This window comes from Carcharodon carcharias, chromosome 1 (genome assembly GCF_017639515.1).
Source record: "Carcharodon carcharias isolate sCarCar2 chromosome 1, sCarCar2.pri, whole genome shotgun sequence".
NCBI lineage: Eukaryota > Metazoa > Chordata > Chondrichthyes > Lamniformes > Lamnidae > Carcharodon > Carcharodon carcharias.
The window spans coordinates 46,826,247-46,935,645 of record NC_054467.1 but is presented as its reverse complement, the minus strand read 5'-3'; the positions used below and the strand labels follow the sequence as shown (position 1 = coordinate 46,935,645).

At 42.5% G+C, this 109,399-nt stretch overlaps 1 protein-coding gene and 1 long non-coding RNA gene across 5 annotated transcripts; one reads left to right on the top strand and one right to left on the bottom strand.

Moving 5' to 3' along the window:
- Positions 1-2,713: 2,713 nt before the first annotated feature.
- LOC121290214 lies at positions 2,714-8,236 on the bottom strand. The gene is made up of 3 exons (XR_005945808.1): positions 8,019-8,236; positions 7,766-7,902; positions 2,714-3,140 (listed from the first exon to the last, which is right to left on the bottom strand). It is a non-coding gene; the product is annotated as an uncharacterized LOC121290214 (long non-coding RNA).
- A 573-nt stretch (positions 8,237-8,809) lies between these two features.
- etfdh (electron transfer flavoprotein dehydrogenase) lies at positions 8,810-71,765 on the top strand. Of its 4 annotated transcripts, XM_041191538.1 has the most exons (15): positions 8,812-9,032; positions 21,487-21,636; positions 24,514-24,616; positions 24,743-24,981; positions 38,489-38,718; positions 40,121-40,202; positions 40,463-40,581; positions 43,379-43,456; positions 45,878-46,024; positions 52,896-53,036; positions 54,578-54,721; positions 55,227-55,395; positions 55,643-55,825; positions 58,983-59,204; positions 70,604-71,765. In XM_041191538.1, the coding sequence occupies exons 5-15, from the start codon at positions 38,497-38,499 to the stop codon at positions 70,765-70,767; spliced, it is 1,671 nt and encodes a 556-aa protein (XP_041047472.1). In that variant the 5' UTR covers positions 8,812-9,032; positions 21,487-21,636; positions 24,514-24,616; positions 24,743-24,981; positions 38,489-38,496; the 3' UTR covers positions 70,768-71,765. The 4 variants fall into 4 exon arrangements, with proteins under 4 accessions (XP_041047452.1, XP_041047472.1, XP_041047462.1 ...); XM_041191528.1 differs by having other exon boundaries at positions 24,514-24,981; XM_041191518.1 differs by lacking the exons at positions 24,514-24,616; positions 24,743-24,981 and having other exon boundaries at positions 8,810-9,032.
- The last annotated feature ends 37,634 nt before the right edge of the window (positions 71,766-109,399 follow it).

The window sequence follows — 109,399 nt, the reverse complement described above, 5'->3', positions numbered from 1 at the left end:
GCAAGCGGGTCCTGCCCCCCGCTAGGAAAATACTGCATAAAAATCCTAAGACATTAAAAGGACCAAAGTAAAAGTTAGTCCTTGTTTATAGCTTAAAGTATTGCACAACAGATTAATTTAAATTTTAAAATGTTTAAAGTATATATCAAAATATTTGAATCCTTAGAAATGTCTTCCCAAAAAATCTAAAAGGGTCAAAACAACAATTTTTTACATCTCATACTGAAAGCCACGGGTTGAAAAGTTATATTTTATTAATTTACTACATGGTAATGCTGACAGAATATAAATACTTCAAATATTTTTCAAAACGTTGAACAGACATGTAGATCAAAAGATACAAGACAGCCACTAAATATGAACACTGAATACATCATTGTTGACTAAGAATAAAATTAGATAAGCAGAATTAAGCAGCACATAGATGGAATTTGTGATCTACATCCTTAGTAGAACAAAATTTACAAAAACCTTCTTGCACAAGATGCAGTATCAATGAAATCTAGTCCAAATCACAATCACTATACACGAAGGAAATGAAAAGCTACAGAGATAACATCCACAATTACACAAAAACAATTTAATGGTATAAATGTAACAATATTCTGTACCAATTTTACTTTGAATAATGTGAAATAAAAATCTTATTTTTATGCATACTAGTAAACTGCTCAGTATGCTTGAAATATTTCATTTTAAGAGGCAATTAAAAAAAACACAATTTTGGGGTATTTAGTCTATCAAAATAACTTATGGTTTTTTTTTTACTAGAAAGCCCCGAGTATAACTGTAGTAAGAACTATCTTTTAGCAATCACTTACGTCTTAACATATACACAAATGATGGCCACTTTATTTAAAAAGTGATGAAAATTCTTCGAAGACAACGACAATCATTGTATATGAATACTTTAGTGTACTGTAAAACATATGGTTTAGGTCCCACAAGGAGAGTCTGACTCACACAATTTAAAGTGATAACATGTCATCCTTGGTCTGCTGAAAATTAGATGGCCATCATAAATCAGAAATGGTAATGAAACTGAAGTGGCATATCAGGATACATAATGGGATCACCCAGGCTTGGCCAAGTTGCAGATATAAGTTTTAAAGTGTCTGCAGTACCAATAAAAAAAAACTAGAATGGATATAGTTGGGAATATGAATTGGCCAGGAAACTGATGACTAGCCTATGGTCCATCCATGATAAGCTAAAGGAATGTGACCTTTGGGTTGGGATAAAATAAGTTGATGAATGATCTATGAATTATACCATAATAAATTGATGAGTTGATCTCAGGGTCAAGTTAAGATATGCAGATGACTTGGCACTGCAGTAAAACGTGAGGATAGATAAGCAAATTTCATGTTTTGGAATATACTGCGAGCATCGTTCATGCTAACAGTCAGGTCCTTCCGTGATTGTTTTACAAATTCTTATGGAATTACGGATGTACCGAATATGTCATTTTGTGTTTGTGTTGTAAACTAATTTGTAAAACTGGATGTAACGAACTAGACGTACAAGAACATTATGAGTTAATGATGAGGTATCTGAAAGACAGTATAAAGAATCAACAGAAGCTGCATAACTTTGAATCCCGTGTGCACGCTTGTATTGAATAAAACTGCTGCTTGTCTTTACCTACAGCTGACCCGATGTTGAGTGTCTTTTTGATACTCCACAACAAAACAAAATACATCAACTGATGTCTATGATCATCATTTAGCAACACCCTCCAGAGGTGTGCAGATGGATGTACATCTATCTAAGCAAGTACAAGATTGGGCTTAGCCAATGGTTAAGTTTCCATGGCCCACTGGAATTCACCAACCAGATTTTCACATCAAGAATGGTCACTTTGGTAGGGATGAACTTCCACTTTCAAAAGGTTATATATAAGCAAGATTCAAGTTTTTATCTAGGAAACTTGAAATCTTTGAGCAAGGCTAGTACAAATGTACAAGTCTTTAGCTTGTGAAAAATCATAGTATTATTAATTTTGGTGAGATCAAGTTTTCCACTTAAGTGGCTGTTATCATTAATGCAGCTCTCATTATCTGCTTACTTCCCAAAATTATGCACATATACCCACAGCTTTTCCTTTGGATAGCCAAAAGCTCACTCACAATGCTGTACAACACAGTCCAAGTTCACACCTTTCAAATTACTGTTTTAAATCAGCATATGTTAACTTTATAAATGCAAAATACTGCGGATGCTGGAAATCTGAAACAAAAACAAAAATAGCTGGAAAAATTCAGCAGGTCTGACAGCATCTGCGGAGAGGAATAGTTAACGTTTCGAGTCCGTATGACGCTTCATCAGAAGATTTTTTAATATTAAACAGCTTCTGCAGTATAAATCACTTCAAGCCAGTAGCCAATTTTCCAGTTCCACAGAAAACTGCCTTTTTGTCTGAAGCAGAATTTCAGCACATTGCAGGTGAACAGTGAATCAGATTTACCATCATAAAAAAGGAAAGGTATACTGCCAAATTCATGAAAATTAGCATTCCTCCTTTCGAACTACACAACTATCAATGTTTATACCAGTATGTTGTTCTAATACTTCAGAAGTTGAACTCAATGATTAAGTTAAGTCTGAAGAGTTATTCCGTTTTCAAACGTCATTTTTTGATCTGCTTATGTTTCCTCTATATTTTTAATTCTAAATGCAAAGGAACTTTGGGATGGGATTTAGCTAAATCCTTGAAGCCCCCTCTATTCATTGGCAGGACATATACTAGTTTCAGAAATATAAAAAAGTTTTTTTTGTGCCATTGCTCAAGATAACACCATCAACAGTCTCTACTTAACACATATGACTGTAGATGGATATATATGCATCTCCTCTTTGGCTTTCTATTCTTGTCATTATTTCCTTGACCTTAAAAGCAGATTCTTTATGCTTCCCATATTAAACATTATGTCTTTAAGTTCTTCCTCCATAAGACATGGAATAACTTCTCTTCTGCCTTGCAGTTAGTTGTTTGGTTTCAGGGATTCATACCCCTCTTGTAGTAGATCCCTCCATGCTTTCAAGAACTGAGCATTTTCTGAGCATTTTGCAGTTAGATCTTCCACTTGAGCTGAAAGAGCTGATGTGACTTCCCATACTTTTGTTAAATATATGGCAGTCTGAAATGAAAACAAAGCAGCAAATTTAAAAGGCAGGACTCACCCCACAGCACCATGTCAAGTTTCAACTTTACCATTTTATTAATTTTGCAAAAGGAATTTATAATAGTAATACTAGGAAGCCATATTATCACATTTGCAAACAATTTGTAAAATTTCATTGGTCTATAGTGTAGGATCTCTTGAAGACAGTAAAGTCTGATGGACCAATATGAAATAAAAATGCTGCACACCACTGGTACATATGCATTACTTTTTCTTTAACTCTTTCATGAAATGTGGGTATCACTGGCAACCCAACATTTGTTGCCCATCCCTAATTGTCCTTGAGATGGTGGTGGTGAGCTGCCTTCTTGAAACACTGCAGTCCATGTGGTGTTGGTACACTCACAGTGCTGTTAGTAAGGGAGTTCCAGGATCTTGACCTGCCAGTGGTCGAGGGAGTGAATGTTTAGGGTGGTGAATGTGGTGCTGATGGAACAGCCTGCTTTGCCCTAGATGGTATCAAGCTTCTTGAGTATTGTTGGTACTACGTTCATCCAGGCAAGTAGACAGTATTCCATCAAACTCTTGACTTGTGCCTTGTAGATGGTGGACAGACTTTGGGGAGTAAGGTGATGAATTACTCGAAACAGAATTCCCAGCTTCTGACTTGCTGTTGCAGCACGGCATTTATATAACTGGTGCTGTTCAATTTTTGTTCAATGTTGATAGTGGGGATTTCAGCAATGGTAATGCCACTGAATGTCAAGGGGAGAGGGTTAGATTCTCTCTTGTTGGAGATGGTAATTGACTGGCACTAGTGTGGCATGTCACTTGCCACTTATCAACTCAAGCCTGAATTTAACCAGGTCTTGCTGAATATGGACATGGACTGCTTCAGTATCTGAGTAGTTGTAAATGGTACCGAACATCGTGCAATCATCAACGAATATCCCCACTTCTGACCTTATGATGGAGGGGAGGTCATTGATGAAGCAGCTGAAGATGTTTGAGCCTAGGACACTACCCTGAGGAACTCCTGCATCAATGATCTGGGACTGAGATGATTGGCCTCCAACACCCACAGCTATCTTTCTTTGTGCTAAGTATAACTCCAACTGATGCAGAGGCTGATTCTCATTGACTTCAATTTTGTCAGGGCTCCTTGATGCCACACTTGGTCAAGTGCCGCCTTGATATCAAGGGCAGTCACTCTCACCTCCACCTCGAGTTCAGCTCTTTAGTGCATGTGTGGCCCAAGGCTGTAATGAAGTCTGATTGTAATGAAGTCTGAAGTGGCCTGGCGAAACACAGACTGAACATCAGTAAGCAGGTTATTGGTGCCCAGGTGCTGTTTGATAGCATTCTGGAAGACACCTTCCATCACATTGCTGACAATGAGGCGGTAACTGGCAGGATTGGATTTATCCTGCTTTCTGTGGACAAGCAATCTTCCACATTGTTGGGTAGTTGCCAGTGTTGTACCTGTACTGCAACAGCTTGGCTAGGGGTACAACTAATTCTGGAGCAAAAGTATGCAGTACTATTGCCGGAATGCTGTCAAGGTCCATAGCCTTTACAGCATCCAGTGCCTTCAGCTGCTTCTTGATATCACATGGAGTGAATCGAACTAGCTGAAGATTGGCATCTGTGTTACTGTGGACCTCAGGAAGAGACCAAACCTACAATGACAACCAGCTGTATTACTACAGCACAAAGTCATTAACTTCCACATGAATCCCACAGTAAACCCTGTTGCAAATCCAATGGCAACTGGAAATGCTATCCCAGTCTTTGTTATATTTCAATCTGAACAGCACAACACAAACATTCTGAAAACTACTGTCAACATCTTGGACAATGAAAACCAGCGAGCAACCAAGAAAAACAATGTTCCACATTTTCAATTGTACCTTGTAAATCAACATCATCAAAATGTGCTTTACTGCTCTCAGCTGCCTTTGACTTAAAATTTAGAAATGATGTCAATTTTTCTTCCAATCTGCTTCATAAACACCTTGCTTCCACCATTCATGCCATTTCCTGGGCACTGGGAGCCCCCATTCCCATTCATAGGACACAATCCCATAGATTTGGAGGAAAATGTAACTGGCTAAAGTAGCCTCTGGGGAGGTATTAAATTCCACCCTTCCACAACAGCTGTAGTAAAACTTCGTTATTTTTATACTCCAACTCCTTGCAATAAATGCCAAACTACAGCTGTACCAGGTGAGACCACATCTGGAGTACTATGTACATTTTTGGTTTCCAAATTTGAAAAAGATATAATTGCGTTTGCAGTTCAGCAAAGATTCACTTGACTCATTCCTAGGATTAGGGGCTTATTTTATGAAAAAGGTTGAATGAGGTGGACCTATATGGAAGCAAATGGGCGTGTTAGCGAGAGGCAGCTTGGTTTTGTAAAGGGGTGGTCGTGCCTCACTAACTTGATCGAGTTTTTCAAGGAAGTGACAAAGATGATCGACGATGGAAGGGCGGCGGATGTTATCTACATGGATTTCAGTAAAGGCTTTGACAAGGTCCCTCATGGCAGACTGGTACAGAAGGTAAAGTCGCATGGGATCAGAGGTGAGCTGGCAAGATGGTTACAGAATTGGCTTGGTCATAGAAGACAGAGGGTAGCAGTGGAAGGGTGCTTTTCTGAATGGAGAGTTGTGACTAGTGGTGTTCTGCAGGGATCAATGCTGGGACCTTTGCTGTTTGTAGAATACGTAAATGATTTGGAGGAAAATGTAACTGGGCTAATTAGTAAGTTTGCAGACGACACTAAAATTGGAGGAGTTGCAGATAGTGAAGAGGATTGTCAAAGGATACAACGGGATATGGATCGGTTGGAGACTTGGGCGGAGAAATGGCAGATGGAGTTTAATCCGGACAAATGCAAGGTAATGCATTTTGGAAGGTCTAATACAGGCAGGAATTATACAGTAAATGGCAGAACCCTTAAGAGCATCGATGGGCAGAGGGATCTGGATGTACAGGTCCACAGGTCACTGAAAGTGGCAATGCAGGTGGATAAGGTAGACAGGAAGGCATATGGCATGCTTGCTTTCATCGACAGGGGTATTGAGTATAAAAACTGGGAAGTCATGCTGCAGCTGTATAGAACCTTGGTTAGGCCACACTTGGAATATTTCGTGCAATTCTGGTCACCACATTACCAGAAGGATATGGAGGCATTGGAGAGGGTGCAGAGGTGGATTCTCTCTTGTTGGAGATGATCATTGCCTGACACTTATGTGGCGCAAATGTTACTTGCCACTTGTTAGCCTAAGCCTGGATATGTCCAGGTCATGTTGCATTTCGACACAGAATGCTTCACTATCTGAGGAGTTGCGAACGGTACTGAACATTGTGCAAACATCAGCGAACATCCCCACTTCTGGCCTTATGATGGAAAGATGGTCATTGATGAAGCAGCTGAAGATGGTTGGGCTGAGGACATTACCCTGAGGAATTCCTGCTTTGATGTCCTAGAGCTGAGATGACTGACCTCCAACAACCACAATCATCTTCCTTTGTGCTAGGTATGACACCAACCAGCGGAGAGTTTTCCCCCGATTCCCATTGACTCCAGTTTTGCTAGGGTTCCTTGATGCCACATTCGGTCAAATGCAGCCTTGGTGACAAAGGGCAGTCACTCTCATCACACCTCGGGAGTTCAGCTCTTTTGTCTATGTTTGAACCAAGGCTGTAATGAGGTCAGGAGTTGAGTGACCCTGGCGGAACCCAAACTGGGCATCAGTGAGCAGGTTATTGCTAAGCAATAGCTTGATAGCACTGTTGATGACCACTTCCATCACTTTACTGATGATCGAGAGTAGACCGATGGGGCGGTAATTGGCCAGGTTGGGTTTGTCCTGCTTTTTGTATACAGGACGTACCAGGGCAATTTTCAACATTGCCAGGTAGATGCGAGTGTTGTAGCTGCACTGGAGGAATTTGGCTAGGGGCGCAGCAAGTTCTGGAGCACAAGTCTTCAGTACTATTGCCAGAATATTGTCAGGCCCCATAGCCTTTGCAGTATACTCTGCCTTCAGTCATTTCTTGATATCACATGGAATGAATCGAATTGGCTGAATACAGGCATCTGTGATGGTGAGGACCTCTGGAGGAAGCTGAGATGGATCATCCACTTCTGGCTGAAGATTGTAGCAGATGATTCAGCCTTATCTTTTGCACTGATGTGCTGGGCTGCTCCATCATTGAGGATGGGGATATTTGTGGAGCCTTCTCCTCCACTGAGTTTTTAATTGTCCACCACCAATCACGGCTAAATGTGGCAGGACTGCAGGGCTTAGATTTGATCCGTTGGTTGTGGAATCGCTTGGCTCTGTCTATCAGTTGCTGCTTATGCTGTTTGGCATGCAAGTAGTCATGTGTTGTAGGGTTCAGCAGGTTGACACCGGGCTGGGGTTAAGAGTCTCACGCTGAGCCCGATGGGGGCAGGAGTCCCACGAAAGACACGGATGGGGACGGGGGGGGGGATTCCAAGGGACCCGGGCACGGCTGGAAGCCAGAGGTCCCCCGCCGGACACGGCCGGGGGCAAAAGAGTCCCGCGCCAGGTGGGTTGACGGTCATGGGTCCCGCAGCGATGGTCTGCTACCCCTCACTCACTGACCTGGTCGATCTGCAGCTCGAGTTCCTGCAGCTGCCGTTCGCTCGCGCTCCGCTCCATCTTCACTGTGAGCTCAACCGTCAAACCCCGCGCCGAAACCAACGGTCAAAACCGCGTACTCTGTCTGTCCAAACCTGTGCCTGTAAAAAGTACATCAATTCATTTATTAATTTACACCCTGTCGAATCACAATTGTCTAATTTTTCATGTTCGTTAAAAATGTGCAATTCAGATCAGATTAATCACTAGCACCCACTCAATAATTCTCGTAATTCCTGGCGCTTGGTTCAAGTGCTGTCGCTTACGAACAGGATCTAATATTTTCAGAAAATTGATCCCATGCGGCATTTGCAAACTATTTGTTTTAACACGGTGAAGGTGAACAAAGAATAATTCATAGCGATGGGTTAGGACTGGCCGTAAAAGGCACCGTTCCGTATACTGCATTCTGGGATGTGTAGTTTACACCCACAGCTTCCTCATAACATCCACCCCTCAATGCAACCTCCTTCCTTCCCCCTATTCCCTGAGGAGTGAACAGGACTTGGTATATTAGGGACAAAAACAAAAATACCTGGAAAAACTCAGCAGGTCTGACAGCACCCGCAGGTTTTTGCTTTTATCTTGGTGTATTAGGGTATGGCTAGCGGACTTCAGGATGAGTTCAGGAGAGCATTGGAAAAATCACGATGTACAGGTAGCCAAGGTAACATGGATAAGGCTTTCAGCAGCAGATTATCTGAGGTAGTGATGAAGGTGCCCAATGTATGGGGTAGAATGAGGTAGAAATAGGTGGGAAACTCAAATATTGGTCAGAATAATAGTGAAAACCAAATGTTAATATAAATTCGTACTCTCTAAGAGATTCTGCATTAATTTGAAGGATTGGGGAGACTTTATACAAGAAACTGCAGGTTCTCTCCCTCCACTCCTCTTTGCTGAGCTGTAGCCATAGGGATGCTGAGTTCACGACAAGGCGGATTGTCACCTGTGACAGCGCTAAATACGTCTGAGCATGCGTAGTGCTGCCAGCGCCCAACTGAACTACATTTTGCAGAGGGTTTTGGGCCTTACGGCGCAAGCGCAAGAAGTGGGTATTGTGACTTCACTGAGCAGGGACGAAGGCGGAGATTGAGCACGAGTTGTAGGCCGGATTGACAGTCGTGACCAAGGTTTAAGAGGTTATTTACAGCGGCCAGAGAGAGGGGGAGCGGAGTGTCATATTGTTTTCAGTGGGTAACAGGCGGATCCGGGATGTGGTCGACACAAGGTAAGAGGCCCCTCCCTCGGCAAAATGAAGACCGACCTCTAACCTCCAAAAGTGGCTAACATTGACGGACATTTAAATCGTAGCCTGCCGCACACTTAAGAGTCATGACCCTGCCGAAGGAGGCCATGTGATTAATCCAGTTCCATGCCGGCTCTCTGTTGAACAATCCAGTCAGTCCCGTAATCCAGCTACATTTCTGTAGCCCTCCAAGTTTATTTCCCTCAAGTGTCCACGCAATTCCCTTTTGAAATCATGATCCTCTCTGGTTCCACACCCTCCTAGCAATCAAGTCATATGTCATTACCACTCACTGTCAAAAAAGTTGTTCTTTGCATCTCTTGCCTAAAACTTTAGATCTGTGCCCCACTAATCCTTGTACTACCAAATAATGGGCAGAGCTTTTTCTACTTTGTCTAAATCTGTCATAATCCTGTGCACCTCTACCAGATCTCCCCTCAATGTCTTATGCTCTCAGGGGAAAAGCCCCAGCTTCTCCAACCTAACCTTGTATCCCTCATCCTTAGAACTATTCTGGTAAATCTCCTCTGCATCCTTTCAAAGACCTTCATGCCCCTCCTAAATTGTGGTGACCAGAACTGGATGCAGTACAATAGTTGTGATTTAACCAAAGCTTTACACAGATTCAGCATAACTTTAATAAAAACAAAAAAACTGCAGATGCTGGAAATCCAAAACAAAAAATTCAGAGATTCAGCATAACTTTGCTGCTTTTGTTCTCAATACCTCTGTTTACGAAACACAAGATCCCATAAGCTTTACTAAATACTCTCTCATGTCCAGCCACCTTCAAAGATCTATGCACATGAAACCTCAGGTCCCTCTGCCTCTATGCACTGTTTAGAACTATACCGTTGAGTCTGTATTGCCTGCCCCTACCCCTTCTACCAAAAAGCATTACCTCACTTCTGTGTTAAATTTCATCAGCCACTTATCTGCCTATTCTGCTAGCATATTTTTTGTCTTGTTACATTCGATTCATATCATCCTCACTGTTTGCCATTGTTTTGCAAGTTTGTTTACATTGACAAATTTTGAAATTATACTCTATTCCAATGTCTGAGTCATTAGTATATGCCAAAAAAGCAGTGGTTCTAGCACTGACCTGTGGGACCACCAATGTCCACCCTCCCCAGTCTGAAAAAGAATCATTTATCAGGACGTTTAAGGCAATTTTTTTATCCAAGCTGACAATGGCCCACACTCCATGAGCTTCAATTGTGTTAACCAGCCTTTTATGTGTTACAGTACTTTGTCAAGCACTTTCTTAAAATTCAAGTAGACAATATCCATTGAATTCCCTTAATCAACTTTCTTTGCTGCTTCATAAAATACAATTAGATTGATCAAGCATGATCTGCCTTTTACAAATCAACACTGGCTCTTTTTAAATTATTCAGACCACTTTAATTGCCTGTTGATTTCTTTTTCCCTGATTATTTCTAAAGTCTTACCCACCATTGATGTTAAATTAACCAGCCTGCCGTTACTGGGAATTCTTTATATCTTTCCTTGAATAAGGGTGTCACATATGCCACTCTCCCAAGTTCTGGCATCTCAGCCCCTGTGTGTAGGGAAGATTGGAAGATCATGGCAATCCCTTTCACTATCTCCACCCCAGCTTCCTGCAGGAACCTGGGATGCAAGCCATTCGGGGCAGGTGACTTATCCACTCTTAAGTATATCCACCCTTTCCAGTGCATTCTACCTAGCCATTACCTCTGACATCTCGACTTCTACCAATATTTTGTCAGCATTCTCTTCCTTAATAAACATAGATCCTAAGTATATATTAAGTTTTCTAGCCTTGCCCTGTGCCTCTAAATGTATATCACCTTTTTGTCCCGAATAGGTCCCACCCCACCTCTTACTACCCACTTACAATTTATATGCTGGTGAAAGTTTTTTGGGTTCCCTTTTTTTTAACTGCCTTTCAATTCTCATAAGAACTAGGAGCAGGAGTAGGCAATTCAGCCCCTCGAGCCTGCCCTGTCATTCAACACGATCATGGTTGATCTCATTTCGGCCTCAACTCCAATTTCCCGCCCTCTCCCCATAACCTTTCAACCCATTGCTAATTAAAAATCTGTTTATCTCCTCCTTAAATTTATTCTGCGGCCCGGCATCCACTGCACTCTTGAGGTAGTGAATTCCACAGATTCACCACCCTTTGAGAAAAGTAATTCCTCCTCATCTCTGATTTAAATCTGCCACCCCTTAGCCTAAAACTACGGCTTCTCTTTCTAGAATGCCCCACAAGGGGTAACATCTGCTCCAAGTCTACTTTGTCTATCCACTTTAGCATCTTATATACCTCAATTAGATCTCCCCTCATCCTTCTAAATTCCAGCAAGTATAGGCCTAAACTGCACATATTCTCTCTGGAGTCTTATATTCACCAGTTCCCTTAACCTATTATATTTAGCCTCATTCTTGTTTGACAAATTCACCTGACATGCATTTTGTTTTGTCATATTCTGCCTTCATCGTCATCCAAGAAGCCCTGGCTTTGGTTCTCCTACCTTTTTCCCATTTGTTGGAATGTAGCTAGCCTGTACCTGAAATATGTCCTTAAAGATCATCCATTGCTCCATTACAATTTTTCCTGTCAGTCTTTAGTTCTATTTTACCCTGTCTAGATCCTCTCACATCCCATTGAAGTTGGCCCTCTTCCAATCTAAACATTCCACTTTCGATTGTTCCATGTCCTTCTCCATCACTTAATATAAACCTTATGATACAATGATCACTCTTATCCAAGTGTTCTCCACAAACAATTGCTCCGCTTGGCCCAGCTCATTCCCCAGCACCAGATCCGGCAATGTCTCCTTCCTCGTTAGACTGAGAACATACTGGTCAAGGAAGTACTCCAAACTACATTTCAGAAATTCCTCCCCCTCCTTACCCTTTACTCTGGCATTAATTACCCAAATATTGATTGGGATAAAGTCCCCCAATATCACCACTTTACAGTTCTGAGCTATAATCTCTAACGTTTTCCCACAGATTTGCTCCTTTCTCTCTCTCACTGTCTCTCACTATTTGGAAGCCTATAGAATACCCCCAGTAACATGACCATATCTTACTTCTCAACTCTAACCAAGTGGATTCTGTCCTTGATCCCTCAAGGCTATTCTCACTTTCTAATGCATTGCCTCCCTGATCAGTACAGCCTTCCACCTCCCTTTTTTTCCTTTATCTTTTCTGATCACTTTGTATCCCTAAGTATTAAATGCCCAGCCCTCACCACTTTTTAAGCTGCATTTCTGTTATTGCTACTACATCAAATTCCCACACAGCTATTTGTGCTTGTAGCTCACCAACCTTATTCACCACACTTTGTGTTTACACACATGCATTCTAAACCTGTCCTTGTATTCCTAATAGTCCTTCTTAGTCTGCTCCTTTCTAATATGGTACTCTTCCTTCTCTAGTACTATTCAACGCTCTTACTTTGTGTACCTTTATTCCTCTTTTCTACTTCTATATGATGGTGCCCATCCTTCTGCCAATTTAGTTTAAACCCTCTCCAACTTCAGTAATGAACCTCCCAATGAGGACATTGCTTCCAGGCCTGTTCTCAACATTGCGCTAAATTTTGCCCATACATCTCAAGTGTGGGAATCAAAATGATGCAAAATAGGAAAAGGGCATTTGGCTCATCACATCTGTGCCTGCTTTTTGTCAGAGCTATGCCACTCATAGGCATAGGCTATTTATCCTCACAAGCCTATTCTGCCATTCAGTGAGATCCTAGCTGACTTGTGACCTAACTCCGTATCTTGCTTTTAGGTCCAAATCCCTTAATACCTTTTATTTAATGAAAACCTATCAATCCGAGTTATAAATTTATGAATCGATACACCATCAATTGTTGTTTGCAGAAGAGCGTTCCAAACCTCTACCACCCTTTGCATGAAGAAATGTTTCTAAATTTTATTCCTGAAATGTCAGCCCCTAGTCCTAGATTTCCCAGATGTCTCTCCATCCATTACCTTATATCTTGAAAATTTTCATCAAATCAACCCTGAATCTTCTAAATTCCCAGAATACAAATTTAGTTTATTTAATTCCCCCATAGCTTAACCTTTGGAGTCCTGGTATCATTCTAATAAATCTACACTGCATTCTGTCCAAGGCCAATATATCCTTCCTAAAATTTGGTGCATAGAACTGCTCACAGTGCTCAAGTTGTAGTCTAATCAGGGATTTCTTACATCTGCAGCATGGCTTCTATCTCTTTGTATTCTAGGCTTATAGATATGAAGAACAGTGTTCTGTTGCGATTTGATTATTTTCTGTGCCTGTTTGTGATATTTTAATGATCTAGCTACATAGTCCCTCAGTCTCTTTGGACCTTCATTTTTCTAGCCATTTAGAAAGTACAATGTTCCACACTTTTTAGGTCCAAAGTGGATGACCTCATGTTTGCCTACATTGAAATTAATTTGTCACAGTTTTACCCATTCACCTTAATCTATCAATGTCTCTTTGTAATTTAGTGTTTCCATTTGCTGACACTGCTTACAATGCCACCTATCTTTGTGTCATCACCAAGTTTGGATAGGGTACTTTCTATCTAACCATCTAAATCATTAATGAATACAGTGGAGGCACAACACTGATCCTTGCAGGACACTGCTAGTCACACCCTGCCAACTGGAGTACCTGCCTATTATCGTACTTTGTGTCCTGCCACTTCAATTTCCTCACCAGGTCAATAATTTGCTTTCAGTTCCATGAGCTTCAACTTTAGCTAACAGTCTCTTATTAGGGATTTTATCAGGTTCCTCTAGAAGTCCATATATATATCATCCAGATATTCCTCTATTTACTACTACAATCAAGATCGTCAAAAAAATGTAACAGTTTTGTTGCGCATGACTTACCCTTTAGAAATCAATGCTGATTCTCTAATCAGCTAAAGGCTTTCAAGGTGTTCAGTCCCCTATCCTTACTTATATACTCTAGCAATTTCCTGCCCACAGATATTAAGCTAACTTATCTATAATTCCCTAGTGTCCCTCCATCACCTTTCTTAAACAGTGAACTGACATGCACAATTTTCTAACCTAAAGAAAAGGTTCTCAAGTTGAGAAAACTTTGGAAGATTGTAGTTGGAGACTTCCTTTAAAACACCAAGATGGAAACCACCTGGTCCTGGTTTGTCACTCTTTAGTGCCATTATTTTTGCCATTACTGTTATCTTTCTTATGTTAATTTTAAGTCTCTGCTCCAATACAGATATACTTTCCTTTGGATATCTAGAACTCTACTGTAAATACTGTTGCAAAGTAATTATTCAGCATGTCTGCCATCACCTTATATTCATTGACAACATCACCATTATCAGTTTTCAAGAGGCAACATGGCTCCTGTCCACCCTCTTCCTAATGTAATTATAAAGGATTTGTGTTGATTTTGATATCCCTTGCAGATTTAATTTCATACTTCCTTTTTGTAGCCCCAAAGGATGTTTTTGTCACCCTTTGCTGCTCTTAGTATCTTCCCAATTTGCCAGGATTTATGCTTTTGTTTGCAATTTTGAATGCTTTTTCTTCTAGTTTTGTGTTGTCTCTTACTGCTATAGCTGTCCATGACTTTCTATACTTTGGCAATAGTACTGAAGACTGGTGCTGCAGAACTAACCACTTTGCTAACCAAGCTATTCCACTATAGCTGCAACACTGGGTGCCTACCCGAAATATGGAAAATTCCCCAGGTATGTCCTGCCACAGAAAAGCAGGACAAAGCCAATTATTGCACAATTAATCTACTCTCTATACTCACAAAGTGATAACATGGTCAACAATTCCTTCCATCAAGCAGCACTTAGTAATAGCCTGCTCACTGATGCTCGGTTCGGGTTCCGTCAGGGCACTCAGCTCCTGACTTTATTATAGCCAGGGCCCAAAAGAGCAGTGAGGGAAGAGTGACTGCCTTTGACATAAAGGACTCCTAGAAAAATTGAAGTCAGCAGGAATCGGGGAAACCCTACGTTGATTGGAATCATAGCTCGCACGCAGGGAAATGGTTGTGGTTGTTGGAGGCCAATCATCTCAGCTCCAGAATATCACTGCAGGAGTTCCTCCAGGCAGTGTCCTAGGCCCAAACATCTTCAGCTGCTTCATCAATGGCCTGCCCTCCATCATAAGATCAGAAGCAGGATGTTCGCTGATGATTACAGTCCAGTACCATTAGCAAGTCCTCAGACACTGAAGCAGTTTGAGTCCATATGCAGCAAGACTTGGACCTAGCTTGGGCTGATAAGAGACAAGTAACATTCATGACACAAGTGCCATGACACAAGTACCACCTCCAACAAGAGAGAATCTAGCCATCTCCCTTGACATTCGGTGGCATTATCATCATTGAATTCCCCCACCAACACCCACACCACTCCTTCAGCCTGATCTGGTGATCCCTGTGCCAATTTGCATATTGCTTGGGTGTTCGGCGATTATAACCTTTGAGGTCCTGTCTTTTAATTTAGCTCATAGTTCCTAGTACTGTCCAAACATAACCTCTTACCTACTCATTCCTATGTTGTTGGTCCCAACCTGGACCACAACAACTGGATCCTCCTCCTCCTCTCTGTCCAATATCCTTTCAAGCTGATTCAAAATGTCTCTCACTCTGGCATCATGCAGGCAACAAACCATCTGGGATTCTCAATACTGCTTACCAAGGATGCTGTCTGTCCCCTAATTATTGAATCTTCTGCAATTACCACACTAGGCTTCCCCTTCTCCCCTCTTTGGTCAAGGTCTGCATTTTGGCTGTCATTTTTAAGTCTCTATGCTTATCCTCACAGGTAGCAAGTACAATTGTACCTGTTGGACAGGATCAGTTTCTGTGATTCTCAATCACTCTCTTATTTGAGTTCTCCTTTCTCTACACATTAATGGTTACACCAACCCCATTCTGTACCTCTCTGTGAGGTGTGACCGAAGCCTGGAGCAAGCTTTCCAGATACTGCCCCCCTCCTTTGTGTTGGAGTGTCACCAACTCGCACACCAGTTCAATGACTCAGCTGGAGAGATTTGAGGCAAAATACTTACTGCAGATGTGTTCACTTAAAACAATCCCATTGTCCACAAACTCCTACATCCAGCAGTCCAGACATACAACCTGCTTTGCCATATCTTAGTCTAAGCTGCTTGTTATTTATATCTAGTTTTTAGTTTGCAAGATTTTTTTTCTTTTTCTACACACTAACTTACACTAAGCAATGGCAAAAATGTTAAATACTTAACTGCATCGAGCTTCCACTACAAGTATTGAAGTTTTTAAAAAATCTGGCTCCTCCTTTCTCCCCTGCACGAAATTCCTAACTTAGCACTTTATTAACACCGTTTTCACAACAACTCACCAGCTCCTTCTCCACAACTCTGTATTTACCCAATTTTCCTTTGAATCTGCTTCCACCATCTTTCAGGCAGTGCATTCCAGATTGCAAAAATTGACTGCGCAAAAATAAATCTCCTCATGTTGCCTTTCATTCAATTGCCAATCACCTTAAATCTGTGTTCTCTAGTTACTGACCGTTCTGCCGCTGAAAACAGTTTGACCATATTTACTATAGCGATACTATTCATGTTTTGAATATCTCCACCAAATCGCCAAAGGAAAAAGTGCCAGCTTCTCCAGTCTCTTCACATAACAGAAGTCCCTCAACCCAGTACTAGTCTAATAAATCCCTTCTGCAAGTTCTCCGAGGCCTTGACATCTTTCCTAAAGTGTGGTGCCCCAATTTAACACCATACTCCAATTGCAGCCTAAGCATTGTTTTACAAATGTTTAAAATTGCCATTTTGTTTTTGTACTCTACGCCTCAAGTAATTAAGGCAAAGATCCTATATTCTTTTTCAACAACCTTCTCAAGTCGTTCTGCCACCCTCAAATATACACCCCATCTCTCTTTCATTTATTTTATATTGCCTCACCTCATCATTACTAATAAAATGTGTCACTTCACAATTCTCTGCACTAAAATTTCATTTGCTATAAGTCTGCCTATTTTACTAGTCTGTCTTTATCCCCCTGAAGTCTGTTATTTTCCTCCTCATTCACTGTTTGCTACATTTCAGTTTCATGCCATCTAATATCTTTGAAATTATGCCCCACAAAAATCCACATCGTTAACATATCAAAAAGAGCAGAAGTCCTAAGATCCCTGGGGAACACTATTGCATACTTCCCTCCAATCCGAAAAACAACCATGCTTCCTGCTTTCTGTCCCTTAGCCTGTTTTGTAACTTTGCTACCCCTTTCATTTTAATTCATGGGCTTTAATTTTGCTTGCTAATCTGCTTTACATCCTTTATCAAACATATGCATATGCAGAATGTCCACTACACTGTCCTCATTCACTCTGTTACTTCATCAAAGGAACTCAACTGAATGAGCCAAACAGGATTTGCCTTTTAACATATCCATGCTGACTTTCATTAATTAGCCCACACTTTTCCAAGTGACAGTTTCATACCAGATTATTGCCTCTAAAGGTTTCTCCAAGGGTTGATTGGCCTCTCCTTTTTTGCATAGGAGTGCAACATTTGCAATCCACTAGTTCTCTGGCAAAACTCCCATATCTAAGGAGGATTGGAAGATTGTGATCAGAGTCTCCATAACTTCCTCCCTTACTTCCCTCAGTAATCTAGGATGCTTCTGAACTGCACTGGCTTACATTTCTACTTTGAGGGCTGCCACTATTTAAGTAATTCCACTTTATCAATTTTTATCCTACCCAATATTGTTGCTACCTCCTTTACTGCTATCTTGGCAACATCCTCTTTAGTAAAGACAGATGCTAAATAATCATTCACTATCTCAGTCACAGCCTCTGCCTCCATAAGAGGAGCTGCTTTCTCGTCCCTAATCACCTCACCATTCCTTTGACTACCCTTATACTATTTATAAAATGGGTTTTAGGTCCCTTTTTATGTACGTTGCTAATCGATTCTCATACTGTCTATTTGTCCCTCATATTTTCAGAACTCCTCTGTACTTTTTCTTCATTTTAGTTCCCTACTGTATTATCCATCTTACATTTGTCATAAGCCTCCCTTTTTTCTGTTCACTTTAATCTCTACAATTTTAGTAATCCAAAGAGCTCAAGCTTTGGATGTCCTTTTTTACCTTCTGGGAACATGAACGCTTTGTACGCATGTTATCTTGTCTTTGAAGGCCCCCCCCGCCATTATTCAGTTAATGTTTTGCATACCAATCTTTCGTTCAGTTCACCTGGACTAGATCTATATATTTAATTCAGTGAAATTAGCCATCCTCCAGTTAAGTATTTTTATGCCTTATTGTTCCTTGGCCTTTTCCATAACTGTTCAAAATCTAATGATATTATGATCACTGTTCCCCAAAAGTTCCCCCACTGAAAAATGCACCATTTGCCACACTTCGTTCCCCAGAATGAGACCCAGCACTGCTTCCTTTTTTGGGCTGAAAACATACTGATCACAAAAATTCTCTTGTACACATTTCAGGAATTTCTCTCTTTTTCTCTCTCTCTCTCTGTTCCTTTGCCGTGTTGTTATCCTGGTCTCTGTTAGGATAATTCAGATCCCCATTATCAGTACTGTGAATTTATTGTATTTTCCTGTAATTTGCTTATAAATTTGTTCCTCTATATTGCATCTTTCTACAATTTGCCTGTATATTTGTTACACTATCCTCTTTCCACTTTGGCTTATCAGGTATGCACAGTAATGTAAAACTTCTCTGTTGTCCCTTAATTCCAGTCAAATAGATTATCTTTGACCCCTCAACTACATTATCCCTTTCCAGTAATGTGATTGAAAGTGGGAAGTTTTCAGAAGTTGTTTTCAATGTCTCTCTTCCTAAGGTCTGAACAAATGTAGGGTAAAGGTTGAGGACATCAGATATAGAGCCAGTATAAAAAATCTGCTTACCACAAAATTATCAAAAACCGTATTGGGCAATGTTCACCACTCTCACATACTGCAGTGTAAAAATTTCGTCTTGTGGTTTGAAAGTTACAATTAAATAAAGTGTTATTTGAATCACCACTAAGGTAGTCTTTTATAATGTACATATCATAACATCTGCACATTTGAACTTTGGAGTCCAAAGAGACTGTTTGTTGTCATGCTACTCTGATTGAAAATGTGTCAAAGGTTAGTGCTGCTGTCTGACTTTAAGTTGGCAGCGTTGCAGTTCAGATTGAATAATAGGTGGTATCCATTTCAACTCGACAGTAGGTTTAAGAACAATTAAATGTTTTTATTTTCTCCATATAGATTTTAAACAAGTCAAAAACTTTTTTGTACTTCAGTGAAATGATTCCATGATTGAACAGGCTACCCTACATTTTATTTCTTGGAAGGAGAATTGCTGAATTATCCAGAATATTGATATTTTACTTGAAATGTGCCTTGATTTTATAAGGGCTGCCAACATATTTGAGGTTCAAGTGGAAAAAAAAACAAACTGATGTGATGTTTTGTCATGTAAGTGTAGTGCCACTGAATGGTTGGGTGGTATGGGGAGGGAGAGGAGAAAAGATAAAGTGCATCTGACATAAAGACACAGATTTTTGCTCCTGAGGCAGACAGCACAAATCAGGAAATTTCCCTATTCGCTACGCCCACCTTGGGGAGAAACTCACCCAAAATTGTGGGATCTTCCCTTTGGAGAGGCGAGTACTGGATCGAGTTGGGCTCACTGTTCCTGAATGCAAGTCAAGGCAGCCACAGGGGCTCTCCAATGCTGAGCTGGGCTGTTTTAAAAGACCATTTTTGGTTTTCTGGACTTCGTCCCAGTTGTTTTGCTAAATATTCAGCCCTCTAACCTTTACACCCCCACCTATTCCCCAAGCCCCATCCATGTCAACCCATGCCCCTACACACCCCCAATGGCCCCTCATACTCTCTATGCCAACCACCCACCACCTCTTGCCTTTTTATCCTCCATGCCAACTCATCCAGAATCTAGCATGGGCTGACCTCAGGAGCTGAGTTGAGATGAAATAAAAATAATGTTCTAATTTTCTATTACTGCCTTTATTGTAGTTTTAAAAAAGCTCCCATTCATGAAAGCCCAATCAAAACATTTAAATCCCCTCAAGCGCTTAGTCCTTTATTAAAAACAAATAGTTGTATTCATACCCCCACATCAAAGACAACTATTCCTTTAATAACTCCTTTTGAGCTGTCAGTAAAATTGAACTTATAACCCCAGTTGGGATAATTGTAGGTTATGGAAAGCAGCCAAACATTGGTAATGATATAATGATAGCCCTTGGGGTAATGTCAACAAATAGCTATTATGACTGCTAGGGCAGATTTTTTTCAATTCTCACTGACACAGGCAGCTTATTTTTTTTTTAAATTAAAGGGCTGAGGATTTAAATAACTTGACAGCATGAGTTTTGATTACCTCTCACTGACACAGGCAGAGTTTTTTTTTAACTTGTAACAGACTGGGAATTTCAATAACTTGACAGCTTAATAGTTCTACATGTTTAATAGGTGGATACCACTTATTGAATCAGGCAGCAGAAGACATTCTGTGAATCACAACTATTTTATGATTAAACTATTGTTCTATATAAGTAACAGTTTACACTCTTGCCTTCTGGATCCTCTCCCTGTCCAGAAGCAAAATCTCCAAGTTGGGGAAAATCCCAGCTCCTAAGTACAGACTTCAATGAGCAACACATGCCTCTCAAATCACTCTGAAACTTGTCCTGGTTTACTCTTAAAGGGACTTGCATTTCTAACATTGTCATTACAGACCTTATCTGCCCTTTAGGAGCTTTCATAACTACTCTAAAAGTTTGTAACTCCCACACTGTGGGCTAAAATTCATGGTGCAATGAAAATGGAGTCTGTTTGAACTCAGCGCTTTGTTCAATGGCCCTGCAGAGTTAGAGTTTCCACCTGTGAGAGTTGCACCCCATCTGCTTCCTTTCCCCTCCCAGCAAAATTTGGATCTGTCAGAAATGGGGGTGGGACTTTGGATCCAGGTTCTGCCTGCAACTGCGAAAATCCAGGCCAAAGCTGGGTTTTCGCACTCATGTACAGGACCTGGATCCAAAAGTCCCATCCCCATCCAGGACCTGGATTCTTTTAAATGAAAAATGACTGCAGTTAATCCACTGTTATAGATGTTTAAGCCTGTGCTTAAATTAAATTAATTTTTAAAAATTTTAGTATTTGAATACTTTTCTCGACTCTTGGGTTTTCTCCAACCTAGTGAGAATTGCAGATGGACTCAGAGACAGGATAGGTTATTGCAGAGCCTTGTTAGATCAGTACAGTGACTTCTGGTGTGCAACTTTATTTGATGTGTACCATAATTCTTATGTCAGCAGATAGTTGTGTTCAGGAGTGCAATGTTTTAAGACAGTTGCGTGGAATGTATTTAAAGATTTGTATCTTAACATGCTTTTCCTTTACAGTGCACAGGTGTCTACATTTTTTGAAAACGATACAGAAAGAATCTCTTCCATCCTTGGTGTGTACAAAAAGATGTGTTTCCTCCTCTTCAATTTCCCGTATCACTACACACTACACAGTCCATCCTCGGGATAAAGATTCACGATGGGAAGGTAACTGTCAAGGATTTTGGATTTTTACACTGGAAATTTTCTTGGTTCAGTGTCAACAATAACATCCAAATGTGGATCTTGTGTTCCTATAATCTGAAGTGCATCCTTCATTGCCCAGTATGTGAACAAATGATAGCATGACAGAGATGGTAATAGCAAACTCTTAATCTATACATTAGCTACAGAAATATATCAGTTGCCACCATATAATTTATCTTCTTAAGAACAGATTAAATAAGCATTCCACTAAAATACAATATTTAATACAAAGTTAATACGATGAGAATGTATATTTTTCTGCATTTCTCAATTAATAAAAACAATAAGGACTCAATAGGGGAGGTGGTGACATAGTGGCATTGTCACTGGATTGGTAATCCAGAGACCCACGGTAATGCTCTGAGGACCCGGGTTCGAATCCCACCACAGCAGATGGTGGAATTTGAATGCAGTAAAAATTTTGAATGCAATAAAAGTCTGATGATGACCATGTGCCTCAGAGAAGGAAATCTGCCATCCTTACCTGGTCTGGCCTACATGTGACTTCAGACCAACAGCAATATGGTTGACTCTTAAATGCCCTCAAATGGCCTAGCTATGAAGTCTATAAGGAATGAAACTAGATGGACCACTCGGCATCGACTTAGGCAGCGGAAACAACAACAGCAAATTCAACCCTGTAAACTCATCCCCTGGGGGCTAGTGCCAAAATTGTAAAAGCTGTGTCACAGATTAGTCAAACAACAGACTGACATAGTCACACTTATGGAGTCATACCTTACAGATAATGTTCCAGACACCTAAATATGGGCTGTCAACCTGGTGAAGCTGCAACTCAGGATGACTTGCATGCCATACAGCATAAGCAGCATGCAATAGACAAGCTTCGTGATCCCACAACCAATGGATTGGACCTAAGCTCTGCAGTCCTGCTACATCCAGTTGTGAATCATGGTGGACAGTTAAACAACTCACTGGAGGAGGAGGCTCCACAAATACCCCCATCCTCAAGATGGGTCAGCCCAGCACACCAGTGCAAAAGATAGGGCCGAAGAATCTTCAGCCAGCAGTGGATGTTCCATTTTGGCATCCTCCAGAGGTCCCCAGCATCACAAATGCCAGTCTTCATCCAGTTCGATTCACTGCATGTTATGTCAAGAAATGGCACTGGATACTGCCAAGGCTATGGGCCATGACAATATTCCGGCAGTAGTACTGAAGACTTGTGCTCCAGAACTGGCCGCATCCCCAGCCGACCTGTTTCAGTACAGCTACATATACTGGCATTTGCCCGGCAATGTGGAAAATTGGCCAGGTGTGCCCTGTCCACGAAATGCAGGACAATTCCAACCCAGGCAATTAGCGCCCCATCAGTCTACTCTCGGTGATGGAAGGGGTCATCAACAGTGCTGTCAAGCAGCACTTGATTAGAAATAACCTGCCCCCTAACACTCAGGTTGGGTTCTGCCAGGATCACTCAACTCCTGGCCTCATTACAGCCTTGGATCAAACATGGACAAATGAGCTGAACTCCAGAGGTGAGGCGAGAGTGACTGCCCTTGATTACAAAGCAGCATTTGACCGAGTGTGGCATCAAGGAGCCCTAGGAAAACTGGAGTCAGTGGCATCGGGGGAAAATTCTCTGCTGGTTGGAGTCATACCTAGCACAAAGGAAGATGTTTGTGGTTGCTGGAGGTCAATCATTTCAGTTCCATGACATCACTGCAGGAGTTCCGCAGGGGAATGTCCTCGGCCCAACCATCTTCAGCTGTTTCATCAGTGACCTTCCTTCCATCATAAGTCAGAAATGGGGATGTTCACTGGTGAATGCACAATGTTCAGCACCATTCCTGCCTCCTCAGATACTGAAGCAGTCCATGTCCAAATGCAGCAAGATCTGGATAATATCCAGGCTTGGACTGACAAGTGGCAAGTAACATCCATGCCACACAAGTGTCATGCAATCTCTAATCTCTAATAAGAGAGAATCTAACCATTGCCCCATGACATTCAATGGCATTACCATTGTTGAAACCCCACTGTCAACATCCTGGGTGTTACCATTGACTAAGAACTGAACTGGACTAGCCATGTAAATACTGTGGCTACAAGAACATGTCAGAGGCTAGGAATCCTGTGACGAATAACTTGCCTCCTGACTCCCAAAGCCTGTCCACCACCTACAAGGCAGAAGTCAGGTGTGTGATAGAATACTCTCCACTTGCCTGAATAAGGAGCTCCAACAACACTGAAAAAGATCAGCACCATCCAGAACAAAGCAGCCAGCTTAATTGGCAGCCTGTACACAAACATTCACTCCCTCCACCACTGACGCACAGTGGCAGCTGGCAGCATGGGTACCATCTACAGGTTGCACTGCAGGAACTCACCAAGGCTCCTTAGACAGCACCTTCCAAACCCATGACCATTACTGGGACAAGGGCAGTAGATTCATGGGAACGCCACCACCAAGCCACACACCATTCTGACTTGGAAATATATTGGGGTGTTTCTTCACTGTTGCTGGGTTAAAATCATGGAACTCCCTCCTTAACAGTACTGTGGGTGTACCTATACCACATCGACTGCAGCAGTTCAAGAAGGCAGCTCATCACCACCTTCTCAAAGGCAATTAGGGATGGGCAATAAACGCTGGCCTAGCCAGTGATGCCCATATCGCGTGAATGAATTTTTTAAAAGTTGCTGTTTTGTCTAAACAGTGTCTAACCACAAATTTGTTTAATTTGGGCAAGCCTGCTATAATCCAGAATAGCCTATTGTGACTGAAACTATAAAACTACACTACTCGGTATTGTAGGTGGTATATTACAGATATGCTGTCTGCTTTTTTGTATGTTATAACTCTCTCTCTCTTAGAGAACTTCCATTTAATTCTGTGAAATGGAGTCTGACCATCAAGCTGGCAATTAAAAGATTTCATCTGATAAGGACCTTTCGCTTTCATCAGTGAGCTGCAAAGGTTAAAGCTGAAGGCAATGCATTCATCTCTTAACATTTTCACAAGATGTTTGAAGATCCATATGTTGGTACTTTATCAAGATGATTAACTGATACCTCAAATATTTTTCCCTGCCTCAATTTCTAGTGTATGAACCGAAACTTGCATCTGGAGAAAAACCTGAAAGACGCAGTCTACTTCAGGCTGATGATTTTCTTTTGAAAAGGACTTCTCTGTACAGCTTTGGATGTTAATCTATTATACAGTGAATCTAGCATTACAAGAATACAAGTTTTATTTAAATCCATTTTCCCACACTAACGAAGATTTGTGTTGAGGAGCAATAACTTCTTTCTATGCCATCTGATCTCCCATTGTGCTTCTCAGTGAGTTGCTGTTTTATAACAGTTGTTTTTATTTCTCCCATGCATAAGAACTATTGATTTAATGATGACTGAATAAGTTGAACCTGTATTTATTACTTGGATTGTCGAATCTGTATTTATTATTTGGATTGTCAAACCACTGTCAGAAATTGAATTCCACAATTCTCAAAACAACAGCAACAATTAGCATTCATATAGCACCTTTATAAGTTTGGCCAAAGAAGTAGATTTTGAGGAGTGTCTTAAAGGAAGGAGAGGAAGAGAAGTGGAGAGAGTTAGGGAGGGAATTGCAGAGCTTGGTGTTACAAACGTTGGACTTTACAAGGTGGTTATGTTTAAAATGCCTCCCTTAACTTAAGGTAAATTGGAATTTCAGGAAGCATCCCAGCTCAGAGACATGCCTCTGGGGTCTGGTAGCCCTAGGGATGAAACTCTTAAACAGAAGCCAATTGAAATCAAGTGACAGTTTAAACACCTGTACACATTAACACAGAAAAGAGACATCTGCTTTGTGAGACACAGCGAGAGAGATAAATCAGATACTGTTGTGAAGAGCGGAGAAGGACTAGTTTGTGTGAACAGCAAGCAGGATGCTTGAAGGAGTTACTTTTCTATTCGAAAAGAAGGCGACAGAACCAAGTTTTGGAGATTTAAGGAACAAAGAGTCACCGAGATGAGCTTTGCTTGTGAAAGTCCAATCTGGAAGACTAAAACTGAATGAAGTGACTTTTGAAGAACACTCGAAGTTTTGACACAGCACAGCAAGGATAAGTAAGTCCGCTGGAGAACCAGGTGATATATTGGGCTGTTCCTGTAATGCTGCCAGTAATGCAGTGGACAGCAAAAGGGGACTGTAAGATATATCTCAATTATGTTAGTCAGTTAATGCGGAAGTACCTTTTCTTTAGTCTGGTATGTTGGCTGCCTATTAATTAATGTTTGATCTGTGTTAATTTTGGTTTTTTTCTACAGTAAAAGCTTTAAAGCATGAAATCTTGTCCTTCAGTTGGTCATTTGAAAAATTCACCTCATTTTAAAAGCTATCAGTCTCTACAGGGATCATAACTTTAGGGCCTAGGCAGCTGAAGTCACCTCTGCCAATGGAGGGTGATTAAAATCAGGAATGTTGAAGATGCCAAAATTGTCAAGAGTGCAGAGATCTGGAGGGGTTGTAGGGCTGACTAAGATTACAGAGATAGGGGAGACAAGGCTGTGGAGGGATTTGACAACAAGGATGAGAATTTTAATATTGAGATATTGCTTGACAAGGAGCTAATGCAAATAAGCTTGTACAGATCAGATAGGTGAGCGGTACTTGATGCATGTTAGGGCATGGGAGCAGGGCTTTAAATTATCTCAAGTTTGCAGAAGCAGAATGTGCGATACTGGCTGGGAGTGTATGGAAACGGTCAAGCCTAGAAATACAAAGGCATAGATGAGGGCTTGAGTAGTAGATAAGCTAAGGCAAGGTCAAAGTTGGGTGATGCCATGAAGGTGAAAAATAGGTGATTTTAATGAAGGTGTGGGTGTATGATAGAAACCTCACCTTTGGATCAAATATAACACCAAGACTGTGAACAGTATGGTTCCTCCTAAGATATTTGCCAGGGAAAGCAATGGAATTGGTGGTGAGGGAACAGAGTTTGTGGCCAAACAATGGCTTCTGTGTCCTCAGTATTTAATTGAAAGGCATTTCTGCTCACCCAACGCTGGATGGCAGACAAGTATTTTGACCATTTAAGGACAAGAAGGTTAAAAGAGGTGGAGGTATATATTGTTGGCATACGTACGAAAACTGACACCATGATCTCAAATGATGTTGCTGAGGGGCAGTATTTAGATGGGGAGAAAGGAGATGAGCACAGATAGAACCTTGGATATACCCGAGGTGACAATGCGGGTGCAAGAAGAGAAGCAAGTGGTTCTGCAGCTGAGACAGGATAGATACAAATTAATCCGGGAAAGTACAATCCCACCCAGCCAGATGACTGTAGAGAGATGCTGGAGCAACATTTTGTTGTCAGTCATTTCAAATGCTACACAAAGGACGAGGAGGTATAGTTTACCTTTGTCACAGTTGACTGGGATGTCATTTGTGACCTTGATACCAGTTGGAGATGGGTATCTGCTATGTAGCCATATTGAAGTGGGAGATAGTTTCGGTCGGTGGTAGTTTTGGGACTTGGCATCACTGGAAGGGGAACCTGAATGTTGACAGAACTTGGGAAATTTATGATTTGACAAAACTTGGGCCGGGATTTAGGGTTTGGTTCATTGGATTATGTGTGTGCTACCAATGAGATGAGGGGAGTTCAAGGACCTGATGTGACTTGGGAAGGGGGTAGTTTCTAACTTTTGTAATTGGTTCCAAACACATGTATCTGTCTGCCATTCCCTCAGCTGCCACACATTAGAATGCTTATGCTTTCTAACTGTAATCAAGTGTGGTTAATGATCAGAGTCTTTGTTGAAAAGCTTTCAAAATTCAACTTTGATTAATTAGGGGGAGGGCTGGTGACACCATATCAAATTAGAAGATGCTCTCAGTCAGTGCTGCTTTCTCTCACCTCGCAACTTGAATAAGTTTAAAGAAAAGAAACACATTTTTAATTATATATTCAGTTTAACCATCCAATTTGTAACACTCCAACTAAAATACTAATAATCGCAGTTTCACCTTTCAAATGAGAAAGGTACCATTTATTATTTGAACATAAAAATTACAGCAAATTTAAAAAATACTCTTTCATGTTTGAAATGAGCCCCTTGTCTTTATTTCTCTCTCTCTTCTCCATTACCTCTGAAAAATTGTAAATAAAAATAGTTTGAAAAAATCATGTTGAAAAGTTGATTGGTTCATCCTGTTTTATTACACTGTATCACCTGACGCTGATCAGTCAGATTTCTGTGCATATGCGCAGTTTCTCTCACTGCTAACATCATTGGTGTGCACTTGCCAGTTAGGCAGTTTTGGTTTGGGCCAGCAAGTGGTTATGTCATGACACACCGGCCGTTGCTGGCCGTTCATTCAGTTGTTCTCTCTAGCTCAGGGTAACAGCATGACAATCATTTTGCTTCCACCCCTCACTTGCACACACCCCTCCCTTGAGTCCTTGCCACCTCTCTATTGCACTTTGTGCCTCGGGGTTTCAGCCAGAAACAATCGGGCTCCATCTGGTTCCCCCATGGACTCGGTACCTTGCTCTAACCTGGCAGATCATCTCCTTCTCTCTTTCTTTATCCTGGATCTGCATCATGTTTGATGTAAACAGCAGCCTAGAACGTAGTTGGCTTTGATATCACAGGCATTTCAACCACGCGATAAAAGTGCGCCCTCTGCAGCCATAGCGTAACCACGTTCAGCTATTTTTATTCATGGATGCTCCTGATCTACCATTCAAGGAAGTTGTTTTCATTAGCCCTTAGAAATTTTCCAGCCTCGATCGTCACATTTTGAATGTGCATTCCCAACTTGCAGTTTTATCTTGCGTTGAGCCAGGCAGCAAGATGGGAGGATTAAAATATGTGCTAGACCGAAAGTCTTTTTATTAATGGCTATTTAAAGAAGAAACTGTCATTGATGCCTCATTAGATTTAGTGATATGTCAAATCACGATGCTGTGCCCAGAGGTAGGTCTTTGGTTCATTGGCTATTGATGCTTAATCCTGAGCCATTTTTCCTGACCGTTTTTGTCAGTGGTGGTTTGCCATTGCCTTCCACTCTTGGGCAGGGTGACGAGGCAGGTCCCAATTCTACCTCAGTCAGACTGGGAGTTGAACCCATGCTGTTGGTTTAATTCTGAACCATATGCTAGCCATCCAGCCATCTGAGTTAATCAGCTCTCGGATTTAGGAACATACACCTGAACTTCAATCTTAACTTGTATTCAAACTATATTGTCCCCCAATGAACATGTTCAATACTCTGTTAAATATGTTCTCAAGTATCTCCAAGTTTAGGTGTCTGAAATAAGAAAAAGATAATTTCCTGAAAGTTTGTCAACATCTATAAACAGAAAAGATTGATTAACATGTCATAACTAGAATTCAGAAAATTAGTGAGCCCTTTAATTGCACAAAAAATACAGAAGAGATGATGAGAAATAATGGATTGAACAACTTTGTCTGAAAATTTAGAATGTGGTAAAAGTGGAAACTGGATTATTTGGCTTCCTGTAAGAAGACAAAAGTGGTTAACAGTTGTTAAAGACAGAGTTATATGAAAATGTGAAGAGATAAATACAGGGAACCTAAGAGAAGAATAAAAATGCTGGAGACTTAGCTGATTGCATGCCCAGATGGTGGGCCCTGTGCCAGTGGCTCCCTCAGTTCAAGTATGCCTTTCCAACACTGGATCAATGAGAGGCAGGAAAATTATCTCCAACATGTACATGTTATCCTTCATATCACTAAATTTTTCATTATTGTTTGAGGAAAGAAAAGGTTGAGTAGCATTGAAATCTATTTTGTTTATCAAAGCAAGTTTCTTTTATTCTAATGAGGTGCAAAACAAATGACCGTAAGGGCATCTTGTCCATGCACTGCTGATAGAGAATACAATACAACTATACTGTTCTAAGTAGTTCCTTGATTCGTTATTTATTAGTTAAAAAAAATTTCTACCCACTTAATTGTTTTAAGTGCTACCTATCGATCATGAAGTAGTTAGGAACCGGGTATAAAAGTTTTAATAACCGTCTGCTTAGTTATTGGCAAGGTGTATCAATGAAAGGGCTGCTTCCCATTCTCTAGAATTTTCAGCTTGGGTTTTGGCCTCTGTCGCACCCCCACTTTGGAGCGCAGCTTGGTGGAAGGGTACATGTGGAGGGACCTTTAGAAAACCAAAGGTTGAGGTATCAGAACTGTATAGGGATGTGGGTAAAGTCAAGCAGAGTGGGACCGGAAGGGACTTAAAGTTTAACTCAAAATGTATATCAATGGATAAGGTCAATGCAGGGAATAGAAGTAAAATAAAAATGAAATTCAAGTTTCTTTATCTCAATGCACAAAGCTTCTGCAATTAGATAGATGAATTAGTGGCACAAATAAAGGTTAATGATTTGGATCTTATCGCATTACAGAAACATGGGGTGTGGAATTTTAAGACCCGGTCGCAGAAGGAGTGGGACCGAAAAATACAGCAAGCAGTTCAAAAGCCCTTTGACTTTGGCAGGACTGTAAAATCCCGCCAGCAGGAAGGGCCATAAAATTTGCCTAAAAGGCCACCCATGGTGATCAGCGTTGGGCAATACATATTCCAGGGTACGTGATATTTTGGAAAGACAAAATAGCAAAGCAGGTAGGGTAGCCCTGATGGTAAAGGATAACATGAGGACTTTGGTGAGAAAGGATCTGACCTCTGAAGGTCATGAAGTAGAATCAGCATGGGTAGAAATTATGAATAACAAATGTCAGAAAATACTGGTGATAGTAGTTTATATGCCCCCTAACAGTTGGGTAGAGCAGTAACCAGAAAATTATTGGAGACTGTAACAAAGGAAATGTAATAATTGTGAGGAACATTTAACCTTCATATAGAGTGAGACAGTCAAATTGGCAAGAATGGTCTAGAAGATAACTTTGCAGAATATTATTGTGATTGTTTCTTGGAACAGTTTATAGTGGAACCAACTAGGAACAAAGGTATCTTGGACCTAGTATTGTGTAATGAAGCAGGGTAAATTAGTAATGTCATAGTAAAAGATCCACTGGGAAATAGTGACTATAATACCATTCAATTCCATGCAAGTGGCATATTCTAATTGCGAACAAAAATCTTAAACTTATACTTGTGTAATTGTCTTTGTTTGAGGAGATAACTGGCTAAGGTTAATTGGGTAAATAAAGTGTATGGAGGTAAATGACCAGTGGGAAACATATAAAGAAACAATTCAAAATGTTCAGCAAAAATATATTACATTGAAGAACAAAAACTCAACAAGGAGGACCCATCCATGACTCACTCAGGAAGTTAAGGATAGTGTTAGATTAAAAGAAGAGGCCTACAATGTTGCAAAAAGCAGTAGCAAGTCTGAGGATTGGGAGTGTTTCGCGAACCAGCCAGAGGCCACCAAAAATTGATAAAAAAGGGAAAAAAATAGAATATGAGAGTAAACTAGCCAGAAATATAAAAACAGATTGTAAGAGCTTTTATAAGCATATGAAAAGAAAGAGTAGCTAAAGTAAACATTGGTTCCTTAGAAGCAGAAACAGGAGAAATTATGGGGAAGAGGAAATGGCAGAGGCATTAAATAAATATTTTGTGCCTGTCTTCACTGTAGAAGACACTAGTTCCACACTAGAAATAAACGATTACCTAGGGGCTAAAAAGAGTGAGAAAATTAGGGAAATTAATATCAGCAGAGATAAAGTACTGGAGAAACTTAGACTGAAATCCGACAAATCACCAGGACCTGATAGCCTACACTCTAGGGTTCTAGAAGAGATAGCTACAGAGATGGTGAACGTGCAAGCTATGATTTTCCAAAATTCCTTAGCTTCAGGAACAGTCCCACTAGATTGGCAAATGTTACATTGCTTTTTGAGAAAGGAGGGAAAGAGAAAACAATGAACTGCAGGCCAGTTAGCCTAACATCAGTTGTTGGGAAAATTCTGGAATCTCTTATTAAGAAGGTAGTCATTTGGTAGTACAGAACTTGAGCCTTTCTGAAAAAAGAGACATGTCTCAGCTTTTCATCTAGCACTCATCAAGACACTCACAAGAATATCAATATAAGGGAGAAAACAATTTATATTGTATGTGAAGAGAGTGCTGATTGGTTGGTAAGTGGCGTTGCCATGGAGGATGTGCCACTGATGGTGACTAACAGTTACGGCCGAGCATTGTTCAAAATTTAAACCGGGCAGCTTAGCCCTGATTGGTTAAGGCATTGCCCTGAGAAATGAGTCAGCAAACGGCTCCCACTTATTTTGTTTAGCTGAAACAGGCACAATGTGTGTACATGTTCTTTCTGTCTGCAAAGTACACAGGGCCCTGTGTATTAATATATGCAACATCCAGTACACGCAATTGTGCCACATTGCAAGCCCAACTGATGATCTTAAATTGATTGTCAGCGTAATTCTCAGCATATTGAGGATTATTCAGCAAATGTTGTCCAATTACGGAATCACATCTAATCTTGGACACTATTTTGAGTTTTGCAAGCATGGACTGATCGGGTACAGCCTATACCCTGCCCATTACGATCGATGGCTGGGACATGCTGTTCGATATGGTCCATCAGTCTTTGAGACATACAGCCTACATAACTAGCATCATGCTGGCACTGAAATTCATGTACCACATTACTCATTTGTATGTGATAGGTAGAATGTGTTTTTAGCTTGACAATAGCATCCTGTTAGTGTATATAACACTCATGTTGCTACTGCATAGTAGCAGTATGAAGCAGCTAGCTTCATCTGTTGCTCAAATTTTTGAGATACCTTGCCCTTGCAGGATAATCTGAAGTAGACTGGGCACTTTTCAGGTCCGAAAGTGACGCCCTTAGGCCCGTTTGTGAGTTTGCGTGATATACAGTGCAAAATTATCTGATCGGGGTAGCCATTATCCTGCAGGCTGCCTTTGCACCCAAACATATTGATAATGCTAAATGTATCGATAATGTTAAAGTGAGACAGTCCCACGATCGAGTGAGCATTTACGCAAGATGAGATTGAACTGGTTGGTGACAAGGTTACAAATTTACACCATGCCCTACACTGCGCTTGGCCCGACGTACGCAAATTTCTTTCATTTTTCAATTTGATCCGTTTATGCCACTATATTGCTTCAATAGATGATCGCACCATAAACAGTACCCAATTGAAACCTGTCCACACCATAAACTCACTTAAGTTGAAGTGGTTTTGCAAAGCAATTAGTGACGCCACTAAACACATAACAAATTTCTCTGAATCTCAGGAAGTGAGGAGTTTGTTCTGGTGCATGGTTTCAATTTTAGTGTTCCTTCATTCCAAATCAGATGGAAAGAGGTATTTGAACTCTTCGACTCCCAACTATCTGCCACAAACAAGTGTCCATTGAAGACGCTGCATCCTTGAAAGCGTGTCTAGCTGATCTAGCGCACGCACATTGTGGGATTCCGAACAACCTGCCCGACTTTCACATGCAATGCAAATGTCTCATAGTGCTGCAAGGCCTTAAGATCAATCTGGACATACACATCAGTAAACCTTAAAAAGGGACGGGAATGGTCATCCTTAATAAGCATGACTATATCAACAAAATGTATGCCATTCTTGATGACAGGTCCAAAGTCGTATTCATTGGACCTGCTGCTCAATATGACCGGACATCCTTGCTTGAAAGTAAGCTAAAAGAATGCTTGCTAGACTTGTGTAAGAGCAATGAGCTACCATGTGATATGTATGACAGGGTTTGTCCCCACGGTTCGCTACATTCACACATGTATGAGCTGCCCAAGACACACAAAAGTGATGTCCCTCTTATCTATGACCACTTCTGCACAACATGAATTTGTCAAATGGTTGGATGAATTGTTACAAGTTTTCCACATACACGTTGAAGGACTCCTTCACATTTACAAAAGCCATAAAGGACTTGCGTATCAATAGAAATGCTGTGTTCATGTGCTCACTTAACAATGCTAGCCAGGTCACCAATGTTCCACTTAAGAAAGCCATAGATATTTGCGCTGTAACGCTATATCGTGGCATTCTAGACTCTCCTCCGTTGCAGGAATCAGTATTCAATGAACTTATGAACTCGGCAACTTGCGCAGTTGAGTTCAGTTTTAATGACACAATGTATGCCCAAATAGATGTTTTGCCATGGGATCCCCTCTAGGCCCAGCTCTCACAAATTTCTTTGTTGGGTTTCATGAGAAACTTGTCTTCGATGGAATGACACCTAACCTCCTACCCCTCGCATATTTCTAATATGTGGGTGATACGTTTGCTATGTTTAAATCCGCAGCTGCATGCAGCAATTTCCTTCCATGTCTTAAAGGCCTCCATCCTGTGTTCAAATTCACCTTTGAAATGGAGCAGTCAGGTTAACTCCCCTTCCTTGATGCGCTAGTTGAGAAATCTGTCAGAGGATTCTCTACCATGGTCTACTGCAAGCTTACCTTTACTGGTCAATATACACGTTGGGATTCTTACAGTTCCATATGCTATAAGATTGGCCTTATCGGCAACCTTGTAACCAGGGCCCACGTAAACTTGATGCTGAAATAGGGTGCATCAAAGGCATCCTGTAGGATAATGGCTATCCTGACCAGATCATTTCGCGCTGTATATCACACAAACTCATGAACGGGCCTGAGGCCGTCACTTTCCCACCCTGAAAAGTGCACAGCCTACTTCAGATTACCCTGAAAAATTTGAGCAACAGGTGAAGCTAGCTGTTTCACTTTGCTACTATGCAGTAGCAACACGAGTGGTATTTGCCACTAACAGGAGGCTGCCATCAAGCCAAAAAATGTTCTGCCTTTCACATAATTGAATAATGTGTGCCAGTGTGATGCTAGGTATGTAGGCCGTACATCCCAAAGACTGGCAGATCATATCAAACAGCATGTTCCAGCTGTTGTTCACAACAGGCAGAGTACAGACCGTACCCAACCATCCCATGCTTGCAAAACTCAAAACACAGTGTCCGACATTAGATGCAATTCTACGATTGGACAACATTTGCTAAATAATCCTCAATGTGTTAAGAATTATGCTGACAACTAAATTAAGATTGTCAGTCGGGCTCGCAATATGGTGCATCTGTATGTACTGGAAGCTACATATATTAATACACAGGCCCCTGTACTTTGCAAACAGAATATGTATACACGCTGCGCCTGTTTCAGCTAAATAAAATAACTGACAGCCATTTGCTGAGTCATTCCTCAGAACAATGACTTGACCAGTCAGGGTCAAACTGCCTGGTTTAAATTTCGAACAATGCTTGGCTGTTAACTGAAACAAAAACAGAAAATGCTGGAAAAGCTCAGCAGGTCTAGCAGTATCTTTGGAGAGAGAAACAGTTAATGTTTGAGTCCGTATGACCCCCTCTACAGTCTTGCAACATTAACTCTGTTTCTCTCTCCACAGATGCTGCTAGATCTGAGTTTTTCCAGCATTTTCTGTTTTTGTCTCAGATTTCCAGCATCCGCAATATTTTGCTTTCATCTTGGCAGTTAACTGTCAGTCACCATGAGCAGTGCATTCCCCATGGCAATGCCAACCAATCAGCAGTCTCTTCACGTACAGTGTAAATTGTTGTTTCCCCCTTATATTGGTATTCTTGCGAATGCCCTGAAGAGTGCAAGATGAAAAGCTTTGACATGTCTCTTTTTTTCAGCAATATTCAGAAGGTCTTCACAATGCATTGAGAAAAACGTAACATGATTAGAGCAAGTCAACATGCTTTACTAAAAGAAAACCCTGTTTGCCAAATCCATTAGAGTTTTTTGAGGATGTAATTAGTGGGATAGATAAAGAGGAACCTGCAGCTGTAATATACCTGTATTTTCAAAAGGTTTTCATAAGGTGCCGCACAAAAGCTTAATAGGCAAAATAAGGACTTGTGGAAATGGGAAAATATTAGCATGGAGAGAGGATTGGTTAACAGATAAAAAACTGTGGGAATAAACGGGGCTTTTTTCAAGCTGGCAGGCAGTGAATAATGGAGTGCTACAGGGATTAATGCTGGGGCCTCCGCTATTTACAATCTATATTTGACGAAGAGACGAGATATATCTAACTTTGCTGATGATATCAAGCTAGGTGGAAAAGTAAGCTCTGGGGAGGACACAGGCTGCAAAGAGATATGAACAAGTTAGGTAAGTGGGCAACAAGATGGCAGATGGAGTATAATATAGGGAAGTGTGAAGTTGTTCATTTTGGTTATAAGAATTAAAAAAGCAGATTTTAAAGGTGACAAACTTGTAAGTGTTAATGTTCAGAGAGAATTGCACATCCTTATACAAGAAATGCAAAAGGTTAGCACATAGGTGCAGCAAGCAATTAGGCAAATGGCGTGCTGGCCTTTATTGCAAGAGGACTGAAGTACAAGTATAAAAAAACTCTTGCTACAGTTGTACTGGGATTTAGTGAGACTCTATCTGGAGTACTGTGTGCAATTTTGGTCTCCACATTTAAGAAATGATATACTTGCATTGGAGGCGGTACAACAAATGTTCACTAAATTGGTCCCTGGGATGAGGAGGTTGTCGTATGATGAGAGGCTGAGTAAATTGGGCTTATATTCTGAGGGGTTTAGAAGAATGAGAGGTGATCTCATTGCAACCTACAAAATTCTGAAGGGGCTTGATAGGGTGGACGCTGAGAGACTGTTTCCGTTGGTGGGGGAATCTAAAACGCGGGGGCACATTCTCAGGATAAGGGGCTGATCATTTAGGACTGAGATGAAGAGAAATTTGTTCACTCAAAGGGTTGCAAATCTTTGGAATTCTCTACCCCAAAGGCTTGTGGATGCTCCATCGTTGAATACATATAAGGCTGGGATAGAAAGATTTTTGGTCTCTCGGAATTAAGGGATACGGGGAGAGGGAAAGAAAATGGAGTGGAAACCCAAGATCAGCCATGATCATGTTGAATGGCGGAGCAGGCTCAATGGGCCATGTGGTCTACTCTTGCTCCTATTTCCTATGTTCTTAAGTTCATGCTCCTATCAATGGCCAAGAACACCATCTGGATCCTTGCCACATGTTCCATGGCAGCAGGTGAGGAGCAGCCCACAGCCAGCTTCATTCTCCCTTGCCCCAGGATGTTGACCAGGAACCCAGTGGCTCCGACCTTGATCACCACCACAGCGACCAGGATCTCCTGGGGCCCTCTAGTGCCCGACAGCATGACCACGAAGCAGAGCTTCCTGAGGAAGACAGCGCCGACCAGTGCCCCCACCATCTGGAGAGCAATCACTGATTCCGCAGAGAGAAGGGGGCCGAGGCCAAGAAGCTCCAGTAATAGAAGGAAAATTAGCACAGGCCACCTGAGCATTTTAAGGGATGAAAAAATTATCATGAGTGATTATGGGGAAATCGTTCTTGCAAAAATATTCTAACTGTATTTTGGGGATTTGTTATAGCTTTATCTTGGAGTAGTGAGGAAAACAAAATCCTGTTCCCTTTGGTTCTTTACCACATCACTGGGAATGTAGAAGATTTATTTATATTGAGCTGAATTTCACATGCCCCTGTTGGGCATGTTTCCCATGGGTAGGGGCACATAATATTCAGGTGGGGGGATGCACATAAAATGGGGCGACTGCCCATCCCATCACCTTCCCACCCACTCCTGAGTTAACCTCATAATGCTGAAATCAGCAGCCTGCCCACCATATTTAAATGAACAATTAAGGGTCAATTAGGCTTGTTATCGAGCCATTTGACCGTGATAATATGCTGCCCTCACCATAACTCTTTTGGCATGAGCAGCAGGGCAGGAGTGAGAAGTCCCAATGGGCCCTCATTCATCCAACTCACAGTACTTTATGGCTGCAGGGTGGGTCGGCATGACGCATGGTTTCCAGGGGGAGGGTATGCCATCTGCACCCCCCCCCCCCCCCACCCCCCCCCACACACACACACACACCACCCACCCACCGCACCCCCGCCCCACCAACCCACCACACCCAATATTATTCAGCACATTGTATTTTGTTTATTTCATGTTTGTCTTACAAACTGGAGCTAATAATCTTGAGTTGGGAATGCACCTCCTGATATCACATACATTTAAATGAGAAAATTTGCTTCAATATAAGAAGTTAAGATTTAAGTAATGGTTTTCAGGAACATGCTTGCTTCTGTAGGGCTTCAGCAGTTTAATTGGTACAAAATCATTACATGAGACTTGGCCCTAGCAATGTGGAAGTGTTTTTTATTAAATTTAAGATGTAGATGGTTCACACCCGTAATAAAGATAGTGAAAGAAAGTTGAAAAATTCTGCACAGAGTCTGATATTGAATGAGGGGGCCTGTACAAAATTCTCAGCTCATCACCTTGGACACAATTTATTCTTTAGAATTAGCTAAACAAAATGTGTGTATCTGAGACCCCGCCCCGCCACCCCAACTCCCACACCCCGAATTCATTGGCTAATAAGTTGTAAGTTGCTGAACTTTGAGTTTAAATGTGCATTACAGTGGATTCAGATGAATTGTATTCTCCAAATAATGCATCACATATAATTGTCTGATTTCTTGCAATTTGTAGTATTTATTTAATGATTCATATTGCTCTAACTACTGGAAAAATTAATGCATTTAGATATTTTGATAATTATTCTTTCTTATATAAAAAATAAACTTGCATTTTTATCTTGTTTTTCATTTGGAAGCATTCCAAAGTGACTATTGTTTTGTATCTGATAGTTGTATGTTTTTGGAAAATCCTTTAAGTTGAATGTTTCCTCAAGTTTAATATATCAAATCTGCCTGAACCTTTAAAATTCATATGATAGATTCACATTTCTTATTCTGGCATTCCATCCTATTTCAAGGGGTCAACATGGAGCGGTTTACAGACGAAGCTGATGTGGTGATAGTGGGTGGAGGACCTGCTGGTCTATCTGCAGCAATCCACCTTAAACATCTGGCTGATAGACATGATAAGGAACTACGAATATGTTTGGTGGAGAAAGCTGCACAGATTGGTGGCCATATACTTTCGGGGGCCTGTCTAGATCCAAAAGCCTTGATGGAGTTGTTCCCAGATTGGAAGGACAGAGGGGTGAGGAAATAATTTTATGTTAAATATGAACTATTTTCCTCCATAACAGCTTGCTGGTAAAAAGTACTATTTGGAGTTTATGTAGCAACACAAAACCCATGTAAACGATCAATGGTATCCTGTAACATGGTGAGGGGGTTGAACAATTCCTCTTTGGCAGTAGTAGCCATATTTTTGGTCATTGGTAAAATATGACTGTCCTAAAGGATAACGTAACAGATTTCTGAATGTGACGTTCCAATCTTAAAATTTAGGATGACTACTCACTCTTACATCTTTATTAACAATCCTGCTCCAGAAACTTGACAAAATCCTGGCTGAACACTCCATTGTAGTACTAGATCCGCCCTCTCAGATAGGTATACAAAAATCCCATGCACTATTTTGAAGAGCAAAAGAGTTGTCCTCATTGTCCTAGCCTATATTTATCTCTCAACCACTGCCACTAAAACAGATTAAATGGTCATCATTTTATTGCTATTTGTGGGACTTTGGTGTGTGAAAATTGACTGGCATATTTCCCAACATGAAAATGGTGACCTCACTCTCACTTTAAAAAAACATAATTGGTTGTAAAATACTTTGGGATGGCCTGAGATTGTGAAATGCATTATATAAATGCAAGTTTTTATTTTTGCTTTAATAGTATTCCTTGCCTACTCTTGGTGGAACAGACTGGAGCTATCTCATTTTTAATAGACGATTTCTGATTTGCTGAAGTGAACATTTTAGGAGGGGTTGGACAAAGTGTCCCTATAACCAATTGATTAGCATCAATTTCCATTTAATCTTCTTACTACACAAATGTTATAAATATAAAAAGTCAATTAATGTTTTTTTGTTGACAGTTTAGCAGCATAAGGAAATGTTACAGTAAGCGATATATATTTTTTATACTATGAATGTAGCGTAGCTAATGCCTTTGTAACTGAAGAAATTGCTGGAATGCTTACCTCAAACAATTTGCAATTTTGGAATCTGATAGCAGAACCCATAAGTGCATAGAGCCCAGATAACAAATAGTAGCTTGTCAATGTTGAGAGATTATAAAATAAAATCAACCTTCTGTAGCAAGCTGAATTTTTTAAAACAATTCGTCGGGCAGATCTAGAAACTAAATTCATTTAGAAACAAATATGAATTTTCTACAGTTTTTTCCCCCCTTGGAGTTCAGTTAGGCAGCTGACTTTTCGTTACTGGACAACAGTCCCCCTTAAATTCAATCAAGGGCAATGTGTTATTAAATGAATCTGAACCTATTTTGACATTGGAGTCCACAACATTGCAAAATGTAAGCTGATTCAGAGATTGTAATCAAGTTATTTATTGATTCTATTTTTAGAATTGAATCAAAACTTGTATATATGTGGTACGTAATAACATGTGTGTATGTACATAACAGGCTCCACTACACACTCCAGTAAAGGAAGATGTATTTGGTATTCTAACAGAGAAGAGCAGAATTCCAGTTCCATTGTTACCTGGTATAGTGAATATATTTTATTTGTAACTATTTTGTTTTCAATTTGCAAAGCTGTAGTAGGGATTTTTTATTTCTTGTTGCTTGTACTGTGAATCGCAGGAATGATTATTCTCAGTCAGATCTCCTGTGACTTCCTTGATTCTGCAGACAGGGCCATGACAGATAAAATACTGCTTAGTTCACTACCTTTAATGCATGCATTTAAAACTAACTTTCTCGTATAAAATTCTGCATTGTCTCCCACTTCTGTTTTCTGTGCAGGTCTTCCCATGAAGAATCATGGAAATTATATTGTTCGTTTGGGTCACTTGGTTAGATGGTTAGGTGAACAGGCAGAAGAACTTGGTGTGGAATTGTACCCAGGGTACGCAGCTTCTGAGGTGAATAATGATTTAGATCTAAAACCCTGTACATTTAGCTGCCTTTTCAAAATTGTATTTTAAAGCATCCACATATGATTTTACAGGTCTGAATAGTTTAGTATCATACCATATGTGTGTACATCCAGAGAGGCACCTAGGATGCTCTGTCATAAGAATTTTTTCATGAGGATTGGTTTGATGGCAAGTTTTCCTAATTGATCATTCAAACTGTCCAAAAGTCTTGTAAAAGTGAACAATATCTATTTCTCTGATTTTTAAGTTCTTGTTTGTCAAGTCCCACCATAATATATTAAGAAAAATATTTTGTTGGAATGTTTTAACAGAATTTTATAGTGGTATTGATCTAGATTTTATGTATCAGTACTGATTTTGGTCAGCCTTGCTTTTGATGTTCAGCAGCCTAGATTATTCAATCTGTATATGGATATGCATAGAACATCTTTAATGATGCATTGTGTTACGACCGGTCCCCAGATGAGGTCCCCCAACTTTTTATGATGCCAGATGAGATACCCCAAATTGTTATGCTCCCAGGTGAGGAGCGATGAACTGGCTCCCTTTCTTTATTCAGCCCCCTCGGTTTATTGCAATAAGGCTAATTTAAAAAGGATCCTTTCCCTCATGGATACCTTTTCCAATCCAAATGTATTTATGTTTTAGAAAGAGACAATTTAACCAAGCTTTCTTGAGTCAAAGAAAGAGTAAGTTTAATAGTTACTAAAAAAAACCCAAGAAAAATAATAAAAATGCAACACATAATGCAGATTAGAAATGAGAAATTGAGTCCAAAAGATAAAAGTTAAAAAGATATACAAATCAGTCTTTGGCTTAACCATGAGGAGTAGATGATGAAAAGTTGCAGCCGTGAAGTTCAGTGATTCCGGAAGCTGACTTGGCAGTTGAGTAGTTGGTTTGGAGCCACTTGGTTCTGCAGGTTAGCTGAAAGAGTTGTCCTGTTTCCTTTTTGACTGTGGCTTTGCTGACTTGTGACTTGTCTCCAGCAACAGAGGCAGACAGCTTTTTTTACCTGAAAGCTACAGGGATGCCTAGTTGATGTTCTTTAGCTGTGACCTTCACAGCACATACTGTAGCACACTGGGCTTAGAACACCAAAACTAGCACACATTCCACGGTTGCAATTGGCTTTTAACCCCTTTTCATGTGTATTCCTGGAAGGGAAAATAAGCATGTCATTCGCCCAGAATCTTTCTTCCAACTCAGATCCACATTCTGGGATATAACGCAACAGGAAGTGATTTCTGTTGAGATGATAATCAGACTCCATTATCTTTGCAACCACAGGAAATTACAGCTCAGTTGTTGATTGCATCTCTTCCTTTGAAGTGCTTCTGTCTGAAGTAGGTCTTGACACATTTTAGGTGCGACATTCTGTCCTCTGGACTAGTTGGTCAAGTGTTGTCCACTGTTATGGCTGATGCAGTTGGTAAAGCGGAGTTATTTAAAAACCCCAGAGGGAAACTTTAAACAGCTGTCGTAATCAATAATTTTAAGTGTTATGTTTGAGATGCGACTCTAAACTCAAGAATCAGACCACTAGTTCTCGAGGTTTTACACTAAATTAAATGAAACATTTTATTAATTACACAGGTTAAAATATATACACATGGCTACAAATTACTACTATCATAACTTAACAAATTCCCAAACTAATCTCCATTAAGGCAACAATGACCCATAGACTAAACCAAAACACCAATCGAAGCATTTTCACCTTCCGAGTTCAAAATGAGGTTCTTTCCACTGTGGAGCCAGTTGGAGGCTTGCAGCAGCCTTTTGCTCCTACATTGCCTCTACCTGCACACCCAAAAACTAAAAAAGTTATACCTACCAGCCCCATTGAATGTTAATTCTCATTGTATCAACAGCCTCTTTGAACTTTACCTTTTAACAATGAAACCCCATTCATTGTACCAATTTTTATTAGTAATATAAATATATTGCCTAGAAGCTGTTAGAAAGGTGTCAATTTTCACCCCACTTCCTGAATGCTCTATTCAAAAAAATGCAAATGCACACTATCTCTCTGTTTACACCTCAAACTAGTGCATCAAAGCACCCAGATTAGCTCTCTTTACTCTAAGTAAGACATACCCATAGACTAACCTCTATATTAAAGAAAAATATTTTCCAAAATATATACATTAATAGCTTCATGACATCCACATAAGAATTTTCCAGCAAGTGGTTTCTTTACAGTCTCAGCCAGCTTTTGCTTTTATATCCTTTTTAAAAAAACAAGCCTTCCTCAACAAATTCCAATATGCCTGTAAGTAATTCGGGCTGTGATCTGCTGATAAATGTGATTAAAACAAAGCATATAATTTATTCACGAATAACGTTTTCCTACTGCTGCAGGATATCCTTATAACAAATTCTTTACCCTGTACAAGTCATTTCCTGATCCATGAAGAGTCTGCATTCTGCTTGCCAAAAAAATTCAAATGCTGATCAGATTAAACAAAAACAAAAATAGCTGGAAAAACTCAGCAAGTCTAACAGCATCTGCGGAGAGGAATACAGTTAACATTTTGAGTCCGTATGACTATCAGAACTAAGGAAATATAGAAATCAGGTGAAATATAAGCTGGTTGAGGGGGTGGGACAGGTAGAGCTGGATAGGGGGCCAGTGATAGGTGGAGGCAAAGAAGATTGATCAGATTAATACCTGTTAAGAAATACTCACACGCTTGTATCATTTTCAACCGTTTTATGTTCTGCTGATTTAAAATCATTGTGCTGCTAAAGAGTTCCATTCTTTTTAAAAACAATCCAGATTCTGTTTCATGAAGATGGGAGTGTTAAAGGGATTTCTACCAATGATGTTGGTATTCATAAAGATGGATCACCAAAGGTAGGTTTCAAATTGTATACCTATTAATGCTACTGATCAAAGGATGAATATGTTTTATTTTATAGATTTTTGTGAATATAAACGTTGTTTCTTTTCAAAAGTTTTATTTAATCGCATGCAACTAATTTTTTTAAAACATTGTTCTTAGAATAAGGTGGGTGCAGTCAAAGCACTATTTTCCTTATTGCCTGTCATTAGTTGCCCTAAGAAGGTAGTGATGGTGATCTATTTGAACCCACTGCAGTCCTTGTGCTGGTGGTGTTGGTTAGACAATTCCAACATTTTTGACCCAAGTCACTATTATTTGTAACTTGATGGTGATAACTAATTATGAATGATATCTAACTTGGAGGTGATGCTATTCACATGATCTTATTGCTCTTGTTCATCTTGGAGGTAGACGTGTGTTTGAGAAATGCTGTTGAAGTATTCATGGTGAGTTTTTTTTTATTCATTCATGGGACGCAGGCATCGCTGGCTAGGCCAGCATTTATTGCCCTTGTTCAGAGGGCATTTAAGAGTCAACCACATTGCTGTGGGTCTGTGGTCACATGTAGGCCAGACCAGGTAAGGATGGCAGATTTCCTTCCCTAAAGGACATTAATGAACTAGATGGATTTTAATTACAATCGGCAATGGTTTTTGGGCCTTCATCAGACCTTTAATTCTAGATTTTTATTGAATGCAAATTTCACCATCTACCCTGGGTCTCTGGAATACTAGTCCAGTGCCAATACCACTGTGCCACCACCACCTGCAGTGCAATGCATCCAGTAAACAGAACCTGCTGCAATGAGAATTCAGCATTGGTGGCCGGGATGAAAACTAAGTCCAATTACAGAAGTGCATATCAATTGCAGTCCTGGACTGCAGTGGTTCAAGTGGGCCACCACCCCCACCATCTTCTCAGGGCAACTAATGACAGGCAACAAAAGAATGGTGTTTTGACAGTACCAGCCATACTCCAAGAACATTTTTTTAAAATGTATTTTATATGAGAAAGTTGGTTTTAAATGCATGCATTAAAGGTAGCTAACTATGCAGTAAGTTGAGCTTCCTGAGCAGTGGTGCAGCTACACACACCCAGACGAGTAGTGAATATTCCAACGTTCCCCTGATTTGAGGTTTGTGGAATGTTGAGAGGTTTTTGAGGTATTAGGAGGTAAACCACTCATCAGAGTGATTAGCCAGGCTTTCTTAGCTAGATTTTTGATATGGCTGTTCCAGTTCAGGTTCTACTCAAGTCATAACTCTCAGGATATTGATGGTGGGGGCTTGCTGATGGTGGTGCCATTGAAAGTTGGGTGTTGGGGATGGGGAGCTGGGTGGTGGGAAAATGATGCTTGGGTTTTATCAAGTTGGAGATGATCATTAGCTAGCACTGCCTAAATGTTACCCAGGTCAAACTGTAAGCTGGCATTATTGGAGGAGTTGTGAATGGAACTGAACACTGTAGAGTTGTCAATGAACTGTCCCTCTCTTGATATTATGGTGGAGAGGAAGTCATTGATGAAGATGTTGAAAATGATTGTGCTCATTGATTGGCATCCCATAACCACCGTTACAATGACTAGATAGTTTTCCCCTTGACCCCTCATAAATTTCAATTTAGCTAGTGCTTCTCAATGCCTTAACTTGTCGAATGCTGCCCTGATGTCAAGTACAACTACTCTCAAACCCATAATAAACCAATTTATTTTTTAATTAAGTGAAACATATCTATTCAAATTTAATTCTTTAATTAAACCATAAAAGATGTAAAATCCCAGTGTAACAGAAAACAATCTACGTTACAATCACTTCAACTGGAAAATGTCAGACCATTGTACTTGGTTTTCCCACTTCTTTTTCTCATAAGCTGAGTGGGTCTACAAGCAGCAGCAGTCCCTTCCAGCAACAAGCGTGGCCCAAGTAGGAGTGGAGTAGCTACTGGAATTCGTGGTATGATCTTAATAGTTCTGGTGACCTAGATTTTCATCCAGAAGGACTGAAGGCAGAATATGGACAGTCCTGGCCATTTTAAAAAGTACATTTTTTTAAAAAATGATTTGGAACTTGATATTTTTGACATCCCCCCCCATGTTACTAGAAATTGCATTCACTGCATGCCAATTTTTCCATGGTAAATCCTAATTATTTCTCCTTTTGATGTGGCATTGTAAGGTTTCTTTGAAAATCTAGTCAAAACAGATTTGCAGAATAAATTGAAACACAATTTTAAGCTTCTTTTACATTTTGTGCATTTATTTTTGGAAGGGAAAAGATAGTTTCCCCCCCCCCCCCAACCCCTTTGTTTTTTATAGGTTGTGCCAATAAAGTAGATAACTTTGTTTAAGTGAACTGAAGAAATCTGACCACTTTTCTTGCAATTTATAATATTTCAAAGCCAATAACTGAAATTATTTTCATATTTTCACAAAGGACACATTTGAAAGAGGAATGGAACTTCATGCCAAAGTGACGATATTTAGTGAGGGATGCCATGGACACCTCGCCAAGCAGTTGTACAAACGGTTCAAACTAAGAGAAAACTGTGAACCGCAGACCTATGGTATAGGATTAAAAGAGGTAAATGCATTCTGAATTCTTCCGCAATAGTGTTTACTATTTAGTCACTTTTTAATATTTTTAAGCTTTAATTGCAGCTTGGTGAGAATTGGATGAAATCTGCTAAATGGAGTGGCTTGCTAAAGAGAGTGATGATGAGAATTTGATGAGAGTGAGAATTAAGTGCCAAGGGGAAAGTAGGTGTTAAAGTAATTTAAACCAAGGAGCAATAGTAAATAAACAAGTATATAAATAACCAGTAATTAATTAGATCTAAGGAGATAACCTTAAAATTAACGAAGTAGAGGATACAACAACAGCAATTTGCATTTACATAGTGCTTCTGATGTGATTAAAGATGCCAAGAAACTTCATAGGAAAGATAGCAAAACATGGAGGAAATTTTGTTTGGGTAGTGGTGCAATCAACAGTGCTGGAGGCAGCTCAGGCAGCTTGCCACAATGCTGTCAGCCCCTTGGGAATCACTCAAGCCTGCGAAGCGTCGTTTGAAGTGACACTTTGCCAATTTTTCCCAAAGTTTCAGGACCTAGACACCATGAAAAAGAGCAGGACCTCAAACGTAGCCCCAGTGCCATATGCCAGTAAGTATAGCGACAATATGATGAGACTGGTTAATGCATAGTTGGAGAAATGATGCATGACAGAGGGCTTCAGATTTCTAGGGCTTTAGAACTAGTTCTGGGACAGTGGGTAACTGTACAAGATGGATAGATTGTGCCTTCACCGAGCTAGGGACCAATGTCCTTGTAAGGAGGTTAATAAGTACAGTGGGCATGCTGGTGGTGGGAGCAACATGTGGGTTGAGCTAATTTGGCAGAACAGGAGCACCAGCTTCAGGGTTCAAGTAATCAATTTGGTTAGAATAGAGAAACTATTAAGCTGCTGGATGTACACTACATGCCACTAAATAATGGAAAGGAGACAGAGAAGCAAACTGTAGAAAGATGCAGGAACTGCAGAGTAGTGATAATGGTGAAACTAGAGTTACCCTATTATAGACAGGGAAAATGACACTATAAAGAGCAAAGAGGGGGAGGAATTCCTGAAATGTATACAAGAGAACTTTCTTGATAAGAGCATTTCTAGCTCAGACAGGAAGGAAGCAGTGCTGACTCTAGTTCTGATATAATATGATATAATATGAGGTAAATGGAACATGCTTCAATGGGAGAGCATTTGGGGAAACAGTGATCATAATAGAGTTGTGATAGGTTTAGAGTAGTTGTGGAAAATGGCATGGAAAGACCAAATCAAATCAGCTGGTAGAGGATTAATTCCAGTGGGTTAAAAAGAAATCTGGCCCAGGTGAATTGGAATCAAAGATAGGCACATAAAACAGTAAATGAACAATGGGAGGCCTTCAAAGATGGTACAAAGTAGACACTTTGTAGGAAGGAATGTGGGTTGGAGCTGAAGGGAGAGCATTCGAAGTTAAAACTTCCTGGATGACTATAAACGGAGATTTAAAGGAAACTGAGAAAGGAGGTTTATGATAAATGCTGGATGCCAAGCTGAATACAAAAATTACAGAGGTAATAATAAAGGATCCACCACGCTGATATGAAAGAATAAGAAACTCATAGGGCTGAATTTTATAAGTCGCCGAGCAGGGGTGAGACCCACTCGCCAAAGTGTAAAATGACGTGCGGTGATGTCGGGGGGAACTCCTGACGTCACCGCGCCTGATTTAAATTTTCAGGAAGACGGGAGCGCAGCAAAATTAGCTGCGTGCCCGCCAACCTGTCAATGGCCAATTGAGGCCATTGACAGGATCAGTTAAGCAATTAAAGGACCTGCCCATCCAACCTTAAGGTTGGCGGGCAGGCCAGGATCCTTGGCGGCAACTAGAAAAAACATGAAACCTCATCCACGGTCGGGAGGAGGTGTCAAGTAGGCTTTAGAAAATTTTAATAAAGATTGTGTAAAAATTATCGACATGCCCCAACTCATGTGACATTGTCACATGAGGAGACATGTAAGAGAAATTTTATTTTTCAATTTTTATCATTTTTACATGTAGAGCCGATCTCCCTGAGGCTGCACTTAGCCTCAGGGAGATGAATGTGCTCTTTCATGCGCATGCACGAAAGAGCGCACTCTCGATTTTAGGAATCCCCCCAGCCTGCAAAGGAAGTGCATAGCGCTTTCCTGCGGACATCACGCTGGGCGGGCCTTAATTGATGTAAAATAGCACCATGTCTCTGATCAGGGGCGCCGATAGGAAGCGCGCCCGTACCCGCCCGCCAATCAACTTCCCCCCGATGGGGGGAAAATTCAGCCCATAGTGAGTACAGACCACCTAATAGCATAAATGTAATAGTACTACTGTACCCTATGAAGCTGGGGTTGTTCTTCTTGTATCTCTGCAGAGGCAACCGTCATCAATCGGTGCTGGCTCACAGATATTCTCCCTGACAAAGAGGCTGAGAAAGCCAAGGAGGTGAGGTTCCCTAAACCTGCATTGAACTCTCATCCTCTTCTGAAAATTCCTGAGTACATGGTGTGCTGTTCCACTGGCTTGAAGGGGCCCGTTGCTGGGGAGCTCCTGACATCTCCTTCAGCCATGGTTGAGCCACCTGCAAGAGTGCCCTGTGCAGCTCCTCACATACTCCATAGACGTCAGTGCTCAAGCTCTGAACTGACTGATCCAGGCTACAGAGGGAGTCATACAACTTGTGCAGGACATCACACTGCTCTGGTATGCACTCCAGTTGCTGCTGCATGTCGCTCCCCATGAGGTTAACCACTCTCTCTTTTGGTGGAGCTCGTGCACTGGAATTCCCGCAACATGGCTGAACTCATCTACACCATGGACTCTTCCATTTACATGCATGAGTTCTCAGTACCTCAGGGAATTCTGCCAGATTGCCACACATCTGCAGGTCCAAATACTGAATCCCAAACTGTGACTCCTGGGCCCTCCGTCACTGCCTTGCAGAGCATCACTGCAACTGTTCTCCCCTCCCCCTCCAGGTGAGACTGTCCACGGATGCCTCTGCCTCAGACACCTCCACTCATGGACTCACCAAGATACGATTATCTGCGCTGGTGCCTGATGAGTTCCTCAGGTGCGACGCTGCTTCCTAGGACAGGTTCTCTTTTTCTGTCTGTGGGGCTGCTCGGCTCCTAAGGGTGGGACCTGTGTGAGACGTGAGAGAAGCTTATGAGGGAAGGCATAAAGATCCTCAACATTCCTCACTGAAGGATCTATCCACTATTCCCAGTGATTGGCATGCTGTTAGACTATGATCTTCTCACAGATTCTTTGCCATTCTTCCACTGTCCTACCCCTCCTGTGACCATGCCCCCCACCCAACATAACCATTCCCCAAGATCCACCATCATATCAATCACCATTCCCAAAAAATGCTCTTCACAGAATCAAAGAATCACACAATGCAGAAGAGACCCATCGAGTCTGCACCTACACATGAGAAGCACCTGACCGACCAACCGATCTACCTAATCCCATTTACCAGCACTTGGCCCATAGCCTTGAATGTTATAACGTGCCAAGTGCTCATCCAGGTTCTTTTTAAAGGATGTGAGGCAACCTGCCTCCACCCTCCCGGGCAGCGCGTTCCAGACCATCACCACCCTCTGGATAAAAAAGCTTTTCTTCACATCCCCCCCTAAGCCTCCTGCCCCTCACCTTGAACTTATGTCCCCTCGTGACTGACCCTTCAACTATAGGGAACAGCTGCTCCCTATCCACCCTGTCCATGCCCCTCATAATCTTGTACACCTCGATCAGGTCGCCCCTCAGTCTTCTCTGCTCCAACAAAAACAACCCAAGTCTATCCAACCTCTCTTCATAACTTAAATATTTCATCCCAGGCAACATCCTGGTGAATCTCCTCTGCACCCCCTCCAGTGCAATCACATCCTTCCTATAAAGTGGCGACCAGAACTGCACATAATACTCCAGCTGTGGCCTCACCAAGGTTCTATACCACTCTAACATGACCTCCTTACTTTTGTAATCTGTGCCTCAACTGATAAAGGCAAGTGTCCCATATGCCTTTTTCACCACCCCACTTACATGCCCCTCCCCCTTCAGAGATCTGTGGACACATAGGCCATGGTCCCTTTGTTCCTCAGAACTTCCTAGTGTCATGCCGTTCATTGAATACTTCCTTGTCAAATTACTCCTTCCAAAGTGTATCACCTCACACTTTTCAGGTTTAAATTCCATCTGCCACTTATCTGCCCATTTAACCATCCCGTCTATATCTTCCTGTGGCAGAAGACACTCAACCTCACTATTAATCACCTGGTCAATCTTTGTGTCATCCGCAAATCTACTAATCCTACCCCCCACATAGTCATCTATGTCGTTTATATCAATGATGAATAATAGGGGACCCAGCACAGATCCCTGTGGTACGCCCCAGGACACTGGATTCCAGTCACTAAAGCATCTTTCTGTCATCACCCTCTGTCTCCTACAACTAAGCCAATTTTGAATCCACCTTATCAAATTACCCTGTATCCTTTGTGCATTTGCCTTCTTTATATGTCTCCCATGTGGGACCTTGTCAAAGGCTTTGCTGAAATCCATATAAACTACATCAACTACACTACCCTCATCTACGCTCTCTGTTAATGTCTTATCCTACCATGCATAACCTGGTGTTATTGTCTCTCTTCTGCAGGCCCTTGTGCAGCAACAGGTCCCTCACCTACCTGGACTGCAGGTGCATTTGTCCCAGGACAGCTGGCTGCCTCCTCCTTTCCACTTCACTGGAGGAGCCTACTCTAGAGCGCACAATACTCGTACAGGACAGCATGCACTGGTTCCTATGCTAGAGTACTTAACCCCCAGGGTAACCCTGTGTCTAGGCCCTCTTCTCACTCTCTCGTTAATTGTTATGGTAGTCTAAAAACTGTGATTAGATAAAGTGTAATAAGATCCAAACACTGCCACCTTCACCTGAAGATTCTGCTGCTACATGTAGCAATGGAGGCCTTTTACCACTTGCACTTGCACCACTTTTTCAAACCTGACGTTAACTCACTCAATGTTTTTCCCCATGCACTAATGAGAAATGCAGAGAATAATGTAAAATTTGCAGTCAATTGGGTGTTTAATGAGGTTAGTTGCTCGTTTATTGAATTTTTTAAAAATGGTATGCAGTTTTCCAATTTCGGTGCCTACGCACATTTCGTAATATCGGAGACTGGCGTGAAGACATCGGGTTGGCAACCTGAAGTCGTCACACTGTATTTTACCTTAGTGGGTGGCAATGTGTCTGATTTGCAGCTGTACAATATACCCTAGATTTCAATATTGTGTTCTCAATTCCTGTATTTAAATAGAATTCCATCCACTTTCCACCCAGTGCAGGAGTGCAGAGATCACTTGTAGCACCTTGGTTGGCTGGGTTAACCAATACTGAACCTAGGTTTTCTCTTGGTGCATATGGTTTAGTGCCATAAGAAGTGGAATTATTTTAATATTTAATATACTCAGCTTGATGGAAATAGTAATTAAGGACATGGCAAAAGAACATGAGAAATAAGAGCAGGATAGGCTAGTCTGCCCCTCAAGCCTGCCCTGCCATTCAATAAAATCATGACTGATCTTTCCCAGGCCTCAACTCCTCTTTCATGCCAGCTCCTCATAGCCCTCAATTCCCTGATATTTCAAAAATCTACCTACCTCCTCTTTAAATACTTTCAGTGATCTAGCCTCCACAACTCTCTGGGGTAGAGAATTCCAGACATTCACTACCCGCTGAGAGAAGAAATTCCTTTGCATCTCAGTTTTAAATGAGTGTCCCCTTATTCTGTAACTGTGTTCCCTAGTTCAAGATTCCCCCACTAGTGGAAACATCTCAGCATCTACCCTGTCAAGCCCCTTGTACGTTTCAATACTCTAACGAATAAAGGCCGAAGCTGTTTAGCCATCCTTGATAAGTCAACCTTTCATCCCAGGAATCAGCCTAGTGAATCTCTTTTGAACAGCCTCTAATTTCAGTATACCCTTTCTTAAATATGGGGATCAAAACTGTACATAGTACTCCAGGTGCAGCCTCACCAACACCCTGTACAGTTGTAACAAGACTTCCCTACTTTTAAACTCCAACCCCCTAGCAATGCAGGCCAAAATTCCATTTGCCTTCTTAATTACTTGCTGCACCTGCATGCTAATGTTTTGTGTTTCATGCACAAGAACACCCAGATCCCTTTGTACTGCACTTTTTTGGAGTCCCTCTCCATTTACATAATAGTGTGCCTTTTGATTCTTCCTACCAAAGTGTATAACCTCACACTTGCCTACATTAAGTTCCATCTGCTGAATTTTTGCCCACTCACTCAACCCATCTATATCCCCTTGCAGATTCCTTATGTCCTCATCACAACATGCCCGCCCACCTATTTTTGTATCGTCAGCAAATTTGGATACATTACACTCTGCCCTTCCTCTTAAGTCATTAATATAGTAAATCATTGAAGCCCTAGGACTGATCCTTGTGGCATTCCTCTAGTTACGTCTTTCCAACCTGAAAAAGACCTATTAATCCTGACTCTCTGTCTTCTGTGTGTTAACCAATCCTCAATCCATGCCGATACATTACCCCTAATAAGGTGAGCCCCTATCTTGTGCAATAATCTTTTATGTGGCACCTTATCAAATGCCTTTTGGAAATCCAAATACATTACATCTACCAGTTCCCCTTTGTCAACTCTGTTTGTTATACCTCAAATTAAGTTGTGACATGTTAATTCCAAATTTTAGCTGCATATATGTTCATTTTAACTTGTGTTTTTACAGTACTTTACCTTTCTCACTATTACACAAAGTCTTACCTCCAACCAGAAGTGTTCATCATGTAATATGCATTTCTGGCTTCCATTTTATTGGCAGATTTGGGCTATTGATGAAAATCAATGGCGACCTGGCAGAGTGGAACACAGTGTGGGATGGCCTCTCGATAAACATACATATGGTGGGTCATTCCTATATCACTTAAATGAGGGGGAACCATTGGTGGCTTTGGGCTTTGTGGTAAGTATCTTAATTACTGCCACACTTCTATAATTGTACTTGCCAGTTGTACGGTGGTTTATTTACTAGGTAAGCTGAGGGAAAGTTAAAATGAAATAAGTTTTAATTTCTTCTAGTTATTAATGGTTTCCCTTTTTGAGTAAATTTGGTTTATTTTGAGGTAGTTCTTTAAATTAGGCACTTTAAAGCAACCCAGACTCAACATTGAGTTCAACAATTTCAGAGTTTTAATCACTGTGTCCTTTTTTTGGATGGCAGCTGTTGATTCTGCACCCCCAATTTACACCACCTCTAGACCCATCTTTTGTCAGTTAAAGATAGTGACTTGGATGTGATTGATTTTGCTATCCATTTCTTTTCAGCACCCTTGTCTATCTGGACCTAGTGAATTGATTTTTTTCTTCAGTCTATTAGTGACTAAAATTCCTATTAATCCACTCAGTACGATGTAGCTGGATTAAGAGATAAGGTCCTCTGTTTACAAATCGTTTCCAATCTGTCATGACTATGTAAATCAAATTCCCTCTTTGCCTGTCTATTTTGACTGATGTTCTGAAACCAATCCAATGCTTTTACTTTATGCACGTTTCTCCTACTGTTTCCCCTTCCGTTTGAAAGTCATACCAACTTACATTTTTCTCCGTCTTGAATACATTATTTCCCACTGTCCCCATCTCCTTACTTAACCATTTTTCTGCCTTCCTATGCCCTAGCCATTCCAGTCTTGAATCCCCCTTGGGTAAACCTCAGCTATCTCCTGAGCCTCTTGCATTCTACAAAGGGTCTGTATAGCCACTCAGGCCTCGTTAAGAGCAACAGTCCTCACGGTTCAGCCATCTCTTGTCAACCTTTGTGTTCATTGGGAGCTAACCTTGTTAGCTCCTCTACATCCCAATCCACCATTACTGCCTTAGACTTTGCCAACAGACCAACAGTTACCATCTGTGCAACATTTCCCTCTAGAATGTATGTTCATTTGCAAACAATGTCCTTGCCATCCATGACTATTTCCACTCTTCTCCCATGGCCTCATTACAGAAAAATACATCTCTGACTAATTTCTCATACCCCCTCAACTTCCTGAATTCACTGATCTTCTATTCTTTGCAATCTTTTCCCTCCATATAAATTCTCTTACCCATATACCCATTCCCTCAGGCACTCCTGAGGTCTAAGTGTGTAACCTTTGAATTGATCTTGTTCAGACAGAAGTGTGATTTGTATTTACCCCATGGGTATAAATGGTAAATTCATGGCTCAGAGAAGCATAATTTCACACAAGGGAAAACTGAATTTATCATTTGTGTGTGAAGATAATCATTGTATGATTATACCTACATCATTTACTTGTACCAGATAGGAAAGCCCAGTGCTTATTCTCAAAGCCATACAGAATAAACAGATCACCTCAGATAGTGAAGTTTATTTCACTGTTATCAGTTATCAGTAAATTACAATGTGAATTTTTTGGGGGTGTTTATTTACACCTGAACTTTTCATTTCTTAAGATGTTTACCTTTGGTGCTTGTTTTGCTCTATAGGTGGGTTTGGATTATCAAAATCCATATCTGAACCCATTCAAAGAATTCCAGAGGTGGAAGCATCATCCTTCAATAACACCAACCTTAGAGGGGGGAAAAAGGATTGCTTATGGAGCCCGTGCCTTAAATGAGGGTGGTTTTCAGGTATCGTAAGATATACTGCACTATGTGTAACTTAACTTAAATTATGTAAATACTTTTCTAGAGAGATTGACCTTCGTTATTGCTAGCAGTCAGTGGTTCTCAATGTGATTATTGACACAAATGAGTAATCCTACCTTTTTCACTCCAATTAAAATCATTTAAATCACTAAATGAAGTGAGTATATAAAATCATTATAAGCTATTTCAAACTCTTTCACCTTTCCTCTTTTCCCCTTCCACCCAGATCCTTGGAAAATAGTTACCATTCGCGTTCCATTATAGTGGAGAAGGTCAAAGTAGCAATTTGAAATGGCACATTTTGGTTACAATTAAAATCTTAAGGATGATACTATTTCTCTTTTTGAAATGCTGGTATATTGGACAATATTGGTTGTCAGTATATTATCAATAATTTTGTGAAAGAAGGAATACCCTCACAGATCTGTATGGATCATGTTATTATATAATTTAAGAAGTTAGTGATTGAAGCAATATTGTTCCACAGTCTATACCTAGACTGTCCTTCCCTGGAGGACTACTGATTGGCTGCAGCCCAGGATTGATGAATGTCCCTAAAATTAAAGGAACACATACTGCAATGAAGAGTGGCATGATTGCTGCAGAGGCCATATTTAAAAAGCTACTTGAAGATAATAGCCAGCCAGTGACTCAAGGTATGGATCTGATAGCTTTTGATTCAAATCTCCTTTAAAACACTTCTTCACAATGTACATTGTAGAAAAGGAGCATGTAACCATTAGATTTTAGACTTTTGGTCTCTTTTTAAATTAGAGATAAATAGAAGTTAAGTTTTTCTTGTTGGCAAACCTTCACGTCATCAGTTAATTTTGCTCAAATCATCAAAAGATTTTTTAATTGTTTCCTTTTCTGAAATTGAAATAAATTTTCTTCTATACTTAGGTCTTCATGTGCCAGAGTATGACGTGGACATAAGAAACTCTTGGATTTGGAAGGAACTTTATTCTGTGAGGAATATCCGACCCTCCTGCCATGGACCATTGGGTGTTTATGGTGGAATGATTTATACTGGGATATTTTACTGGATATTTCGAGGTTTGGAGCCCTGGACACTGAAACACAAAGGTGATATGTAGAACAATATGTCGGGTATTTCTGCAAAGATAATATGTAGGGCCAAAAAATGAAAATGTTTTTCAATTTGTGGAAATGCCTTTTTATCGCCACACAAATTTAACGAGCTTTTTTTCCCCCTAAAGAAACTTCAGGCATAAACCATGGATTTGTAAAGAAAGCATTCAGTTATTTCACACTAAAAAAATCAACATTAGAATTAAATAACATCTTCAGCTCATGTTACTTTAACAGCAACAAATAAAAACACCAGATGAAGGGTCATTGACTTGAAACATTAACCCTGTTTCTCCCCGCACAGATGCTACCTGACCTTGCTGAGTATTTCCAGTGGTTTCTGTTTTAACTTTGTAAACTAATAGTTTTGCTCAGGCTTGCCAAGGACATATTATGTTGTAATACATAGGCCAGGATTTTCCCCTCGGCGATTTGGGGGTGGGGCCCAGTCGCTGAGGGGAAAATGACGCTGGATGACGTCGGGAGGAATCCCCGACGTCATCCCAGTCTATTTAAATTTTTAGGAGGCTATTCACAGGCTAATTAAAGTAATTAAAGACCTGCCCAGCCAACCTTAAGGCTGGCAGGCAGGCCAGGAGCCCCAGCGGGCTCCAGATTATTCATGAAACTTCATCCACTGGCGGGATGAAGTTTCATGTCTGTTTTGTAAAAAATTAATAAAGTTTATGTGTTCTTTATTAACATATCCCATCTCTTGTGACATTGTCACATGCGGGGGAAATGTTAATAATTTCTTAATGTTTCTATATTTAAAGTTTTTTCCACTGTCAGTATTCTCCCTGAGACAGGACTTTGCCTCAGGGAGCAATGCACTCTTTCGCGCACATGTGCGACACAGCACACTTTGACAGATGGGGATTCCCTCCCCCCCCAGAATAGGAAGCGCATAGTGCTTCCTGTTGGGGATGCCGCTGGGTGGGCCAATTAAGGCCACTTAAAATGGCGGCGGGCCCCGTTTCAGTGGTGGGGGCCGGCTGGCCGCCCGCCCGCCCACCGCCATACTGGTGGGGCCCGCACGCCATTCGAGGATAAAATTCTGCCCATAGTTTTTCTTAGAGATCAGGTCAGTGGTTCCAGGAGTAATCTGTAAACTTGCATTCAAGTCGAAAGTGGAGAGCTAGTACAAAGTATTGAGAAAGCACAGTACCCTTACATGGTTGGGTTTTTTAAAATCCTTTAATTTTAAACCACACCCCTGGGTGTTTGCTTGTCAAGTGCAACCCCAAGTTGACTGACACTCCCCTTTGGTTTTTTTTCCCAATGTCGCTCATGTCACCACGTTAAATCCAAATTCTAAAACTTGCCATGGTGATCTCTTCTTCTCTGGGTAGACTTTAACAAGGAGTAATTAAACAGTCCTTTTTGTTTCAACCTGCCTGGAGCCAGTTTTCCATTTATGTAATTTTTGATAATCATTTGTATTTTACTACATATTATAAAATGCATGGTAACTATAGTATTTTACTTTGTCACTTTATCTTGATGGTGAGTGATTAACAAAATCAGGATTTTTAAAATGTTCTTTTCTGCCAGGAAAGGGCCGTTTGACCTTATTTCTGCCATCTCACCATATATCTCAAACCCCTTTTTCCTCAAAAATTATCTTTTGGATCCACTTATACACTGCGTTAATGATCTTACCTGGTAACTTTTTCCATTATTTTATGGCTAACTTTTCAATGTGGCAGGGGTGCAAACAGGTGATACCTGATCAGATGGCCATTATACACCCTGCCCAATTTTCCAGGAAGTTCCACACATTTTCTCATGTAAAGAAGTGATGCCCAGTTCAATATTAATAACTTTATCATTTATCTATTCACTTCCAAATGCTTCAGTGAGAATAATTTGTGTGGATCAACTTTCAGTCTGTGACTTTGACTATCTGGTCAACTCAAAGTCTCCTATTCTACGATAAAAATTAGCACAACATTTTTTATATTACATTTTTCTATATAACCTTTTCTTGCCCTACCCTGTGCCCTCTCATGAGCCTTAATACCACCCCTTCGATATAATGGCCAGTACTGCACATGGTATTTGTGATGGACTCTATACTTATATAGTAATACCTCTCTTCATTTATCTTGTCTTATTTCTACATTTAGTTTGTATGACTTGCACATTTAGAGATCTTTTCAATACAGTCGTTTGATTCTTCAGTAAATTTATTTTGTATCCAAAGTCACTTTCTTCATCTTTGAAATGTTGTCTCTATTTTATCCTTTCAAATGATAGTTATTTTCTATCTTCGTTATACTTTTGATGTTAAATAAAATAGAGTTAAGTATCAGACCAGTCATGATCTAATAGGCAGAATAGACCCGAGGCTGAATGGCCTACTCGTGTTCCTGTAAAACATTTCTCTACAATTCAGCAAACGATTCTTCTCAAACATGTTTTTCAATATTTTAATTAACATAATATTTCAGATCTACACCCCATGTGCCCCTTGCATTATTTGAATCATTTTGAGGGAATTGACATCAAAGGCTATTGCATGAGTTACAGGCTGCTGATTGAAAAGAAAATGCTTGGATTGTAGCCACCACGACACTGCACATCTGCTCAGTGTTGAAAGTGTTATTAATAGTGTTCCTTTAAATGCGAGATGTATGGATTATCATATGCTGCAAGAGAATTAATGGGGGTGAAATTTGCACAAAGCTAGAACTCCACTTAGTGAACATTACTGTAAACATACCTTGAGATACACAAGGATTTGATTTAATAAGCTCCTGGCCTGCTTTACAAAAGGGTCTACCTTTTCCTCTTCCAGAGCTTAACTTTCATATGATAGAATTTTTTTTTGTAACTCAGTTTGCCTCTTCAGACTTCCCATCCACACACTGTAGACCTCAACTTGCACCTGAATCCTCCTCCCAAACATCTGTCCCATTCTGATATTCAATATAATCTTCAGTGTCACAGCAGATTCATTAGGCTGCTTAAATATATTACTTGATTCTACTCTGAGCTATGCTCAGGCAGAAATTTGAACAGGTTAGCTGATCTTGTCTCACTGAAGCAACGTTGTAACTTTCAATGAGACAAGCTCCTTGCACTTACATGCAACATAAAACTTTGTATTATTTAGTGTTTGTCTATAATTATTTCTATCAAATTACAGGAGCAGATTATTCTCAGTTAAAGCCAGCCAAGGATTGTACACCCATTGATTACCCTAAACCAGATGGAAAAATCAGCTTTGACCTTCTATCCTCTGTGGCTCTTAGCGGAACCAATCATGAAGATGATCAGCCAGCACACTTGACGCTATTAGATGATAGTATACCAGTAAACAGGAACTTGGCTGAGTTTGATGGACCAGAGCAAAGATTCTGTCCTGCAGGTATTTTTTATTAACTAATCTGATTTCAGGAATTTTTTTCATTACATTTTTTTCAGACGTAAAGATATGGGCAAAGCCTTGCTTCATAATCTGCATGGTTTACAATTATAAAATTTTTTTTATAGTTGAAACCCATTGAAATCAAACTATTGTAATTAACACCAGTATTCCTTTTTGTTTTTGTGTTTTATTTTTTGAAATGAAGCAAGTATAAGTACCACAGAGCACAGCATTTAAGTCTACCTTTGAACCCTCCAAAAATCCCTCCAAAAATGGAGATCAGTTTATATGCCTAGTATAAGATGTAACCTGCCAGTGTGGGCAGTTGCCATTTAAAAATGTGGGAAAAAAATTACACTGGTAATTCGTATTAAAATAATGTGCCGCAGCTTATTGAATTAATTCTACAAAGATACCTTTAAGCACAAAGCATTTTAAAACCCTTCAGATTGTTGTCTTTGGCATCCGAGGCAAAGAGTTCATCAAAATCATTCTGCGTCAGTTTGCTATGGCATCATAGCAAAGGATCTCACTGAATCAGTCATGGCACTTTCAGTTTCGTAATCAACCCTCCACATCATCTTGCTCTCCATCCGTTGAATTGAATATTCCACGTTTTTTTGAAAGATCTTTGGAAGATGACACTTTGTGCACTAATAGCATCTCGTAGTTTGATGAAGAAACCACACAAAACAAAATGAGGCAGCATACAAATTTTCATTCTTTGTGAAGGTCTTTTCTACCTTAACCATCCATCTATTCTCTTCGGGGCAAATATGATCCTTGAATGGCTTGTTGAGACATATATCCAAGGCTGAGCTATGGATGTTAGACCCCCTGGTATAACTGTAACTTGGGCATTGTTCCTTTGCAGATATCTCTTGATCTTATCAGTTATATGGGATCTGAACATGTCCCACACAAAGAAGTTGCATTCTTTGTATAAGCCACCTTTTTTGAAAAAAATTTTATTCGTTCACTGGATGTGGGCTTCGCTGGCTAGGCCATCATTTATTTCTCATCCCGAGTTACCCTTGAGAAGCTGGTGGTGAGCTGCCTTCTTGAACGGCTGCAGTCCATGTAGTGTAGGTACACCCACAGTGCTGTTAAGGAGAGAGTTCCAGGATTTTGACCCAGCAACAGTGAAGGAACGGCGATATATTTCCAGATCAGGATGGTGAGCGACTTGGAGGGGGACTTCCAGGTGGTGGGTTCCTGCACAGAATTTTGCCGTCGGCGAGCAGAGGATGGGGCCCACTCGCCGACGCGGGATGACGTCAGGCGGAATCCCCGACATTATCCGGCCCCATTTAAATTTTCAGGAAGGCGGGCCTGAAGCAAAATCAGCTGCAGGCCCACTGACCTGTCAATGGCCAAATCAGGCCATTGATAGGATCATTTAAACAATTAAAGGACCTGCCTGTCCAACCTTAAGGTTGGCGGGCAGGCCAGGAGCCCCAGTGGCAAATAGGGAAAACATGAAACCTCACCCACAGGCGGGATGAGGTTTCATGCAGGTTGTTAAAAATTTTAATAAAGTTAATCTGTAAATTATGAACATGTCCCATCTCATGTGACATTGTCACATGAGGGGGACATGTTAGGGAATTTTTTTTTTCTCTATTTTTAATCTTTTTCAAAGTGGAAGCGAAGTCCCTGAGGCTGCACTTAGCCTCAGGGAGATGTGCGCTCTTTCGTGTGCATGCGCGAAAGAACACACTTGTGCTTTTAGAGAATCCACCCCCCGCGCAGGAAGCGGATAGTGCTTCCCGCCGGATGTCACACTGGGCGGGCCTTAATTGGCCCGCCCACGTAAAATGGCGGTGTGGCCCACTTCGCTGGTGGGGATCGGCTCCCCGTCTGCCAGAGATTGGGTCGGGCCCACCCAACAGGCAGAAAATTCTGCCTCCCATCTATCTGCTGCCCTTGTCCTTCTAGATGGTAGCGGCTGTAGGTTTGGAAGGTGCTGTCGAAGGAGCTTAGGTGAATTCCTGCAGTGCATCGTGTAGATGGTACACACTGTTGCTACTGTGCATCAGTGGTGGAGGGAGCAAATGTTTGTGAATGTGGTGCTAATCAAGTGGGCTGCTTTGTCCTGGACGGTGTCAAACTTCTTGAGTGATGTGGGAACTGCATTCATCCATGCAAGTGGGGAGTAATCCATAACACCCCTGACTTGTGCCTTGTAGACGGTGGACAGGCTTTGGGGAGTCAAGAGGTGAGTTACTCGTCGCAGGATTCCAAACCTCTGACCTGCACTTGTAGCCAGTTTATATGGCTAGTCCAGTTCAGTTTCTAGTCAGTGGTAACCCCCAAGAAGCTGATGGTGGGGGATTCAGTGATGGCAATGCTATTGTTCAGCTAGAAGGCGATAGTTGGATTCTCTCTTGTTGGAGATGGTCATTGCCTGACACTTGTGTGGCACGAATGTTACTTGGATATTGTCCCTGTCTTGCTGCATTGGGCATGGATTGCTTCAGTATCTCAGAATTTGCGAATGGTGCTGAACATTGTGCAATCATCAGTGAACATCCCCACTCCTGACCTTATGATGGAAGGAAGATCATTGATGAAGCAGCTGAAGATGGTTGGGCCGAGGACATTGCCCTGAGAAATTCCAGCATTGATGTCCTAGAGCTGAGATGACTGACCTCCAACAACCACAGCCATCTTCCTTTGTGCTAGATATGTCTCCAACCAGCGGAGAGTTTTCTCCCTGATTCCCATTGACTCCAGTTTTGCTCGGGCTCCTTGATGCCACACTCGGTCAAATGCTACCTTGATGTCCAGGGCAGTCATTCTCACCTCACCTCGGGAGTTCAGCTCTTTTGTCCATGTTTGAACCAAGGCTGTAATGAGATCAGGAGCTGAGTGGCCCTGGCAGAACCCAAACTGGCATCAGTGAGCAGGTTATTGCCAAGCAAATGCACCTCCTCCTCCAGTGAGTTGTTTAATTCTCCATCACCATTCACAGCTGGATGTGGCAGGACTGCAGAGCTTAGATCTGATCCCTTGGCTGGGAGACCGCTTAGCTCTGCCTATCACTTGCTGTTTATGCTGGTTGGCACACAAGTAGTCCTGTTTTATAGCTTCACCAGGTTGACCACCCCATTTTTAGGAGTGCCTGGTGCTGCTCCTGGCATGCCCTCCTGCACTTTTCGTTGAACCAGGCCAGGGTTGATCCCCTGGCTTGATGGTAATGGTGGAGTAGGGGATATGGCGGGTCATGAGGTTAGAGATTGTGTTTGAGTATAGTTCAGCTGCTGCTGACTGCCCACAGCGCCTCATGGATGCCCATTCTTGAGTTGCTAGATCTGTTCAAAATCTATCTCGCATAACATGATGGATGGTATCCTCAATGTGAAGGCAGGACTTCGTCTCCACAACAACTGTGCGGTGGTCACTCCTACTGATACTGTCATGAACAGATGCATCTGTCGCAGGCAGGCTGGTGAGAATGAGGTCAACTCTCATTGGTTCCTTTACCACCTGCTGCAGACCCAATCTAGCAGCTGTCATTTAGGACTTGGCCAGCTTGGTCAGTAGTGGTGCTAATCGAGCCACTCTTGATGGACATTGAAGTCCCCCACCCTGCGTCCTTGCCAGCAAATGATGTTCAACATGGAGGAACACTGATTCATCAGCTGAGGGAGGGCTTTGCAGGTTGTCATTTCTGGTGCCTAAGTTGAAGTTCATTCTTTTTTGTGACTTTGTAGTGATTTATTTCAACTGAGTGGCTTTCTGGGGAATTTAAGAGTCAACCACATTGCTGTGGATCTGGAGTCACATGTAGGCCAGACCAGGTAAGGATGACAGATTTCCTTCCCTAAAGGACATAAATGCATTTTATTGAATTCAAATTCCACCATCTGCCGTGGCAGGATTCGAACCCAGGTTGGGGAGCATTACGCTGGGTCTCTGGATTACTAGTCCAGTGACAGTACCACTACGCCATCACCTCCCCTATTCCACACATTATCGATCCACAACTTCACTCCATCCTCATCCATCTAAGCGTTGTCCTGACATGCTGTTGTAGGGAACTTCATATTCAGCATGGTTTTACAATTGAAAATTACCATAGGCTTTAATTTTGTTCTGTCGGCCACGCAGGCTAGTATCACCGTGAATTGTGTCTTCTCATGTCCTGTGGTTTTCACGGGAACTGTTTTCGAACCTTTCCACTCCATAGTTTGGTTGCTAGGTACATCGAAAATATGAGCGTTTCAACCATGTTGCCAATTTGATATGAGTACTCATTTTTGCCACTAATGATTCACCAGAAATTGGTAACTTTGGCATCAAGGTTTTTTGATAGTCTGAGTGATCTCGGCCTTCTGCCGCAACATTTGACGTTTTCATTCCATAAGGGGACTGCACCAGCTAGCTGTTACTCGGAAATCTTTGCTGGTCTCAGGCTTTGATTTGGCTCATTTAATTGGCCCACTTAAACATGTAGATATGCACTGCATTTCTGATGACCAAATAACCATTCTGATGATTTTCACGGACTAATCTCAAGGTCCAGCCAGTAGCTGATCTCTGTTCAAATGACGTATTTGATCTTGGACATTTTCTTCAAGGTGGATTCCTGCTGCTTTCATTCTCACACCAATTTTTCACTAACATCAACTTCCCTCGCCACAGCACAGTTATTTGATAAGTTAGCAAATTTTATGACTTTTAGCTTGAAACCAGCATCATACGTAATTCATTTTGTTGGAAGACTCATCTCTCTTCATCGTTCACCACGAATGGACTAATATGTGTGGATGTGTGTTAAACTCGTGCATACCTTCGCAACACAGCCCGTATCACCTACTTGATCCCTTGTACCCCTATAAGGTATTGCTAAGTAAAATATGTATTTATGGGGTGAAAAATTAAGGCTGATTACTAATGCGAGTATAGCATATTGTGGCTGAAAAGGGGTGTAGCCTTTGGGCGGATTCGTCCCAGATTTGCACTAAGTAAAACATTGTTTTACCCACCAGCCGCAATGGCGGCTTTTCACGCCTTATCGACCCAAACCTGCCGCATTAATTATGCAGTCCCAGCAAACACGGCACTTCCATGGCGGGGGGCTCTTATTCGCCCGCCACACCATCACTTTACCGTTTCAGCACACCAGGCACCATATTTAAAGCAGAGCCGCATGCCTACCTCTCAGTGCTTCCAGCCCAGGACTGCAGCAAAGAAGATGTGGCCCTAAAAGGCAAAAAGACTGAAGCCCCCAGGTTCAATGACGTGTCCCTCGAGTGCCTTTTGGACACAGTGGAGGCTCGCCATGATGTCCTCTACCCCTGCTCTGGCCGCAGGTTGGGCAGCAGCTTCACTAATCCAGCTTGGGAGACGGTGGCAGCAGTGGTCAGCGCCTATGCCCTTCAAAAGAGGACAGCCACCCAGTGCTGAAAGAGGATGAATGATCATCTCCGTTACAGCAGGGTAAGTCACTCTTCTCATCATTCTCAACTCTCACACACTCAAACCCATCACACATCCACAGGGCCCTCACTCACTGCCAGTTCAAGGCACATCACCATTCACTTTCTCTCACACACCTTCATTGTCTTCATCCCATGAGACCAGTTACCACCCACATATGCCAAAGATACTTATCATGTGGCCTAGCAGGTATCCTGCTTACACACTGTCCAACTCTATTCATGCAGGGCAAACTGGCACACAACAAGAGGGAGAGGTCGCACATTGGTGGATGAATGCCTGATATCAAGGTGCTCACTGACTTTGAAAACACGGCCATCCAGCTGGCTGGCACAGATCTGGACCGTTCCTGTGCTGACGGTGAGATCAGTGGTACTCTACCAAGTGAGGATCCAGCAGTGCAACATCCATCAGACACCCACGGTGTGACCAATGTTTCCTGTTTCATATGCCACTGCCATGCACTAATTTTCTCCCCTTGCTTCCATAGGCACATCTAGGAAAAAGCCAATGGAGTCCACGACCCAGGGCCTCCAATCAAGCCCCAAAGAAACTTCTGAAAAGGAATCTGGAGGCACCCTCCTTGAAGTTTCATCACGGCGCTCACCCACACCCTCCACCACTGCAGACACACACCTCGGTGGGACCTAGCTTTACAGTAGCGTCAGGATCACAATCAAGTGAACGCATCGCACTGTCTGATCCTCAGCAGGCGGCAACAGGAACTGCTCAGGTCCCCGGCACTCGGAGGATTGCTGGAGGCCAGAAATTTGCTGAGTCCAAGTCATTTGACGAGCCTCTGCATTTGGTCATGTCACCGTTGCTTGAGCTGCAAAGGCAAGTTCAATAACATCAGGAAGGGATGTCCGTTGCACTCCTCACATTGCAAGGCACAATGAAGGAGTCCGTCCGCCTTCAGGCTGAGGTGATAGCGCCGGCATGCCAACGCACTGAGGTCAACACTAGTAGGATGGCAGCTGCATGGAGACCTTGGTCCAGGATGTCACTCCTTCAGTGTTGCACAGGCTCAACTCCATCACTGAAGCCACAGTTGGCCTCCAACAGTGTGTATGCAAGAGGGGTGCAAGGCAGCTCAATCTCACTCCAGCTACCCCTTTTCCTCAAGGAGTTACCCATAGGGAGGAGGATCAGCAGGTGTACCCCCCCAGGTTAATCCATCCAGGTGCTTCTGGGAGTGTCTGGCCCATTCTGAACCCTCCTTTCCTGTGACCTCAGCAGCTCCAGCTCCAGCTCCACAGGCCGAGGAGGGTGCCACTGCCACACGGCAGGAGCCCGAAAGCAGGCCGGGGCCCTCCAGGTCTTGGCTGTCCAGAGGATGCCCACCAAGGTCATCACAGACAGGCGTAGCAGTAAGCAGGCTTTCTCCACCTCTGCTGTGGATGGCCGGGGAGCACCAAGACATGGTGGCAAGTGTTAGGAAGGTTAAGAAGATATAACAATCAGTTACTTTTTACGAGCAATATCACAATTTTTTTTAAATTTATTTACTCATGGGATGTGGGTGTTGCTGGCTAGGCCAGCATTTATTGCCCATCCCTAACTGCCCTTATTCAGAAGGCATTTAAGAGTCAACCATGTCACTGTGGGTCTGGAGTCACATGTAGGTCAGACCAGGTAAGGACAGCAGATTTCCTTCCCTAAGGGGCATTAGTGAACCAGATGGATTTTTACAACAATCAACAATGGTTTCATGGGCATCACCAGACTTGTTAATTCCAGATTTTTATTAAACTCAAATTTCACCGTCTGCTATGGTGGGATTCAAACCCAACTCACCATCTTGGGTCTACTGAAATTCTTATCCAGTAACAATACCACTATGCCACCGTCTATCTGCAACAGTTAAGAAGATATATTTGCACAATCTGGGCACAGGTGTCAATTACTTGTACATAATGTTCACTATTGTCAATAAACTCCCAACAATGTCTCCCTGCCTATGAATCCTTGTTCTGTTGAGCAGTGTTCATTTCACCTAGGTGTGAAATCTTTCTGCACAAGATAAAGGCGGGTATTTCAGTCCAGGGCCTCTTCCTTGTGTTTTGTGCCGCCTTCAGACCGAAGTGATGGTCCGGCCTCGCACTCCATACATCACTGATGCCTGCACCTCAACGGTGCTTGTCGTTGCTGCCAGAATGTTGTGGGCAGGCATCACAAAGTACCCCCATTCTCTCTGTGTGCTCTCAGCACCTTTTACATGAGGCTGGCCCCCATATCTTCAGCACCTATGACCAGTGATGCTGTGCTCCTAAAGGAGTCAGGTGCTGAAGGCAGTCAAAGGATCAGATGCTTTTAAAGTTTGATGGCTGTATCTCTATGATATGACCTTCATCAGAGTTCAAGTGAGCTGCTCTCGACCAGACATGAGTCAGACATTCTTAGAGGCTGTGTGAAGATCTATGGAGTCCCCTCACTGCATGGCGTCGTCATCCTCCTGTAATCGAGCAATAATTAAGGCCTCCACTGCATCTCCATGGCAGGAACATTATCACAGAGGGTATGTGCGTTGCCATAAGTCAGACTGGAGTCAAACATTCATAGATACAATGTGAGGATCTATGGCGTCTCTTCACTGCATGTTGACATCATTCTCCTCCACAAATCTAGCAGCAATGAGGGCTTCCCGAGCATGCCTGCCTCATCTAGCCAGTGCGAGGGCCTCATACCCATCATTGTCACCTTTGAGGACCTCACCCTCACTCCTGCCGGTGTCCTCCTTGTTGGAGAAGACCTCCAGCTCCTCCATCTCCCCCTCAACCAGTTGATCTCCTTGATGCAGCACCAGATTGTAAGGGGCGCAGCAGATGATGATGATGCGTGACACACTGTGGACTGTATTGCAGGGCTCCACCAGACCGGCCCAGGCACCAGAACCTCATTTTCAACATCCCATGGTCTGCACCACCAAGTTGCGAGTTGTAGCATGAGTCTCATTATATCTTCATTCTGCTGCAGTCTGAGGCCACAACACAGGTGTCATCAGCCACGTCCTCTGCGGGTAGGCCTTGTCCCCAAGAAGACATCCCTGCAGCTTCTGTGGACCCTGGAAGATGTCAGGGATCTGAGACTGACTGAGAATGTAGGAGTTGTGGACACTCCCTGGAAACCATGTGCAAACCTACAGGATGCATTTGTGGTGGACATACACCATCTGCACGTTCAGCAAATGGAATCCTTTGCGGTTGACATAGTTGACCATTTGATGTAACAGAGATATGAACACCATGTGAGTGCAGTAGGTGGCATCCTGTACCGGTGGGAAACCTGAGATCTGGGCAAATCCAATTGCTGTTGCATCCTGGCTGTCCTGGTCCCGGGCGAAATGCATAATGTTGATGTGCCCTTGCAAAGATGGCATCTGTGACCTTTGTGGATGGAGGCTTGTGATATCCCACAGAGGTCACCTGTGGAACCCTGAAAGGGGCCACTGGCATAGAAATTGAACGCCACAGTCACTTTCACGGCCACTGGCAGTGGATGCCCTCCATGTCCCAATGGCTCCAAATCCAGCAGTAGCTTGCAGATGTGACCAACTAGTTCCATAGACATGCGCAGTCTTCGGCAACACTGGTTCACTTAGTCATCTGAAGGAATGAAAGGCGGCATCTATAGACCCTGCGTCTAGCTACACACCAACCAGAAATGGCTCGCTGTGGCTCTTCGGTGCCATGTGCAGGAGCCCCAGCCGTTCCTTCTTCCAGAGGGCGCTGCTCCTCCCTCTGCTCAGCCAGGCACCTCAGTCGCTCTCTTCTCAGTTGTCTTCACTCTCTGTAAGCCATGAGGCATACAGCTAATTCACCAGGCTCCATGATCCCGTTGTACTCCTGCAGATGAAAGAGAGACACACTTGGGTTAGCATAGGTGTACTAAGAACCTGTCTTGGTTAAGTCTGAAGGCTCCTCAACACATCCCGGAGAGTGCTGGCCACCACCTGGATGGCCAGAGATTAGTGAGCTGCATGCTCCCAAAATCCCAACTACCTCCACCCCAATCCAGACAACCGATTGATGGGAGCTTTGTCCATTGGAACAGGACTACTGGAGCTCATGGCACTTAAGTCAACCTAACATTTAAGACAACCCCATTTTTCCGGCCCCAAAAATCATGGTTTTGCATATAGTCAACGTGTAAGCTGTTACAATCTCAGTGGAGACCAATAACTTTTAAAGAGAAATTTGAACTTCCAGTTATTAGCTGAAAGAAAGACACACAAGAATTCTTGTTTTATAACATTTACTGAGACAAATACAAAAAGAACACTATTAACTAAACATTATTTTCATTCTGTAGGCAACTTAAACTTTAAATTACTGAACAGAATATGCCCCTTTCTACTTTAAATAGTAACTGAAAAACTCAATTTAAAGAAAAACTTACTCAAACTCTTAAGTAGACATCCAATTCTCTTGGAGCCAATCCAAAGGGATTTGCAGCTCTGGAAGGTTTAATTCTGTTCTTTTCCTTTCCCAATACTATCTTCCACAATGAGAGTTTTCCTGGGGGTTCTCCTTCTAGCTCCAGCTGGGTGAACCTTCCAGTCTTGTTTTAACTCTTCCTGAGCTTAGTTTTCAAACTGACCATGAGCTTCCACCCGCATTCCATATGTTGAGCAATAGAATCAGCATTTTGTTTGCCTAAGGTCAGGCTTGGTTATATTCTAAACTTTCCTTACTATCCCGCTCCCAGTTGGCTGAAGACCCAAGACCTCAGAGTAGATTGCATTTTGTTGGAAGTTCCCTAGGGTTTTGTCCAATTGGTTATTTTTCACCCATGAATCTGGACATTGTGAGCTATAAAATAGTGTAGGTATTGCAACCGAATTCAACCCTGTTCTTGCCATATATGCACATTATCAGCAGGGGTCACGGATGAATGAGAGTGTGTGCATGTGTAAGAACTCAAGTGCTTTGTTTTTATTTGCTGTACTTCTGTAATCTAAGAGTTGTTGAGGCCAACTGAACCACCAACCAGTCGTCCAGAGATCAGCTTTTAAAAATGCATGTATGTGGGGGGCATGATATTCTCTTCGGTGTATTGATACACAACAAAGTTATCAACACTTGTAAGGATATGGCAGACTCTCCTACCTCTGAAAGCTCCAACTGTCAAAACTCACTGTTTAAGGTAAATTTTGCTTTTGCACTTGCTTGTTAAAACAGCTTACTTGGTTTAAAAAAACAGCTTCAGATTTGGTTTTTAAAGTGAAAAATTAAAGGGAGATAGCTATGTTAGAGATTTACATAAACAATTTATAAAAATCTTGACATTCTGTTATTATGGATTCATTTATAAATGAAAGGAAGGTCTAGTGGCTGCTTTTTGCACCTCTTCTGCCAGTGCTTCATGTAGCCCACTAAGAAGTTAAGGGACTTAGCTGGAGTAATTCATCTATGACATTCTGTTGCTCAGCTGTAGCAATCTTGTCTCTGAGTCAGAGGGTTGTGGGATCAATGGAAAGATTTGCCATAAGATTTAGGCTAACAAAGCTGTCAAAAATGCCATCTTTTGAATGGGACATTAAACCAAGGCCCAATCTGGCCTCTCGGGTGTAGTTAAAAGGGCATTATTTCAAAGAAGAGCAATGGTATTCCACCTGCTGTCCTGTCCGGTATTTATCGCTCAAACAACATAAGTAAATCATATTATCCTGTCTTTATCATGTTACTGTTTGTGGAACCTTGCTGTGTGCAAATTGTCTGTTGCATCTCCTACGTTACAGCAGTGAAAACATTTCAAAATTATTTCACTGGCTGTAAAGCACTTTGGTGCATCATGAGGTCATGAAAGGTGCCATATAATTGCAAGTTGATTTTTTCTGTTAGTCTGGGAGATTTGTCTGCATTGTAGTACCTACAAATGTTACTGTTTAATTCCCCACAATACCATCCTTGTGGTTATTTGTCACATGCATCATTTCTTTCCCCTCCTCTTAGGTGTTTATGAGTATGTTCCTTTGGAAATTGGTAATGGGATGAGATTGCAGATTAATGCCCAGAACTGTGTTCACTGCAAGACGTGTGATATTAAAGATCCCAGCCAGAATATCAACTGGGTAGTACCTGAAGGAGGTGGTGGCCCTGCTTATAATGGAATGTAAACAACCATTCAATCACAAACTGGAACTCCAGTATTATGTGCTGGCATATTGTTTATTGTATGAGAGGTTCTTTTTTAAAATCAAGTGTTCAACTGTAAATCTAAAAGTGAAGAATTACATTTTTGCAATTAATTTTATATATATTTTATTCTGATTTCACCAACTCTCTATAATTCGGATCAATTATTCCAAGAAACTTGTCAGTGAAATAGATCAAAATAAAACTGTGTCCAACGTTTGCCCTTATTCATATTACTGACTCAGATATGTGTTTCTTAAAGACATCTAGTGACAGTTAATTGGCATAAAATATGAATCCTTGAATTTAGTCAGTTCACTTTTAATTGGAAAAATATTTGAATAATGTGTACATTGAGAATACAAGTTTTTTTGGTAAACTGCAAATTAAAATTCTGGGTTCATAATTAATTTTATTCATTTATTATGCTGAACAGGAATTACTTGATACATTTTTTGTTGAGAATTTAACTTATGTGGACTGCTGTGTAACGTTGAAAGTGATTCTTAAAAAGGAACAAGTGCTGTAAAAAAAAAATTTAACACTAAATACAGCTCAACCAAGGAAAAGTCAAACATAACTATACTTCTGAATTGCAGTTCCTTCTTGCCTTACCCAAAGTGCTACCTGTGAGATGATAAAATGATATTTGAATGTACCTTTTGACAAGCTGATTTGTAAGCTAAAATACTATTGAAAACAATTATTTGAACTTAATTTAACAAAATATGAAGTAAAAAATTAATTGTAAGCAATGCAAAGCCTTATTGAGGGGAGGATAGAAGGACATCTTTTAAGTACCATAAGTGATGATCACTGCTTCGGTGATAGAAAAACGGTAATAAGTAATGGTGCTTTGTGCCCATTACTCATATCATTCAAGTAATTGATTATTATGTAATCTGATATGTTATTGGTTTGTAAATAAAAACTTGTAAATGTTCTATTTCTGTAATAAAAATTAAAATAATTTGTGAAATATTTTTGTATGAACATCAATTTTCCTGTAAAGCATCTATGTTTAAAGTGTTGTAAATTCTTTCCAGTGGATCCTAAATTCCAATGTACTATTATTAAGAACCAATCTGATGAAAGGTCACAGACATGAAACATTAACTCACTTTCTCTCACCACAGACATTGCCAGACCTGCTGAGTATTTCCAGCATTTTCTGTTATTATTTCAAGATTTCCAGCATTGGTATCACCTTTGTGAATCCTTTATAACATCTTTCCTGTTGCCTCTATTTTTTTAATAATATGGAAACCAAAATTCTGTACAGTACTCCCAGTGTGATCTAAGATTCTATACAGTTTTAACATAACTTTTCTACTTTCCAATTCTATCCCTCTAGAAAAGTTCCCCACTTCTTGACTTGTCGTTTATATGGTCATAGTAACCTGCATCACTACTTTTAGTAATCTGTCTGTGCCGCTAGACCTCTTTGCTTGTCTACTAGACTGAGACTTATTATCCACTTAAGGGCCAATCTCCTTCTACTGGTAGTATTTTACCTGTGGTGGGAGAGGGCCATGCCACATGGTGAGGCCACCACGTAAACCCTGGTGGTCTAGCTTTGGGTGTTCCCTCCTGTTTGGGCACCCCAGGGGAGCCCTCTTTCCCTCAACTGATCACCACCCACCATGCCACCCACCACCCACCCACCCTTCCAGACTGGCCCCCTCCCTGGCTTCTGCTTGGGGATTGACTGCCATTCTAGCTGTGGCCACTGCTTCCGGTGGGACAGGGGCGCTCCTGGCTATCTGATTGGCCAGCAGTTCTTGGAGGTGGGACATCCTTCCACAAGGGGGACAGAAGCCATGGCCTTACGACCATAAAATCTGGTCATGGTTTCCCAGGCCAGCGGAGGCAAGCTTACCCCTGACCAGGGCAGCTGCCTCCAGGTAAAATCCAGCCCCACCTGTGGTCTCATTTTTCCTAATAAAATACACCACTTCTTAGATTTCTGCTTTGAAATTAATTTGTCAAATTATATGCCCATTCTGCAAGTTTATGTTGTCTTGTATTTTGTCACATTCTTCCTTTGTATCAACTATGCTCCCCAATTTAGTGTGATCCACAAATTTGAAAACTACTTTTGAATCAAGATCGTTAAGGTAAATTGCAGCACTGATTGATGTGGAGCACCACATCCCACCTTTTGCCAGTCTGAATAATGAACCTTAACCCCTACTCTATTTTTATAGCCAGATTGCTATCCATTCTGCTGTTTGTTCCCTGACTGCACATACTCCAACTTCAATGATAACCATTACGTAGTACCTTAGTGAAGGCTTTTTGAAAATCCAAGTATACTGCAAAACCCTCGTCTACTCCTTGTTACTTTAAAGAATTCAATAAGACTGGTCAAGTATGACCTTTTTGAAATTACTGGTGATTCCCCTTATGCTTTTGGTTTCGGACTATATTATTAATAATCTTTGAGAAAAGATTAGAATAACAAGGTTAAGCTAACCGGTGGACTTATTCTATTTCCCTTTTTAAATAGCAGAATTCAAACATGCTAGCCTGGAGCTTTTGCTCAGGTATTCTGGTTTTTTCAGCACAGTTCACTCAAAATCAAATTAATAACCATTTCCACTAATTACACTCATTTGTAGGCCTCTGAGGGTCTAAAAATTAAGTTTCTTTTAGGATTAGTGACTCTAGATATGTTTTAAATGGTTCTGTATAGTTTTTTAAGTCAGTGATTTTAAAATCCAACTACTCGCTGAACTGAATCCAACTGAACTGTATTGATCAAACTGCACCAAGTTACCGCTCAAATATATTAAGGAAGACTTAAAGCAAGATTAAAACAAAAATTAGGTTTTAAAACACTGCTCAAATGTGTGTTCATGGAAGATTGTGAGCGAAAATTTGAAAACAAAAACACTTCTCAATACTGTCGCAATTCATATCCAGATTACGAATTTCATCCAAAGCAGAAACTCTCCCATGCCCACCAGTCCTCTGGTACAATTCACATTTCTAATAAGTGTTTATGTATATGTAATAATACTTCTCCTTTATATTCCCTAATGTTTTAATATTCAGGGATGTAATCCGTCCAGACCAAGGTTTTATTCACTCTTCAATTTTGATTTGTTTATCAATTATCTCCCCTCCCTTTTTATCTTAAATTTCTCTTTTTGATGTCTTGTCTACCTTGTCTCTTTGGCACATAAATGCATAGACATTTACAGCACAGGAAGCTATTCGACCCATCGTGTCCATGCCGGTCAACAACGATCTGACTATACTAATCCCATTTTCCAGTGCTTGGTCCATAGCCCTGGAGGCTATGGCAACGCAAGTGAATATCTAAATACTTCTTAAATGGTACTAGAGTTTCTGACTCAACCACCCTTCCAGGCAGTGAGTCCCAGACTTGAAAAAAAATCTCAACTCCCCTCTTATCCTTATACCTCTTACCTTAAATCTATGCTCCCTGATTATTAACCCCTCTACTAATTGAAAAAGTACCTTCCTATCCACCCTATCTATGCCCCTCATAATCTTATACACCTCTATTAGGTCCCCTCAACCTTTGCTGCTCCAGGGAAAACAACCCCAGCCTATCCAATCTTTCCTCATTGTTCAGATCCTCCAGTCCAGGCAGCATCCTGGTAAATTTCCTCTGCACTCTAGTGCAATCACATCCTTCCTATAATGTGGTGACCAGAACTGCACGCAGTACTGCAGTTTTGGCTTAACCAGCATTTTATATAGTTCCAGCATAACCTCTCTGCTCTTGTATTCTATGCCTCAACTAATAAAGGCAAGTATCCCATATGCCTTTATTATCCCATACATTGAGGCAAAGTAATTCTTCAATATTTCTGCCATTTTGATGTCATAACCGAAGTTTTTCTTGTGCATCCCATGTGGCACTGTCCCTATCCTGATTTTTCTTATTTTTGTATGTAAGAACAAGGAGCAGGAGTAGGCAATTCAGCCCCTCAAGCCTGCCCCATCATTCATTATGATCGTGGCTGATCTCATTATGGCCTCAACTCCAATTTCCCACCCTCTCCCCATAACCTTTCAACCCATTACTAATTAAAAATCTGCCTATCTCTTCCTTAAATTTATTCAGCGTCCTGGCATCCACTGCACTCTGAGGTAGTGAATTCCACAGATTCACGACCCTTTGAGAAAAGTAATAATTCCTCATCTCTGATTTAAATCTACCACCCCTTAGCCTAAAACTATGGCCTCTCGTTCTAGAATGCCCCACAAGGGGAAATATCTGCTCCACGTATACTTGGTCTATCCCCTTTAGCATCTTATATAGCTCAATTAGATCTCCTCTCATCCTTCTAAACTATAGTGAGTATAGGCCTAAACTGCGCAATCTCTTCTCATAAGACAAGCCCCGCATCTCTGGAATCAATCTAGTGAACCTCCTCTGAACTGCCTCCAGTGCAACTACATCCTTCCTCAAGTAAAGGGACCAAAACTGTGCACAGTACTCCAGGTGCAGTCTCAGCAATGCCTTGTACAGTTGCAACAACACTTCCCTATTTTTATACTCTATTCCTTTAGCAATAAATGCCAAAATTCCATTTGCCTTCCTCATTACCTGCATACCAGCTTTCAGCAATTCACGCACGAGGACACCCAGATCCCTCTGCACTGAAGCATTCTGAAGTTTCTCTCCATTTAAATAATAAATAGCCTTTTTATTCTTCTGACCAAAATGGATAACCTCACAGTTATCCATGTTAAACTCCATCTGCCAAATTTTGGCCCATTGACCTGACCTGTCAATATCCATTTGTAAATTTCTTATTTCGTCATTGCAACTTACTTTCCCACCTATTTTGGTATCATCTGCAAATTTAGCTATAGTACCTTCTACCCCTGAATCCAAGTCATTAATATAGATTGTAAGTAGTTGGGGTCCAAAGACCGAACCCTGTGGCACCCCACTAGTTACAGCTTGCCATCCAGAAAAAGACCCATTTATCCCGACCCCCTGCTTTCTGTTGGTTAGCCAGTCCTCTATCCAAGCAATATATTACCCCTACCTCCATGTGATCTTATCTTGTGTATTAATCTTTTGTGCGGCACCTTATTAAGGGCCTTCTGGAAGTCCAGATATACATCTATAGGATCCCAATTATCCACTTTGATTGTCACATCTTCAAAGAATTCTACTCACCCAGTTCTATTCTTATCTATCAGAGCCAGAGTATCACCTGCAATGGCTTCTCTTCCTACTCTCACACCCTTACCTCTGGTGAACCTCTTCTCTCCAGAGATTTATCCTTGACACTCTCCTGCCTCTTGGTGACATCATCTGAAAATACAGCATCAATATTCATGTGAATGCACATGGCACTCACCTCTAGTTCACCACCACCTCTTGAAACTCCTATTTGACATCCAATGCCAATGAGCAGAAGTTTTCTCCACTTAAATATTGGGAAAGCCAAAGTCATTGTCTTTGGATCCCATTGCAAGCACTGTTCCCAAGTTACTAACTCCATCCCTATCAATTATCTGAGGCTGAAACAGATTGTTTTCAATCTTGGTACCATATTTGACCCAGAGATGGGCTTCCAACTGTATATCCACGCCATCACTAAGAGTGCTTATTTCCATCTCCATAATGTCACCAACTCCACCCCACCTTACCTTATCTGTTGCGGAAACCCTCATCCATGCTTTAGTTTCCTCTAGATTTGACTATTCCAAAACTTGGCTGCCCATGCCCTTACTCATTCCAAACGCTGTTCACCCATCACCCCCTGCTCTCTGACAAATATTGCTGTCAAGCAATGTTTTGTTTTTAAAATTTTCATCCTGTTTTCAAATCCATCCATAGCCTCACTCCTCCCTATCTCTAGTCTCATCCAGCCCCACATGTCAACATCTTCTCTGCACTCTTCTGATTCTGGCCTTTTGAGCTCTTGAGCATTGTTTTTAATTGCTCTATCAATGGTCGCCATGCCTTCAGATGACTTGACCCTAAACTCTGGAACTCCTTCCCTAAACCGCTTTACCGCTATTGTCATGACTCACTGGGGATAGTGCGCTGAAATATCAAGCCCCACTGCTTCCCCGAACCACGACGAATGTGAAAAAGTTTGATCAACCCATCTAATTGTTTAATTTAGGTTAACAGAACAAGAACAGGTTTGTAAACTTAATAAGTAAATAACTGTTTATTGAGCAAGTTGTCTTTAGCCAGTGGCAAAAGTAAGTAATATGAATTGCTAATTTCTAACTCTATAACCTAAACTCTACCCCTTCTTAAATCCCTATACACACACACATACAAGACACATAAGACACACAAAAACATGAATTTTAAGGGTGGGGTAAAACAGTTCACTAGCATCAGTTCCAGAGTACAAGGTTTGATAGGTTGATTTTGATCGATGCTTTCCAAATTTCTTTCAGTTCTTAGTTGAACTTTCAGTTTTTAGTTCACTGGTTGAGCACTTGCCTTTGAAAATGTCTCCAACAAGTGATTTTCCCCTTTGTCTCTTGACAGGGGTTTTCAGAGAGTGCAGGTTATAGAGAAATGAGGAGAAAAATCCAACTAGCTACCACAGGGATCTGTGCTGGGTCCCCTATTATTCGTCATTTATATAAACAATATAGATGACCATGTGGGGGGTAGGATTAGTAAGTTTGCGGATGACACAAAGATTGGCCATGTGGTTAACAGTGAGGTTGAGTGTCTTGGGCTACTGGAAGATATAGATGGGATGGTCAAATGGGCAGATAAGTGGCAGATGGGATTTAACCCTGAGAAGTGTGAGGTGATACACTTTGGAAGGAGTAATTTGACAAGAAAGTATTCAATGAGCAGCATGACACAAGGAAGTCCTGAGGAACAAAGGGACCTTGGTCTGTGTGTCCATAGATCTCTGAAGGTGGAGGGGCATGTTAGTGAGGTGGTGAAAAGGGCATAAGGAACACTTGCCTTTATCAATCGAGGCATAGATTACAAAAGTAGGGAGGTCATGTTGGAGTTGTATAGAACCTTGGTGATGCCAAAGCTGGAGTACTGTGTGCAGCTCTGGTCGCCACATTATAGGAAGGATGTGATTGCACTGGAGGGGGTGCAGAGGATGTTGCCTGAGATGAAGCATTTAAGTTATGAAGAGAGGTTGGATAGACTTGGAGTGTTTTTGTTGGAGCAGAGAAGACTGAGGGGCGACCTGATCGAGGTGTACAAGATTATGAGGGGCATGGACAGGGTGGATAGGGAGCAGCTGCTCCCCTTAGTTGCAGGGTCAGTCACAGGAGGACACAAGTTCAAGGTGAGGGGCAGGAGGTTTAGGGGGGGTGTAAGGAAAAGCTTTTTACCCAAATGGTGGTGAAGGGCAGGAATGCGCTGCCTGAGAGGGTGGTGGAGGTGGGTTGCCTCACGTCCTTTAAAAAGTACCTGGATGAGCACTTGGCACATCATAACATTCAAGGCTATGGGCCAAGTGCTGGTAAATTGGGTTAGGTAGCTAGGTCAGGTGTTTCTCATGTGTCGGTGCAGTTTCGATGGGCCGAAGGGCCTCTTCTGCACTGTGTGATTCTGTGAAACACTCTATGGAGAGAGAAAAAACAGAGTTTAAAGCTTTACATCAATGGCCTTTTTGGAAAACTGGGAAATGTAATAGGTATTAGGCAAGTAAAAGTGGAAGGGTGGAAAAAGAACAAAAAGATCTATGATGAGTTGGAAGACAGGAGAGATTAAATGACAAAAGAATTGGTGATGCAAAGCCAAAAGTAGTGACAGCGGGATAAGTAAAAAAACAAAAAGATGTCTAGGGAAGTTGTGAATGGTAGAATGATGAACAACCACTGTCCAAAAGCAGAAACAAGAGAAAGACCATAATTGAAATTTGCAAAGGAAAGGAAACAAAATGGGCCAAGATTTCAGTCTGAAATTGTTGAACTCAAGAGGCTGGAAGGCTGGTTGAATGATGAGAGTTTTTTTTAATCAAGCTTACATTGTGCTTCATTGGAACATTGCAGTAGCCAAGAACAGAGAGATCAGCATGAGAGCAGGATAGAGAATTGCAATGGCAGGCCACCAGAAGCTTAGACTCACACGTGTAGACACAACTGAAGCATTCCGCAAAGCGGTCACCCAGCTTAATGTAGCGGTGACCACATCATGAGAAGCAAACACAGTATAATTCATTGAAAGATGCGCAAGTAAATTGCTGTTTACTTTGCAGCACTGTTTTGAGCATTTGGATTGTGAGAAGGGCAGAGGTAAAGGGGCAGGTGTTGCATCTGTGCTTGCATGGAAAGGTGCCACCAAGGGAAAGGTGGCTTCAGAATACTGAAAGGGGAGGGGAAAATGTATTTCATGGTGGCATCACACTGAAGGTGGGGGAATGGCAGAGGTTGTTGGAGGTGAGATGGAAAGTGAGGGCAAGGAGAACCCTATTGTGGTTCTTGGAGGGAGGAGAAGGGCTGAGAGCAGAATAACATAGTTGAAGGCCTTGTCAACCACAGTGGGGGGAATCCTCAGTTGAAGAAAAAAATAGACATTGGAAGCACTAGTGTGAAAGGTTGCATCATCTGAACAGGTGCAACAGAGAAGGAGAACCTGGAAGAATGGAAAAGAGTCCTTATGGGAAGTGAGATGTGAGGGAGTGTAGTCAAGGTAGCTCTGGGAATCAGTGGGCTTATAGTGAACATTAGTACACAGCCTAACCCCAGAAATGGAGACAAAGAAGTCAAGGAATGGAAGGGAAGAGTTGGAGATACACCATGTGAAGGTGAGAGAAGGTGGAAATTGGAAGAAAAGTCGATGAAGTTTTCCAGTTCAGGACAAGAGCAAGTAACGATACTGATACAGTCATCAGCATACCAGAAAAAAAATGAAGTATGATTAGAACTGGAACACAAGGTGTTCTACATATCCTACAAAAATGCATGTATAGTTAGGACCCATACGGATACTTAGTGCAAAACTTTTTATTTGGAGGAAGTGAGTGGAGTTGAAGGAGAAGTTTAATTTATAAGAGTTCTTTGAGGAAGTAACTAGCAACATGGATAAAGGGGGAACCTGTGGATGTGCTGTACTTAAATTTCCAGAAGGCATTTGATAAGGTTCCATATCAAAGTTTACTACGCGAAATAACAGCTCATGGTACAGGGGGTAACATATTACCATGGATAGAGGATTGGTTAGCTAACAGGAAGCAGAGAGTAGAGATAAATGGATGTTTTTCGGGTTGGCAAGATGTGATGAGTGGAGTGCCAGAGAGATCAGTGCTGGGACTTCAACTATTTACAATTTATATCAATGACTTGGATGAAGGGACTGAATGTATGGTTGCTAAATTTGCTGATGACACAAAGATGGGTAGGAAGGTAAGTTGTGAAGAGGACATAAGGAGTCTGCAAAGGGACTTAGTTAATTTGTGAGTGGACAAAAATTTGGCAGGAGTATAAAGTGGGAAAATGTGAACTTGCACTTCGGCAAGAATAGAAAAGCAGCATATTATTCAAATGGAGAGAGGTTACAGAACTCTGATGTACAGAGGGATCTTGGTGTCTTGGTACATGAATTACAAAAAGTTAGTATGCAGGTACAGCAGGAAGGCAAATGGACTGTTGCTGTTTATTGAAAGAGGAATATAAAAATAGGGATGTTTTGCTGCAGATGTGAGAACACATCCAGAGTGCTGTGTACAGTTTTGGTCTCTTTATATAAAAAAGGATATGGATGCATTAGAAGCAGTTCACTCGACCGATACCTGTGATGGAGCAGGTTATCTTACAAGGAAAGGTTGGACAGACTGAGCTTGGATACATTGGAGTTTAGAAGATTGTGTGATGATCTCATTGAAACATATAAGATCCGGAGAGGACTTGACAGGGTGGATGCTGAAAGGATCCTCGTGGGAAAGACTAGAGCTAGGGGACACAATTTAAAAATAAGGGGTCTCCCATTTAATGCAGAGATGAGAAGAAATTTTCTCTCTCAGAGGTTGTGAATTTTTGGAACTCTCTTCCCCAGAGACCGGTGGAAGCAGTGTCAATGAATATTTTTAAGGCAGAAGTAGATTGACTCCCTTGTTAATCAAGAATCTAAGGTTATGGGAGGTAGGCAGAATGTGAAGTTGAGGCCACAATCAGATGAGCCATGATGTTATTGAATGGTGGAGCAGATTCAAGGGGCCGAATGGCCTACTCCTGCTCCTAATTCATATGTTTGTAAGTTGTTCAATGTCAGAACAGTTCAGCCAGGTGGAGAAGAGTGATATTGAATGGGGATTTTGGCTTCTACTCCTTCTCCAACTTGGACTGCCTGCTGCTCCACAGTGCCTTGGTGATCCCTAACAGGTAGCAAGTACTTTGAACCTGTTGGGATGGACCTGTGTCTTCGAGACCTCCTTTGCTTCCCTGACCCTCTTCTTGCTCAACTAACTGAGTCATGTTCTCCCCCTTTCCTGCACCTATGCTGCCCTCTGAGTTGTGATTGCATTCTAGAGTGAACTAACTGGAAATTCCTCCTCCTCCATTATGTGTCAGAAGGTCTCTAACTTGCAATCCAGCTCAACATCTCTGAGATGGAGTGACTCAAGGTAGAGAAATTTCCTGCAGATGTGGCAGTCAGGGAAAAGGTTGCTGACCCAAAAAGGCCCAAATTCTACAGCATCAAAGGTTGTATCCAATTTTTTTAATTTGATGAAAGTATTTGGCTTAGAATTCCCACAAGTGACCTACTTCATTGTTGTTCCTTTTTAAAACTAAGTTCGGCATGCATCAGTGGCTCCTGAAGGGAGATACTTACAAGTTTCCTAAGTGTTCATTTATGTCAATGTTAAAACTACCTGGAAACCTCTGTACAGCCTTTAAAATGACAGTTCAAGAGGCACTTTTTAACATCAAACTGAGAGACAAACCGATAAGTGAGAAACTGTGCTTGATTCATGCATTTCATTCCCTCATAACTTCATTTTATACCTTAGCAAATTGTCTTTGACACCTAGAATTACCCAGCATTGTGTGGCACTACCACTATGCTAAATGAGATGGATTCAGGACAGACCTAGCAACACAAAAATGGGCATCCCTGAGGTGCTGTGGGCCATCAGCAGCAGCAAAATTGTGTTCAACCACAATCTGTAATCTCAGGCTCAGCATAACCCTCACTTTACAAATACCATCAAGTCAAAGTTCAATGAAGAGTGCAGGAGAGCATGCCACAAGCAGCACCAGGCACATAAAAATGAGGTATCAACCTGGTGAAGCTACAACACAGGGCTTGCAAGCAACAGGCAGAACTGAGCAATCCCACAACCAACCGATCAGATCAAGGTTCTGCAGTCCTCCCACATCCACCATGAATAGTGCGGACAATTAAACAACTAACCAGAGAAGGAGGCTCCACAAATATCCCCATCCTCAATGATGGGGGAGCCTGGCACACCAGAGCAAAAGACAAGGCTGAAGCATTTGCAACAATCAACAAATGATCCATCTCAGCTTCCTCCTGAGGTTCCCAGCATCAAAGATGTCAGTCTTCAGCCAATTCAATTTACTCCATGTGCTATCAACAAACAGCTGATGTCGCTGGATACTGCAAAAGGCTATGGGCCCTGACGACAGTGGTACTGAAGGCTTGTGTTCCAGAAATAGCCACATCCATAGCCAAGCTGTTCCAATACAGCTACAACACTGGCATCTACCCAACCATGTGGAAAATTGCCCAGGGATGTCCTGGCCATAAAAAGCAGGGCAAATCCAACCTGGCCAATGAACACCCAATCAGTCTATTCCCAATCATCAGCAAAGTGATGGAAGGTGTCAACAGTTCTATCAAGTGCAACTTACAGCAGGAACCTGCTCACTGACGCTCAGTTTGGGTTCCACCAGGGCCACTCAGCCTCATTACAGCCATAGTCCAAACTCAACATGAGGTTAGAGTGACTGCACTTGACATCAAGGAAGTATTTGACTGAGTGTGGCATCAAGGAGCCCCAGCAAAATTGAAGTCAATGGGAATCGGGGAGAACTCTCCAATGGTTGGAGTCATGCCTAGCACAAAGGAAGACGATTGGAGTTTGAGGTTGGAGACCAATCACCTCAGTCTCAGGAGTTTCTCGGGAGTGTTCTAGGCCCAACCATCTTCAACTGCTTCATCAATGGCCTTCCTTCCATCATAAGATCTGAAGTGCGGATGTTTGTTGATGGTTGCACAATGCTCAGCACCATTCAAAATTCCTCAGATAATGAAGCAAGCTGTGCCCATATGCACCAAGAGCTGGGCAACTTTCAGGCTTGGGCTGATAAGTGGTAAGTAACATTCTTGCCAAACAAGTGCCAGGCAATGACCAGCTTTCTCAATAGACAATCTAATGATTTCCCTTGACATTCAATAGACCATTGCTGAATTCCCTTGCGAAAACATCCTGGGGGTTATCATTGACCAGAAATTAAACTGGTGCAGCCATAAAAACTCAGAGTCTGGGCATTCCATGGCAAGTAACTCCCCTCCTGTCTCCACAAATTCTGTTCCCCATCTACAAGGCACAAGTCAGGTGTGCGGTGGAATACTCTCCATAAGCCTGGGTAAGTGTAGCTCCAACAACACTAAAGAAGCTCAATACCACCCAGGACAAAGCAGCCCGCTTGATTGGCACCCCATCCACCACCTGAAACATTAATTTCCTCCACCACCAATGCACAGTGGCAGCAGTGTGTGCCATCAACAAGATGCACTGCAAAAACCAAGCAAGGTTTCTTCAACAGGGCTTTCCAAACCTGCAACTTCTGTCACCTAGAAAAACTAGGGCAGCAAGCTCGTGAGAACACCAGCAAGTTCCCTCCAAGCCATACATTGTTCCTTCACTGTTGCTGGGACTCCCTTCCTAACAGCACTCTGGGTATACCTGCACTAGGTGGACTGCAGCGGTTCAAGAAGGTGGCTCATCACCACCTTCTCAAAGGCAATTAGGGATGAGCAACAAATGCTAGCCTAGCCAGTGATGCTCACATCCCATGAAAGAATAAAAAAACTTAGGACAACTAGAGGGAGGTGGCACTGCCACTGCCAACTCCCTCATCCCCAGGACTGCAGAACACTTTCAACTGGGCAGGCAAAGTACCACTTCATACTTTCTTCTTTGCCCACCCCAAATTCCACTCTTCACCCTTTTAAAGCAACACTGTTCTTTTGCTAAAGGGACAGTGAAGGGCTTCATCTCAGCATCTTGCACTATGGCTACCCAGGTCCCTGCATAGCAATTGTTTACATGCACAACTCTAAAACTCCTTCATCCATTAAACATCCTTAGACCCTGCATGCTTCACTTCATCTCTCCTACACAACTTAGTGTATAGTCCTTATTCGTGTTCTATCATTTTTGCAGGATAAATTGCACACATGCCTGTCAAAAGCGGCATTCCCTGCCTTCCCTTACTCCCTTAAATCTGTTACTCTAGGCTAGTGACTGAGCATCCCTGGCATCCCTCTGAGGCATCACACAAACATAACATTCCACAGCTTTCTCTGTCTTCTTAATCCCAAGAGGTGTTAGTCTTCATTTTTAGTTGCCTTTCCTACAGGTCCATCACAGAAATAGGTGGCAGAGAAAGAGGAAGCTGATGGTAATAAAGAAGAGGATAAGGACTGAGCTACTCAGGAGTCACAAATGCATTCTTTTGCTGACACATGCCTGCTTTCCAGGCATTCCCTTCATAGAACAACACCAGTGGAATATGGGAGATGACTGCAAGCTGACATGACATGAAAGCCACTGCAGTTTCATAAGCCTTTTGTGGAGCAGCAGACAATAGCTTCCCACAATCCTAACCTTTAGATAGTGCCTAGGACTATAGGAACATGAGGAAGTCATTCAGTCCTCAGGCCTGTTTCACTATAAATTAGTTCACAGCTGATCAATATTTTAATTTTATCTACCTGCCTTGCAACCATATCCCTTAATACTCTTCTGTCAATCTCAGTTTCGAAATTCCCGATTGGCCTAGACCACACAACTTGGAAGAGAGGTCCAGATTCCCACTGGCCTTTGTGTGAAGAAATGCTTTCTGACAACACCCCGAACAGCTTAGATCTAATTTTAATGTTATACTCCATTGTTCTGAACTCTCCCGCCAAAAGAAATTAGTTCCTCTCTATTTACTCTATCAAATTCTTCAATGATCTTGAACACCTCAATTAATCAATCCCTTAATCTTCTATAGTCAAGGGATTACAAGGATCTGTGCAACCTGTCCTCATAATTTAACCTTTTTCGGCCTGATATCATTCTGGTGAATCTGCGCTGTATCCACTTTGAGGCCAATGTGTCATTCTGAACTAAATTCTGTACTCTAAATGGAGTTTAACCAGAGCTTTATATAACTGTAACATAACTTCCACCACTTTGTATTCCAGTCCTTGAGCTAAAGGCCAACATTCCATTAACCTTTTGATTATTATTTTGTAGACTTAAGTGATTTCTTAGCATGAATCTCCCTAAATCTCCCAGCTACTACACAGCTCCTAGCTTTTCATACTCAGAAAGTACTCTGATCTATCAGACCCAGGTCCAAACATACTTCTCCACACTGAACTCTATCTGACACTCACTTCATCTAGCAACCTCCATTGCAACAGGAAGCTCAAATTTCCACTGTGCTTCTTAATTTAGTGACATCAGCAAATTTGGATATACAGCTTTCCATTTCTACATTTAAGTCATTGATAACTATACTGAACAGCTAATGCCTCAGTACACTAAGGAACACCATTGGTCAAAATGCTACCAAATTGAAATACATACCCACTATCCCTACTTTGTCTCCTTTCTCCTAACAAATGGGTTGCCTCAATTCCATGTGCTTTCCATTTTGCTGACAGTCTTTTGAAGCCTATGTGAGTTTCTCTCTGATTTATTTTTAGCTTTCCACCTATCCCTAGTACTTGGTCCTCTTCGCATAACATGAAGATACCAACAAGAAGTGTAAGAATAAGGTGCAAATCATGAATACCATACCTGCTTCTGAGAAACCTGGATGGCTGAGGTCAGAAATCTGAAATATTTCAACAATGAGAAATAGTCTAAAGCAGAATGGTGAAAAATACTTCTTAAAAACATTTTCAACCTGTAGATATCTGAATTTAAAGACTTTCATTCTTTTCTGTTTCCATCTTGAGCTGATCTTGACTGCTGGTGCCCCTCACTAACTTACTCCAGCTCTAGCAATGGTCCATCTTCAGGAATCTTGAGTGGGTTGTTCACTACTGGCTAGCACAGTGACATATCCAAATAAGGTGATTTGATGGCCAGATCCCAAGTGATCAGTCGAAGCATGAGCAAACTGTATACAATTTATTAAGGGATATGCGGCAGGGATATATGGAGATAGGGCATTAATCAACCATAATCTCATTAAATGGTGCAACAGGCTCAAGGGTTAAATGGCCTACTCCTGTTCTTATGTTTCTATGGAGGCTGGACAGAATCAGCTTCCACTCAAATAAATATGTCAGAAACAGCAGCGAAATTCAGACTCTTTATTGCTTAATCTAAACTGGTCTTTGAGGTGATCCTCCTAGGACATATATAACCTGCCTACCCTACACTTTGGGTTGTCTGGTTCATAGAGGAAGAACATCCACTTGCATGAAAGAAGGGAGCTGCCCAAAGTAGCATCCCAAACCACTGGTTAGGCTCTACGTAAGTCATATCAAGGCAGCATAATTTTGCAAAGGGGGTCTCAGCAAATATTAGACCTCTATTTGACAACTTGAGGACAGTGTTGGGAATGGAGAACAAGTGGACCTGGAAGAAAATTGCTAGAACTGGAGGAAAGAATATATTGGCAGCCTTGAAGACAGAGCACGAAATAGATCCAGACGCAGACTGCTCAGCAACTGTCTCGGTTTAAAAAAAAATCAAACAATGACATCACAGGAAAGTCATAATTTGATTAGCTGGTGAGTATTGCTGCTTAGGGGCTGAGTGTAAACATCTGGAAGATTAAAATTGTTAAAAATATTAACTATTAATAACAAATCACAAGTGGGCAGCTGGTGAGTCATATCTTTTATTTTTAAGCGAGGTTTATACCACTAGTAAGGTGTATTAAGTATTAGTTTCAGTATTAATAGGGGTTATTAATAGCTGTTGGGTTTATTATTATTGGTAATGTTTATTAGTATCGGAAAGGTTAATTGGTAAGGTTTATTAGTATTGGAAAGGTTTATTGGTAAGGTTTATTAGTATTGAAAAGGTTTATTGGTAAGGTTTATTAATATTGGAAAGGTTTATTAGCAGTAGTAAGGGTAACTAATAGAAGAATGGCAAGGCTGCTCTGTCCTCTACAGTGCACAACCTGTGCTATATGGAAACTCCAGGATGCTTCCCATGTGTTGGACAACCATTTGTGCAGGACGTTGTGGCAGCTTAAGCTCCAGGTTTTGGAATTTGAGCAACGGCTGGCATCACTGTGGTGCATCTAAGAGGTCGAGATCTTCATGGATAACACATTTATAGATGTGGTGACCCCGCAGATTAAGAGTATGCAGGATGAGAGGGAATGGGTGACACTAGACAGTCAAAAAGAAACAGGCAGGTAGTGCAGGAGTCTCCTGAGTGCATCCCAGTCTCCAACCAGTATTCAGTTCTGAGTACCAATGAAAGTGATGGTTCATCTGGGATGTGTAGCCAGAGCCAATCCCAGGGTACTGCAGGTGGCTCAGCTGTACAGGGGTACAAGGAAGAATGGAACAGCAATAATGATAGCTGATTCAATAGAGAGGGGAATAGATAGGCGTTTCTGTGGCCGTAAATGTGAAACATGTTGTGTTGCCTCCCTGGTGCCAGAGTTAATGATGTCACTGAACTGCTGCAAATCACCCTAAACTAACTTGGCAAGAATGTGGGAACAAGGAGGTAATATCAAAGAGGAATGCCAAGGTGCACAGAATACTGGGAGAGATAGTTAACATTAGAGTAAGGAATAGTAAGTTATTAGGTGGGGTCAGAGCAAGAGAGAAAGTAATAAATTCTAAATCAGGATTGCTGTGGATATATGTGAATGCATGGAGTGTGGTAAATAAGATTGTTGAGCTACACCTGCAGATTGCCATGTGGAATTATGATGTTGTGGCTGTAACAGGGGCCAGGATAATGAGGGCCAGGAGTTAAATATTCCTGGATACAAGATGTTCAGGAAAGATAGGAAAGGAAGAAAAGGGGGAGGGGATGGTAGTACTGATTAAGAAGAGTATTGCAGTGCTGGAGAGAAAGGATTTCCAAAAGGCCATCAAAATGCCCCAAGGACAGAATCAATTTAGCTAGAACTAAGGACCAAAAAAAGTGCAATCACATTGCTCGATGTAGTCTGTAAGGCACCAACCAGTGGAGCAAATTTGCAAGGAAATTACAGCGGTGCTAGAATTATAGAGTAGTTATAATAGAGGACTTTAATTATCTGAATATAGATTGGGTTAGTAATAGTGTAATCGGAGAGAGAGGGGAAAGAGTTCTTAGAATGTTTTCAGGAAAATTTTCTACAGCAGTATATTTTTAGTCCAACAAGAAAGGAGGCAGTGCTAGACTTGGTTCTTGGCAATGAGGTGGGCCAAGTGGATCAAGCGTCAATCGGAGAACATTTGGGGGACTGTGACATTATATCATAAGGACATTATATCGTATTGTGAGGAGAGTGCGAGAGGAGGATCCTGCGACAGGCAGTCAGCAGCACCTTCGGGTTTTGGAGCTTGAGCGACAGCAGGGGGCACTACGATGCATTTACAAGGCTGAGGTTCGTGGATAGCACGTTTCAGGATGTGGTCACCCCGCAGCTTAAGGAAGTGCAAGCAGAGAGGTAATGGGTGATCGCCAAACAGAAGAAGGGGACCAGGCAGGTATTGAAGGAATCCCCCAAGTGCATCTCTCTCACAAACTTTTTTTCAGCCTTGGAAAACAGTGAGAGTATTGGTTTCCCTTATGGAGGCCAACCAGAACCAAGGCCGTGGCACTGTGGGTGGGAGCTCAGGGCGGGAGGAAGAAGTGTGGAAGTGCAATAGTGATTGGGGATTCATTAGTGAGGGGAATAGACAGGTGCTCTGCAGCCGTAGATGTGACTCCAGGATAGTATGTTGCCTCCTGGGTGCTAGGGTCAGGGATGTCACGGAGCGGCTGCAGGGCATTCTGAAGGGGGAGGGTGAACAGCCAGATCTCATGGTCCATATTGGAACCAATGACATAGGAAGAAAGGAAAATGAGGTCCTGCAAGCAGACTTTAGGGAGTTAGGTAGGAGTTGAAAAACAGGACTTCAAAGGTAGTAATCTCCAGATTACTCCAAGTATCACGCAATAGTGATAATAGGAACAGAACGATGGAGCAGATGAATACATGGCTGGAGAGATGGTGCAGGAGGGAGGGCTTTCGATTCCTAGGGCTTTGGGGCAATTTCTGGGGGAGGTAAGACCTGTACAAGTTGGACCAGTTACATCTGAACAGGAATGGGACCAGCATCCTCACGGGGAGTTTTGTTAATGCTGTTGGGGTAAATTTAAACTAAATTAGCAGGGGGATGGGATCTGGAGATGGAGTTCAGAGGGGAGAGAAGCTGAGATGGAATTAGAAGTTAAAATGCTAGTGAGTGAGTCTGGAAGGCAGAGGAAACATGGGGCTAAATTTTCCTGTTGTTGTGCGGGGGCGGGCCCCGCATATCAGCACGTAAACTGATGCGCAGTGATGTCGGGCGAGCATTCTGATGTCACCGCGCACCATCACGATATTTCGGTGGGCAGGCTCACGATTATGTCCAATGCGCGCCCGCCATTAATTAACGGGCCAGTTTTAAAGCCCTTGAGGCCTCAATCGACACCGATTTTTCGGCGCCTGTGCGATTTTCGACTTGGCACACGGGCGCAGCAGGCAGGCGGGTAGGACACATTTGTATCAATCTCATCCACAGGTGGGATAAGAGGCTTCACTGGGGTCGCGAGTGTGCACTGTCAAACATTTATTTCTGAAAGTTTTTCAAACTTGCCAGCATAATCTGCATTACTTCAAAACGCATACCAGCTGCTATTTCTGGACACTTAACCTTCAGATCAGCACTCTGCAGTGAGTAATATTTTCTGGGCCTGCAGGTTTCAGGCAGCCTTCCCTTAGCCTGGGAATGGGAGCTGAACTCTCTACTGGAGACACCTCCTCTGAGGAGGAAGGGCTAGAAGAGGGAGGAGGCCAGGAGTGCACATTCAGCCTCCAGGGGAGCCACCTTTGGGAGGACAGACGCAGGCACAAGGGGCACAAGGCCAAGAGGTAGTCCAAGGTGGAAGGGACCGCAGAAGACGCCACTATCCTGCTGCCAGGGTATACAGGCAGAGAAGCAGCTACCTCAATATGTCTGAGGTGCAGTGCCGAAGGAAACTCTGTCTCTCAAGGGAGACAGTCAACCATATCTGTCAGATGATTGGGCCTGAGATCTCCACTAACTGTGTGGGCGGACACCACATGCCAGTGGCTCTGAAGGTCACAGCTGCCATCAACTTCTATGCCTCCGGCTCTTTCCAGGGGCCGGTACAGGGTCGGTATCAAGCAGGTCACAGACACTCTGTTCAGGCGTACATTGGCCTTCATCCTCCACCGTCGGGACCAGGTAAGTCAGGCGCAGCGAGCTAGAGGCTTCGCGGCCATTGCTGGCTTCCCCCAGGTCTAGGGTGCAATAGACTGCACACATATGGCCATCAAGGCGCCAGCAGGTGAGCCCGGTGCCTTCGTCAACAGGAAGGGCTTCCACTCCATGAATGTGCAGATAGTGTGTGATCACAGGATGCTGATTTTACAAGTTTGTGCAAGGTACCCAGGCAGCTCCCATGACGCCTACATCCTCAAACTCTCCCAGGTGCCAAGTCTCTTCAGTGCTCCAGCCCGGCTGGATGGATTGCTGTAGGGTGACAATGGCTATCTCCTCAGAAAGTGGCTCATGACGCCTCTCCGCCACCCAAGAACAGAAGCTGAGCAGTGGTACAATAGGAGCCATGCCTCCACAAGGGCTGTGGTAGAGAGAGCCATCTGTCTTCTCAAGATGCGCTTCCGATGCCTGAACCGTTCAGGGGGTGCACTCCAGTACCCCACAGATCATGTCTCTGTGATAGTGGTTGCATGCTGCGCTCTCCACAATCTTGCACTGAAAGGGGATACGCCGTGGACGATGAAGATGTCAACGCAGTGGCTGCGGCTGCACACAATGAGTCCAGCAGTGAGTCCGAGGATGACCATGGGCAAGGAAATGCTGAGGGGGTAGATGCTGACTGGGGCATACTCCAGGGAGGCAGGGACACTCAGGAGGCTTTAATCCAATGAACCTTCAGCTAGCACACCACAGATGGACCACCAGGGCAAGCCTGGGCTGTAGGCTCGATACTCGACACCTAAGTGCAAAATCTGCCAGGTTAGGAAGTGTCACTAAGGGCCTTGTTAATAAAGCTGAATGTCCCACAACGCACTTATTACAGTTTTGGAAAACCATACACATGCAGAAGAAAGAGGCACCCTCAGCCATGGTGACATATCTGAATTTATTCTGTTAAGCAAACCAATTTATTCCAAAAAAAACGAGAATCGTGTTATCAAACAAAACAAATCATAAGGACCTCATCTCAGGCCAACACAAAAGCACTAGTGATAAACCCGTGGTGTACCTAAGGTGCCTTATGTTTTCGTTTCCGGGTGCTATGTCTTAGTGCTGCCCCATTGCTCGGAGTGGCATCTGAGACAGCCTACTGACTCTGCTGTCCTGTTGGCCTTGATGACCTTGGCGGTTGTCCTTTGGCCCGTGGAGCTTGTGCTGGCTCTGCCTGGGAGGGAGCTGCCAGTTCCACAGCTGGCATCTCCCCAGTTGTCACAGGCTCACTGGATGCTACCGTCACTGGGAGAGGGGCAGAGGAGCTGCTGCCCTCAGCTGGAGTGCCCTGAGAGGAGCCCGCAGAGATGACAGGCAGCTGCTGCACTGACATGAGGTCACTTTGGACCTGCTCACCATGGATGGTTGGGCACCGACCTGGGAAAGTTGATGTCCACATCATCTCCCACACTGGCACTGACCAGCTGAGGTCAAAGCCAATGTGAGGGCTTGCTGGTCAGAGCACATTCCCAGGAAGCCCTGATGGGTCTCCTGGAGTAGGCTCTCCATGGAGGATGCTTCAGTGAGCGTCCGTGTAGACTCCTCCACCACGGAGACCAAGCCAAGCATAGCCTCATTCATCTACCCCAGATGCTCCCGCACACCCACCGCATTTTCTGCACCTGCTGCGTCGCAGACGACTCCAGAGGCGCATCGTCAGGCACCAACTGAGCACGTGCCTGGTCCCCTGCAGTCCTCCGACTGCTGGTGCTATGGGCATTCCCTGTCTGTGCCAGCCCCTCCAACGACTGTGAAGTGCCCTCACCGCTGTGCCCCGGGACACTAGCCGATGTTTGAATTCCCACTGAGGTGTTAGTTTCTGCGTTGGTGCCTGCCTGGCAGAGATGGTGTGACGTGGGTGAGACTTCAGGCCCCTCAGGTGTGAGAGGGGGCCTCTGCTGCTTCTCCTCCCAGCCCTGCTCCAATGATGCTGAAAGGAAGAACAAGGACAGTGGATCAGTTAATGTGGAGACAATATCAAAATGTATACCTGTCTCCCAGCTCATTATGCGCTCATCCTTCCATAAGCAATTGTCAAGCCATGTTGCAAAATTAAATCAATTAATATTCAGCAGTGCTATGGCTGTTGGGAGAACAATGCTGACCTCACTGTTGGGCATAAATACCTGAGCATGGCACCCCAGCCGGTGAGGCACCAGTGGACCTTGGCGCTTGGCGCCTCTCCAGATCCAGGGCCTCCTGCTCGAAGCAGCTAAGAATGGCAGACTGCATCTGGCTGCCACCAGTCCTCACATGCTCTACCGCGTTATGAGCATTCTTCTCCTGAAAATGGGAGAAGAGCATTGATTAGTGGAAATTGCACATGGACTCTCTTCGTGGACAGCCCACCCCAACCAGTGTGGGACATATCAGGGCTCCAGAACCTCCTCACCCCTCTGCTGCCAGCTACTCACACAAAGATGCAAGGCCTGTTCCCCAACCCCCACCCCTCCCTTGGACACATTCTGCCTAAATCACATTAGGCACCACATGGTATATCCTTCCATAGCAAGGAGCGCAAGCACGTGCAGTGCAGAGCACAGCAAATGGTTCGTTGCCACACCACCTTGAAGCTCCCCTCCCAGCATGTCATCACTCTGACTTGGACATGTCCTGGAGTTCAAACACAGCACCTAGGTGCAGTTCCTCCAGGTTGCCCCCAAAGCAGTCATGTGGGGTTCAGTGTACAACACGCCGTGGGGGCAATATACATCTCCTCATCAACCTCTCAGGCTGGCCTTAGCATGGGCAGTATCTACTTGCCCACCCAGCAAAGGACAAATGCCGTTGATGATTCAATGCTGTCCCTTCACTCAGACTTAGGGGGCAGTGGGCAGTTGCAGCAGGGGGTAAGCCGACCTGCTGGGTTAAATGACCAATGCCGACATGGTACTCACCCTGCCCAAGTCATTGAAGCACTTGCGACACTGGATCCAGGTGCGCCGCACCTCGTCGTGGGAGCTCACCACTCCCGCCACCTCGTCCCAGGCACGTTTCGTCATGTGTGGGGGGCCTTCTCCTCCCATCCTGGAGAACCAGCACCTTCTGCTGTGCTGCCACCTCCTCGAGGGTGGCAGCAAGGCAGTCATCCGAAAAACGAGGGGCACACTGGTGCCCCCCTGCCCTACCCTCCGGCCTGGCATGTCCACCTGCCCTACCCTCCAGCCTCGCCTGCTCCACTGGCTTACCCTCTAGACTGGCCTGCTTACCAGAAGCCCTCTAGTGAGCCATTCCATTTGATATTGTGAGCAGCCTTGCAAAGGCTGCCAGTGCTTCTGATAAACAGGCTGCCGGGTCACCATTGAACCCAGCAGACAATGCACTCCCACTGCCACCCACCTTAATTGGCCTGCCCATGTAAATGGCAGAGTGGACCCAATTGCAGGTGCCCCCCCCACCCCCCAACAGAAAATTCAGCCCATAGGCTAGATAAGAAAGAAGAGAGTTTAGCAAGGCTAAATGGAACATATTTTAAGGCAAGGAGCTTGAGGAATAAGACATGCAAACTGAGGGCACAGATAGGCATATGGGAGTATGATATCATAGCTATGACCGAGACTTGGCGAAAAGAAGGGCAGGATTGGTGGCTCAACATTCCTGGTTGTAGGGTACTCAGACGAGATAGAGAAGGTGATAGAAGAGGAGGGGACATCGGAATATTGATCAAGGAATCAATTATTGCAGTGAGGATGGATGATATCCTGGAAGGATCATCAAATAAGGCCATTTGGGTAGAAGTAAAAAACACAAAAGGGGTGTGTACTATAGGACCCCAAACAGTCAGGGAGAGATAGGCGATCAAATATGTAGTCAAATTTCAGAGAAGTGTAAGAATAACAAGGCAGTAATAATAAGGGATTTTAACTACCCAAATATTAACTGGGATAGTTTTAGTGTGCAAGTTAGGGATAGAGCAAAATTCTTAAGTTGTATCCAGGAGAACATTTTTAGCCAGTACATAAAAAGCCCAAGATGGGAGTGTGCAGTTCTGGACCTAATTTTCGGAAATAAGCCCAGGTAGGTGGAAGGCGTATCAGTGGTGGAGCATTTTGAAGATAGTGATCATAACTCAGTTAGATTTAGGATAGTTATGGAAAAAGATAAGGTTGGGCCAGGAATGAAAGTTCTAAAATGGGGAAAAGCAAATTTTACTAAGATGAGATATGATTTGGCCCAAGTGGGCTGGGAGCAGCTACTTGCAGGTAAAATTGTGTCAGAGCAGTGGGAGCCATTCAAGCAGGAAATAATGAGAGTACAGGGCAAATATGTCCCTGTAAAGCCAAAGGGGCAGACTAAGTTCAGAGAACCCTCAATGTCAAGGGGCATAAAGGTTAGGATTAAGATAAAAAGAGAATCTTATGGCGGATACCGAGGGCTCCATACGGCAGAGCCCCTAGGGGAGTATAAAAAGTGCAGTTGTGAACTTAAAAAGGAAATTAGGAAAGCTAAGAGAGTGCATGAAAGAGCATTGATGGGTAGAATAAAGGAAAACCCAAAGGTTTTTTTTAAATATATAAAGAGCAAGAGAATAACTAGGGCAAGAGTAGGGCCAATTAGGGACCAGGGAGGTAATGTGTGTGTGGACCCAGACGATGTGGGTACAGTCCTCAATGAATACTCTGCGTCGGTCTTCATAGTGGAAAAGGACAGTGTAGGTATAGCCACAGGGTGGAGGACTGTGAAATATTAGAGGAAATTAACACAGAGCGAGAGGAGGTACTAGCGGGTTCAGCAGCCTTAAAAGTGGATAGATCCGCAAATCCAGATGGGATGTATCCCACGCTGTTGTGGAAGGTAAAGGAAGAGATATCAGGGGCCCTAGCGCTAATTTTCAAATCCTCTCTGGCCACAGGTGAGGTGCCAGAGGACTGGAGGACTGCTAACATTGCCCCGTTATTAAAAAAGGAAGGAAGGGATAGACCAGGAAATTACAGGCCAGTAAGTCTAACCTTGGTCGTAGGGAAGTTGCTAGAAAGAATTCTGCACTTGGAGAGTCACCAGAGAGAATCAGGGATAGCCAGCATGGATTTGTTAAGGGAAGGTCGTGTTTGACAAATTTGATCGAATTTTTTGAAGAGGTAACCAAGAGTGTTGATGAGGTTAATGCATTTGATGTGGTCTATTGGATTTTAGCAAAGCTTTTGATAAGGGCCCTCATAGCAGAATGGTCAAGAAAGTAAGAGCACATGGGATCCAAGGCAAAATGGCACATTGGATCCAAAATTGGCTGAGACGCAGAAAGCAGAGAGTCGTGGTAGAGGGATGTTTCTGTGACTGGAAGTCTTTCCAGTGAGTTTCTGCAGCGCTCGATGCTGGGACCCCTGCTGTTTGTGGTGTACATAAATGATTTGGACTTAAATGTAGGGGGTATGATCAAGAAGTTCACAGATGACACAAAAATTGGTAGGATGGTAAATAATGAGGAGGATAGCCATAAACTGCCGGAGGAAGTCAATGGACTGGTCAGATGGGCAGAGCAGTGGCAAATGGAATTCAACCTGGAAAAGTGTGAGGTAATGCACTTGGGGAGGGCTAACAAGGCAAGGAATCACACTATGAAGAGTAGGACCCTGGAAAGTAAAGATCAGAGGGACCTTGATGTGCATATCCACAGATCCCTGAGGGTAGCAGGGCAGGTAGATAAGGTGATTAAGAAGACATATGGGATACTTGCCTTTATTAGCCGAGGCATAGAATACAAGAGCAGGGAGGTTATGCTGGAACTGTATAAAACTCTGGTTAGGCCACAACTGGAGTACTGCGTGTAGTTCCGGTCACCACATTATAAGAAGGATTTGATCGCACTAAGAGGGTGCAGAGGAGATTTACCAGGATGCTGCCTGGGCTGGAGGGTCTGAGCTATGAGGAAAGATTGGATAGGCTGGAGTTGTTTTCCTTGGAGCAGCAAAGGTTGAGAGGGGACCTGATAGAGGCATATAAGGTTATGAGCGGCAGAGATAAGTTGGGTAGGAAGGCACTTTTTCCATTAATGGAGGAGTCAATAACCAGGGGGCATAGATTTAAGGTAAGAGGTATAAGGCTAAGACGGGAGCTGGGGAGAATTTTTTTCAAGTCTGGAACTCTCTGCCTGAAAGGGCGGTTGAGTCAGAAACTCATAAAATTTAAGAGGTATTTAGATATTCACTTGCATTGCCCTAGCCTCCAGGGCTATGGGTCAAGCACTGGAAAATGGGATTAGTGTTGTCAGGTCTTTGCTGACCGGCACAGACACAATGGGCCGAATGGCCTTCTGTGCTGTAAAAGTCCATGAGGTCAGCTATGGAAAAGGACAAAGAACAATCCTGAGAAAGAGTTATTAACTGGGAGAAAGTCAATGTTAATGGGGTAAGAATGGATCTGGGCCGAATTAATTGGAATCAAAGGTTGACCAGAAAAACAGTACCTGAACAATGGGCTACCTTCAAAGAAGAGATAGTTCATGCACGATCAGAGTGTATTCCCTTTGAAGGGAATGGTAGGATAAACAAATTCCATGCTCCCTGGATGACAAAAGAGATAAGAGATTAAGTTACTCATGACATATGTCAGGTGGCTAATACAATGTATTCTTATGAATATACAATGTAATATGGATATAGAAGGTTCAGAGGGGGATTGAAAAAAACAAATAAGAGAAGCAAGGACTAAGTATGAAAAGAATCTGGCAGCTAACATAAAAGGAAATCCCAAATTCTTCTATAAGCATATAGATAATAAAAGAGTTGTAAAAGGAGTAGGGCTGATTAAGGACCAAAAAAAGGGAGCTTACACAAGGAGATGGGGGCATAGCTGAGGTATTAAAATGATAATTTTCATCTGTCTTTACCAAGGAAGATGCTGCTGCCCTGGTCATGGTGAAAGAAGAGGTAATTCAGACACTCAAAGGGTTTTAAATTGATAAGGAGGAGATATTGGATAGGCTGTCTGTACTTAAAGTTGGTAAGGCAGCAGGACCGGATGAGATGCATCCAAGGTTACTGGGGAAAGTGAAGAGTGGAAATTGCTGAGGCACTGGTCATAATTTTCCAGTCTTCTTCAGACTCAGGGGTGGTGCCAGAGAGCTGGAGAATTGTAAATTTTGCACCCTTGTTCAAAAAAAGGCTGTAAAGATAAATCCAGCAACTACAGGCCAGTCAGTTTAACTTCAGTGATGCGTAAACCTTGCAAAACAATAATTCAGGACAAAATTAATAGTCACAAGTACAAATGTGGGTTAATTAAGGAAAGCCAGCATGGATTTGTAAAGAGAAAATGGTATTTAATTAACTTGCTGGAGTTTTTTTGAAAAGATAGAGAGGGTTACTGAGTGTAATACTGTGGTGAACATGGACTTCCAAAAGGCATTTGATACAGTGCTGCACAACAGATTTGTAGGCAAAGTTATAGCTCATGGAATAGAAGGGACAGCAGCAACAGATACAAAACTGGCTGAGTGACAGGAAACAGAGTAGTGATTAATGGATGTTTTTCCAAGCTGGAGGAAGGTTTGTAGTGGAGTTCCCCAGAGGTCGGTGTTGGGACCCTTGCTCTTTCTGAATAATGACCTAGACCTTTGTATATAAAACACAATTGAAACACTTACAGACGATATGAAACTTGGTAGCCTTATGAACTGTGAGGAGGATAGTGTAGAGCTTCAAAAGGCATTAAGAAGTTGGTGGAATGGATGGACAAGTGACAGATGAAATTCAATGCAGCGAAATATGAAGTGATTCATTTTGGTAGGAAGAATGTGGATAGAATATATAAAATATAGGGTACAACTATAAAGGGGGTGCTGGAGCAGAGGGACCTGGGTGTAAATGTAAATAAGTCATTGCAGGTGGCAAGACAAGTTGAGAGCATGGTAATAAAGCATGCATTATACTGTGATTTGTTAATAGGCACATTGAGTATAAGAGCAAGGAGGTTATGTTGAACATGCATAAGACACTAGTTTGGCCTCTGCTGGAGTATTGCATCCAGTTCTGAGTGCTGCACTTTAGGTAGAGTATGAAGGCATTGGAGTGAGTGCAGAAAAAATTCACAAGGGTGGTTCTAGGGGTGAGGAACTTCAGTTATGAAAATAAATTGGAGAAGTTGGGACTGTTCTCCTGGTAGAAGAGAAGATTGAGAGGAAATTTGATAGGGATATTCAAAATCATGAGGGGTCTGGACAGAGTAGATAGGGGGAAACTTCCCACTCATGAAAGGTTTGAGAACGAGAGGGCATAAGTTTAAAGTAATTGGCAAAAGAAGCAAAGGTAACATGAGAAAAAACTTTTTCACACCGTGAGTAGCTAAGTTCTGGAATGCACTCCCTGAGAGTGTGGTGGAGGCAGGATCAATCGAGGCATTCAAAAGTGAAATAGACTGTTATTTGGAAATGAAGAATCTGCGGAGAATGGCACTAGCTGAGTTGCTCATTTGAAGAGTCAGTGCAGACATGATGGGCCGAATAGCTTACTTCTGCGCTGTAACAATTCTGTGATGTGGAGAAGCTAACGCTTGTTTTAGGCACATGTCCTGAATACCTCATTTTGTACCTTTACCAAATTGATAGTGTATTTCTTTTCATTAGTTGTGAGATATGGGCATTATTGCCAAGGCCAGCATTTATTACCCATTCCTAATTGCCCATGAGAAGGTTATTTTTATTCATTCATGGGATGTGGGCTTCACTGGCCAGGCCAGCATTTATTGCCCATCCCTATTGCCCTTGAGAAGGCGGTGGTGAGCTGCCTTCTTGAACCGCTGCAGTCCATGTGGTGTATGCACACCCACAGGGCTGTTAGGAAGGGAGTTCCAGGATTTTGACCCAGCAACAGTGAAGGAATGGCGATGTATTTCCAAGTCACCATAGTGAGTGACTTGGAGGATTTCTTACAGGTAGTGGTTTTCCCTTGTATCTGCTGCCCTTGTCCTTCTGGATGGTCACGATCATGGGTTTGAAAGGTACTGTCTAAGGAACCTTGGTGAGCGCATCTTGTAAATGGTACACGCTGTTGCTACTGTGTGTCGGTGGTGCAGGGAGTGAATGTTTATATTTGGGGTGCCAGTCAAGCAGGCTGCTTTGTCCTGGATGGTGTCAAGCTTCTTGAATGTTGTTGGACCTGCACTTATCCAGGCCATTTCATCACACTCCTGACTTAGGCCTTGCAGATGGTGGACAGGATGTGAGGTCAGGAAGTGAGTTACTTGCCACAGGATTCCTAGTCTCTGACCTACTGTTGCGGCCACAGTATTTAGATGTTTGGTCCAATTCAGTTTCTGGTCAATGGTAACCCCCAGGATGTTGAGAATGGGGGATTCCGCAATGGTAATGCCATTGAATATCAAGGGACTATGGTTAGATTCTCTTTTGTTGGAGATGATCTTGCCTGGCACTTGTGCGGCGTGAATGTTACTTGCCACTCGTCAGCCAAAGCCTGGATGTTGTCCAGGTCTTGCTGCATGGACATGGACTGCTTCAGTATCTGAGGAGTTGCCAATGGTGCTTCTGACCTTATGATGAAAGGAAGGTCATTGATTGAGCAGCTGACGATGGTTGGGCAAAGGACACTACCCTGAGGAACCCCTGCAGTGATCTCCTGGAGCTGAGATGACTGACCTCTAACAACTATAACCATCTTCCTTTGTGCTAGGTATGACTCCAACCAGCAGAGAGTTTTCTTCCTTATTCCCTATGACTCCACTTTTGCTAGGGCTCCTTGATGCCACACTTGGCGAAATGCTGCCTTGATGTCAAGGGCAGTTACTCTCACCTCAGCCCTGGAGTTCAGCTCTTTTGTCCATTTTTGAACCAAGGCTGTAATGAGGTCAGGAGCTGAGTTGCCCTGGCAGAACCCTAACTGAGAGTTAGTGAACAGGTTATTGCTAACTAAGTGCCGCTTTATAACACTGTTGATGGCCCCTTCCATCACTTTACTGATGATCAAGAGTAGGCTGATGGGGCTGTAATTGGCTGGGTTGGGTTTGTCCTGCTTTTTGTGGGCAGGACTTACTTGGGCAATTTTCCACATAGTTGGATAGATGCCATTGTTGTAACTATACTGGAACAACTTGGCTCAGGGTATGGCACGTTCTGGAGCACAAGTCTTCAGCGTTATTGCCGGAATATTGTCAGGGCCAATAGCCTTTGCAGTATCCAGGTGCCTTCAGCTGTTTCTTGATATCACGTGGAGTGAATCGAATTGGCTGAAGACTGGCATCTGTGATGCTGGGGACCTCTGGATGAGACCGAGATGGATCATCCACTCGGCACTTCTGGCTGAAGATTACAGCAAATGCTTCAGCCTCATCTTTTGAACTAATGTGCTGGGCTCCCCCGTCATTGAGAATGGGGATATTTGTGGAGCCTTCTCCTCCAGCAAATTGTTTAATTGTCCACCACCATTCGCCACTGAATGTGGAAGAACTGCAGAGCTCAGATCTGATCCATTAGTTGTGGAAGCGCTTAGCTCTGTCTATCACTTGCTGCTTATGTTGTTTGGCATGCAAGTAGTCCTGTGTTGTAGCTTCACCAGGTTAACACTGCATTTTTAGGTATGCCTGGTGCTTGTCCTGGCATGGCCTCCTGCACTCTTCATTGAATCAGGGTTGATTCCCTGGCTTGGTGGTAAAGGTAGAGTGGGGGATATGCCGGGCCATGAGGTTACAGATTCTGTTCGAGTACAATTCTGCTGCTGCTGATGGCCCACAGCACCTCATGGTTGCCCAGTCTTGAGTTGTTAGATCTGTTCGAAATTAATGTTTTGGACAGTAATTTTGGATTAGTTAAGTTTGTGGATGACACAAAGATTGGCCATGTGGTTAACAGTGAGGTTGAGTGTCTTGGGCTACAGGAAGATATAGACGGGATGGTAAATGGGCAGTTAAGTGGCAGATGGAATTTAACCCTGAAAAGTGTGAGGTGATACACTTTGGAAGAAGTAATTTGACAAGGAAGTATTCAATGAATGGCATGACACTAGGAAGTTCTGAGGAACAAAGGGACCTTGGCCTGTGTGTCCATAGATCTCTGAAGGCAGAGGGGCATGTTAGTGGGGTGGTGAAAAAGGCATATGGGACACTTGTCTTTATCAATCGAGGCATAGATTACAAAGTAGGGAGGTCACGTTGGAGTTATATAGAACCTTAGTGAGGCCAAGAGCTGGAGTACTGTGTGCAGTTCTGGTCACCACATTATAGGAAGGATGTGATTGCACTGGAGGGGGTGCAAAGAGATTCACCAGGGTGCTGCCTGGGATGAAACATTTAAGTTATGAAGAGAGGTTGGATAGACTTGGTTTGTTTTTGTTGGAGCAGAGAAGACTGAGGGGTGACCTGATCAAGGTGTACAAGATAATGAGGGGCAAGGGTGGGTAGGGAACAGCTGTTCCCCTTAGTTGAAGGGTCAGTCACAAGGGGCCATATGTTCAAGGTGAGGGTTAGGAGGTTTAGGGGGGGGATGTCAGGAAAATATTTTTTACCCAGAGGGTGGTAACGGTCTGGAATGCACTGCCTGGGAGAGTGGTGGAGGCAGGTTCCCTCACATCCTTTAAAATGTACCTGGATGAGCACTTGGCACGTCACAACATTCAAGGCTATGGGCCAAGTGCTGGTAAATGGGATTAGGTAGGTAGGTCAGGAGTTTCTCACATGTCAGTGCAGACTCGATGGGCCAAAGGGCCTCTTCTGCACTGTGTGATTCTGTGAAATCTATCCCATTTAACCTGGTGGTAGTGTCACACAACATGATGGAAGGTATTCTCAATGTGAAGAAGGAACTTTGTCTCCACGACTGTGCAGTGGTCACCCCTACTGATACTGTCATGGACAGATGCATCTGCGGCAGGCAGATTGGTGAGGAGGATGTCAAATATGGTTTTCCCTCTTGTTGGTTCCTTCGTCGCTTGCTTGCAGACCCAGTCTAGCAGCTATGTCCTTTAGGACTGAGTCAGCTCGGTCAGTAGTGGTGCTACCGAGCCACTCTTGATGATGGGCATTGAAATCCCCCACCCAGAGTACATTCTGTGCCCTTGCCACCCTCCATGCTTCCTCCAAGTGGTATTCAACATGGAAGAGTACTGATTCATCAGCTGGGCAGTACATGGTAATCAGCATGAGGTTTCCTTGCCCATGGTTGACCTGATGCCATGAGACTTCATGGGATCTAGAATTGATGTTGTAATTGCAGTGGTCACCTTTGTTTTTTTTAAACAAGATCACAATCTTTGCATCATGCATATACTGAGGCACTGCCTCCTCCCTCCAGCAGAGACAGTTCATGCAGATGCTGCAGCAGTATCAGTTTCCCATGCTTGAAGAGTTCAGGCAGCATAGCATTTCCTGGAGCTTTGCTAATGGCAAGACAATAGCTCGATTTGATACCCAGCTCTTCCATGACAGGCAGGGTCTCTTTGGTGTCTAGAGCTTTCTTAGTGATCGTGTTCTCCTGGGTGTACAACTCAAGGTAGTGTTCCACTCATCCCTCCAACTGTTTATTGCAATTGGTAATGACCCCCCCCGTGCTGTTGTTTTCAATGGAGTTGTTTTCTTTGCTGATGGACCAGTTATCTTTTGGATCTCATTATACAAATCCCGAGTGTATCTATCCCAAATTCCCATGTGGTTTCAGAACAAGAAGATTCACAATCAACATGATCTTCTCAATCTGACAGCTGCAAGAGGGATGCCATGAACAAAGGAGATCACTATATGATCTTCATTTGAGTAAGGTGATTTGATGGGCAGATCCCAACTGATTAGTAGAAGCATGAGCAAACTCAGTAATTTATTAAGGGATATGGGGCAGGGATATGGAGTTAAGGCAAAGAGTTGGAACAAAGGAGATCACTATACTCTGTCTTAATTGATCTTCTCCCCAAGGTATTCAACCATGCCACCAAACCTTCTCAATGTCATCTCCTCTTTCCATGACAAATGACGGGCAATGTCAGCTGTGATAGGCAACACCGAAATTCACAGTGGGGTCAAACAGGGTTGTGTTCTGGTGCTGACACTTCTCTTTGCTGCTGTCATATGACTTTAATCACAGACAGTGTATAACTGATGAAAAGCTGTTCGTCTTGTCCATCTGAGATCGTAGATAAAAAAGTGTGCCAGGTACTTAGAGAATTGCTCTGCACCAATGCTGCTGTACTGAGGAACACTTTCAGTGGTAAATAGACAGTCTCTCACACTTGCAAAGACTTCAGTTGGACCATCAACATCAGGAAGAAAAATTTCATGGTCCAGGGTGTTGCCATACTGCCTATCAGCATTGACAATGGAGGTTGTTGATAGCTTCACATAGCTAAGCTCCCCAATCGCCAATGATCTGTCATTTGATGCTGAAATCAATACGCACATTGCAAAAGCTTCAGCTGTTATGTCCCAGCTTAGTAAGAGTGTTTGGAGCATCAGCAATCATGACCTAGAACACCAGACTATGAGTCCGCCAAGCCTGCACCTCTACAGTAGAGAGACTGCACAACACATACTAGGCATAAAGAAAAGGCTGAACAATTTCCACCTCTTTTTCAGACATCCTGAGCATCTCTTAGCAGAACGAGGTCCCCAACTCAGGTCCTGGAACATGCTAATTTCATGACTATTCACTGCTAAGCCAGCAACATCTGTGCTGGTTTGGCCACATTCATCAGATGGATGATGACCATATACTCAAAGACCTCTATACATTGAGCTGGCCCCCTCAGGTCACGATCTGCTGAACATCCAAACCTCCACCACAGGACACACAAGCAAAATATAAAGATGGACAACATCGACAGACCAGTAGGAAACTGGTTGCCGATGGCTGTGACTTCTGGAGGCTGACTGTTTGGAGGAGCATTGGAAGAGGCAAGGAAAAATGAAAAACTCAAATGACTGAAAAGAGGATCCAGAGAAAACAGGGGCCAGTGAATCGTGCACCTTCTTAGCTCACTGTCTTCTTCTGCAGCAAATACAGCAGAGACTGTCATGCCAGAGAGGGGCTCCTGAGCCACACCAGGCTGTTGCTCAACAGAGCTGACCACCAAGGCACAGATCCATGAAATGGAAGGCTGTCAAGATACTCCTTCCCCCATAGCAGGGCTATAGAACCTGTGATTCCAGAGCCGGATGCTGCACTTTAACATTTCATTTGTAGCTCTCATTTGATGATACTTATATTACCAATTTGTCACAGTGCAGTAACATTTAGTGATCGATGTTTCTGTTCCAGGCTATTTTACAAATGTGTTCTGAAGCAGAAAAGTATGCAGTATTTTGAGCGATAGTGTTTCTGTCAGTTCATGTCATCATCACATTAATTAATCCAAGATCCATTTTAACTGTAATCCAGATATAAATATGCTTTTCACTGATCTTACATCTCAATGAATTTGAAAATTCAACATGTTCAAATTATATAGCGCAGTTAAACTCACTGCAGCAAGTTAGCAAAGTTCAAAGCTTTTGTTGAAAAATATCCACTCAGAAATGAAAGGAAACATGCCACTATGATTCTCCAGAAAAAAGTTGATAAAGCCAAAGGCAAATTTTAAATTTGGGTAGTATTCATCTGTGAAGACAAAAAATGGTTTTTACCTATGCCTGGGGATGTAGAAATTGGATTTTTGCCCGACCAATATACAATATTGAAATTATATGAGATTCAGCAGTAGTTGTAGTCATTCTTATAAATGTCAGGGAAAGGTTAAAGCTCTTAACATAATGAATGATGTTCCTTAGATTCTTAATAAATAACTTTTCTTCCTAAGGTATGCTTATGGCTTTACTCCACTCTTTAATTTTATATTCATCATATAAAAGTTATTATTTTTAGGCAATTTTTAAAAAGAAAATCTTGCTGACCTCTGCCTCAATAATCCTCATCTCAATTGGTCTAAACATTGGTTGACCACTTGCGAGACGAAGACAAATTAATTTGTGTCCCTGATCATTCTAGCTAATGGGCCTCAGATAGATAGATTCTGAATGTGTTTGTTTAAAATGGACTGGAGTTGTGGCAGGAGGTCTCGAGGTGCAGTGAGTCACGTCCCTGTCTCTTAGCCAGAAGCTTTGGGTTTGAGTCCCACAGCAGCACTTGATGGCCACAGAAGTTGCCAAAAACATGGCCAAAAAGGTTAATTGTCAACCTGTAGATCCTTCCAACAAGCCTAAGGCAGGTGATAAGAGTAGAAGAGTCGCTTGGTCAACTATGTTTGATGCAGAGTGGCATCCCTCAAGCTATAGCCTCTAGCAACTGGTTGGCAACCTGTTCCAGGAAAAACTAGCCATGGAAACAGATGAGTGCATGCTTTGTCTGCCTCATCTGTCATTAGACACTGGGAAAGCCTCTAAATCTCAGAGTTCTGGCAACCCCCAAGCTAGATTGTCAGGCCAAAACCTGCAACCTCACTTTGTTTTAATATACAATCCCTAAACATAAATCAATCCAAAAATACTTTCTGAAGAAAGTGATCAAAAATCCCAAAATGAGAGAGTCAGAGTCATAGAGCTCTACAGCACAGAAAAAGACCCTTCAGCCCATCAAGTCTACACTGGTCAAACAAGTATCTAACTATTCTAATCCCATTTCCCAGCACTAGGCCCATAGCCTTGTATGCCATGGCTTTGCAAGTGCACATCCAAATACTTAAATATTATGAGGGTTTCTGCTTCTACCATCCTTTCAGGCAGTGAGTTCCAGATTCCCAGCACCCTCTGGGTGAAAAAATTCTTCCTCACATCCCCTCTAAACCTCTTGCCCCTTACCTTAAATCTATACCCCCTGGTTATCGATCCCTCCACCAAGGGAAAAAGTTCCTTCCTGTTTACCCTATCTATGCCCCACATAATTTTATACACCTCAATCATGTCCCCCCTCAATCTCCTCTGCTCCATGGAAAATAACCCCAGTCTATCCTCTCTCTTCATAGCTAAAACTCTCCAGTCCAGGCAACATCCTGGTAAATCTCCTCTTCACTCTCTCTCTGGTGCAATCACATCCTTCCTATAATGCAGATTCCAGAACTGCACGCAATACTCTAAGATGTGGCCTAACCAGCATTTTATACAGTTCCAGCATAACCTCCCTGCTCTTATATTCTGTGCCTCGGCTAACAAAGGCAAGTATACCATATACCTTCTTAACCACCTTATCTACCTGTCCCGCTACCTTAAGGGATTGGTGGACATGTACAAGTATCTGATCCTCGATACTTCCCAGGGTCCTACCACTCATCATGTATTCCTGTGCCTTGTTTGTCCTGCCCCAGTGCATCACCTCATACTTATCTGGATTAAATTCCATTTGCCACTGATCAGCCTGTCTATATCCTCCTGTAATCTAAGGCTATCCTCCTCACTATTTACCACCCCACCAATTTTTGTGTCATCTGCAAACTTACTGATCAGCCCTCCTATATTCAAGTCTAAATCATTTATATATACCACAAATAGCAAGGGACCCAACACTGATCCCCGTGGAACCCCACTGGACACAGGCATCCAGTCACAAAACACACCTCGACCATCACCCTCTGCTTCCTGCCACTCAGCCAATTCCGGATACAATTTGCCAAATTGCCTTGGATCCCATGGGCTCTTAACTTACTTTGTTATCAGTCTCCCATGCAAGACCTTATCAAAAGCCTTGCTGAAGTCCAAGTAGACTATGTCAAATGCATTGCCCTCATCTACACACCTGGTCAACTCTTCAAAAAATTCAATCAAATTGGTCAGACATGACCTCCCCTTAACAAAACCATGCTGACTGTCCTTAATTAATCCCTGCCTCTCCAAGCGTTGATTAATTCTGTCCCTCAGAATTGCTTCCAATAGTTTCCCCACCACTGAGGTTAGACTGACTGGCCTGTAGCTCCCTGGTTTATCCTTTCCTCCTTTCTTGAATAATCACATTGGCTGTCCTCCAGTCCTCTGGCACCTCTCCTGTGGCCAGAGAGATATTGAAAATTGCCAGCACCCCTGCTATCTCCTCCCTTGCATCACTCAACAGCCTGGGATAAATTTCCAGGCCCAGATAAAATGTATCTACTTTTAAGCCTGCCAGACCACTTAGAACCTCCTCCCTTTCTATGCTAATTTCTTTAATTATATCACAGTCCTTCTGCCTGATTTCCATGTCGTCCTTCTCACTTGTGAACACCGACACAAAGTATTCATTTAGAACCCTACCTACGTCTTCCCGCTCCACACACAAATTACCACTATGGTCCTTAGTGGACCCTAATCTTTCCCTAGTTATCCTCTTACTCTTAATATACTTGTAAAATAACTTTGGATTTTCCTTTATTTTACCTGCCAATGTTTCTCATGACCCCTTTTTGCTCTCCTAATTTCCTTTTTAAGTTCCCCCTACAAATTCTATACTCCTCTTGGGCTTCCACTGTTTTGAGCCCTCAGTATCTGCTATACCCTTTTCCTCTTTATCCAATTCTGTATATTCCTCGACATCCAGGGTTTGTTGGTCCTACTCTTTATCTTTACTGGAATATGCTGGCCCTGTACTCTCCCTATTTCCTTCTTGAATGAGTCCCACTGCTCTCACGCAGATTTACCTAAAAGTAGCTGCTCCCAGTCCACTCTGGCCAAATCATATCTGATCTTATTAAGATCGGCCTTCCCCCAATTTTGAACTCTGATTTCTGGTCCATCCTTGTCCTTTTCCATAACAATCTTGAATCTATCAAGAGTTATGATCACTATCTGCAAAATGCTCCCCCATTGATACCTCTACCACTTGCCTGGCTTCATTCCCTAAAATTAAGTCTAGGACCCCTCTCTTCTATGTACTGGCTTGAAAAGCTCTCCTGCATGCATTTTAAGAATTCCGCTTCCTCTAAACCTATCACACTATGACTAACCCAGTTAATGTTGGGGAAGTTGCAATCCCCCACTGTTACTACCCTATTATTTGTATACTTCTTTGAAATTTGCCTATAAACCTGCTTTTCTATTTCTTTCTGACTGTTTGGGAGCCTTTAGTACGCTCCCAGCAATGTGATTGCTCCTTTTTTGTTTTTCAGTTCTACCCATATGGCTTCATTTGAGTAGCCTTCTAAGATGTCATCCCTTCTTACTGCCGTAATTGATTCCTTGATCAATATTGTGATACCCCCTCCTCTTTTAGCTCCTTCCTTGTCTTGCTTGAAGACTCTATATCTTGGAATATTGAGCTGCCAATCCTGCCCCTCTAATAACCATGTCTCTGTGACAGCAATGACATCAGACTTCAACGTGTTAATTTGTGCCCTCAACTCATCTGCCTTATTTGTCAGACTCCTTGCATTAAAATAAATACCATCCAACCTTGCCAAACTCCCTTGTGCCTTAACAAACCTATAATTTCTATGCCTTCCAGACTCACTTGCTCTCTTCTAAATTTTTGCTGTGCATCTCCCCCTGCTGAACCTCCTCTCAGGATCCCATCCCCCTGCCAAGTTAGTTTAAACCCTCCCCAACAACACTAACAAAACTCCCTGCAAGTATGTTGGTCTCATTCTGGTTCAGATGCAACCCGTCTGCCTTGTACAGGTCCCACCGCCTCCAGAAACAATCCCAACGTCCCAGAAATCCAAAGCCCTCCCTCCTGCACCATCTCTCCAGCCATGCATTCATCTCGACTAACCTCCTATTTCTATACTCACTAGCGCGTGGCACCAAAAGTAATCCAGAGATTACTACCTTAGATTACTACCTGTTTTTTAATGTTTCCTAGCTCCCTAAATTCTACTTGCAGGACCTCATCCCTCTTTCTACCTATGTCATTTGTACCAATATGTACCACGATCTCTGTTTGCCCTCCCCCTTTAGAATGCCCTGCAACCATTCAGTGACATCCTTGACTCTGGCACCAGGGAGGCAACATACCATCCTGGAGTCCCATCTACGGCTGCAGAAATGCCTGCCTGTTCCCCTTACTATTGAGTCTCCTTTGCTGTTCCCCTCTTTTTCCTTCCCCCCTATGCAGCTGAGCCACTCAGTGCCATTAGCATGGCTGCATTCCCCAGAGG

What these genes read in the sequence shown, in the direction of transcription:
- etfdh (XM_041191512.1), top strand. Translation starts at nt 21,444, where the DNA reads ATGTATTTAAAGATTTGTATCTTAACATGCTTTTCCTTTACAGTGCAC. An exon ending in ATAAAGATGGATCACCAAAG is followed by an intron (nt 43,457 to 45,877) that starts GTAGGTTTCAAA and finishes ATTTTCACAAAG; the next exon opens with GACACATTTGAAAGAGGAAT. An exon ending in TAAATGAGGGTGGTTTTCAG is followed by an intron (nt 54,722 to 55,226) that starts GTATCGTAAGAT and finishes ATTGTTCCACAG; the next exon opens with TCTATACCTAGACTGTCCTT.